This window comes from Delphinus delphis, chromosome 15 (genome assembly GCF_949987515.2).
Source record: "Delphinus delphis chromosome 15, mDelDel1.2, whole genome shotgun sequence".
Taxonomy (NCBI): Eukaryota; Metazoa; Chordata; class Mammalia; order Artiodactyla; family Delphinidae; genus Delphinus; species Delphinus delphis.
In genome coordinates this window covers 66,803,812-66,947,990 of record NC_082697.1, presented here as the reverse complement: position 1 = coordinate 66,947,990, position 144,179 = coordinate 66,803,812, and the positions used below count along the sequence as shown (strand labels likewise).

Sequence of the window (144,179 nt, the reverse complement as noted above, 5' to 3'; positions counted from 1 at the left end):
TGGGTTTTTTTATGTTCCTGCTATTTCATGATGTGATTTATTGTTTTATTGAATGCCTGACTAATTTTTAAATGGCTAAATGAATTAATGGCTATAAATAAATAGATGGTTTAAAAAGACTAAATCTTTTAAGTGAGGATTGGGGAGGGGCTATGGAGGGGTACCCAGAATATAAAAGGTTGAGATCCACTGGACAAAGATAAAACCATCAGGGTTTAGAGTTGAAAGGAAATATTCATCGAAGACTCAGATCCGTTAAACACCTGCCCAGGTACCAGGCTCTGTGTCTGGCTCTGGGGACACAAGAATCAATAAGATGTGTATTCTAATGTCCCCAACAGATTAGTCAGATAGAGAGACAAGTAAATACCTGTAACATGTGGCAGAATAACACAGGGCTGGATATAAACAAGTCTCCCCACAACCGTGTCTTCTCCTTCCCTCCCCAGGGCAGGCTGAGCGTGGTGGAGGAAATCACACCACAGTGTGGACTGCTGAGACTCTATGTGCAAACCCCCAACCTCTGCATGGCTCTCACCCTGCTAGGCTATCCTTTTAATTGTCCCTGATCAGCTCCCTCTTCCACATCTTCAAGGCCAGTTCCTAAAAACCCATGTCTTCCTTCTAGAAAATTGTGGCCAGCAGTAGGAAGAGCTTAAACCGTCTACCACTCCACCAGCAAACTTCTCTACATCTGTATCTCCCAACCTTTATATGTCATCTCCATCCCTCTCCAAGATGGGCAAAACCACAGAGACAGTCCAGTTGGCGTAAGGTCCATGATGGGCCCAAGGCCACGGAGCTGCCCCTGGATAGAAACCAAGATGGCGTGCAGAGCTGAGAGTGGAAAGGGGAGAATGTGGAGCCAATAGGAAGCTTTGCATAACTAAGGGAGCTGATTTGCAAGGTCCAAATCAGTTGCCCAGATGACAAGGCCTCCCAGCATGTGGAACCAGGGGGAAAAACCAAAGACAGGGGGGCAGGATGGTGGGTCAAACAGGCTAGTGACTGATTAGAATACTTCAATGCCCCTATCTCCCATGACCTATAGGAGAAAGCCCCAAATGGGAAAGGATGTTATGAAGGTGGGGACATAGAACATGTTGGAAATATCCCAAGACCCCCCAATATATATCCCTATATATTTCCCCACTGCTTTTTAACTGCCAGATAAATTATAAATAGCAGTGACTGCAGATGGTGAGAGGCAGTGAGAGGGAGGTGCTGCCACGTTGATTGTGTCTGGCCCGGCCTGCACAGGAGGCCAGCACCCCGTCATTCCCCAACAAATCAGTAGGTCATTTTTCACTGAACTGAAGCTCAATACTCCCATCGTTTTCTCTCCTAACCAGCCCCGAGATTGCTCTGTGCTCTTTATTACCTTTCAATGACTTAAGCCCCTGAACTGAATAACTTCATCAAGGTGTCAACCTAAACAGATTTTCCCCATAATGGCCTAACTCTCACAGGTTCTTAATGAAAAATATTGATTCCCAAGGATTAGTTGCAGATTTATGTTTTGGGATGTTGATCTCTCTATCACCTGGCACCTTATCAGTAGATGAAAGGACCTAGTTTCCCTTCGTGGTTTTAAAAAAGCAATCACTGGCTATGTCAAGGGGCAGCTTAGGTCCAGAAAAACAAATACAATTCTGTGTCTGGATCCCATGGAATACTTAACAGAGAGTGAAGGGAGCGGGAGAGGATGACGCCGACTCACCTGTCTGTTTTTCCTCATTTAGCATCTTCACTGGTTGGGTTCTGGGGAGACCAGGCACACAGAAGCTGGGAGCAAATGTGACAAGCAGCCCTCCTGGTCTGACCGATCTCTCGGGACACAGTCTGGAGGAAAGCATGCTGTGTACACCCTGTCTGGGTCTGGAGACGCCAACCGGAAGGAGTTCAGCAGCCGCTGGTGCGGACTGAAGTGGCATTCAATCAGCACCAACCAGCCTCTGTTGGCTCTGCCAACTCACTCTGTTAAATACGGTTCTGGAGGGGTGAAGTTGAGACTCTAGCACCTAAAACCTCAATAGGCTGCAGAGCAGAATCTCTGCCATCACCCAGAGGTGGCTGGGATGGAATGAGATTCATTCTTTATCTGTCTGATAACTATTCACTGAGGATCTGCTGTGTTCCAGGCGTGCGAGGCACTGGGGACATTGGTCAGCAAGGTCAGATATGGGGTCCTCCTCTCGTGGAAAAGGCAGACCCCACCAAAAAAACCTCACGCGAATAAGTGTAGAACTGCAGCTGTGACAGGCAAGGTGCCACGGGGCGGTGGGGACAGGGCTGCAGGAGCCGGTTAATAAGGGGATCTCTAGTGAGAGAGGTCAAGGGAGATTCTCCGAGGAAGTGATGGTCAAGGTAACACCAGAAGAATGGGGAGCGTTTTGGAAAAGTAGGGAGCACTTGGGCAGAGAAGTAGTGTCTGCAAAACCCGTGTTTTGGAGGGAGCACAGCTCCCCCTGTGTGGCCACAGTGCAGAGAGAGATGGGGGACCGGGCTCCAGAGGGCTCCAGAGAGGCAGGCAGAGGCCCGACTGTGGATTTGGGTATTATCCTAAGAACGACAGGAAGCCATTACAGGATTTTAAGCAGGAGGGTGACCTGATCGGATCTTCACTTTACAAAGATCGCTTTGGCTGCTCTGTGATGAACAGATGGAAACAGCTTTGGAGCAAAAACAGGAAGAAGGTGAAGGCTTAGGAGGGTGGTCCAGGCAAGAGATGAAGCAATGATGCTGCTGGAGATGGAGACAGTGGACAGAATGGAGGAGAAATCAACAGGCATGATGCTGAATTGAATGTGGGGCGGGGGTAGGCTGAGGAGAAGGGGAGACAAGGATGATTCCCACACTTCCTGACTGAGCCGCTGCTTTTCTGAAGTGATGGCCTCTCACTGGGAGCACCACAGGGTTCCCTCACCACTGGGAAGCACCGCAGGGCAGCATGCTCATGACCTTTCCGGTTCCTAGAGCAGGGCTGGCAAAGTCTTCTGTAAAGAGCTAGATAGAAAATATGTGTGGCTTTGAAAGCAAACCTGTCTCTGTTACTCAACTCTGCTGTTGTAAAGCAAAGGCAGCCACAGACAATATGTAACAAATGGGTGTGGCTATGTCCCAATACAAAAACAAATGACCAATAGGATTGGCCCTTCAGGCTGTAGTTTGCTGACCCCTGCCCAAGAGAACCTAGAGGAATGTGAAAACTAGACTGACCTCCTGGATTGCCCAGTCCCAGTGAGCTGGAGTGTTCCGTTGAAACGAGATGTTCGGGTCAGGGGGAGCCTGCCAGAGCTGAAGCTGGGCTGATAAAATAGACCTCCAGCTTCCCCAGGCCTCCTCAGGGCCCCGAACACCTTCCAGAAAGGAGACCTGGACAAGACCTTCCTATACATATTCATCTGTATTTCTAGCAGAATTTTTTAAAAAACACCAAAAGGGTACACAAGAAACTAGTAGGTGCTTATCTATAGGCCTGGGAGTGGGGATGAGACTTTCACGTGTATACATTTTTATATCACTTTGGTTTTTGAACCACAGGAATATATTACTCAAGTATTAGCTACTTGAAAAAATTAGTAAATACATTACTTCATAAAGCACCCTCTGTTTCTCTACGGATAGAAATGTATCTAGTTGCCTTCCATCAGGATTTTTTTTTACTATTGAAAAGTACCGATATTTATCCTAAAATCACAACCTAAAATTAGGCATGGGACAGATTTTAAGCACAGCTCCATTGCACAGAGAACTGCAGATTTATCTGGTGAAAAGTTCACAGAAGTACCCTTTTCTGGTTTGGTTCTCAGGCCTGCTCTCAGTCTGCTTCCAACTTCTCCTCTGGTGTTTTCAACAACTCCCCATCTTCAGGTAACAGCACCCACTTTTACTTGGGGACCCTCCCCTTGTGCATTGGAGACCATCGGCTGGGACTGTCAATAGAGAGGTCCCGCCCCACCATGTTTTGGTCATGTGACCCAGGCTAAGCCAATCAGATAACTCCTCTCCGGAATGCAGCAGGAGGGGGTCCTGCAGACAAGGAAAAATAGTGAAGGTGCCTTGATCGGGTTTTCTGATAGTACCTGTTGTCTAACTCTTTGGGGCAATTCTTTCAAAGGTATGATTATTTGACCTCTGTTTCGATTTTAATTGATATTTTTTAGCCTAAGTTGGCCAGAATCCACTTTTGTGACTTGATACTGATGAAGGGATCCTGCTTAGAAATCTCCACTATCTCCCTGTGGCCTACAATACAAAGAGCAGACAGGACGTGTAAGTCCCAACAACCTGTAGGCCGGCACCCCCTCACTCCCACCCTTCGTCCCCACCAGGCACCCTCTGCTTCAGCACCGCTAGAATTTCTGCTCTTTCTCCAGATGCATCCGTATACACCTCTGTGCTGTGTCCCCACTATGTCACCTGAAAAAGTCCCTACTGATCATTTGGGGCAGCAGATCGTGGCGGATCAGGGCGCCAGTCCTGGTGAAGACAGGCTTGTTATCCAGCAGTTGCTTTTTGATAAACCCTGCTCTCCAAGTGTGAGATTAGCCAGGCTCTCTTCCCTTGAGAAACACACCAGAATCTACCACAACTCTGGGATCCCCTGAGCCCATTTCAAAGATCCAAAATGATAGAGTTGTGGCTATGACAGCACTGAATTAAAGCGTTTCTGCCAGCTGACCTCTATTCCTTCAAGGTCTTGATTTTCTCATCTGTAAAGTGAGGATATGAATTCTACCAACATTACAGGAAGGATTTATTCATATATTTAACAAATACTCTAGACTGGACACTGTTCTAAATGCTTTACATATATTAATTCATTTCATTCTCATAACAACACTATAAGGCAAGTACTATTATTATCCCCATGTTGCAGGTGAAGAAACTGAGGCACAGAGAGGTTAAGTTAGTCTTCCAAGGTTGAAATGGTATGGGAATGAAATGAAAGCTTGCATGGGAGTTACTTAGCACAGGGCCCAGGAGATAATACATGTTTCGTAAAATGGTAGTTATTTGTTATGGACTGAATTGTGCCCCCCCCAACTCATATGTTGAAATCTTAGCCCCCAATGTGATTGTATCAATATTTGGAGATAGGGCCTTAAAGAGGTAACTAAGGTTAAATGAGGTCATAAAAGAGGGGTCCTAATCCAATATGACTGGTGTCCTTATAAGGAGAAAGAGAGACACCAGGGATGGGCACACTCAGAAAAAAAGGCCAGGTGAGGGCACAGCAGGGTGGCCATCTGCAATCCAAGGAGAGAGACCTCAGGAGAAACCAAACCTGTCAACAAGTTGATCTTGGACTTCTAGTCTCCAGAACTGTGAGAGGTATATTTCTGTTGTTTAAGTCACCTCATCTGTGGTATTTTGTTACGGGACACCTAGTGGATGAATACACTATTGAAGAAGACCCCACCTTGTGGTGGAAATCACAGCTGCTTTTTCAGTGCTCATGTGACAACATCACCCCAGGATGTAATCTCCTTCAGGGAGTCCCTGTCCCACTAGGATAGAGTCAAACATCCTCTGCAAGATATATTGGGCCCTCCAAAATAACACTCCAAATTCACCTTCTGTCACCCCATCCACTCTCACCCTCTGTCCAGCCACAACAAACTTCACACTCCCCTAAACATGCCAGGCCTTTGTATATACTATTGCCAGCTCTTATGTCCTCCTCCTGCCATGCTTTCACCCATCCCACTTTGCTGGTGAGCTCCTCTGCATGCTGCAAGACCCAGCCTCGGTATTTCCTCTGAAGCTTTCATTGAACTGCCCAGGCAGAGTTGGATATTTCCTTCCCTGTGCCACTACCACACCTTGTACACAGTTCTGTTATATTACATTCTAATTGTTTGCCCTCATGTCTCTCTCATTAGAATTTTGAACTCCTTGAGGTCAGACTATGTGCCTAATTTACTTAGGGGTCTCTAGCATAGTGCCTGACATAGGGTAGATGTTCAGTGGATGTTTAATGATGCAATAAGTGAAAGAGTGCCTGAAATCCAGGTTAGTTTATTCTCCCTCCCATGAAAAACTATAAAGCCAATTTTTTTTTTTTTTTTTGGCGGTACGCGGGCCTCTCACTGTTGTGACCTCTCCCGTTGCGGAGCACAGGCTCCGGACGTGCAGGCCCAGCAGCCATGGCTCACGGGCCCAGCCACTCCACGGCATGTGGGATCTTCCCGGACCGGGGCACGAACCCACGTCTCCTGCATCGGCAGGCGGACTCTCAACCGCTGCGCCACCAGGGAAGCCCTATAAAGCCAATCTTGATCCATCTCAAATAAGATTACTGCTGGGAAGGCTCTAAGAAATCTGCCAGACTAAAGAGAGTAGACATCTCTCTAAGGAATTCTACTCAAACTAATTCTCAAGCTCTTTCTTTTGGCTTCCTTGGGTGGTACATTCTCACCTAACTCTGGTTCCCGCAAGGCTGTCACTATGGCATATACAGCCTCTAAGAGAGCCCCCAGTGTTCCCCCCTCCCAGTAGTCATGACCTCCTTTAATCCCTTCCCTTTGAGTGTGGGCGGTATTTACTGATTCACTTCTTACGAACAGAATTGCATAAGTGATGCCATGTCGCTTCTGAGATTAAGTTATAGAAAGACTGAGGTTTCCATCTTGTGTACTCCCTCTTGCTCTCTCTTGGATCACTTGCCCTGAGGAAAGCCAGCTGCCATGTCACACAGCATTCTGTGGAAAAGCCCATGTGCCAAGGGCCTGGGGCTTGCCAACAGCCACATTAGTGAGTTTGGAAGCAGATCCACATTCCCTCCCAGTCTAGCCTTCAGATGAGACCAAAGCCCAAGTCAACAGTTTGACTTCAGGCTCATGAGAGACCTTGAGCCACAGGCACCTACCCAAGCTGCACATGGATTCCTGACCCACAGATGCTGTGAGATAGATGTTTGTTCTGTTAAGTTGATAATTGGGGGGATAATTTGTTGTACACTAATAGATAATGAATACAGCCACCAAATGGACCCTCCCACAAGGGCAAGTGCAAGTTAGACATCCTCTCTCTTGCTTTTCAGCCCTGGATTTGGATCCCTAGGCTTAGGGCTTGATAAGACATAGATTTTTTTTTTTTTTGCGGTATGTGAGCCTCTCACTGTTGTGGCCTCTCCCGTTGCGGAGCACAGGCTCTGGACGCACAGGCTTAGCAGCCGTGCTCCACGGGCCCAGCCGCTCCACGGCATGTGGGATCTTCCCGGACTGGGACATGAACCCGCGTCCCCTGCATTGGCAGGCGGACTCTCAAGCACTGCGCCACCAGGGAAGCCCAAGACATAGATTTTTATAGACATCATTTTCTCCATCATCATTGCCATCTTCATCATCATCATCTCTAAGATCTATTGATGTGCTATGTCCTAGGTACTGCACTTAGTGATTGACATGCATCGTCTTCCTTAAATCCTCACAATGACCTTGTGAACTGAACTTATAAGGAAGGGTACTTTGGTTGCAAGAAACCAAAACTGACTGTAGGTAACTTAAGCCACAGGGAATTTCCTGGAAGGAAATGGGGACCAGACCCTCTAAGGTAGACTCTAGACTGTAACTAGGGCTGGAAGTAGGCAGGGACAAAGGTACCTCCACAGTCTAGGAAAGAAGAAGCACAACTAAGATAGTATAGCCTGATGTTTAAAAGCATGAGCTCTGGAATCAGACTCACTGGGTTCAAATCACAGCCCTGCTGCTTACAAGTTTTGAGTTTGGGCAATTTACTTAGAGTCTGCATGCTTCAGTTTTCCTACCTGTAAAATGAGGTTAATAATAGTATGTGTCTGATGGCTTTGTTGTATGTATTATATGAGTTTATATAATTAGTGTTTAGCACAGTGCTGGGCACTTAGTAAGTGCTACATGGGTGTTAGTTCTTATTATTGAGAGTCTTGTGGAGTGAGTCTGGGTAGGAAACCACCGTTATAACTAAATCTAACTCCACCCATTATCAGTCACTTTGTCTTGCTGCTCAGCATTCAAATCCTAGGTAGAAAGCATCAGAAGACCCCAGCTTGTTTCCTGTGCCCACTCTGTTACTGTCCCATGAATATGCATCAAACGAGAGAAAGGTTAGTCCTCAAAAGAAAACGAAGAGAGTCTAGAAATAAATCCACATATAGTCAAATGATTTTCCACAAGGGGCCAAAGTTATTCAATGAGGATAGGATAATTTTCCCATAAATGGTGCAAGAACAATTGGATATCCTCGTGTAAAACAATGAACTTAGACCCTTACCTCACACCACACACAAACATTAACTCAAAATGGATCATGAGCTAAAATTTCTAGAAGAAAACATAAGAGATAACTTTTGTGACCTTGGGTTAGCCAAACATTTCTTAGATAGGACATTAAAAGTACAATCCATAAAAAAAAATTAACAAATTAGACTTCGTCAACATTTTAAACTTTTGCTCTTTAAAAGACACCACTATGAAAAATGAAAAGGTAAGCCACAGACTGGAAGAAAATATTTGCAAAACACATATCTGATAAAGGACCTGTATCCAGAATAATGAATGCCTATAACTCAGTAGGAAGAAGACAAGCCAATTTTTTTTTAACTGGCAAAAGATCTGAATAAACACTTCACAAAAAAAAGATATACTAATGGATAATCAGAGTATGAAAAGGTGCTCAACACCTTTAGCCATAACAGAGATGCAAATTTAAACCACAACATACCCTTTAGAATAGCTAAATAAAAAAGTCTGACAAATCAAGTGTTAGTAAGACTATAAAGCAACCGCAATCCACATGTTGATGGTGGGAATGTAAAATGGTACAACCACTTTGGAAAATGTTTTGGCAGATTCTTAAAAAGTTACTTACCGTACAACCCAGCAATTCCGCTCCTAGATATCTACTCAAGAGAAATGAAAAATATGTGTCCACACAAAGACATCCACACAATTGCTCACAGCAGTTCATAACAGCCCAAAACTAGACAATCCAAATTACTTATGAATAGGTAAACAAAATGTGCTATTTCCATACCAGCAATAAAAGGGAACAAACTATTGCTACATGCAACGACATAGATCTCAAAAAGAGTATGCTAAGTGAAAGAAGTCAGACACGTAGACTACATACTATATGATTCTATTTACATGAAATTGCTAGAATAGGCAAACCATAGAGATGGAAAACACGTCGTTGGTTGCTAGAGCTGGAGGTAGCAACTGGGATCGACTATAAATGGGAATGAGGAAACTTAGGGGAGTGATGGAGGTATTCTGAAACCAGCTGGTGAAGATAATTGTGCAGTTATATAACTTTGCTAAAAACTCATTGAACTGTACATTTTAAATGGGTGAATTTTAATGTATGTAAATCGTACCTCAATAAAGCCTTTAAAAAATTAGTGATAAACTCGGAAAAAAAGAAAGGAGATAAAACCAATGTGGGAAGAGAAGGACGCTTGGCTGGGAGGGAAAAACACACATGTATTATCCCATTAGGAAAATTAGGAACAGCAACTTCCCTGATGTCATACAGCTAGCAAGTGGCAAAACCCACATGCAAACCTCAACTCTTTGACCCCAAACCCATGCTCCTTACCCCTCCACTAAGCCAACCTTCTCGCCTTATCACACAACTTGTCTCCAGTCAGCGCCCACTCACATCCCCACGTGACCAGAATATTTGTCCAAATAGTGCGTAAGCAAGAGGCACGCCAAGGTCTGATGTCCTCAGACAGTTCATTGAAGTTGCAGTTGTTACCTTTCCATGAGCTCAGAGTGCTGGGGTTGATTTGGTGCTTTTTGTATATTGCTCATCTGGCAGAGAATTACTACTCTGCTCTACGAGTTCCCACAGATGGCTTTATTTTCCATTGCTATTAAATTGGTTTTGAACAAGACATAATTCTTCAAGTGCCTAGTGAGCTCTCTGGGTTTGCTCAGGCAAGATTCCATAAAAATGTAAATAATCAGAACACTTCTGGGATTATTTATCACAACTGACTCGCGGCTGTAAATTTATGTATTAATTTCAGCTGTGAGCTTCAGTGGGGGGGAAAAAAATGAAGAGTTGAAAATAGACTCTCCCACCGAACACCCTCTTTATGTCCCTATTTCCCTTTGGCTTCCAGGGAACATACTGTAGAATGGGCCACAGATCTGAGTCTGAAAGATATTGGACAGAACTGAAGAGAAACCAGGCGGGAAAGACTCATCCATAGGCCACAGGCTTGTCTCTTACCACTCTCCTCCTTGCTCTTGGAACTCTTGCCACCCTAGACTTTTTTCAGTTCCTCCTGCTGATTCCTGCCTCAGGACCCTTGCACATGCTCCCTTGGCTTATAATGTTCTTTCCTCCCTTTTTTGCCTGGTTCAATCTTATCATCCTTCAGCTCTTAGCTTAGCATAACTTGTTCAGACAAGCCTTCCATGCCCACCCATTCACCAGACTTAAAGTCTGTCTCACCTACTCGACTGTAAACTTCTATAAACTTCATGAGGTTTGGGACCATGTCTTTATCACCTGCATCCCCAGAGTCTGGCCCAGAGTGGAAGATGGATGAATATGTGTTGAATGAACTAATGGGTCCACTTGGAGTGGGGGAACATAGCAGTGCTCTCAGTGCCCTGCCCACGTGCCCTCAGATCCCTTTGCCATTTCTACACATAAGCACAAGTGTGCAGCCCCAGACCCCTTCACCACTGTCTGCACACAAGCACAGCTATACAGCCCCAGGTGTGTTTTCACTCAGCCAGGACCTGCATCTCATTGTCAAGGACTGGTCTCACTTTGTCTGTGTGTGCCAAGAGCTTGCAGTGCCTAGGAATTTATGTTCCTTTTAGGGGAAAACCCTTAACCAATTAGTGATGGGTACAGGCTTATAAACTTGCCTGCTCTCTTGTCTTAATGGGACAACCATGAGGGGTAATCTTGCTGCCCCCAGGGCTCCCCTCTGGGACAGAGCCACACCGACCTTCCATGGGTCCTGGCTTGATGACACCACACTCTCCTGGCCTCTGCCTGTCCCCACCCCACTTACTCACTCTCACCAGTGTTCCCTGAGAACTCCTCCTAATAAATCACTTTTACACACAGCCTCATCTCAGGGTCTGTTTCTGGGAAACCCACCCTAAAACAGAGACCCTTCTGCTGGAAAAGGTTCTCGCTGAGCTGTGATTAAAAGCACTCCAAGCAGCCAGACCATTTGCTGATTCACGTGAGGATAGGTCTTGCCAATAACTCTCTAACTGGCGAGGGGGAGTCATGTCCATAGAGGGGGGAATGCTAACCCCCTTCACGTTTGAATCTTCACCCCCATAACCCAGTGCCCCATTGAAAAGGGATCAGGAAGCTGGACCCCTGGCATCCCAGCCCATCTGGGCATGGGAGCCTGTTGGCTAGACTGACTTGTGGGGAAGCAAGATCATCTCTACCTGCTCCTTCTCCAGGATTTCAGCTGAGGCCAAGGCAGGGGAAGACCAGGCTTATATATGGGGAGAAGGGGGGCCCCTCTGGCTAGAGGATCTTAGGGGGATGCGGGTACAGGCTGTTAAGGTCTATGCAGTAAGAATGCCTTCAGCTTTAAGGAACAGAATATCCAATTAAACGAGGCTTTAAAAATAGGGGCATATTTATTGAGGAATTTGCTACAAAGAGAAGTAAGAGGGTGTTATGAGAGAGAAAATTTGAGGAAACCTATTTAGATGGGGTGGGCAGAAAGGCCTCCCTGAGGAGGTACATTAAATTCAAGGCCAGAGATGGAAAGGAATCATCTCCATCAGGAGGAGTAGCATGGTTGGCAAGCTATAACAAAGATGGCCATGTCCTAATCCCCAGACCCTATGAATCTGTTACCTTGCATGGCAGAAGGCAGTTGTGATTAAGTCCAGGACAGTGAAGTGGGGAGATTATCCCACACATTCACTGGACCCACTGTAACCACAGTCCTTATAAGGGAAAGTGGGAGGCGGGAGAAGCAGAGAAGATGTGACAGTGGAAGCAGAGGTCAGAGTGATCCGGCCATGAGCCAAGGAATGCAGGCAGCCTCTACTTCTGGAAAAGGCAAGGAAACAGATTCTCCCTTGGAGCCTCCAGAAGGAATATACACCTTGATTTTAGCCCCGTGAGACCTATTTTGGACTCATGGACTCCAGAACTGTTAGATAAGAGATGTGTGTCGTTTTAAGCCACTAAGTTTGTGTAATTTGTTACAGCAGCAAGAGGAAACTAATACAGACGTTGTCATAGAGGGAAGTTATGCACAAAATCCTGAGGCAGGAGGGATTTTAGTGTATCTGAGAAATATGAAGGTGACCAGTGTGTCTGGGCCCTGTGATAAGGTGAGAGAGGTGGGTGGAGCCTCGTAGACCACCAGAAGAAGTTTGGATTTTATTCTAAGACTGATGGGAAGCCATTAAAAAGTTTTATTATAATCTGTCTCCATTTTTCCAAGATCACTCTGGCTGATGAGTGTAGAAACAGATGGGGGTGCTGCGGTGAGGACTGGTAAGAGCAGAAGCATGGAGACCAGTCAGGAAGAGGTCCCGTAATCCAGGAGTGAGATGGTGATGGCCTCCACCAAAACAGTGGGGATGCAGATAGGAGCTGGCTGCAAGATATATTTCAGACACTGATTTATTGGCTCTGAAAAACTCAAATAAAATAATTTGGAGATCTTAATGCCAGAGGCCCTTTGATCAAATTAAAGCCAGCTTTTCAGAGACCACATGTTGCCTCCTGACAGTGACAAAACAATATTGCCACAGAAGTAGTCCCCAGAGGAGGGACTCGGGGATGCTCTGATACAGCAGAGGGGGTAGAAAGAAAATGCATGTCTTCCTGAATGTCCATAGCAACAAATGACTACCTAGCGAGAAAGAAATTTAGCCAATGTGCAGAAGGATGGTCTGGCCACATTATGGACACTTGCAAAGTCAAAATTCTATTCTTGGGGACAATGACTTATTCTCCTAAACAATGAAAAAGTCCTGACCTGTCTGAGTTCCATGCAAACCTCTAGCTCACCTCCAATTTGAAGTTACAAAAATGAGCATGGGGGCTTCCCTGGTGGCGCAGTGGTTGAGAGTCCTCCTGCCGATGCAGGGGACACGGGTTCGTGCCCCGGTCCGGGAGGATCCCACATGCCACGGAGCGACTGGGCCCGTGAGCCATGGCCGCTGAGCCTGCGCGTCCGGAGCCTGTGCTCCGCAATGGGAGAGGCCACAACAGTGAGAGGCCCGCATATCGCAAAAAAAAAAAAAAAAAAAAAATGAGCATGGATCCTTCAGGAATTCAGATTTGATGTGAAGTATTATATATCCAAAGACCTGCCAACAGATGTCACAGAGTTTTGGAAATGTTAAAGACTCATGCCTACTGACAGAAGTGTTAAGTAGAATCGGAGATCTGATTTTATTTTTAGGCCAGGAGGGAGACAGTGTTGTCCTGGGGTGACCTTCCTGAGTGACTTTTTCTCCTCACAAAAAACAATATTTATAATGATGACTCTAACAACAAAGCAACAAGAAAGCTCACATTTCTGGGCTTCCCTGGTGGCGCAGTGGTTGGGAATCCACCTACCAATGCAGGGGACACGGGTTCGAGCCCCGGTCGGGGAAGATCCCACATGTCGCGGAGCAACAAAGCCAGCGCACCACAACTACTGAGGCTGTGCTCTAGAGCCCATGAGTCACAACTACTGAGCCCACGTGCTGCAACTACTGAAGCTCGCGGACCTAGAGCCCGTGCTCCACAACAAGAGAAGCCACCACAGTGAGAAGCCCGTGCACCGCAAGAAAGAGTAGCCCCTGCTCGCTGCAACTAGAGAAAGCCTACGCGCAGCAACGAAGACCCAACGCAGCCAAAAGTAAATAAATAAATTAAAATATTTTAAAAAGAAAGCTCACATTTCTTGAGCACTTACTATGTACAACAATCCTAGAGACCTATTATTACCGCCATGTTAGACATCAGGAAACAATCTTAAGAAGTAACAGAATTTGCCAATGTCATGCCAGGAGGCTGTGGAGATGGGTTTAACTACAAAATCAAGTTCTAAATCAGAGATCTGTGAACCAAGGCCTAAGGGCCAAATCTCACCTGCCACTTGTTTTTGTAAATTAAGTTTTATTGGAACACACCCACACGCATTTGCTTCCCTACGGCTGCTTTTGCAGCCCAAAGGTAGAGCTGAGTAGTTGCAACCACACGTCTCACAGAGCCTAAAATCTTCACTATCTGTCCCCTTACAGAGAAAGTTTTCCAGTCCCTATTCTAGATCATGCCTTACACTGGGAGTATTTCCTCATAACTCACCCTCCTACCCTTCATGCCTCTTCCACACCATCCACCCCACTCACAAGCTAGAGGCTGTTTCAAATCATTGAATGAGGCAACCAGCATCCTTCCACTTCCCAGCTGCCTCCCACTCCCACAGTTAGCCTGGTAAAACCCCTGCCATCCCTCCTCCTCAACCTGCTCCGTGGTTTAAAGGAGAGGAGAAGAGGTGGGGTGAGTGCCCTGCGCCTCTGAGGCCAGTGCTACACCTGAGAGAATGAGCCAGAGACTCACTTGGGGGAACATACCCCCCAGGCGTGATTTACTCTTCCAGCCAACCATAAAGACCTGACCCGAGTGAGTTGGGTGAAACACTCATCCCAAGCAAGATTTCTATTACATGAAGCCTTTCCACTGGGGGCTCCTCATAGAAACTCCACACAGCCAGGGGGATGGGGAAACAAGGACAGGGCGACTAGCGTGATTCTGACCATCTTGCAGCCCTGCCCCAAAGCCAACAGGAATAGATGCAAAGGAAAGATGGCGGTCAGAGTCGGGCAACTGTACTCACGACCTGTTCTCGCCTTACTTGCTCTATGTTGTTCCTTTACTCCAGCTTCCACTCCTTGATGCGGTACGCGGGCCTCTCACTGCTGTGGCCTCTCCTGTTACGGAGCACAGGCTCCAGACGCGCAGGCTCAGCGGCCATGGCTCACGGGCCCAGCCACTCCGCGGCATGTGGGATCCTCCCGGACCGGGGCACGAACCCGCGTCCCCTGCATCGGCAGGCGGACTCTCAACCACTGTGCCACCAGGGAAGCCCCTCCTCTTTGATTTTTTTAAAAGATTATCTTTGCATCATTTGTTTTCCACTTACCACTTTTGCTGACTGTTAAAGTTATACATGGTTAAGTATCTGATCCACTTACCTCGTTCTGAATTCTTGTTCTGTTTTGTTCCGGTTTCGGTTTTTTTGGCCGCGCAGTGTGGCATGCAGGATCTTAGCTCCCCAACCAGGGATTGAACCCATGACCCCTTCAGTGGAAGTGCAGAGTCTTAACCACTGGACCGCCAGGGAAGTCCATGGGTTCTGAATTCTTGAGCCGTGACATCCTGGTTCATTACTAGGGCTTTGTAATAAGTTATTATATCTGGCCTTTCAAGTCATCTGTTATGACTCTTTTCTCACACTGTCCTAATTGAACCATAGAATTATTTTATTAAGCTACTAAAAAATGTAAATTCCAGGGATTAAGTCTGTAAGCTAATTTTGGAGGAATTTAAATCTTTAAATGCTTTAGGTTCTCATTCAAGGAATTAATACAATTCTTTATTTTAACCATCTGTATTGCTCAGTAAATTTTTGCAGTTTTCTTCATGCCCATCTCCAGTTACAAACAGTCTGGTTATTTTATATTTTGTTGCTACTGCAAGTAAGACATTTAATGATAGTTTTCTTACTGGTTATTGAGTTTTAGATATTTATATATCAACTACGCTCCTAAACTGTCCTATTGAAGTTGTTATAGTTCTTATCTTATATCACTTATAAATGGTACATTGGTCTCTTTCTTTCTCATAGCTGTGTCTCTTATTTCTCTGTACACCATATGGTCATTGGTCAAGTACGTCACAACACACTTGACCAATGTAAAGGTGAGTGTATTAGTTTGCTAGGACTGCCATAACAAAGTACCACAGACTGGGTGGCGTAAACAACAGAAATTTATTTTCTAACAATTCTGGAGGCTACGAGTCCAAGGTCAAGGTGTTGGCAGGGTTGGTTTCTTCTGAGGTCTCTCTCCTTGGCTTGTAGACGGCTGTCTTCTCCCTGTGTCTTCACGTGGTCATCCCTCTGTGTCCTAATATTCCCTTCTTATAAGAACATCAGTCATATTGGATTAGAGCCCATCCTAGTGACCTTATTTTAACTTAATTACCTCTTTAAAGACTGTATCTCCAGATACAGTCACATTCTGAGGTAATGGGGCTTAGGATGTCAACATATGAATTTGGGGGACACAATTCACCCCATAACAGTGAGCAACCTTATCTCTAATGGGAATGCATCTGATGTTTCAACAGCAAGTCTGATGTGCACCTTGTTTAAAACAAATACTTTTATCATGCTTTTATTCCTAAGTGTTCAAAGAGCTTTTTATCAGGAATGAAGCTCAAACTCTATTGAAAATGTCTTTTTGGTATCTATTGACATGGGGTACTTTTGACCTATTTCTGTGATGTGATGTGTTAATAGATTTCCTGTTATGAAATAGTTCTTGATCAGCATTCAGAATATATAAAGAAATCCTACGGATCAGTAGGAAAAAGATTCTTTAAATCTAGTATAAATTAGATAAAAGCATATAAACAGACAATTCAGAAAAAAGAATACACTTCTGATCAATGAACGTTGAAAAAATCTCCACCTCTCTAGTAATCAGGGAGATGCAAATTCAAACGGGAATGAAATCCCATTCCACACAAGGGTTAGCAAGGATGAAGAAAGACAGAGCTCACACCCTGCTGATAGGAGGGGAGACTGCTACAACAAGCAAGGGCGAAAGGTACACAATGTTTGCTGTAATACTGTTTATAATAACCACCAAAAAGAAGGAAATAACATGAATGTCCATGTGTAAAAAATAATAGATAAATAAAATATGGTGCGTTTATACAATGAATGAGCTGGATCTGCTTGTATCAACGTGAATACATCTTAAGAAAGTAATGCCAAGAGAACAAAAGCAAGTTCTGGAAGGACACATTTAGAATAAAAGCAGTTATGTTTTGAGGACGTACAAAATAACGTGTAGCTAAATATTTATGGACACATAAAAGTTGTAGAGATACCAGACTCAGATTAGGAGGATAAATACCAACTTCAAAATAGTTGTTATCGCTGGTGTTTGCAAGGGGTGAGGAGGGATTCAAGAAGGACTGGAGGAAGGGAGGGAGAGGATGGAGTCCAGAAGCACAAAAGGGCACCTCAACTAACCTGTATGATTTTATTTTATTTCTTTTTAAATAAAATGATCTGAAAAACAAAAGTCTGTGCATTCTGGCTGAACCCAACTTGGTCATGGTGAATGATTCTATTAATGTATTATTGAATTCTGTTTGCTATTATTTTATTTATAGTTTTTCATCTAGTTCCTTGGTCTGCTGTTCTCTCCTTTTTTTCTACTGTATTCTTCAAGGTGGGATTTCAGGGCTTCCCTGGTGGCGCAGTGGTTGAGAGTCCGCCTGCCGATGCAGAGGACACGGGTTCGTGCCCCGGTCCGGGAGGACCCCACATGCCGTGGAACGGCTGGGCCCGTGAGCCATGGTCACTGAGCATGCGCGTCCGGAGCCTGTGCCCCACAACGGGAGAGGCCACAACAGTAAGAGGCCCGCATACTACAAAAAAAAAAAAAAAAAGAGATTGGATTTCACGGTTGTTTTATCCTCATAAAATGAATTAGAGAGTTCTCCATGCTTTTTTATAATCTGGAACATTTGTCAAGTATAGGTATAATCTGTTACTGGAAAATGTGAAAAAAACACATAGAAAAATTTCTGTTCAAGGAGGTTATTTTAGAGCTAGCATTTAGTAACACTTTAACTTTTTAATTTTTATATGGTTATGTTTCTCTTTGGGCTTATACTTTTTCATGAGTCAATTTTTGTAATTCATATTTCACAAAAGAATCTGCATCACTGAGATTTTTTTCGTTTCTTTACGAAGAGTTGTACATAGTAATATCTTGGTTTTTAAATCTCTCACGTGCCTTCTAGAGTTCCTCATCGTTTTAAATTTTATTTGTTTTGGGTTTTTTCCCCTCTTCAGTCAGTTTGCCAGAGGTTTATCCATATTATTGGTTTTCTTCCAAGAGTCACCTCTTGGATGCTTTTATCATAGCTTGAACTTGTGTGTTTTCAAATCCATGGATTTCTGCTTTGTTCTTGAAAAGATTTATTTTTCTTTACTTAAGATTTTTTGCCAATTTTCATACTTCTTGATTTTAAAGCTAACTTTATTCATTTTTATTTTCAACAATAAAAGCAAATTAAGGGCTTTGGTTATATCCTATATGTTTTCATATGTATTATTCACATTCTCATTATTCTCTAAGTGGTCTTTGATTGTATATTTTATTGCTCCTTTGACTCAATAATTATTTAGGAGATTGTTCTTTTTTTCCACATTGCCATATAGTAATAGCTGTTCAGTATTAATGTGAAAAACCACAGATCACAAGGCCAGTCACTGGCGCAGTGCCCGACATGCCGGGAATATTTGCTAGATGGATGTGCTGACTGATCATGACACAAACATAAATCCCAAAAATAATGTCAACTCCCTAGTTATGTCTCAAAATGTTGCTGTTATATTATTATTTCAATAATAACAATGAAGCGAAAGGGAAAATAAGCAGAGTCAAAAGTCCTCTGCCCTTTAGTCCATTACACAGTTTGAATATTAGGCCTCCATGCATGAGCTATAGACAACATTAACCAACAATAGGAGGCTTCACACAACCAAATGAAACCACAAGGCTCAGACCTAATGAACAGCAAAGACCTTTTGGCAACCGGGGCCCGATCTCAGGCTCTACAGCTCTGCAAGAGAACCTACGAACTGCAGGCATGGCATATATCACATGTGCTGAAATGTAAGATGCAGGCCCCCCATGTATCCAACGTGTCCATTCTTCAGTTGGAAGGTCCAGCATGACCAAGGTCAATGGATGACACAACCATAGCCAAGACTGGCCAACTTTCCATGAAAAGACCCTTGACAAGACATGCATACGCCCATAGGCCCACCCGAAGATTTAATGCCACTCTGTACCTGGACTTTGTTATAATGTGTTTCAGGGACATGGGAACACTTTGTTCTTTTTTTATATACTTTAATGATTTTTTCAAACTACAAGAGTAATAGATGCTCACAAAACCCCTTCCCTTCAAAGTAACTAATATCAACCGTTTGGTGCGTATCTTTCCATGTTTTTCCTGAGCTCATGCAAACATTCATACATAAAAAGTCACTGGAATGGATTTTCTTCTTTTTTTTTTTTTCAAAAATGGGATCATACTATACCAATTTGCTGTTTTTACTTAAAAAGAGATTATAGGTGTACCTCTATATACTGTTTTTTAATAGCTGCATAAAACTCCAGAACATGAAATAATATAATTTTTTCAATAATTCCCTATTTTTGGGTATTCAGATTGCTTCCAGATTTTTGCAAGTATCAGATATGTTGTAATAAACATTTTTCTCCTGATCTGGTATTTTTATTTCTGTTTACCCAAGTTAAATGGCTGGGTCAAAGAGTATGTATATTTTAAATTTCAGTAGCTCCTTCCAGATTTCTTTTTTGAATGGTTAAAGCAATCTTACTCATTCCAGCAAAGTATGAGAGCCCTTATTTACCCCACACAATCACAAGCCATGGATTATGAATCATAAGCCAAACTGATGAATTTCTAACATGATCTTATTGTCATTTTTATTTACATTTTCCTTCCCCCATAAGAATGAGCATAATTTAGTTTGCTTATTAGCCATCTGCATTTCCTCTTCTGAAAATTGCCTAATCCTATCCTTTGCCTATTTCTTTATTGGATTTTAAAAATCTTTTCAATTTGGAGAAGTTCTTTGTAGATTAGAAAAATTAACCCCAGAGCCCTCCTCAGTACTTTTCGTGGAACTCTCGAAAAAGAGGCACAGTATTTTTGCTGGGATCATTGGCATAAGAGAAATGAAAGTCTAGAGATGCTGATGCCATCTTTGTCACTATGTGAAAGAGTGATGAAAAGAAAATAAATACAGAGAAAGTAAGTCAGAGTGGGGCATGACAAAGAGATAATGACATTATCTGAATGCCCAGATACAGCCATACTTGAAGCTGGAGCGTTGGGCCATTGCAATTTCTTAGTAAAGAGAGCCAGTAACTTTCCTTTTCGGTCTGTGCTGGGTTTCTGTCGCTTGCAGCCAAAACATTCCTGACTGTAGTGAGTTTGCACACACTGGGACCACAGTCTGATTCTGAAACAAGAACTTACCATCCAAAAGAACTGAACATTCTAAATTCTGGGTCCAGGTAATATTTGAACTGGTCTGATCATTGTTCCCGGGTGTCCCTCAGGTTTCCTACTACACGGCAACCTATAAAGGTTTTCTGGAACAATTGCATACCAAGCCCATGGGAAGAGTTCACAGTGCACACCTGTTTATTGGTCACCAATGGAATTCAAGTCTCTTGGTTTATATCTGTACATAGATTGGACACACTTAACTGAGACCCAGGCCAGAAAATTTGTAGAAGAAATCACTAGTTACTCTTAGAACTGCTGGATATTTGTGGAAAAAGAGTCCTTGAATCAACAGATGTGTCAGAAGGCCTCCTATGCAGGTTAGGTCTCCAGCTGCTCATTGAAAACACAGTGCCTCCCTAAATGGGCTGTCATCATAAGGTTGATTATTTTTGTCCTTTCTTAAACTATATATTGTGGGATTACTAGCTAGTGATGTAGGGAGAAGAGGAAGTAAATAGGACCATGCCTTATAAGGCTTTCTCTACTCTGGAAACCATTTTAACAGAGGGGAATCAAGGGTGCCTGATGTGGGAATTCTGATTAGGTGGGAGGGCAAGATACCAAAATGCTAATAGTTTAAATAAACTTGGAACATACTATCACAGTATCACAAATGGGGTCATTTAGGCATAATATATAGGCACCCCCAATTATAACAACAATAATAGAAAGCAGTGGGAAGCAGCTGCATAGCACAGGGAGATCAGCTCGGTGCTTTGTGTCCCCCTAGACGGGTGGGATAGGGAGCGTGGGAGAGAGACACAAGAAAGAGGGGATATGGGGATATATGTATACATATAGCTGATTCACTTTGTTATACAGCAGAAACTAACACACAATTGTAAAGCAATTATACTCCAATAAAGATGTTAAAAATAATAATAATAATAGCAAGCACTAACATTTTTTAAGTACCTGCTGTGTGCCAGACATTGAGTGAAACACTTTTTGTGAATTACTCCATTTTTTTTCCCCGTATAACAACCCAATGAGGTAGGTACCAAAGCTTAGAAGAAATCAAAGCTTAGAGACGGTCTATCGGGCATGTTCGGCTAAAGCAGCGAAACTCATTCTCAGTGGTTTAACAAAATAAAAGTTTACTTATTGCTCCTGCTACGTAACCAATGCAGGTTGGCAGGGAAGACCCTGCCCACCTTAGGCTGGTGGGTGCTCTATCTGAACCATGTTTCCATGATTACTGCAGCAGGAGGCAGAAACCACGGCGAATTGTGTGCTGCCTCTTACACGGAACAGATACCCATCACTTCTCCTTGCATTTCATTGACCAAACAAGTCTCACGCCCTTATCCAAGGTGGAGGGAGAGGTGGAGTGCAATCCTACTTGTGCTCAGAAAGAAGATAACTTGGGGCTTCCCTGGTGGCGCAGTGGTTGAGAGTCCCCCTGCCGATGCAGGGGACACGGGTTCGTGCCCCGGTCCGGGAAGATCCCACATGCCGCGGAGCAGCTGGGCCCGTGAGCCATGGCCGCTGAGCCTGCGCTTCCAGAGCCTGTGATCCGCAACGGGAGAGGCCACAACAGTGAGAGGCCCGCGTACCGCAAAACAAAAAAGTAAAAGAAAGATAACGAAATATATTATACTGCTTTGAACTGGTCTCACCAAATACAATCACAAAGCACAGCTGGTCTGGCCTCTTCCAGTAGCAGAGAAGTTTGAATAACTGTGATGCCCCCTCCTTTCTTCTCTCTCTGTGACTACTCCAGGTTAACAATGGAAAGCTGAAAGTCTCTACCTCGACCACACACACCTGACTACATCTCTATTGCTTTTGTTATCTCGTAGCTAATGGCACTTAGATAAATCTACATCCAGCCAGAGTTTCAGAAGGAAAATGTTTTGATGTGTTCCCACCAAGTATAATCATTCTACCAGGGCAGGTCCTTTGCACCTACTTGGGGAGGGGTTTTGTAGAACTCATGGTTAGGGGTGGGAGAATGGATTACGCTTTAGATTGCCTGGTGCCTGAAGGACTCCTGGAGCTACAGTAAAATGTCTATTAGTAACAAAATGTTGCGATACATGGGGTTATGTGTTCACATATTTTCTAAAAGTGTGAAAATAGAAAATGCAAGTTTCTTGAAACTCCTCCCAGATGTCAGCTTTATTCACAATTTGGGCTGCCTCTCTTTCCCCTCACTACTCCCATTTTCTGTCTATAACACCTTTCTACAGGAATTCTCATCCTTTCACTTTATTTTAATAGAACTCTTAGCCTCTTGGGCATAAAACTCTTTAAAGTGCATATTTGGTTCATCAGGGTTATGGGTTTTTTTTCCAAAGGAAGTTTAAAAACCTTCCTTTTGTATTCACGAATAAATGAGAAGTGGTGTTATTTATAATTGGCTCCCTCTAATTCAGACTAAATGTAGATTAATCCTAATTGATAACACATAAAATTTAATTAAACCTTAATAAAGAACCTGGGAAAGAGTTCTCAGTAGATGATATCAATGGTAATGTCACACATCACTGCAGTCCTTGAGATAAAAACACAATTTGTAGAAGTATTTTCGGGACTTTGTGCAAGTCCAGATACAGGTCATTATTCAAACACGACATTCATTAAAGTTGTTGATAAATCTGAGAGACGGAGTACTCCCTACAGCTCACTGATAAGAAATTTGGACCACAAGAGCTCCCAGCGACTTCTTCAACCCTCCTTCCTCTCCCCAGCCTGTTGGTCAGATGGCTGCCCAGTTCCCTGACCATGAAGCCACCCCAAGTCATCGCCAGGAGCTGCTGTCACAACCCACATTTCATCAGATAGACCCCAAGAAACAGAACATCTCACTGTAGAAAGCCAATTAACAATGCTACATAAACATCACCCTTTTGATCGATGCTCCCAGCACAGTAACAGTTTTATTTCATGTCCTCACGATATTTTTTTTAAGATTTATTATTTATTTATTTATTTATTTTTGGCTGCATTGGGTCTTAGCTGCGGCACGCAGGATCTTCATTGAGGCATGCGAGATCATTGGTTGCGGTGCACAGGCTTCTCTCTAGTTGTGGCGAGCAGGTTTTCTCTTCTCTAGTTATGGTGCGCAGGTTCCAGGGCACGTGGGCTCTGTAGTTTGCAGCACGCGGGTTCTAGTTGAGGTGCACGAGCTCAGTAGTTGTGGCACGGTGGGTTTAGTTGCCCCGCCACATGTGGAATCTTAGTTTTCTGACCAGGGATCGAACCCACATCCCCTGCATTGTAAGGTGGATTCTTTACCACTGGACCACCAGGGAAGTCCCTTCATGAATATTTTATATGTTCAGGAGTGATTGAGAACTTGATCCAAGTGTTTAACAATTGAGGCTGTTAAGTCTGACCATACATCATTGTGACAGAATATGGGCTTTTTCAAGGGTAAAGATACAAGTCTTAACCACAGTGTAACTTACAGTCTCCTTAAAAAAAACCAAAAATAAAGTAAACCTGGCAGCTATGGAATACACTATGTGCATTTATAATAACTATTTTATATATTGTAGTGTCAACATTTTTAAACTAAATGTTTTACATTCACACGTGGTAGGGAGTCTTGTCATTAAGGTGTGTGTGATATAGAGTCTGGTTGGTTTTCTCCTAACTAGACTGCACTTGTTTTTCATACGTAGTAAAATGCTTTGCGCATTATACCTTGCATAAGTCCTCATTCTACCACATGTTAACTAACCCTCTATCTGATAATGCAGACACTTAACGGGGGAATTTATTTATAAGGGCTCTAGAATATAATACAAGTTATACACACCAGCATCATCTGTTACTAATATAGTAGTTAGTGCAGCTTTTCTTTGTGTTGTGGTTGGTCTCATAACTAGGTTGAGTTTTTCTCTACCAAGAGGGAACAATACCGAACTTCTTTTCCTTGTGGAGTTTGTATTATAATAACCCTTAGGGTAAACTTGCTGTGGGAGAGGGACACACAGCTTCAGCTCATGGAACCTCTGACAGTTAAAATGGTGTTCTCTGGTATAAGGTCCTGGGAAAAATCACTTCATAGAGATGACTTTCCAAGTGGTTTTAAAATTTACCCTTCTATTGAAGTTTTTAGCTCAATTATGTATGTTGACTAAATTTACAAATAAACTTGTTTATCCAGCTAAGTGTCAAAAACCTAAAAAAAACAAACAAACCATAAGACACAGTCTTTGCACTTAGGGTTGGGACTCCCCTGGGAAGATGATAGGTTAGTCACAGTCAGTTAATGCCATTATGTCTCAGGATGTGCATTCCTTCAGCAGGGCAGTCCCCCTTCCTCTACCCACTCCCCAGTGTGCAGGGGGCTCACTCCATGCCACACTCTTACTAGACACTGAGGATAGAAAAATGGACCAGAGGAAGCTCCTACAAAATCATCCATGGGGCTTCCCTGGTGGCGCAGTGGTTGCGAGTCCGCCTGCCGATGCAGGGGACACGGGTTCGTGCCCTGGTCCGGGAAGATCCCACATGCCGCGGAGCGGCTGGGCTCGTGAGCCATGGCCGCTGAGCCCGCGCGTCCGGAGCCTGTGCTCTGAAGCGGGAGAGGCCACAGCAGTGAGAGGCCCGCGTACCGCAAAAAAAAAAAAAAAAAATCATCCATGGGCAATTAAGAATTTTTGAGGCATCTGCATTTCTGTAAATGATTTGCAAGGCTTATTTAAATGCATCATAACTGCCACTGAGCCGACCGTCTATTCCCAGTTCTTTTCCTTAAATGTTAAAATCGAAAGACAGCACTCACCATCTGCTATAGCTCGAGATCAGCTCCTTCTCCCAAGGTCTCCTGACATGGCAGGCCATGCCTGGCAGCCCCATCTGACACAGCCTACCAGCAACATCTAGAAGCAGTCAGAACATCTGCTGGCCTTTCCTTTGCAATATGCAGCTGTTGTAGACTTGTCACTCTCGCCTCTTAGGTCACTTCAGCCTGTGGACAATCAGGATCCTGAGTCCTAGGACATTCAGCTCAGTTTTCATCCAGTCTGGGTCCTTTTCCTCCTGGTTGTTTATTCAGATGTTTACTAAGCACCTGCCATGTGCCAGGTGTGGTTATGGTGATACCATGGAGAACACGAAAGATGCAGCTTCTTCCCTGTGAAATAAAATCTATAAGGGAAACAAACTTTTAGTAAGTTCACTGGATATTGGGAAGATGTACAGAGTACTTCGGGAACATAAAATAGGTAGATGCGCTCCCTTTACATGCAGTGTGGAACCCAAACAGCGCAATCTTGAACTTAAAGTTTTCTACCCACCATCTGACTCCTGGGTGAAAGGCCACGAGACTGGTTTATGGAGAAAGAGGGGCAGGAGATCCAGGAGGATCTTTCCAGCATCTGACAGGGTACTGAGGAAAGAACACTAAGACAAGGAAAGTATGAAGGGAGAGAAAAGTACAAGAAACTGGTTAAGAAATTACGACACACGATGGATCCTTCCGAAGACTAAAGTTCACTTAGAAGGTCAAGATAAGAGTGAGCCCTGCAGGGTATGGAATAAGAGAGATTAGAAAAACAACCGGGGAAGATAATGGGGGGAAGGTAGCTGCAGGAGGGGACCCTTGCTATGGCTTCCCGCAACACCGCACCAAGAACAACGCACACGTAAAATGCTGCATGAGTGTGAGGCTGAAGCTTGGGAGGGCCCCGAAACACTTCAAGAATGGTATTGATTTAGGTCTGCAACTTCTCATCAGGAGATAAAGAAAAAGCGAGAACACAGGTAATTCTTCATGTGATCACACAACATAGTGCTCATGATATATTCTTTTTTTTAAATTTATTTATTTTATTATTTATTTTTATTTTTGGGTGCGTTGGGTCTTTGTTGCTGCATTTGGGTTTTTCTCTAGTTGCGGCCAGCGGGAGCTACTCTTCAGGGCGGTGTGCGGGCTCCTCATTGTGGCGGCTTCTCTTGTTGTGGAGCACGGGCTCCAGTAGTCGTGGCACACAGGCTCAGTAGTTGTGGCTCACAGGCGCTAGAGTGCAGGCTCAGTAGTTGTGGCGCACGGGCTCAGCTGCTCAGCAGCATGTGGGATCTTCCCGGACCAGGGCTCAAACCCGTGTCCCCTGCATTGGCAGGCAGATTCCCAACCACTGCGCCACCAGGGAAGCCCTATATTCTTTTTTTGAGAGGGGAGAAAAGAACAGCTTGTGGTACAGAATGCATAGTATGATGTTGTTTGTGTGTGCACAGAAAACTTTTTAAGTCTGGAAGGATATACCCTAAATTGTTAGCGGTAGTCATCTCTGAGAGGTGGGAACAGAGTGAGATTCTTTGTCAGCACTGTTTTCATTTTTTATAATGATTCTATATTGGGTTGATGTTTGTCCAGTATGCATAGGTGCAACTCTGAGGATTGTTAAAATAATAAAATACTTCCATATTTGTTATAAAAAGCCACTCTACCAAGCACTCCCTCCCCCAGGAATCTTCCTCAATCTACCAATGATCCAGCAGGTGAAAGGTTAATATCACGTATAGTTTGGAGCTTCCAGGTCCCCTCTAAGGCCTGGGCCCATCCTGATTGGTCAGTTTGCAAGCTGGGCACATTGTTAATTTTTAAAATATCTAGTTTACCAAAAAATTTATATTCCTTTTTTTTAAAGCATGGCTTTGGCTCCAATCAGAATTGCATAATGACTCTCCTGCGGGAAGAATATTAGGACACTGGTTTGCAGTTTTTATTGTGGTCACTACTCACATGTCAAATGACATTTAATAAATCACTTTTATAGGCTTACACAAATTCTAAAAATTATTTTTAAAAGCTTAAAGCAAATGGTGCTTCAGAGACCTTGTTTATTCTTATTTGCATTTCACCCGGATGTAAGCTGCCCAAATGAGATTCCTACCCAGGACTCTCTGCCTGATGCTATGTCACACGCCCAAGTGTGGTCGCTTCCTCCTGAAGGCCTGTGTCAGCTCCCTTCTTACCACTAATTTTATACTTGGCCTTTGTTCCTTAATATTTCTTATTATTATGTTCTGTCAGCCTAACTGCTTTGTAAGCACTCTGAAGACATAATTTGGCAGACTTATTTTTTTGTCTTCACTCTACCTAACCTACTGCCTAGTTTGCGGAGACTTTCAAGGATATTTATTGCTATTGGTACTGAAACGTGTTATTTGCAAAGCGATCCTCTTCCCTGGTTACTGCCAGAACTGTGTCTGCAGGGTTAGTGCAGTGGAAGATACAAAGCCTATTATCAGAGGTTTAAAACAGGATGAGGGTAGGAAATATTTTTCCATCTTAAGGGGCAAAAATCTTTCATCTGCCTGCCTGTCCCAGTGGGTATCACTTTTACAGTCTTCTTTCATCCTTAATATCTTTTTCTATTCATACCATTATCTGGTAACAAATATTCTCTTTTCTCTTAGAATGGTTGTCACAGAATAAAAATTCTTTACTGATCTCAGATGTTCCATGCTGGACATTAGAAGCAGTCATTGCTCTTATCAGCATTCCTGTGTCGGGAGGTCAAAGTGCCTTAAACTAGGTGAAGGTCTTTAGCACCCTGCTGATCAGTATAGTTAATGAGCAAACCTCAAACTCCAGTAGTTCAGCATACTGAGAACTTACTTCTCATTCACATGAAAGCCCAGTGATGGTATTTCTAGTCAGCAGGCGACTTTCTTCCATGCAGTGATTCAGGGATCGAGCCTCTTTCCATGTTATGATTCTACTTCCCCCCGAGACTTTGGAATTATCTGCATCCTGTTAGTAGAAAAAGAGAAATGGAAAAGGTGCCCACTTCTTTTTTAAAAAAAAAAAAAAGTGACACACATCACTTCTGCTCATATCCATTGGTCAGGACTAAACAGAGGACCGCACACTGATGCACAGGGCGCTGCGTCATGTGGTCCCTGGATGGGAAGTTGCCTCCCAGTAAAACTTCATGCTACAGAAAGGGGATCATGAGGTTTGGGTGGATAGCCGGACATCTGCCATAACAAATGAATTTCAAAGGCTTAGAAGATCATCTAACGAGACTCTTAAAGAAAACCATCTCCAAATGGAGGCAAAGGAAACATGTTCAGGTTTATTTTTCCCAAGACTTTTAATAACACTCCTGCTACTTGTCACAGGATGTGGGTTTTTATAGTAATGGGGAAAGGTTTTGAATTGGGAGGGGATTACACAATGTGACAAGGGCACAGCCACATAAACCCTCAAATGAGGCTTATAGCATTGCATGGCTACTTCCATAAAGCTTGCGGGCATCAGGAACTCAATAAAACATCCTGTAATTCTTTGAGCCAAATTGGTCTCCATTCTCTATATCACCACTGCCGGCCAGGGCATCCCGGTGCTGGACCCATCCACACTTCCTGTCCTCGAGGCAAGAATCAAGCTTGTGAGGAAAACCTGCAGTAAACTCACAAAACATGTGTCTAATAAAGCTATTTCTTTTAAAAATATAAGCAACTGCTACTGGTCCATGTGAGTATTTTTAAAGGCTTTTCGTTCAGAGGGAAGAAATGTAATTCATTCTTTTCCCCAAAATAATAAAGAAAATTGCTACCGGGAACAGTTTGGCGTTTGAAACCTAGTGGGAGATTTCACCAGCAGATGGTTTAGTGGCAAAAAGCTTTTAAGAATTTCTGACTGCTAGAAAAAAAATATACGAGAGAGACACAGAGAGAGAGAGATTGACTTAATGTGATAAAGAAAAGGTGTATCCAAAGAAAGCAATCCTTATTCAAGGTCTGATGACTCAAACGATCCATTCGACTAGACCACAGATTCCAATACCTGGCTATGCATCAGAATAGAAGGAAGGCTTGCTTAAAATGCCTATGAAATCAGAATATCTGTGGGTGGTGACCAGACATGCTGATTTTTCAGAGCTCCATGGATGATTCTGTTGCAAACCAGCGGCCTGATTATTTTTTCAATTCTGTAGTAGTTATGGAACTAGGCAGCATTATTAGCTTAGCAAATACTCTGCATTCCTGGCCACTTGGCTGTCATTTGCTACACGCTCGAGTCCGCCAGCAGCCAGCTTTTCACCAGGCCCCTCATCTTTCCACACGAAGCATTTGGATGATGTTATTGAGAACCCCACAGGCAAAGATGCCAGCGCATCTGATTATTTTATTTGGAAGCAAGGCAGGCAGAGTTCACAGCCAATCCACCCAGCACTATCTGCAGAGAATCGGAGCTACGTCACAGCCAGCGGCTCTGTCGAATCCCATTGGCCACATCCTCTGGGAAGGCAGGGTGGTGTCCTGAGAGCAGCACATGCTTTGGCAGATGAGCTGTAACTCCCAGCATGGCCACCTGCCAGCTGGGAGCCCAGGACAAGTCCCTCCAACTCAGTTTGCTTTTTTGTAAAATAAGAATTGATCATCCTGACCTCATATTGTTGTGCATTGCAAAGGGGGAAAAGGGGGGGAAAAGCATCTGGAAAAGAACCTGCCATAGAAAAGGAGCTTGATTGATGGCACTTTGCTTACCACATTTCTTTTACCCTCCTTCCCCCTGGACAAATGATCGAAGGCCAACAGAATGCATTCGTGTTTTCCCAATACTCTATGAATTGTCTACAGGCGGGTTATCCAAGGTAGAATTACAGAGGGTTATCCAGGATACAATGATAGAGGGTTATTCGGGATAGGATTGTAGAGGATTATTCAGAATAGAATTTGGAGACAGGTGTCCGTCTCTACTATTGTTTAAGTGAGGTAGCTCCCATTGAATGGGACTCTTACCCCTCGTCCCAGGTGTCACACCAACCAGAAATCATCTCCGAGTACCTGAGGCCAATAGCAGGAAATCCCAGATATGGTTTTTGCAGCTGTAACTTGGGTTATGGGCATGATCTCTGTGAGTCCCGCATGGTCAAGTAGTAAACTACATGAGATTCAAATTAATCACACTGTCGTAAAACACCAGACTCTAACTATTATTTACCCAGCACCAAGCAGATGTTTGCTTCCAAAGCTACAATCTCCTCTAATTGGCTGACGCTGTGCTGCATAAACTCCAATGCAAGCTTATGTTCTATAATGAATGACAAATGCCTAGAAGAATTCTCTGTGAACTGGCAGCCTCCCCCTCCAGCATGCAAATTACGTCGAAATTCCATCAGCAGACACAGATAAGCTCATCTGCATGATTGGCAGATGAGTGGATAAACACACCCATGAATTCATTGTCCAAATTCAATTCTGTTGGTTCATCTCTGTTTTTAGTGATCACTTATCTGTCAATTTATTCATTCAGCCAACTTTTATTGAGCATCTATTCCACAACAGACACTGTCTTAGGCTTCAGGAATAAAAGATGAATGAAGATGTGGTCTCATCCTTCAAGAAGTCCACCACGAAGGAAGGGAGACAAGACTGGGAAAGAAAAGAAAATGAACAATGTGAGAAGTGCAAAATTAGAGATGTGGGCAAGTGTCCAAGAGAGGGAATAATCAACTCTACCACAGGGGTTTATAGCTTCACAGATTTTCAAGTCAAAACTTAGAGGAAGATTTTAGAGTCAGCTAGACTGACAAGGTGTAGAAAGGGAGCTTCCAACAAAGAGAATAGTAAGGACACATGACAAAACATGTCGTGCTCTGGGAACTGCTGGAGCTTAAGGTACAAGCAAGCGTCTGCTCTGTTTTGGCTCCTTAAAAGGGGGCCCAGGTAGATGTACAAACTGCACAGCCCCTTTAAAGGGCAACATGGCTACATCTACTGACACTTAAAATGTTCATGTCTCGTTGTAGTCACAAAAGAAAGGAAAAAAGTGAGCCTCTGTAAGGGACAAGTTAGATAAACTAGGGTACATGGATGGAGAGAAATACTACACAGACCAAATGCTATATTAAAAAGGCATGAGCACACATTCTATATACTGATATGAGAAGATTTATAGTTATGGGAAGATCTCCAGAATATATTGTCAAGCAAAAAAAATAGTGAAATAAAGAAGAATATATATAGTATGCTACCTTTTGGGTAAGAAAGAAAATAGAAATACATATTCTTCTTTGCTTTGTTTTAATAAAGAAACCCTAAAAGGATGTATAAGAAACTAATATGTATAGGGGTGGCAGATGGTGAAATAGATTAGAGAAGAGGGAGAGGTGAGGCTTTGCAATGTATATCTTGTACATTATTTTTAATTTTTGAATCACGTAAATACACGGCCTATTCAAAAAGTAGGACTAAATTTAAAAATGTATCTGCATCATGGCCCAGCAATCCCAGTATTAATCACAGAGAATCACTCAAACACATGTGTAAGGAGATGTATATAGGTATTTGTTGCAGCATTGTTTATTGTGGAAAAAGCTGGAAACAACCAGAATGTCCATTAATAAAATCATGGAATAAACCCTGGTATGTTCATACTTTGGAATATTATGCAACAGTTAAAATAATGAACTATGTCTACCAATGTGGACAAATATCCAAGGCTTATTGTTGCCTGAAAAAAAAGGTACAGAAAGAGATGATACCATGACTGTAACACACACACACACACCCCAAATAATACAGTGCTATATATGCAGAAAGAATTCACACCAACTGGTAATAGTGCTTATTTCTGGACATGGTCTAGAGCAGTGGTCAGCAGTATTGCTTTGTAAAGGCCAGACAGTTAATATTTTAGGCCTACGAGGTCTTACTAATCAGCTCTTCTTATGGAGTACAAATGCAGACAATATATAAATGAATGAGCTGCGTTCCAATAAAACTTTATTTCAAAAACAGATAGAGAGCCAGATTGGGGCTGTGGGCCATAGTTTGCGACTCCTGGTCTAGAGAATCAAGATGGGAGGTGTTGGTTAAAGACTCTTTAATGTTTAATTTTTTTTACAAGGAGAGTGGAAGTATGCCTTACTTATAGAACTAAAATTAATTGAAACAATATGGGTATGTTAGTCTGCTGAGGGTCCATAACAAAATACCATAGACTGGGGGGCTTAAACAACAAACACTTATTTTCTCATGGTTCTGGGGGTTAGAACTCCAAGATCAAGGTGCCAGGGTCAGTTCCTGGCTTGCAGACAGCTGCCTCTTGCTCTGTTCTCACATGGCCCTTCCTCCATGGTCATGGAGAGACAGAGAGAGTTCACTGGTGTCACATTTGAAGGGAAAATGAGGAAAAACTACCATTTATATTTTCTGGTACATGTGTACCTCTAGAAGGAGTCATAAGAGACCAGCAATGATCTCTGATGAAGGAAGGAACTAGGCAGATGCAAGACCAAGAAGGAAGGAAGAATTTATACTGACTGTTTATACTGTCTCGGTTTTAACTACGAAAATGTAGAACCTGCTCATAAAGACTGTGAAGAACTGAGAAGGGAAGAACAGGTGTCGGGCACCTGGGAAGGTACAGTTTGGAATTATCAGCACACAGCCAGCCACAAGTCAAAGCCACGAAGAAGATGAGGTTGTCCAGGCAGGTGTGGAGAGAAGGAAATGGTGTGGAAGACAGACCCGGGGAACAGGGCGGGCGAAGGGGAGGAGATGCAGTGCAGTCAGGAAGAGAACAGGGGAGGCCAGTGGCCTCAGAGGGTATATACAGTCTTCCCCACTTGTCTGAAGTTTCACTGTCTGCAGTTTCAGTTACCAGCGATCAACCACAGTCCAAAAATATCAAATGGAAAATTCCAGAAATAAACAATTCATACATTTTAAATCATGGGCTGGTCTGAGTAGCGTGATGAAATCTCACGCCTTCCGGCTCCATCCCAAGAAACGTCCCTTTGCCCAGCATATCCTGCCCATTAATCACCTGGAAGCGCTCTTGGTTATCAGATTGCCTGTCTTGGTATCTCAGTGCTTGTGTTCCCGTAACCCTTATTTTACTTAATAGTAGCCCCAAAGCACAGAGTAGTGATGCTGGCAATTCGGATATGCCAAAGGGAACCCGTAAAGTGCTCCCTTTAAGTGAAAAGGTGAAAGTTCTTGACTTAATAAGGGAAAAAAATCATATATTAACTTTGCTTATGGTAAGAACAAATCTTCTATCCGTGAAACTGTGAGAAAGAAAAAGAAATCCGCGCTGGTTTTGCTATTGCACCTCAACAAACTGCAAAAGGTACAGCCACAAATCATGATACGTGCTTAGTTAAAAAAGGCATTAAACTTGTACAGTAAGCTATTTTGAGAGAGACCATATTCACATAACTTTTATTATGGTATATTGTTATAATTGTGTTTAATTATTAGTTATTATTGTTCATCTCTTACTGTGCCTAATTTATAAATTAAAATTTATCATAATACCTATGTATGTATGTATAGGAAAAAACAGTATATAGGGTTGGGTACTATCAACAGTTGCAGGCATCCACGGGGGTTCTCGGAACACATCCCCTGTGGCTAAGGGGGGACCGCTTTAATGATCTCTCAGCAAGAATACAAAGTGCAGACTTAAGCTTTCGGCAGTTGGATCGTTTCTGGGATGATATATTTAACCAGATAGTCTGTATTGTGTTCGCACTTTCTGTAGGAAATATATCATGTAGTTACATTTCTTCCCTGGAATTCCTTTCGCTCCTTGTCAGTGCAACCTGATTTGAGATGTAAATAAAGAGCGGAGATCATGCCCAGATCTCGGAAGTCTCCAGCTCTGCCACCAGCCCCGGACGAGAGCCATGATGGATGGTGTGAGGACCGCTGCATAATCGCTTCTGTTTTCATGCTCATTATCGTGCCCCTCATCTTCCCACAACCGACTCAACACATTAAAATCCCTTTGTTCCTTCCACAATGCTTGTATCTCCACTGCATCTCCAGCCTCCTTTAATATTGTTCATTATTGACATGAACACAGAAAACCAATTACCCAGGTGGCAGCAGGAGGTCATGTGCCCACCCAGCCACACTGAGAGCCTGATTCCTTGTTGAGATAAACAAGAATCCCCACCAACTGCCAAGCCCCTCACCTGTCCTTGGGCTCCTGGGGGCCACCCGACACAGCCATGGGGCTTTCCACAAGTTCAGCTAATTCAGTGCGTGTCTGTTGTCACCAGATGCTGCAGGTGAGCCGAGTGTCTGAAGTGCCAGGTCGGGCAGCTCTGCAGGCAAAGTAGTTGTTGACACAGCGGTTCAGGGCACAGCCTCCCAGAATATCTGAGTTCAAATCCTGGCTCCGCTAATAAAGCTGTGTGACTTCGGATAGATTCTTAACCTCTCAGTACCTTGGACCCCCATATTGTGAAATGGAAATAATAATAGTACCTACCTGTTGTGGGTTGAACTGTATCCCCCAAAGTTGAAGTCCTAACCCCCCAGGGCCTGTGAATGTGACCTTTTCTTGGAAATAAGGTCTTTGCAGATGTGATTAAGATGAGGCCCTCCCGGGTTAGTGTGGCCCTTAAACGCAATGACTGCTGTCCTTATGAGGAGAGAGAGAGAGAGAGATTTGGAGCCATGGAGACAGACTCGCAGGGAGGAGTGCCGTGTGAGGACACAGGCAGAAATTGGAGTGATGAAGCTACTAGCCAAGGCAACTACCAGAAGATGAAAGAGGCAGGGAAGGATTCTCCCCTACAGCCTTCGGAGGGAACATGGCCCAGCTGACATCTTGATTTCAGACTTCTGGCCTCCAGAGCTATGAGAGAGTAAATTTCTGTTGTTTTAAGCCCCCTGGTTTGCAGCAATTTGTTATGGCAACCCCAGGAAACTAACACACACCCTCAAAGCATCGTTATGGGGATTAGTTAAATACACAAGCCATGCAAGGTACTCACCAGAGTGTCTAATGTCTAGCAAGTCATACAGAAATGTAGCATCATTCTCATTACTAATTATTATTATTACTATTATTATCGCTGTGGTTGCTTTTTCCCATAAGCAGGCAAGCGTCCCTCACCATATTTGAGTAACAGCTGACAGACGGACAGACTGGGTACCGCCCATCTTCACAGAACCTGGAGCTTCCGGTTGGTAACTCCTATGTCCACCTCTGGGGCAGGTGAAGAGACCCAGTTCTCCCGTTAATGCTGCCTGAGTCCCCTTTGCAGGGGGGTTGTGAGCAGGAGGGCATCAAGGGCATTTGTGTAAGTTGACAACTTTCCAAAGACGGGGCTGGTCTCTGTCACACAGAATCATCCCGAGGGGAGGAACCAATTCTTTCATCTAGGTAATTGGGGCCTGGGTAGCATTGTGGTTAAGCACAAGGGTCTTGGAGTCAGACTGTCTGGTTCAAATCCCACTCCCTCCCTTTACCACCTCTGTGACTTTCAGCAATTCTATAACCTCTCTGAACCTGTTTCCTCCTCTGTAAAATGGGCAGAGTCTGGCATAAATTATTGAATAATGTATTAGGGAATAGTCTGGGGAAGATGAGAAAGGGCAGTTTTTTTGGACCAACACAGCCCCTCTTCTTCCTCCTAAATCGCGCACACACACACACACACACACACACACACACACACACACCCCTAGCGGCACTTCTGAGGTCACTCTCACAGCCTACTGTAACTATCTGTCCTTTTGTCTGTCTCTCTGTGTAGACTAAGCTCTTTAAAGAGAGGGGATGTGTGCCCCCAGCATTCTGAATGGACAGAGTAGTTGTGAAAAAGAACACATATTGAACAAAGTGACAGCTTTAAACCAAGGTGTCTCAGTCTTAAGGCATTTATATTCCAGCTTTATGAATTCTACTGTATCTACTTACTCCCTGAATTCTTGTTCTCATAAAAATTTTCTTCCAATCAGGGGTCAGCAAACAAAGCCGACAGGCCACACCCATTCGTGTACATAATGTCTGTCAGTGGCTGCTTTCAAGCTACAACAGCAGAAATGAATAGTTGCAATGGAGCTATTTGCCTGCAAAACTGAAAATATTTACTATTTGGCCCTTTACAGAAAAAGTGTGTTGACCTCTGCTTTCAATCAACTCATTTTTAATCTAAATGCATTTTAAAACAGGAAACGTCATATAACTGATGTAACTGGAAACCAATATTCCTTGCCATAGATGGATGCCAACAATCAAATAAATATGTAACTATTAAAACAAACCACATACCACCTAAAAATACCTACCACGCCTCAGGAAGCCGGGTTGTAGTGGAGAGAGCAGAAGACTAGGTCCAGGGGAGATGAAGGATGGTGGAAACTTGGTAGCCGAATTCTCTACAGTAAAAAACGTAGAGGGCTTCCCTGGTGGCGCAGTGGTTGAGAGTCCGCCTGCCACTGCAGGGGACACGGGTTCGTGCCCCGGTCCGGGAAGATCCCACATGCCTCGGAGCAGCTGGGCCCGTGAGCCATGGCCGCTGAGCCTGCACGTCCGGAGCCTGTGCTCCGCAACGGGAGAAGCCACAACAGTGAGAGGCCCGCGTACCGCAAAAAAAAAAAAAAAAAGTAGAGAGATTAAAGCAGAAGGGTTAGTACTGAATCTTGAAGGATACCCATGTAATCCTGTGGAAGGAAGAAGAATACGCCAGTAAATGAGTCAAAGCAGACACACTTTGGGCAGAAGGAGAACTGGCATTTATAAGAGCAGAGACTCAGAGGGGACACAGGCAGAGGGACCACTGAGAAATGTAGGGAAATCTCCTCACGAATGAAAAGAATAAATTAAAGGCATAAAGGAAAAAGGACACTGGGAACCAAAAAACTTCTTTTCTTTTCAACACCTCAAAGTAACGAGCATAACTTATGAACTAGATTAGAAAACATCTCAGCACTTGTATAATGAAAACAGTTGATGTTAATGAGAGCGATAACACTTAAGTAGAAATCTGTTTACCTTTGGGAAATTCACGCATAACTTCAGTGATTGATTTAAGGACCACGGACCCGGACCCGACCGATTAACCTTCCTGGTTTGTTTTTAAAGGGTAGCTTGGCTGGGGTGCAAAGGCGTGCTGAGAACTCAACAGCCTGACCAACGATTGGGAGTGATTGAAACCAGGTGGAACAGAGGCCAGAGCACCCAACCTGGCCGTATGCTACAATGCTTTCTTTTCTGAGCATCACAGACTTCTTGGAAAAGCTGAAGAAAGCTATGCCCCTCCTTCCCAGAAAAATGCACAGAAATACATACACCAAAACGTTTGCATTTAAATTTTTTCTACATTGGAAATGTATTCCTGCACGTGAAGAGAAGTTAAAAGCAATCTTTAAAAAAAAAGTCTTGGTCTCTTTTTTTTTATAACTTATTTTAAGACTCAAGGTCTATTTGAGTGGTAGAGGGAATAGATCTAAAATTGCACATAAAACAGAAATTTTCAATTCTTCTCCAAATCACATGTATGAAATTGCTATGATTTCTTGGCTTGAATAAAAAGTTGGAATTGTGGAGTGGTCTTTGGTATCTATACCAAATCAATTCCAATTTTTCATTTAAGTGGCACCTGAATGATCAAAAATCCTGAAACCAAAAAATTCATAAGAAAAGAAAAGATTAGGGACTTCCCTGGTGGTCCAATGGTAAAGAATCTGCCTTACAATGCAAGGGACTCGGGTTCGATCCCTGGTCAGGGAACTAAGATTCCACATGCCGCGGGGCAACTAAGCCCACGCGCCGCAACTACTGAGCTCGCCCGCCTCAACTAGAGCCCGCGTGCCGCAAACTACAGAGCCCACGTGCCCTGAAACCCCCGCGCCACAAGTAGAGAGAGAAAACCCACACTCCACGACCAAAGAGAAGCCCGCACGCCTCAACGAAGACCCCGCGTGCCTCAACTAAGACCCAATGTCGCCAAAAATAAAAAAATATATATATATAATTGTAGGACACCCAGTTTGTGTCTGGAGAATTGCGTTTTGATGTGGGGAACACCCCCTCCACGTTGGAATTGGTACCAGAGTGTATTTAGTTCCTCCACATCTTCAGGTTTTAACACACCAAGAAATGGATAAGGCTCTAACATTCTCAACTCCAGTCTGCAGAAGCTCTTTCTTTCAACTTTGTTAAGTTTGGAGTGTTGTCCACCTGCAAGGTAACTGACCAAAGAGCTCAGGGTTTTTCTGCAACATCCATCATGGTAGGACCTTGAATGGAAACATCTGCTTCATTCAGATGGCTAAGAAGTTCCTCCAAGCGAGCCCAGTGGTGAAAGACTTTGCTGCCAAGTTATTTTGCAAGGGGGCTTTTCCTTCCCTTTTAAAAGTGAAAATTCTGTCCAGTGTTCAATCAAGAGCTCGGGGATTTGTTTTCTGGAAAGGCCACACATTTGTGTTTAAATAAAAACGTAATATTATGCATCCATACTGTGACAAAAACTCCTTCAAAGCCCAGTTTTATGCCACTGGACAAGACTCCTTTAAAGATTTTGTTGGAGTCTTTGATGTCAACGCAGACAGCAATGAAGCATGCAGCATCTCCACCCAAGCAGGGAAGCCATGGGTTGTCAAGCATGCCAGATGCTCCCTTCCATGCCCAGATGTTTTTTCCAGTTAAAGTCGTGCCAGAAAAAAAGAGTTTTCAGCCATTAACGTTTCCAAAGTGACCCATTAAAAGAAAACCTTTCTTCTGATTACACTAATATACACATAATGAAAGAAGAATCATAGACCCACACTGAAAAGCACAGGCAGTTTCGATCAATTGCAGGCTGAAGGGAAGAGGAATAATTGTAATTCCTGCTGCAAGACATCAGGAAGTAGGAGTCATCTCTTAGAGTAGGTGAGGTTATTTGATAGAGGCATTTGATTGGCATCTCTGCCCCAAGTCATAATGCAGCCTGGTCATTGCTAGGGCACAGGTCTTCTCTAAGACATCCCTTGTTGCACAGATGCTCTGTTGTTTGGCAATGTGAGAGATGAAGTTGTGGGGTGTTCCAAGATACAACTTCGGGGCAGAGGCAAAGGCACATACAGGTGAAGTTCCATCCTTTCCAAACCTTCTCCTCAGGAAACACACCTGTACTGCAGGATGCTATGGGGGGATGCTGGGCTGGAAGCTGCTCCTTCAGCGTTGTGTGTTTTATGGGCCCCTTGACAAGAAATTCACATTCCAAGACACATTGCGGCTTTGGTGACCCATTATGTTCAGTAATGAAAGTGAAACCGAGGTATACATAAATTTCTCTGTGATTTTATTTCTCAAAACTTCCCAAACTAGCTAAACTGAAGATTTCCTTAAGCATTATAACAAAGTGTACCTTCTTTAGTTTCTATCAATGAGAAATTAATCCAGGCATTGACATGTAACAAACATAAACTTTGTATATTGTCTTACAAAGCAAGCATCCCATTCCACCGCACAATTGTTTGGAATGAAACAGCAACTAAATTCGACAGCAAATTTTTTTTCAGAGATGTCTTCTATTACTTCAAAGTAACAGAAAGAAAGCTGGGAGAAAAACATTGTGTGCATATGTGCGTGCATGCGTGTGTGTATGTGTGTGTATGTGTGTGTCTCATTCATAGAACGCTTGACACTCGTCCACTGGCCCCATATCTGTCCCCCTTCCCTACACCAGGTTAAGAAGCTCTGCAGTTAACATTGACTAATCCACTTATGCTTGTACAGTCTATGGGGACATGCCCTTCAAGTGGGGATAATCAAATGGAATTGCGGTGAGCTGTTCTGGGCAACCAGACTGAGGGACGGACATCTACAGTCGACATATATTTCAAGCCCAAATTGGCCCATATTTCCCACCATTTTATACTCTAGTATTGTCCAACTCCCTATTTATAGGTTTCTTCACTGATAACTGTGATTCCCTTTGGGATCCTGGGGAGTCCAGGTTGTTAGAGCTGGGCTCTTCCCTTTCCTCCTGAGAGGCAGTGTTGCCCCATGGCCAAGTGAACAGCTTTGGAAGTCAGATGGGCTTGGGTTTGACTCCCATTTCCACTCTTATTTTATCTCTTTAATAGTTATATGGCCTATTTAGTCCTTCTAAGGCTGTTACCTCAGCTGCAAAATGGGAATTAAAGGAGACAATATATCTGGAATAAAGAGTCGGACTCTATTTTTTATTTTTGACCACAAAGAGCTTTCAAGCCCCACTCCTTCCCCTCTCCCTTTGGCCGCACAGCTGAGCAAGCTGATAAGAAAGCCTGGGTGTTCTTTCTTCTGGTGATGGTAAGAAGTTGAAACCACACCAGCCCTGACATATGGACAGGAACACTTACCCCAGCCCTACCCTCAAACTATCATAAAGGCCAAAGCAGTCTCCTTTCCTTGCTGTCAAGGATCTCTTGGGGAAGGCTGCCCCTCTCCCCAGAAAGCCTCATCATGTGAGTAATAAACCTGTCAGACCTCTTGGGGGGGGGGGTGGCATATGAACCAAACCTGGGGTCATGGAGCTCATCCCACTTCTTCAGGGTGACACGGGATGTCTAGGCAATGACCACCACTGCAGACACCACCAAAGCAGGGTCTATCCTCACCTGCTTTGGCTTGCTCACTGGCTCGCCTGCCTGCTGGAACTCATGCTTTACGAACTGTTCCTGGCTAGCATGCTCCCGAGTTGCGCTGCTGCCTACTGGCTGGCTCATACTTGGAGCTGAGCTGCTTAGGGCCTCTTTGCTGAGTTCTTTCAAGCCTCTGTTACATTTAACCAACCTAAATCAGAAATTTCATTGGCATTTAGGAACAGGAGTATGGAATTGGGGCCCTTCCTAAAGCAGCCCTGGGTCGTGGATCTTGGACTGGACCCATCTGCATGTCTCAGATTGAATTGTGTGTCTCAATCCCAGCATGAAACATGACTGCCACTAGGCTGCAAGGAATGGCTCTTACCCTGTGACCGTTGTATATGTCTCCACCAGGCTTTAGTTCCCATTTAAGGGAGGGCTCAGGGGAAAGACTGATACCCTTATGCAGTGTGTGTGCTTGCAGGGTGATGACTCATCTGGAGTTACGGTCATACTCCTAAAAGTAAACAGCCCACTAGAACCCTCAAAATGCCTTTGCTGCTGTCTATGCCTTCATCATAACAAAAATTTTTATCCTCATGGTTATAGGAAAAAACACTCGTGGCTCCCCATGCCACAGCCAAAGGGTTAATCCAAACATGGCTTAAGCCGTGGACCGTAAAACCCAATAAAGCAACCACTTCCACGGGGGAGACCCCTAAACCTGATGATACTAATTTGAGATTCTCTGGAGGAAGAAATTTCTAAATATGAGCTAGATAGAGAGGACCCCCTCGCAAAGTAGATCTAGTAACCACCACCAAATAATAATAACAGCGCCACCTGGAGAGGAGGGAACAAAGAAACTGAAACAGAGATCCACAATTTGGCTCAATTGGAATTCCAAAATTCACTACAAGAATTTGTACAATGAATAGATAAGCGTGGGCAGATTGGCTTTTGCAGCCCTACAGCATAGGTTCTGAATTAACTATAACACCTACAGAGATGCGCCGGTCGGCAAACCTTCATGGCCTTAATCCACACTGAGACTCAAGTTATAGTCATACCTGGGAATCCCACTTAATTTAAACAAGGTACCCCTATAATCTTAGGGTAGTTACTGAACATAAAATAGAAGACAAAATGCTGTGCCTCTCCTTAACCCATCAGAAGTACTGCCTTGCCTGATTTCCTAATAAGCAAAGTGCCGTTGCCCTAAAATATCCCATAGGGGACATGGACGCTCTGACTCAATGTGTGATAAAGTTAAACTAAGTCTTAAGCGTACAATCAGCTTAACAAAACTGGGACCCCATGGACCTCTCTGCGCCTGGTTAAAATATTTAATAAGACCCAGTATATATCAAAACAGGGCATTTGAGATCGAAACCCATTATACAAGACCTATGTAGAGAAGGGGGTGATTATCCCACTACTGCTCCATTTAATAGCCCAATTTGGCTTTTTCTTAACCCAGGAAGGAATGAGTGGTACTTCACCATGGATACTGCAATCTTAGTCTCATGATCCCACCCATTGAGGCCCCTACACCCAGTATTATTTCAATTACTGACTTCGTCCAATCAGCAGCTGGTAAATACTTTGCAGTCATAGATGTGGCTAAATCTCTTCTATTCAGTGCCTGTTTTAACAGCCTCTCAGTCACAGTGTGTCAGCACCATCAAAGGAACGCAATACAGCTTTACCTGTCTACACATGGGGTATCACAAAGCCCTGTCATTGTGCACAATCTTTGCAGGCAAGGTCATAATCACGTGTGTGATGGAACATGCTAGAAAGCTGCTGGTCTCCATCCCTAACCAAGATATCCCTGTAAAAGGATGGGACCCAAGGGTCAGTACAACCGGTTGAACTTCAGCGCTGGAAGCCCCATCTGCACACTTCTACAGACTCGTGGACCACTGCCGATGGTCTGGCCATCTGGTCTTACCGATGGCAGAAACAATGATTCCTTATCCATATTTGCCCCCTTTGGGGTAAGAAAACTCCATGAATCTCTTGCCTCACAGATCCCCAAAATATAAGTCCCATATGTCTGTGTACCTACTAAAGCCAGAGTACAAGGCCTCATCAAGAAACTTATTTCCTTCAGAATTTGACCAAAACTCATTTCACTTCTCAACATACACAATGCTGGGCTCTTTAATGAGTCACTCAATGTAAGTTTCATCTCCCTTACTGATCTCAAGATACAGGCTCATAGCAACCACAATCGCTGAATTAAACAAGTTCAAATTCAATTACGTGAAATATAACACATTTCAGTCATTAGTCAAACATCAAGGATGAACTGTAATAAAGAATCTGTCTCCATTTTTGATGTTGGATTGCTGACGTCTTCCCAACCCACCCCTGCTTCTTCCCCTTCTGCCCCAGATAAGCGGGCTGATAAGAAAACCTAGATGCTCTCTCCTTTGGAGCCAGCACACAGTTCACAGCCTCAGCCCTCACACAAGATCCCTCGCTCCAGTCCCAACCCTGAACCACCATAAACACTGTCAGTCTCCTTTCCTCCCTCTCAAGCCATTTTTGAACCTGTTTGGGGGTCTGCCCTGCTCTCCCTAGAAAGCCTCATTCTGTGTGCGCAATACACCTTTTTCATCAATCTTGATATCGGAACTAAATTGGGGGTGGGGGGAGTCCCTGTCCTCTTTACAGAGTGACCACAGTAGTACCTGGCACATTATGTGTTTAGTAAATGGAAATTAGTGTTACTTTTATTTCCCCATTTAAACTGATGGATATATGTAAACCTGATAGTTATCATATTTATGCTTGGATACAAGAGAGGCAGTGTATTCATCTAAGTGTTATCCTTGATGCCAAAGATGTTAGAGACTTCCCGTGCCAATGGCAGACACTTCATGTCACAGGATCCTGAGAACCCCCAATAAAAAACACTGAATGAAAGCTTAAAGGATAAACATCTCCAGATCGAGGGAAAAGGCTGCACATATTGGGTGCTCAATAAACATTTATTGAATGAATGGATGGCCCCAGTATGGGGGATTTGAGAACTGATTGGACATAAGGCAGAGAAAAGGAACAAGTCAAAAATATTTCAGAATTCAGGAATGAGAAAGCTGCCCTCATGTGCTTTGTCCCTGCACTTGGCAAACTTTAGTGATTAAGAGAACAATGCTTTTTAAAAAAGTTTTGGTAGTGAGACATTCAGGAAAACCTATCAATAAATAGCAAGCCTGATCCTTTTTAAGACATTGTGTCTTAAAATGTGTGGAAATAATTCCAAAAAGATTAAAAGCAGTGCAGAAACCAAGGAACCATTTTTTTCTATATCGTATTGATCATTCCAGTGGAACTGTTAGCTATCTTAGAAAGACTGTGGTTCTGAATTGCTTTTACCTCTAACTCTGAACCTCTACTCCTAAAGGATTGTTTCCTAAAGGAAAACATTCAACCAGAAAATTTTAGCACATCAGAATCTCTCTAAAGATTAAGAAGCCTCTGGAAAGTACCGAATGTCTAAATTGAAAAGTTTCTGCTGTCACATTCAGGTATAAGTGAAATAGTTCTTCATATCCCTTTCCTTTCCTGTCTGTAGTTCACCTATGACAACTATTCTCTCAGAAGTGAAATAAAATGAAAGTCCATGACACTGAGTGTCAGTCATGAAGGGACATGTGCCCAAGTCTGCCTTTGCTGAAGTGTTTGCAGAGACACCTGTCTGACGTCAAGCCTCCACTGCGCTGCTCTTCTACTCACTTTCACATAATCCAAAAGTCATATTTCAGATACACAGCTTCCACTGCAGTGACCTCATTAGGCCTAGCCACCTCTGTAATTCATTGAGAAGTCTCTCATTTAAAGGTTTATTCCCCCTCTCCAGACTGTGTGGGTTGAGTTTCTCCCCATCTGGGTTGCTTGGAACAAAAATAACTACCTCAACTCCTTGTCACTGAAGCAAGAGGGGATGGCATCAGTTTCTCAGAACAGGATGTCATTCCCTTGTTAGCTACAGGTAGGACATTGGAGTGGCCCTCCTTCTGCTGGCCTTGCTACACAGTGTTCCCACATCTGAAATGTGACCTCCAGAATGCCAACAGAAAAGGGACTCTGAGTCCAGCAACTTCATGATGCTAGAACACGGGAATCTGAGGCCCCAGCTTAAATGATCCCATCGGTTTGTTTAGTGCAGGTCTGCTTCCACATAACCAAGGGACGGCCTTTCAAACTGGCAGCCAAACTTCTCAATCATTGGTTGATCTGAATATCTAAACCTCATCCTCTAGATCCAACAAAAAGTCACCTATTGGCTGTACTCCAAGGGAAAGGTCAGGTTTGGCTGCTACCATTGGAACCCAGCACACATGGGACTGTTAAGAGATGCAGGAAATCTGACTTTACGGCTTTTCTAATCTTCCCTCTATCTTGATTCTTCTTTGGCACCAAGGTAATTTTCCTGCTTAAAGGGTTATTTTATTAGGGCAATGGGCAAGGTGCACATGCCTTAACTCAGTGCTTTCAAACTTCCATTAAACCACCTTCACTATTTTGACTACGTATCATTTACTCTATTATTTTCTTAGCCTTGTCTCTTAAGTCATTTGTAACTTATATTTTTAATCTTAAGCAATAATATCTAAGAGCTAATGAGTCTGGTGTGTTATATATTTCTTTTCCTAATATACAGTATACTAAATACCCATTCAAATATTTTTTCAATGTTCAACTTAGTACCATTTAAGATAATCTTACATACCATATGTAACAGTCAAGATTCAGGCAGGACAAGAAAAACTGAACAAGTTTATTTTATCAGAATTTTTTAAGCAGAGAACTAAAAATGCAAAAAGGGAACACTTGAGTTAACACAGAAATAGTAACTGCATGAAGCAGCTACCGTCCTGAAGGAACAGAGGGAAGTGTATGGGGTTATTAGCACCTAGAAGCTTGAGGGACCTCCCTGGTGGTCCAGTGGCTAAGACTCTGCACTCCCAATGCGGGGGGCCTGGGTTCCATCCCTAGGCAAGGAACTAGATCCCACGTGCCACAACTAAGAGTTCTCATGCCACAACTAAAAGATCCCACCTGCCACAACTAAAAGATCCTGCATGCCGCAGCTAAGACCTGGCGCAGCCACATAAATTAATTAATTAAATTTTAAAAAGAAGAAGGAGAACCTAGAAGCTTGGGAGCAGAGACCCTAGGAGCTGAGACTCAGACCTCTGAGAAGGAGTTGATGCCCAGACAGTGCTGGTGTCTGTGAAGGGCCTCCCGAGGCTGGCTCTGGGAGCGTGGGCGACGAAACTGGAAACTGGAACACCTGCTAGTGTAATCAAATGCCGCTGCCAAGGTATGGAATCATTACTGGAGTGATACTGGCGGGAAAAGAAAACAAATAAGAAGAAAGGCATCCCTTCTCCTTCCTCCTTCCTCCTTCCTTCCAGTTTCCCTATTCACAGAGCCTCCCGCTGGCAAAGGAGAAATGCGGTTCCCAGATCCCCAGCCCCAGAATCGCTGAGTGGAGTCTAGAAGGAAGGGTTAATTGAGAGACAATAGCTTCACAACCAGCACGCCACACTTGGCAAAATAAAATACTTCCATAACAAATGCTCAGAAGATGAATGCCTGTTTGGGCAAATATGCTCGTGTGTTGTGAGAGAGAGAGTAGTTGGAACACGCTTTCCAGACCCCTTCAAGGCCCAACAAACAAATTATAATTTAGACAAGTCTGGGATTCTTCGCAGCTCAGCTTGTGGTGCGGGTATTAGCTTTGCAACTCCAAACAAGCTAAGCTGTCTGTACAAAACCTGGCAGCACCTCGCCGGAAAGCCTGGAGCTGCTGAGAACACAAAGCTTTTTATTCCTGTTTCCAGCCGCAGGGGTTGAGCCGGCAGATGGGCGCTGTGTCTAGCCCTGGGAAAGGATACCACAGACCTTGCCTCCAAAGAACCCGCCACCAATATGGTGAGGCAAGATAAACTCTCAAAAGTTTCCCCAGTGCAGCACAAATCACCTTGGCCGTGTGCCCTGTTGTTGCTTGCTCCTGCTTTGAAATCTCCCGTGCCTTCCAATCACACAAATTCCTTACGTGGTTGCAAACATGCCCTCAGTTGTGCACCCCACCCTGTATCCCACCCTTTACAGTGTGGCTTTGCAGCTCCTCCCATCAAGTGTCAATTTCCTCAGCCCTTGTTTGGGGTGGCTGTGTGACTTGCTTTGGCCAATAGAATGTGGCAGAAATGATGGAATGCCAGTTCTGAACATGGGCCTCAAGAGGTCTTGCGTGCTTCCACCTTCTCTTAGAACCCTGCCACCATGGGAACAAGCCTGCCCGAGCTAGCCTAGTGCAAGATGAGAGACCAGATGGAGGAAAGCCCAGGTGCCCCAGGCAACAGCCAACCTACCCCTAGAAGCAGAGGCACCTACTGATACACAGCTGACCGCAGATGCAAAAGGGACCTCAGCCTAGATCACAAAAACTACCCAGCTGAGTCCAGCCTAAATTTCCAAGCTGCTGAATCATGAACCATAAATTACTGCCATTTCAAACCACTACATTGTGGAGTAGTTTGATATGCAGCATACGGCTACACATGGCCAACAAAGCTGTAGGAGAACTTTCTCTGCTCTCTCTCCAGCCACATATTTCATTTCTCTCCCCCTCATTCACTATTCTAATCCCTCTACCTGATCACTCTTTCCCCTCCCTCATCCACCAGCCAACTCTAACACAACTATTTTTAGACCTCAGCTTAAAGACTCCTTCTGCCAAGACCTCCCTCAATCTCTAATATAAATTAGATCCATATCTTATACTCTTGCACAGAATATTCTACTTTTTCCTTCAAGGAATGCATCATAATTTGCAATTATACACCTACCTGTGGGATTCTTTGTTTAATGTCTACATCCTCCAGTCTCCAGGAAGCTCCATGAGGACCTCTCTGTACCCAGCACCTAGGCAATGCCTGGCACATAGCAGGTGCTCCATTAATTATCTGATGAATGACTGATGGCTCCCAAGTTAGACAACTGGGCATCCTTAATACCAGATCCTTAAGGAAAGAAATAAAAGCCTATTTGAAGGATCAAAGAAGAAATTGGTACCTCCTCTTCTTCCTTACTATCTTATCCATTCCTGGCACCACTTCAGGATGCTTGGAATGGATGTGACTGATGACAGATATAGAATTATTGCCTTTCCTTGGACCATGATTCGGCCAGGCTCTGAACCCATGTAGCAGAGGAAGCTAATTGTCCACAAACATCTATCCCTCCTCCTTCCTTTTATATTCCCCCATGGGGTTTTAACAGGGTACATGGCCACCCTATCGGAATCTCACTTCTCAGCAACTGGGTATGACCACATGACTAAATTCTCACCAAGGAAATGTGAGTGCAAATGATGTACCAGCATCTTCATCACTTTCCTTAAAAGGAAATTACTGGTCCTCCATTTCCTCTCACCTTTCCTATGAGCTGGAACTAGGATGCGGTGCTGGTGAGTCAACTTTAATCACAAGGATAAAGGTGAACCCCCAGGGGTGTGCAGAGCAATAAGACAGAAGGAACTTGAGACCCTGGATGAGTTCATGGAACCAAGCTGCCTACTCAACCCTGGACCAACCTCGACCTGAACATGGAAAACAAATAAGCTTTAATCATGTTTCTGAGGCATTGTATTTTAGGGCTTCTTTGTTACAGCAGCTCAGCCTGTGGTCTAACCAATACACCTCACCAAGTCTCCTATTCCTGGGGGAGTCAGGAAAGAGATGGATATAGAACATCAACTCCACCAGTCTTGGTCAGTGACCAGAGCGCAGAATCTTACAATGTTCCTTCTCCACATTCCCCCACCTAGTTCCTGTCATCAGATGACAAATTTCCAGTGGTTCTTTTCCCTTGCAGTTTTTACATTAGAGTGAGAGCTTACTGCCCTGGGTCCTCCTAAGACTCACTCAGGAAAGTAGGACACATAATCATTTTTGGTATAACCCTTTATCTTGCTGAGGCTGACAGAGTTTAACAGTGGTAGGAATTAGAACATTCTAATCACCAACTCATGATGACTCATACCAAAAAAATATTTAACTCATTCTACATTTTAAATTGAAACATACTTAATGTCTTAACCCAAACAGAGTCTGTACCCGGGAGATTCCTTACACAGGTGGACAGCTGGTCTCCTGAACTTTAAGAAAAGCTCTTTTTACACCAACGTGCAGGATTTCTCAAATTTTTCTATCACAGTTTCCTTAAGTGGGCAGGAAAGAAAATTTGTACCCAAAGATGTTTAGGGATTTAACACAAAGTAGCCCTCCACAAGCAGGGCATTTCTTTAAAGTGTTATATTTTATCTGTAAAATTCCAATGCAAATGGTTTACATAGTCTGCTTGCTTTAATATGAAATAATGTTTTCATTTGTTTGCCATAACTTTTAAGCCATTAAAATATGTTCGACCTCACTCATAAGAAGAAGAAAAGCAAATTAGAACTACGATAACATAATATTTTTCACCTATAAAATTGGGAACATTCTTAAACGTGATCCTACACTCTGTTGACAAGGGTATGAGAAAACAATTCTCTCCTCCCCGCCTGGTGGGACTGTAAGCTGGTACAGCCTGGTGGGAGGAGAGGGTGGTTAGACAATAGGTATCGAAAGTTTAAATGCAAAATTTAAATTCAGCCTCTGGGAATTCGTTCTCCAGACATTCCTGGACGTGCGTACAAAGGCACGTGTGCAAGGATTGCGTTCAGCGCTACCTGTAATAGCAAATGACTGGAAGCAGCCTCTGTGTCAGTCAATAGAAGACCGGATACATGAGATGCAATGGGTGGGTATGTGGCGGTAGGTTCTGGGTGGGTTCTCTGAGAAGCAGATGCCAGGCAGAGTGTAAAAGGTTTATTGAGGAGTGACAGTTATGAAGCAAAAGGAGAGGAAATAGGATTGAGCATGTGGGTGAGGGAAGGGTGCCATCAGAGCCCACTTTAGGTCCCCACCAGCCCAGAGGGAAGCCAAGATTGCCTGTTAGAGAAACAGCCAGGCCCTTGAACCACCACCTTGCTCAGTCCTGGGTAGGAGGCTGCCCCAAGAAGAGTGTGACCCCAACTCGACACTAAGGGGGGACCCTGAAAAAGTCCCAGCTTAAGGCTGTCAGCTCCCCACTCCTTGCAGCTGGGCAGCCAGTCCTTTCTCAAAGGCAGGTCTGGCGCAAGAGTCACCCATAAAATAAAGAAGAAAGAGAGAAACTTGCACTTCCTAGTATGGAACAGTCTCCAGGCTGTATTGTTAAGTGAGAAATAATAAAGAGCGAAAGAGAACACAATGTTTTGGAACTAGACAGAGGCCTTGGTTGCCCACCAATGTTGTCACTGAATTGTATACTTTAAAATGGTTAATTCTGTTATGTGAATTTCACCTCAATGTTTTTTTAAAAAGAAAGAGAACAGAGTGTGGTACTATTGGGTTAATAAAAAGGGAAATGCATTTACGTGCACAGATAGGTGTGGGCAATCTCTGGAAGGAGCTGCAAAACACTGGTGCTGAGAAGAGAGACTTAATTTTCACTGAACATCCTTGATACCGCTTAAATTTTTTGCCGTGTGCGTGTAATTACACCCCCTCTCAAAAGAACAGCATTAAAGAGGTTGTTTAATTGTTCTGATGAATGAATAAATTACTTGCCATCAGGAAAAACCAATTAAAAATTCCCCACAAAATTATTATTAGCAAGACACCATTACACTGATCTTTCCATTTCAGAAAATGCGGCCTCTGTCCAGGTGCAGGGCCATCGTAGGTTCAGTGCTGTCCTTTCTCTCAGGGTCAGAGGACTCCAGGAACACAGACACAGTACATTTCTGAACCACGTGGCAAGTATCGATACTTGCTAGAAAAGGAGAAAAATTATATCTTGATGAAAAGTGTTCACCAGCTGCTATCCCATTCAGCCTAAGCAAATTAGCATGTCGTCATGGACTTCATTATTTTAAAGATGGTGAAACGCCCAAGCCACTGACATTTCCCCTTTCATCACCATGTAAAGCACTGGCTGCCCCTGGGCCTCTCCACCAATTGCCCAAGTGTGTCTTTTGAACCCATTCGATGGTGTCACTCAATAGGGGCACTTTTTTCATCTTGGCTGCCTCTTTTTGACCCAAAATAATTTCAACCATTTCTACAGCTCCAGGCTCCACTAGGTTTTCTATTATCACAGGTACCTTTCACAGCGATTCTAAACTGACCTTTAATGAAGAGACAATTTTTTTAGCTGTTTGTTTGATTGTACTGCTCCAACCCAAGACGTTTCTTTTCAGTTACAAAACACACGAGTGCTTGGCTTTGCCTCCAAAGTCACACAATTGGTTTTTCAATGTCTCTGCTAGCGTTTTGTTTCATGCAATCAGTCCTCAGACTTTTCTCGACGGAGACATATGGTTTGGGCCCATTTTAGCAACTCCATAATATAACCAATTATAAAAATAAGCATCTAAGAATATCTCATGTTTCTAAGATTGACACCAACGCCCACTACTCGATGATTGCTGATTGTGGCTGGCAGTGCACTCAGCGTCTTTGTGGTCAAGTTCACTAGCAAACTCAGAAGCAAAGTCATATCATATCCAGGTCAGAAACAAACTTTGGGTTGTGTGGACATCCATCCTTCCATGTTACAAGTCACTGATTTTGAGATTTTGCTTCAAACTCTTACACCTTCTAGCTGAAAGTATAACTTTAAAATATTGCTGTTTAAGAAAGTAAATGAGGGCTTCCCTGGTGGCGCCGTGGTTGGGGGTTCGCCTGCCGATGCAGAGGACACGGGTTCGTGCCCCGGTCCGGGAAGATCCCACATGCCAGGGAGCGGCTGGGCCTGTGAGCCATGGCCGCTGAGCCTGCGCGTCCGGAGCCTGTGCTCCGCAACGGCAGAGGCCACAAGAGTGAGAGGCCCGCATACCACAAAAAAAAAAAAAAAAAGTAAATGAAAAATGATACTGAAATCCAAAAGCTAGAATTGTCAGCAATCCTACAGATTTTTGTTCATTCATTTATTCAACGAATATTTATCGAGTGCCTCTTTACATGCTGGGCGCTACCTGGGGCCCTGGAAATAAAATCAATGCTGGGCAATAAGAACAAGGCCCTGATCCTGTGGAGCTTATGATCTAATAGGGAGATACAGATGTTAAACAAATCATCACAAAAAACAAATAATTACATACTGTGAAAAGTGTTCTGAGAAAAATATATCACTCTTGCAAGAGAATAGGAGGCCTGTTTAATTTGGAAAGTTAGAGCAGTGATATTTTAAGGTGAGAGTGAGACCATGTCTTAGTCTGTTTGGGTTGATAAAATACCAGACATTGGCTTATAAACAACAGACATTTATTTCTCATAGTTCTGGAGGCTGGAAATCCAAGATCAGGGTACCAGCATGGTTGAATTCTCATGAGGGCCCTCTTCTGGGTTATGGATGGCTGACTTCTCGTTGTGTCCTCACACGGCAGAGAGCAGGGAGAGAGAGCAAGCTCTCTTGTGACACTTATAGGGGCACTAATGCCATTCATGATGACTCCACCCTTCTGACCTCATCTAATTCTAGTTACCTCCCAAAGGCCCCACCTCCTTATATCCTCACATTGGAGGGTAAGGTCCCATATGAATTTGGGGGGGGACACAGACAGTTAGTCCACAACAGACTTGAAAGATAAGTCATTTCACTGGTCCAAAGTGGAAGGAAAAGTGTCGAAGCAGAAGGGAACACTTTTGGAAACACATGGCTGGCAGGGACCAGACCCTGCTGGGCTTCACAGGCCACGATTAGAGTTCGGGGTTTTACGGTAATGTGAAGGGAGACTTTGATGGTTAAAAGGAAGGGAATCACTTTAGCAGATGTGTATTTGTTTGAGGTTTCTCTGGCTTTTGTTGAACAGTCCAGGCAGGAGACAAAATAGAAAATGGAGGGATCAGGTGAGAGGCTGCTGCCATGGACAGTTGAGACAGGATGGTAGTCTGGAGTGATGACACAGGAAACAGAAAGAAGTGGGTGAATCAAAGGTAGGTTTTGAAGGGACAACAGACAATACTTGGAAAGACAGCGTCTGTTCAGAAGCAGAGGAGTGAGAGAGGCAGAGTGTCGTGAATGACAGCAGAGCATATGACGCATCCCCTTTGGAAACCAGTCTTCCAGACCCTCTCCAACATCATATCCAAGCCTCAGTTTCCTCCTCTATGAAACGAGGACACCACCACTTACCTCTTCAGGTGGTCGTGCTGATTGAAGAGGATAATGCGCGGAGAGCATCAATGGGCAATGCTCGAAAATGGTCTTCTTATGATCATCCCCTTTTTGCCCCATATCGCCAACCTTGCCCTTTGTAATATTACTATTCTTCAAGTGAGCTAGATTTTGTCCTCTCTTTGCCCGTCCACTCACCTCCACCCAAACCTCCTCTCTATATTCCATTTGTGCAATAATGAGGTTACCCCTTCTCGGTCCATAAGTGCCCCCACCGTCAACGTCCACGTCCAAGGCAATTTCTTCTGGGATGCTGAGCAACGAGCTGGGCTCTCCTCTACCATCAGCAGGTCCTTTAGGTTCTATGATCTATTTAACAGTCCCTCATCTTTCATTATTTTTTATGGCAGGTGGGTCAGCTAGATTTGTCCCATCATGGTTGCTAGGGCATTTATTTACTCAAGAAAATGAAGAATAAAATATCTTCCAACAAGGTATTCTGGATATGCTCATGGCCCACACACAGTTCTCAAGGAAGAGTCCTCTCTCCCTCTTGATGAGGAAAATCATATCGGCTCCCTCACAACAAGGGGATGTCATCACGGAAATTTCTAACATGTAAGTTGTTGGCTGTTCCCATAGAGCTTAATTGCAACTCCTTGGGCCAGGAGTTAACAGAGTTTGTGGTAGCTGCTCCTGGACAATACTCCAATTAAGTCAATTAAGTAATTAATAAATAACTAAAGCTTAAAATCAATTGGAATAGTATTATGCCAACATCAGTTTCTTGTTTTTGACAATGTAATCGGATTACATAAATATCGTTGGGGGAGCTGGGTGACGAGTATTCGGAACATCTGTAACTCTTGTACATCTTACGTTGTTTTAAAAGAAGAGGTTATAATGTGAAAAAGCAAATGCAACTTAAAAAATTAATTATGGCAAATCTGGTTTTGAAACACTCTGCCATCGTACTTCTGCTTGCTCTGAGGAGGAACAAAATGCGTCACAGATCATCAAAGCTGCAAAAGCAGAATGGAAAGTCACATAAAAACTCAGGCAGACACAAGGCAGCAAAAATACCTCATTGACAGAGTCGGAGTTTCAAGCCGATTCTCACAGAAGCCTGAGTGGTAGCAGTGGTCCCCAGGTCTTGTGGCAAAGTTTATCTCCTACCCTGGGGCTCTCAGGACCCCAACGCAAGAGTCCTCCACCAAGCCAGCCAGCCCCAGGGCCGTCCCCACCTCCCTCAGCCTAAGTCCTGAAAGTTCACTGGGCTGAAATGTCCACCACAAATTCGTTCTCCCATAACCCTTGGTACAAATGTCCCCAAATACGCCCGGTAAATTCACAAGCTGGACTGAGAATAACAACAGTAGCTAACACTGGGCACGTCCATCATCTTAATTCCCATAACACAATCAAGAGTTAGATAAAAGAATCCACTGTTAGGGGCTTCCCTGGTGGCGCAGTGATTGGGAGTCCGCCTGCCGATGCGGGGGACACGGGTTCGTGCCCCGGTCCGGGGGGGTTCCCACGTGCCGTGGAGCGGCTGGGCCTGTGAGCCATGGCCGCTGGGCCTGCGCGTCCGGGGCCTGTGCTCCGCAACGGGAGAGGCCACAACAGTGAGACGCCCGCGTACCGCAAAAAAAAAAAAAAAAAAAAAAAAAGAATCCACTGTTAAACCAGCAATTCTAAACCAGTGGCTCTTCCACATGGTTTCCAACTCCCTTGGTAATTAGGGCCTGTCTCCCCACCCCACCTTCATTTCTAACCCTTCTGGAAACCTTTGCCTCCTCCTCTGAGGTCAGAGAACTTATAAGTAAAAAAAACCCATCTTTTGAGATGTGGAGGGAGGGGTACAATCACTTTTGCCTTAAACCAAGATTATGAAAAATAAACTCGAGAGAAATTTTAAATGCCTTTGAAAAGATTTATAAATTAAATAGCATTTGTCCATCTCTCTGCTCTTTAAAATTATCACGCATGCACCTGAAGTTTAAGCAAAGAAATCCATTAAACAAACAAGCCCCAAATCATATAACACAGATTCAGAGGTGTATCCCTTCAGTCTAATGAATGTCCAATTCAGAAAACCATTTTGTCTTCAAACAGCCCTGAAGGTTCTTATCTTTGCTATCTTTCTGTATTGTTAGCAGAAATATTACATCTTTGAAAAGAAGAAAAACATTATTCCCAGAGCTAAAACGGAAAAGGCTTTGAACTATTTAGGGATAAATCAACCCATAGTTACCAATAAGCTGAAAAGAATGAAAGAGACTATTTCAAACCAAGTAGGCCCCTCTTACATATACAGTATTCAAGTGTTAATTTCCAAATCAGCCTTAGAATATGCACATATACATTCAAATTCTGCTGAAATGTCACACAAGCCCTGGTTCAATCAGATAAACAATTTAATTCTTTCTCTAAGGAAGGAAAACTCAAGTAAATCTTCTAGACCCTGATTCAGGTAGATATTACCAATCTAACCTCGTTCACCAGGATGGCATTCCTTGTAACTTATACACAAATTTACCTTAACTTCATTTAAATTTTAAAGTGCTTCTCTCAGCTGAGTGGCTGAGTTTTGTAATGAGGAGGAATAGAAGGTACCCGCAAGGCCTTCAAGCACAGTTGGACTGTGTGTGCACTTCACAAAGGCACCTGACCAAGGTGATGAATGAGGTCAGAAGTCAAGTCCTCCCTCGGATCACTTGTTAAGCCACCTGGCTTGGTCCAAGGAGTTTCAGCCAAAGGAAGGGATGCCTTTTGGTAATTGGTCCACTCTACCGAGAGGAGGAACTTCTTTTGATTCACCTGTACAGAAGTGGTACCTCTTTGTAATTCACCTGAAGAACCATAGGTGCCAGCTGTGGCCCTGGACTCCACACACCTGCAGTCTGCCACCCCCAGGTGATGCACATTCCACTGTAGGGAGAACCAGGCTTTTGTCCACAGCTGTCCCCAGATCCAGCCCTTCCCTGCTACTGTCTCTCAGCCTTCACCCTTATTTTCAACTTTGAACTTCCAGTTCCATGTATTTCAAGACCCATTCTTTCTGATTCTTATTTTACCTAGAAATTCAAGTACAGATATTTCCTGGAATACTCAGCCCTTGACATGTACAGACACATACAGTAAAGCGCACCATACAGTTATTTCAGAGATAAAGAAAATGTCACATTACAGATGAACACACGTCTGGTGCCCAGATGAACACCAAAGAACCTCAGTATCTGGAATTTAAGTTTCTGTCTTATAGGATCATATGAAAATAGCTGGACAGATTGCCAGCAAAGTTAGGGGCTATGTTTGTGATAGGTTCGATTTAAAATATAGGACACAGGGCACATGGGGAATTCACCTCAGGGGCTGCTGGAGAATCTCAAAGAGATAGATTGTTATGCTCTGGAGTTTTACGACAGGCCTCTCTGATCAGGAGACACATGCAAATACATCAAGATGCTGTCAATACAGAAAATCAGCCGGGTTTCAAATAGAAGCCCCAATCTGTTGACTAGTCAGCCACTCTTTTTTTTTTTTTCCCTTTTTTTGTAAAACTTTTTTCCAGCTTTATTAGGGTATAAATGGCAAATAAAAATTGTATGTATTTAAGGTGTACAACGTGATGTTTTCATAGATGTATACACAATTACCACAATCAAGCTAGTTAACATATCCACCTCCTCATATAGTCATCTTTTCTGTAGTGAAAACACTCAAGATCTACTCTCAGCAAATTTCAAATATACAATATAGTATTATTAACTGCAGCCACCATACTGTCCATTAGATCCCCAGGACTTACTCATTGTACATAACTGAAACTTTGAACCCTTTGACTAACATCTCCCCATTTTCCCCAACCCTTAGCCCCTGGAAAACACATTTCTACTCTCTGGTTCTGTAAGTTCAACTTTTTCAGATTCCACATATGTGAGATCATACAGTATTTGTCTTTCTGTGTTTGGTTTACTGCACTTAGCATAATACCCTCCAGGTTCATCCATGTTGTTGCAAACAGCAGGATTTCCTTTATTTTTTAAATTGAATAATATTCCGTTGTATGTATATACCATATTTTCTTTTTTTAAATTTATTTATTTTTGGCTACGTTGGGTCTTCGTTGCGGTGTGGGGGCTTCTCATTGCGGTGGCTTCTCTTGTCGTGGAGCACAGGCTCTAGACACACGGGCTTCAGTAGTCGCGGCATGCAGGCTCAGTAGTTGTGGCTCTAGAGCGCAGGCTCAGTAGTTGTGGCGCATGAGCTTAGTTGCTCCGTGGCATGTGGGATCTTCCCAGACCAGGGCTCGAACCTGTGTCCCCTGCATTGGCAGGCAGATACTTAACCACTGTGCCACCAGAGAAGCCCCAAAAGCATAGAATTTAAAAGGCTTTTCTCCAGTGGCATGTACTTCTTCACATGCAACATGAGAACATGATTCGAACACTGTCATTAGGGCATTTTCTTTGTTAGACGAAAATTTTGTTTGCATGCATTTTTCAATAGCTTTGAGCTGTTGAATAGCAATATATGCAAGAAAGAGCTGAGAGACTTATGTACAGATATTTTCTAGATCTATAACCCACACTGCTCCCCAAGAAAGATGGGCTCTGTTGACAGAGAAGGCATTGTTCTGTTGGACACCTGGAGGAGTTTGTCAACGAGTTTGGGAGTAGACGTTAGTAAGAACTAAAAGTCTCTACAAAGTGGACAGAGGAAGAATAGAAAACCCTAAGGAAGATAACAGTCAACGAAGCTGGACACTGCCAAGTTGAAGAGTGCTATCAAGAGAGAACAAGACAGGGCTTCCCTGGTGGCGCAATGGTTGAGAGTCCGCCTGCCGGTGCAGGGAACGCGGGTTCATGCCCCGGTCCGGGAAGATCCCGCATGCCGTAGAGCGGCTGGGCCCGTGAGCCATGGCCGCTGAGCCTGCGCGTCCGGAGCCTGCGCTCCGCAACAGGAGAGGCCACAACAGTGAGACGCCCGCGTACTGCAAAAAAAAACCCAGAGGATTCTGCAGTACTGATGGGTCTGAGGATGCAGAGAAATGCCTGCTGGATGGGTTAGTTAGTCATTCATTGCGAGATGTGCAATACAAATCCGACTTTGGTCTCTCCATTGCAATCATCAGTAAAGTTTAGATTACTGTATTAGCTACATATCAGTGCATAACAAGTCACCCCAAGACATAATAGCTTAAGACAACACATCTTTATTATCTCACAGTTTCTGTGGGTCAGGAATTGGAGCCTGGCTTAGCGGGGCCCTCCGCTTCAGGGTCTCTCACATGTTGCAATAAAGGTGTCAGCCAGGTTTCATCTTAAGGCTACACTGGGGAACACGTTGTTGGCTGAAGGCAGCTTCTCATGAGCAGCTGGCAGAGGCTGCCCTCAGATCCTTGCCGCGGGGCGTCTCCCTAGGGCCACTTACAACATGGCGGCTGGATGTAGCAGAGTGAGCAAAGAGACAGCGCCTCAGAAAGAAGGAAGTCCCAGTCTTTTGTAACTTTATCTCAGGGACAACATCTGGCTACATTCTACTGATTAAGAACAAGTCACTGGACCCAGCCCACACTCAGGGAAGGGTGTTACACAAGGGTATGAACACCAGGTGGCACGGATCATTGGGGGCCACCCTAGAAGCTGCCCACCACATTTACCCACTAGCACTTTCGTGTGAATGGGTTATTATGTGAGATGATTCACACCTGGGGCAATGAGGTGCAGAAATAGCATACAGTTAGGAGGATCCCAGAGGCAGCGATTCACCAGGAATTCACAGAAACCCAGGTGGGGCTTTGGTTTTTCCTTGGTCATGAAACTGGGGGGCTCCTATGGCTGATTCATGTTGTTATAAAGCAGAAACTAACACACCGTTGTAAAGCAATTATACTCCAATAAAGATGTTTAAAAAAATTTTTTAACCAAAATAAAAGAAACTGGGGGGCTCCTCACAGGCTGGATAGATTCAGCTGACCCCAGATTAATTTGAGAATTGTATCCAGGGTCATTAACTACAGGTGCAGTGCCCAGCTAGCTATTCCTGAGCCAGAAGTGAAAGGAATGCATCTTCATGACATCAACAACAAACTTCATCAGATAAAACAGGGCAGCATTAATTGACCTGACTCATCCATGCTGGAGGAGGACAACCACGCCAAATCAGAGGGACATTGGAGAAACTTCTTTGGGACTCCCTTTGCATTCTTTGGCACTGGATGTTCTAAATGGATCAGTCTGGTCCTGGCAGGAAAAGAATGGCACACTCAAATGAGGTATTTGAAGAGAGTTTAATGAAAAGAGTATTGCAGAGGTACAGGCAGGGTTAAGAGAAAATAAGGAATGCGAATTACCCTGGAATGGTCAGCAGTGGCAAGCCCTTACCCCCAGGCTAAAAGAGAAAGGGATAGAGAGGCTTCTGGAGCCCAGAGAGCATTGTAGCTGTCAGAAAGAGCCGTCCAAAGGAACTGTGGCCTTCACGGAGGACGCGACCCTCAGGCTGGCAGAAAGGGAATCAGGACCCTCCAATCTCCTGCTTGGCCCCACTGCCCAATCCCAGATGCAAGCCAGAGGCAATGATACGAGTGGCGAGTGGATCTGGAGGTCCACACAGGAAAATATCCAAACATAAACAAAACACCTGGCAGCTTGATCTGCGCTTCTAAAAAGTACAGAAGTCATAGCAATTCTCCTAGGAAAGAGCAGACATGGGTAAGTTCTCCAAAGCTGCCATTCCAACCGGCATGGAGAAACAAAATAGCTTTTAAAATAAAGCTACGACTGCCCAGGACTAGAGGCTTTACTGGGAAGTGTAATACAGGTTTTTGAGCCTGCCTCGGGATGCTCTAAGAGTGTCAGTCCTTGGGGAGGGTGGGAAGTGAAGAACCGTAATATTGTATTCACAGAGATCCAGGCAGCATTCTTGCATATCAAGCTCCTTTCTTTCATACTTTAGCCAAGTCTTGTCAAGTACTTGGCTAAAGTACTTGCTTTAGCCAAGTACTTGACAAGACTGGTATGGGTGTTTGACTATGGGAACAGTCATGAACTATACACAACAAAGAGAAAAGCCCCCCGCCCCTTCTGTGCAAAGACCAGGGAGGCCTTTACCAGAGGTCATACGACAAGATGCTGCTGGCTGCCAGTTAGAAAATCGGCCTTGCTAAGAGCAGGCTGCTGTGCCAGCAGACCCAGGCCGCACAGGAGACCTAAAGGCCCCTGCCCTGCACCCCAGAATTCGCGCCCTGCATGATGCTAAGTCAGGAGGGAAAAAAGCAGGAGATGGTATTGGCTGCCGTGGGGGGCCATGAGGCACCACCCTATTGGACAAACAGATCCGAACTTAAGTACTTGGAGTCAGCCGGATATGACTAAGCTACCTGAGGCCAAATTCCCAACTAGGAAGGCCCACCTCCGATGAGTGTCATCTCCACAATAAGCCTAGGGCTCAAGGCTAAAACCTTGACCATTAAATGGCTATTTCATCATCTATGTAAAGATAGTTTTTAAAACCAGGGTCCCTGTGACCCATCAGACACTCAGGTGCATCTGAGCCAATTTCAGGCAAAAACAGTGTTGTTAGGGGCCCTGGGAAGCCAAGATATCCATAAACTATTTGTTATAGAGAAAATGACACTTTGTGATCCGCTGCACCCACCATAAAAAGCAATCTGCAGACACCCAAAAATTACGAAAAAGGAAGGCAAGAGAAGCCATTCCAACCAGGTGTAAGCATCAGAAAACCCAACCCAATTTTGTTCATGTAACTGAAATGATCCACAGGCAGACCTGCAGGTATGGTTTGATCCAGGCTCCGAAAACTATTACCAGAACCTGGGTTTTCTCACATCATCCCTTAACTCCATTCTTCTCATTCCATTTCTTAATTCCATTCCTTCATACAACTTCTCACAATTTCAAGATGGCTGAACAGTTCAAGTTCAGAAGGAAAGAGAATCTCTCTCTCTCTCTCTCTCTCTCTCTCTCTCTCTCTCTCTCTCTCGCCCAACAGTTGAATAAAAATCCTAGCCCTGGCTCCCTGATCAATCACTGCGGACTGGGGAATGAGAAATGCTGACTGGTTTCAGTGAATCAGAGCCCAGCACTGGAGCTGAAGGTGGCATTGATTCCACCTAATCCACGTGAGCAGAAGTCCCAGAGGAATGTTCCCAAAGGAAATTCACAGTATTGTGGGGAAGGAGGAACTGATGCTAAGTCACTATAAATGACAAATGCAAAAGATAAATAAACATACCAGGCCTCCCTCCTGCCAAGAAGCAAAAGATCCTAGAGGGAGAGACAGAAAAGGAGTAGGATGCCCACCCAAGGAAACTTTGCCGGGGTGGAGGGAGGTGGCAGGGGGTGCTCATGCTTGTGGACAGGTTTCCAGGCTAAGCTTAAATTCCAGAGCGAGTCTATTTCAACCAAAAATGGCCACCCAGCTCTCAGCTCCGTGTACACCTCGGTCACGCCTCCCCTGCATTTGTTTCCCCTTATTCTGTGTCTTAGTTTTCTATTGCTGCATAACAAATGGACAGAAACGTAGCAGCTTAAATAACATACATTTATTATCTCACAGTTCTGTAGGTCAGAAGGCTCAGCATGGCTCAACTGGGTTCTCTGCTCAGAATCTCACCGGGCTGAGATCATGGTGTCACTGGAGCCGGGGTCTCATCCGGGGCTGGGGTCCTCCTCCAGGATGGCTGGTTGTTTGCAGACTTCAATTCCTTCTGATTGTATGGCTGAGGTCTCTGTTTTCTTGCTGACCTCCCTCTCCTCCCAAAGTCCACCCTGGGTCCTCGCCATGTGGTCCCCCTGTAGGCTGTCCCATTCTGAACAGTTCTGTCATCAGGAAGGTCCCGGCTCCTTTTAAGGGGGCACCTGATCAAGTCAGGCACACCCAGACAATTGCCCTTTTGATTAACTCAAAGTCAACTGACTAGTAACCCGGTCATGGGAGTGACATCCCCTCACATGCACAGGTTCTGCCTGCCCTTGGGGGGAAGAGGTTACATGGGCCGTGCACACCAAGGAGTTTGGGGCCAGCTTAGAATTCTGTCTACACAGTTTGGTAACTGAACTCTTCTGGAATCAGCCCTTTTATATTCAGTCAGTGTGATTTGGGGTAGGGTTTGGGGTAATCTCCTAACCTAGCCTCAGCCAACTGGTATACTCCACCATCCCAGAGACAGTGGTCAGTTCAGTGATGTCACCGGCCCCAAGCAGGCCCAATCAAAGTGAATCCAGGGACTTTTGCTGACATGACCAGGAAGGACCAAGTTCTCTCTCTCTCTCAATAATGCTAAAGTATTAGGCTATGAGTCTAAAGCTGATGGTGGCCACCATGAAAGTAGAGCCTGCCTAGGAAAGAAACCAAATCTAAAGTCAGAGTCAAAAGATAGCAAGAGGGAAGCCAACTCCTGGGGATGTTGTTGGAGCTCCTGGATCCAGCTAGGCCTGAATCCAGACCCTTTCCCAGCTCTCAGCAGGGATATAAGTCAAGAGGTTCCAGATACACCACCTACAGGTGACGTGGAGGGGCTCCTGCTAGGCTGACTGCTCACCCAGCTGTGTGGGGAGGAGATGCCATCAGGAATCAGCAGCATGGAGGTGAGGGTAAGTTCTCCCCCCATGTCTGGGATACAGGGAGGGGCCTGGAAACAAAAGCCTAAGTTAAATCTTCTAAGATAACGTTCACCAAACTGAACTGGTACAAGACCCCTTTGCAAGGAAGCAGCAGGATGGAAACCAAGGGAAGCCCAACAATACGTGGATGCGAGACGGAACCCAGAGGAATTCTGGGAGCAAGAGACACTTTTTCAAAGTGGCCCTGGTGTCATGGGAAGAGGGGAAAGACCCGTGGGGTCCCACCTCCTGCCACGTTCGTTTCATTCAAAGCCACAAGGCAAAGCCCTGTGATGCCTGCGAGGCCCTGCCTGATCTGGCCCATGACCTCTCCAACCTCATCTCCTGCCTCTCCCCCACCCCAGCCCTGTGTCACCTTGCTGGTGCTCAGACTCCTGGAGCTTCAGTCCTGCCTCTGGGACTTTGCACTTGCTCATCCTTACTATCCTGTCTGGATATAGATACAGATGTTGATGTAGATGTAGATGTAGACGTAAGTATAGGCATAGGTGTAGGCGTATGCACGCTGCCCACACCTCCTTCAAGTCTTTGCTCTGTCAACACCTTCTCCATGAGGTTTCTCCTGACCACCTGGTTTCTACCTAAAGTTTGTTCTCTACTCCCACTCCCACCACCACCCGGAGTTCCCAATTCTTCCTCCAGATTTACTTCTCTCCATAGTATTTATCACTATCTGATTCGTGCGTGTGTGTTTATTATGTGCCTCTCCCAGCTCCCGGCAGAATGTGAGCTGCACGAGAACTGGCTTGTGTGTACTCTGCGTCTGTCGTGCCCAGCACGGGGGCTGGCAAAAAGTGGGTTCTCGATAAGTTTTTGTTAAATGAGTATATTCTTATCATATCTCCCCAGCTCCCCTGGAGCTGAAGTTTCCCAATACTTGCCTGATCAAAGGTCCTACTGAGTTCGGTTTGGTGTGAGGAGGAAAATGAAACATTTACATATTCAACGAATATGTCATGAACACCAACCATGACCCAGCTTACTGGGGACTGCTGAACAGGAGGAATACAGCAGTGAACAAGACAGTCAAGGTTTCTGCCCACAGGGGCTAAATGCTGGTGAGTTTTCATGCCCATTCCTCCAATCCCAAACCCTTCCTGGTGTGAGAGGTCCTGGAGCTGACTGGACACTAATGGGAACCCGCCAGCCCGCCCATCAGTCTCAGGTTCCCTGACCCAAGATGTCATGGTGGAGAGTGGGGTCTCAATGGGCCTGACATGACAAGGAGCAGATGAAGATGATGGGAGAGATCCGCAAGGGAGGGCAGCTCAAGGCCAGACTTGTTGACCTCAGTCACTTCAAAGTGGCTTCCAGCTTCCAGCGTGAATGGAGGAGATGACACACACCTGGGGGAGAGCCAGATGGCTTCTTCAACTGGGGCGTTCTCCCCTGAGGATGGGCCGACGCACCTATGCCATGTGCTATTACTTGACCTGAAAAATTCTTCTGGGAGACTCCAGCTTAGAGTCTTGACAGTACCAGGGAATGTAGCTAAGCTGTAGGTTGGAGGGAATGATGTTGGATCAGTGACTGCTCAAGGGGAAATAGTTCAATAAGTCATTAGATATGAAAGCTGCATGGCAGAACCACCATGTTATGGGCATAAGCTCTGACCCCTGAGCATCTGGGACCTGAGTTCTATGACCCCTGATCTTGAAAATGGGAAATAAGTGGAAGTTAGGGGCCATGACGATGTATCAAGTAGCACAGCACTTGACAAAGAGCTTCACAAATGGGCATGGGTACACGGTAAATGATGGGAATGTGAAGAAAGGGATAGAGTGCATCACCTTCCTATCCCCAGCATGGGACCAGCACTGTGCAAGGGAGGCATGTTGATGACATGGAGTATAAGTCAGCTTTGGCTGCAGTAACAAATAACCCCCAAATCTCAATGGCTTCCCTTAACAAATATTTATTTCTTGCACATGAGTATTCAGGTTGGCTGTGGCTCTCCTGGGCTTGCCTGAGCTCCCCTGGGTTCTGCTGATCTCAGCTTGGCTCCAAGCTGTGGGTTGGGCTCAGGTCTGCTCCTCATGTCTCCTCACCCACAGGTCTCCTCACATGAGGAAGTAATTGCCAAGAGGTCAAGCCAAATCGCGCAAGCGCGGCTAAGACTGCGGCTGGTGGACCGTCATTCATGTCTGCTCAACGGCCAAAGCCCAAAGTTAGCAGGTAGGGAATTAGACTCTACCTATTGAATTGCATGACAAAGCCACACAGCAAAGGCTTGGATGTTCCGTCCTAACAGAGGGAGTGAGCAGAAGATTTGAGAACAATCGTCTAGTCTTCCCACCCACCCACCCTGCAGCCAACAGGAGTGTTCCGGAGGGTCTCAGACTGGAAGGAATTCCTCAGGGCCAGAGTTCTCCTGGGAAAGGACAGCCCCTGCCTCCAGATTTCATCAGCATGTATCTGATCTGGCTCATAAAAAGCCAGGATGAAAGGGAAGGCAAACAAGGTAGGTTGCAGATGTCTCCAAGGATCAGACAAGTTACGTCCCTTTCTGAAACCATCAGTACCTGGGGCAGTGGAGGTCGAGAAGTGTACAATGACCCTCCTGTGGTGGCTGAGAATCCCAAGAATCGCTGGACGTCCTGGATGGATTTGCAGAGAGGACACTCACTTCTAGAAGGCTTCAAGACATGCACTTCGTAGACGTCCCGCTTAGACACTGTGTGGTCTGGAATTCTGCCGGGCTTAATTGTTTATTATATACATGTTTTATAGGGAGGCAATATAGATGTTTTAAAGGACCTCAGGAGGCAAGGGTGGGCAAAGAAATTTTAAGGACAAATAAATACGGAATATTTAATATTAAGTTGTTTACTGTCTCTTCCATGACAGCATTTCTTCAGTAAAGCCAGGTAAACACACACACACATTTGCACACGCACCCACACACATAGCCACCTGTCCTTGGCAGTGGAGCCCATCCCAGCAGCTGTGGCTGAAGCCCTGGGTTCCAGGACTAGAGAGAATAGCTTAATTCTAAGCCCCACTGGATGGTAGGCTGCAGTTGCAGAAAGACTCCCACTCCCATCAAGCCTGAAGGTGGGGTTCTATAAAAGGATATAGCTGCGAGATATTCAAACATTTTAATAACCAGTACAGCACAGGTCCTGACCGATCAGAGCCATGGCCAGCACACTGTGACCTGCATGCCAGTGTCCGTGATCTCTGCAAACAGCTGGGAGAAGTTGCAGAAGGTGGAGGCTGGGAATCCAACGGTACGGCTGACACTGAAAGGTGAACGGGAGTGGCACCTGCGCTGTGACCCGCTGCGTTCCTGTGTGCAGAGGACTGAGCATTTCAACCGCAGACCCCAGGGGTCCTGCAGGGCATAAGCTGGATTTGTCTTCCTGCCTGAGGCAATCACCAATTATATGTGCTGTGAGGCAAGCTGGCCTCCCGCCAGAGGAGGAGAGGACGGGATCTACAGAAGCTCTCTCTGATCTAACTCATTAGAGAAGTTCAAGAATACCCATCCACGAGGCAGCACAGGGCAAGATAAAAAGTCAGGATTTAAATCCTCACTACCGGAGAGGCCTCAGACAAGGGTTTCTTACCTCTCTCGGGCTCTGTCCCCTCATCTGGAGAAAGGGAGCCAACAGCATCCACCTGGCAGGATCGTGATGCTGATGACATGAGCTAATGACACAGCTAAAGCCCTCAGAGGCAGACTTAGCCTCCCAAACAGGACCTGTTATTGTCATCCACGATGGGAGGCACAAGCCAGGAATGAAACCAAAAACAAAGGATCAGAAGGGAAAGTGAGATGCAAAGACTACGTGATATTGGCAGCGTGAAGTCCACCTCAAACGAGATTGTTGTTATTGTTCCTGCCTAGGATAATCCAAGGCTGGAAGAAAGTGGGAATAACTGAGCGAGGTCCAAGGCCCCTCCGATGGGAATCTGGGCAGACACATTCTCACCCAGCGTCCCTCTCCAAGCAGCTGGTCCAGCCCAGCTAAACTGGGGCTCGAGTTTGTAACAAGACAAACGATCTGTGCTAGAGAAGCAGCATTAGTGGCCCTTCCCTGCCAGGATGAAAGAAAACCGGATCAGACCCCAAGTAACACCTGCAGGGCCACACCCCGGTCTTTCAATTTTCTGTAATAATCACATGTGACATCTGAAAACACACCAGCCTCTATAACATCTACCTATGGTGCTGTTTAAGCCCCACCCACCTCTGATGGAACACCAGAGATTTCTGGACACTCAAGCAGGCTCTTCTTGTCTCCAGATGAGACGTCTACTGTGGATGTGACCAGGAAAAGGGCACAGAACGTGCTGGTGGCAGCACAGAAGTACTCAGGATGCCTAAATTGCCACGTAAGTGATGTGGTGCGAAACAACTTTGTTGGCTGAATTTGAGAAGGCATGACACCTGGGAGGCGGCAACGCGCCCCTTCCTGAACCAAAGGCCAAGAGCGTCCTGCGAATTTCCAGAAGTAACTCCATCCCAGCCTCCAAAAGGATTGGGCCAGAGGGTGCGTTTGTTCTGCTGTGCCAAAATCACAGGAGTGACTGGCTTACACAGTTTATTTTCTCTGATTTCAACCCATCCTCAAAGCCCAGAGCAACTTAAAACAAGAAGAGCCACCACCTCCATCAAGAAAGGAATGTTTTGAAAGTTTCACCGATAATTCACTCAGCCGCCTCCCAAGGAAATGGAAGGCATCTGGAAAATGTATGTTAAAATTGATTCAACGTTGAGCCATGTTAACCGTTTTAATTTCCAAGCAATGCCACGCCCACCAAAACATCAATTAGTCCCAGCAATCAGGCAGGAATATTGGCGTCTGTTGCGGGATTCATTTATTTCAGCTCTGCGAAGTATCCAAGAAGGAGAAATCCAATGCACCCCATAGCTCCAAGGAGGGGAAATTAAGCCAGAATTGAAGCCATATCAGGCCCTGGCAAAAACGGCGCCTTTGCCTGCACCCACTGCTCTCCGGCATCTCCCTCTGGAGGGAGGGCAGTGACTTGTACCAAGGTCTTCATGCTTTGACAGGAAACACCCCTCCCTCCCCAGCTTCTCTGTCTCCAAGCTGGAAAACTAGGGAGACTGAAATGAGGCAGAGAATGCCTCCCCGCTGAGGAGACGAGCCAGGTTAAGAACGTGCGAGAGCATTTTCAACAATTATTCTTCCTTTTAGCGCCTCTTCAATTCCAAGGCCCCGGGGTCTCCCTGCCCCCACTGAGGCTCTGAGTCGGGGTGCGGGACTCCCACCGTCTGCAGCGCCCACGGTCTCCACGTGCCCTGGGCGGCTGCCTGGGCCCCAGGGCAATGCGCAAATGCCGCTCACCACACGAGCCTGGGCATCAGGACCAGCAGAGGGCAGCCCAGCCCAAGACCCTGGGAGACCCAGGCTCCTGAAAGGAAACAAGACAAGACAAGAGTGCACAGGAGGTCTCAGCAGCCCGCGGAGGGTGGACACACCACTCCCTGTGCCTCTCCCTGAACCACTCACTAGATCTCACCCAACCTTGGTTTGCTCAACTCCTAAACAGGAATAATGACCCCAAATTGCAAGGGACGGAAAGGCGAATTAAATGAGACTGTGTGAATCAGCGACTACCAGAGCTGCCTTAATCATAAGAGTCACCTGGGGAGAATGCTAAAAACGCAAATTCTGGGATCCTCCCCGGGCAAGCTCTGATTCGGCAAGCCTGGTACCAGGCCCAGGGATTTGGAATTTTAAGTATCACTCCCAGATGATTCGGATAATGAAGCAAATTTACAAAACAAGAGATTAAGTGCCTGGCCCACTGGAAGGGTTCACCCAGCTGCCAGCCCCAGCTCAGGCCTGTGGGGTGAAAGGAAGGGGAAGGAATCTAGCCTTCTCCTGCCTGGCGAGCATCCATCAAAATTACACATGCCCAAACCCTCTGACCCAGCAATCCCACGTGGAAGAGTTTACCCCGCAGATATACTTGAACAGATGCAAAGTACATAAGGTCATCCGCCGCAGCACTGCTCGTAACAATATAAAAATAGAAACAACTGAATTGTCATCTACAGAGATCCAGTTAACTACAGTTATGCCGTAGCCAGAGAAACAACAATCGCACGGCTCCTAGGTACGGATGTAGAGCTACCTCCGAGGTACACTGTCAGGTGAAAAATGCAAGGCACAGAACAAAGTGTATAACAAGTTTTGTAAAGTGCAGGGATAAACTATGGATATGTGTAGAGTATCTCTGGACAGATACACAAGCTGGTGACATTGGTTGCCTCTGGGGAGGGGAACTGGGCGACTAAGGAACAGGGGATGGGGGAGATAGCTCACTGCACACCTTTTCAGACGGTTCGTGTTTTAAACCAGGTGCATCGCCTATTGTGTGCGTTATATAACATACACAAAACACTGTAACATTTTAAAATAACTTTTAAATGTATGCATATTATATTTCAATGAAAAGGCTTTAAGATGATAGTAAGTGGCTCTGGTTTGCAGGTGCCATGTCTGGCCACTTGTGGCTGCAGAAATTGGGAATCCCCCAATTTGCTATCCCCAAGGGAGGTGGGGGCAGACCTGGAGACAACGAAGCACCAAGCTTCGCTCTCTGGGTTTCTGCACTCACTCTTCCCTCTACCTGGGACACTCTCCACCTGGCTGGGTCCATCTTCTCTTCTCTTGGTCTGCAGCTTAGGAATCACTGTCTTCTGGAGGTTTCCATGGCCGCTCCCCGCTTTCCCAAGCCTAGGTAGCTGCTTCTCCCGAGCATTTCCTGGGGGCCTGTGTCCCCCCCCTCACAGCACTCCTTGTACTGCCTCATGGTCGCCGGGGAGCAGCAGTTTCCCTCACCCCCATGCTGGACTGGGAGTTCAGAGAGGACAGAGGACACGCCTGGCTGGTTCACAGTTGCCTCCCCAGAGCCCAGCACCAGCTTAGTCCAAAGGCGGTGAGAAGTGGGAGAGTGAGGGGAGGGGGAGAGTAAGGCAGGCAGGGAGGAAAGACAGGAAGGAAAGCCACACCCCCGGCCCCTCTGTCTCAGCTCAGCCCTTAGTCACCACCACCACCTTCTGCTGCTTTCCTCCCCTGGTCTTACCAGATTTGAAATCTTCTTTATTTATGAGAGAGCCTTACCTGCCTTACTCACCTCTGTATTCCCTGCTCCTACCGCAGGCTTGGCACATAGTATTAACAGGTGCCCAGTATATGTCAATTGAATTTATTAATTAACACTGGACGGTGAGGAGGGAGGAGTAAAGGAACCACTGACAGGACTTAAGTCCTAAGAAATTCTGATTCAGTGGGTTCTGGGTGGGGTCCACGGGACTGGCAGTATTTAAAAGCTCCCCGGTGGGGCTTCCCTGGTGGCGCAGTGGTTAAGAATCTGCCTGCCAATGCAGGGGACATGGGTTCGAGCCCTGGTCCGGGAAGACCCCACAGGCAGCGGTGCAACTAAGTCTGTGCGCCACAACTACTGAAGCCCGCGCTGTAGAGCCCGCGAGCCACAACTACTGAGCCCACGTGCCACAACTACTGAAGCCCGCACGCCTAGAGCCCGTGCTCCGCAACAAGAGAAGCCACCGCAATGAGACGCCTGAGCACTGCAACAAAGAGTAGCCCCGCTCGCCGCAACCAAAGAAAGCCCGCGCGCAACAACGAAGACCCAACGCAGCCAAAAATAAATGTTTTTTAAAAAAGGCTCCCCCCGTGATTTTAAAGTGCTCTGGAGCTGAGAATCATTCACATGTGCTCGGTAGGGCCTTTGGATTTTTCTGGGAATGCAGGATCTCCAAGGACTGTCAGAGAGCCCACCCTGAATTTTAGGAACCTTCCCGCTGCCCCGGGTCTGGCAGGACGGACCAAGGGACTAGGAAAGGGATTAGGAGTGGGGGACCGGGCTGGGTCTGTCCGGCTCACCTGGAGGAGAAAGAGAGGCGGGGGTCCGGGTGGGGCTGGCGCTCGGAGGCGCGTCCAGCCAGGAGCGTGTCTTGGCGCCATCTAGCGCCTGCTGGAGGCTCTGCAGCTGCAACATGCTGAGCTGCCGGCGCTGGGCTGGGGTCACGGCCGCGGCGTTTTCCGGGCCCAAGAAGGCGATCTGCTCCGCGGACAGCTCCTGCAGGGGAGAGGGGGCAGCGCCCTCAGAGGCGCCCCTCCGCGGCTTTCGCAAATCTCGGCCATCCGCCCAGCACCCGCACACCTTCATCGTACCCATGTGCTCCTCTAGGATTTTTACTTAAAACCAGATCACTCTTTCACTACTAAAATAAACTTATTTTAAAATGAAAAAAATTTAATGGAAATTTCCAAAAGTGGAAAATTGGAATGACTCGCAAGAAGTACTCATTTAAAATATGCCATAATAAATAAAACGACACTGTTGAATTGTAGCTCTATGTGTTGGCCAACGATGTCTGAACCTGAGGCCTCTTTAAAAACAGAAAAAAAAGGGGATTTAAAGTGTTATAGAGGTGTTAAATATATTTTAGCTCCAAATCGAGACTTCCTCCTCCAAGTAATCAGTAGTAAAGGAGAGGTGAAAAGGTGACGGTGTTGTTTAATGCAGTGCAAGGTTCCACCCCACCCCACCCCCAATGCTTCAAGTCCCCCACCTGAGAAACACTGATGTGGAGGAGAAAACACACACCTAAAAGGCAAAGACCTGAATCTGTGTTCCAGCTTTGTCACATAACAGCTGTGTGACCTTGGGCAAGTTTCATAGCCTCTCTGCGCTTTTGGACTAGATGTGGGATGGCACAGATAACTCGTCTCCTAAGTGATTCTAACCCTTGCTGCTGAGTCCTGTGAGGGCTCAGCGAAGGGAAAGTACAGTAATCCATTAGTGATGTCTGCCATGGACACCGGAAATAGGAAATTCTGCGGAGAGCAGAAGTCCTTTGAAGGCCCTGAACAAGATGTTTTCTGAAGTCGCTTCCATCCTAGAGAGGACTTGGTGACTAGTTCCAGTAGGTGTGGAATGAGATGGGATGGCAGGGGCCTCTAAACTCATCCTGCTTATTTTCTAAGGGCCCCATAGATTCTGAGAAAGGGGGTTCTGCTCCTTCACCCCATCGTCTTCTCTCCTTCACCTTCTTCTTTCCCGTCCAGGTTGATGCTTCTCTGGAATCATGTCATGCCCCTGCTTAGAACCCTTCCCTGCCACCTCTCCAGGCCACAGCTCAAGCTCCTGAACATGGTAACGAGCGCTTCAAACTCTGGGTCCTGCCCACCTCTCCAGCGTCCTCTGCGCTGGCACACTTCACTCCTGGAGAATGGAGGTCCATGTCTGCAGCCCCAGAAGGCAGCACTTCCTTCTGCTGGAACACTGTTCCTCTCTCTCCACCTAGCTAACCCGCCCTGCAAAATTCAGCATCACCTCCCCCCCACCACAAACACACACACACACACACACACACACAGAGGACATGCTCTTCTGGCTTACACCTTACGTCTACCATTAATATAGAGTCTGCATTATAAAAATTATCTATTTTTCCAATGTTGCTGCTTGCAACCCACAGGCCAGATTGAATCTCTAGGCCTATTGCACTGTGTTTTAAAATATGGATTCAAAGTGGTTGCCAACATTTAATTATCAGGAGATTTCACATGAAAATGAGATTTCTGAATTCTGATAAAAAAGGAAGATCCAGCAATACTTGGCCCACATTGTCACACTGCATCAATGTGCCAGAGATGAGAAGCAGCTTCCCCAGATTTAGACAGGGCTCTCCAGTTCACTTCAGTCCCTACCCTGGCCACTGCACTCCCTTATGTTACTTTTCAAGCCCCTGAGGGCACTGTGTTATACCCCTTCACCAGTGCATCCCAGGTGCACCAGCCTGGAGAGCCTACCACAATGTAAGTGGCCACTAGGAATTTTGGGAGTAGGTAAGCTACAGACTGCATTCCAAACAAGACCAGGAGAAAGTGCTCAGCAACATGCCAGCATCAAGAACCAAGCTGCCTACCCCGTGCAGAGCCCCCAGAGGAGAAGCTCAATGGCATTAAGGACTCTGACTGACTTATTTCCCCTAAACAGCTATCACACCTGTTCTGTGCTGGGAACTGTCCCGGGTGCTGAAGCGGTTCAAGGTCCGCTCTCTTTATTAAAATGAACCAATGATGTTGCATCATGGGAGTTTGTCTAGCCTCCTGTGTGTGCCTTATCCAGTTTTTATGGACAGAATGTGTTTCCACGTTACACAGCGGGCAAGAACACCAGCGTCACTCCACATCAGAGCAGACTGTCCCCACCAAACCCTCTCCTAATCTTGTACATGGACAGGAAGGAAGGACCTCTCACTGGATACCCTGCTTCCCTAACCTCAGTTGATCCAATTCAACCCTCTCAATTTTTTCCATAGCTGTTTGTCACCTGTCCTACTGTGGCTTCATTAACACTTTTCTTAAAATCAATTAAAATATTTTACTTAATTTTATTTTAAAAGGAAATGTTATACAGGAAATGTTATCCCTCATCTGCAATTCTGAAGTCCAAAAAAGTCAGAAAACAAAGTTTTTTCCAACGTTTAAGACAAACTTATTTGCCAGCAAAATCTGATCTAAATTGATGTGAGACCATTTATAGTCTCTACTTATTCCAATTAGTGTGATCTGTCACAGATTTCTTCACAGAAATATTAATGCATTGGCTTACAAGGTGCTTCCCCAGACACTGCTGAAGGTATTAAGTTACAATACTGTAGATTCATAGAGTGATCTTCCTAAAATCTGGAAAATTCCAAATTCTGAAACATATATATGCCCCCAAGGGTTTTGGATAAGGGAATATGCACCTGTCACACCACCATAAATAGAAAATCAGTACCAGTGGCTACGAAGAGCAGGAAACCGTAAAAATAGATACAATTAAAAGATAAATTTAAATTGAAGAAAAAAATACTTAAAAAAACAAAAACACCTAAAATTATCTTGTGATCCATCCGCTGTTGGCACACAGCTCTCCTCTGGCCCTATTCACAGAAGGCTGGTTGCAGGTCCCTAGACTCCAAGGCCCACCATCTGCCTCCCTGTGTGATTTGAAATAGGGTCAAGCTCCCATTCTCCTTGAGGAACTGAGTACCTACTTTGAATATCTCATCAGGAAGGCATCTGATTGCTGATGGCTGGAAATATGGCATCAAATCCTTGTCAAGCATTCGGAGCTCTTCCTTACTTAATCCAGCTGGGGAGAAAAAGGAATCATGAGGGTTTAGTTCAAGCCATCAGAACTCCATTTGTTTTATTAATGGTGCTGCATAATGTACAGATCTGCGTGTTCTAGGCAAACATCTTTCCTTACAAAAGTCCCTGAGAATCACACTGGGGAATCAGGTTCCTTAATCAACTCAGGAAAAAAAATGTGGGTCACGTTAACCCTGATTCGTCTCCTACAAGGAGATGTACGCCCAGAAGGAGCTTCACTTTACACAAATTTCAAATTGTGTATAAATCTATTTTGGAGCCAATTAAATAACATTCTAAACCACTTTAGCTAACAAAAATTACCAAGAGAGCTTGTTTAAAAAGCAGACTTGCAGACCCCACCCTCTGCAACTTGAAGTCATGAAATCTGGGTTCTACCATAACTCTATAGATAGTCACTACACGTGGTCAAGGATTCTTTTTTTTTTTCAACACTATATTATTTAACCTTTATTTTTTAACATCTTTATTAGAGTATAATTGCTTTACAATGTTGTGTTAGTTTCTGCTGTATAACTAAGTGAATCAGTTATACATATACATATAACCCCATATCTCCTCCCTCTTGCGTCTCCCTCCCACCCTCCCTATCCCACCCCTCTAGGTGGTCACAAAGCACCAAGCTGATCTCCCTGTACTATGTGGCTGCTTCCCACTAGCTATCTATTTTACATTTGGTAGTGTATATATGTCCATGCCACTCTCTCACTTCGTCCCAGCTTACCCTTCCCCCCACCCTGTGTCCTCAAGTCCATTCTCTACGTCTGCATCTTTATTTCTGTCCTGATTCTTTCATTATTTTGTTTGTTTCTGTCCCCAGATTTAAGGTTGGAAAGGGAGAGAAAGGCATACCCAAGGTGTCTCTTACCTGCAATGGTCCCAAGCTCCTGCAGGACAGAGCTGGACCACTCGGTGGGCCCCCCAAACACAACTTCTGCCTTCCTCTTAAACTCTGCCAAGACGCGGGTGCTGCAGACCAGGGTCCCAATTCTGGCCACCACCACCCTGGTTGTGAGGGAGGATGTAGTGTGAGCCTGGGAGACTCTCCGGCCAAAAAAAGATATGCAGAAGGTTTCAGCACCAAAAAATGATCCAGCTAATCTCACTCCCTATTTTAGCCCAGAAAAGTTGCAAAGCATGAGGAAGCACAGAACATCTTGCTGAATGAATGAACGAACCAACCAATCAATCATTTGCTATTTTGCACACTAGTGTTTTGGTTACCTGAATTCTGAGATCTTTATAAGTGAGATTTCGGTGATGTTCATGGCACACAGGGTTGCACCAAGTCCTACTAAGTGGAAGCTCTTCAGATCCTGGACACTATAGCCTGAATCCTCCAGGAACCCTTGCAGAATGGATTTAGCCTATAAAAATGTGGGAGGATAGGAAATGAACTATCCAGGGATGATCAAGACCCCAAGGTCTGAGGGGATAACGGAGCCAGCCTCCTGACTGATCGCCCGCCCTACTCCTCCGAACACACTCCCCACTCCAAATCATCCCAGCCGCTCATCCAGGTTAGCCTCCTGAAGGTCCTGCTTCTACGGAGTACGTCCCCTGATCTATGGAGGCATCTTTAGGCCGTGAAGCTCTTGTATCCTTCACCAGTATTAAAGACACCTATACCTTGTGTCTGTGTCTGCTGGCTTATTCCCTTCATCACTCATGACCTTCACATAGTTTGGTCATTTAAGTTCTTCTGCATCAGGATCCAGACTTTTCCAGCAACAGTTGTCACAACTTTCTGACCTTGTAATTTTCTGCCTTTGCACCTTTACTCAAGTCAGCGCCTCCATCTGAAATGCCCCTCCTGCATTCCCAACTGTTAAAATCCGACCATCCTTTTATTTGGGAGTTCAAGTCAAATGTTACCTTCGTGAAATCTACCCTGAAATAGGTTTGCCTCTCACTCTTCCATTCCAGGGAGTAGTACGTTAAATCCTTTGGCATTAAAAAACCACACAGGAATCTCTTCAATGAGCTTTGCTTTAGGAGCTGATGTGTAGTGTAGGGTCCCTGTAATTTTAGTATAGTGACCATTGATTATTCATGACCTGCCCTGGAGAGCCAGACCTCCTACTCTCTCACTTCATGTGGTTCAATTGGAGCTAACTGCATTCTGAGTTCCAGAGGTGATGCTATGGCCTAGTCCTGGCCAGTCAGTTTGTCTCTTAGCCTGGCTGCAGTGACTGGTTCTACATTAGGCATGTGATCCAGTCAAAACCAACCAGGACTTTGGTTGGAGCAATTAGAAGAGAAGAGCTTTCTTTATTGTGGACTGGACCTTGGAAGGACAAACACCTGAATCTGCTAGAACTCAACACATGGAAAGAAACTGCCTCTGGGGACTTCCCTGGTGGTGCAGTGGTTAAGAATCTGCCTGCTAATGCAGGGGACGTGGGTTCAATCCCTGGTCTGGGAAGATCCCACATGCCATGGAGCAACTAAGCCTATGCGCCACAACTACTGAGCCCACGTGCCACAACTACTGAAGCCCGTACGCCTAGAGCCCATGTTCCGCAAGAAGAGAAGCCACCACAATGAGAAGCCCGTGCACCGCAACGAAGAGCAGCCCCCACTCACTGCAACTAGAGAAAGCCCACGCACAGCAACTAAGACCCAATGCAGCCAAAAATAAAATAAATAAATAAATTTATTTTAAAAAAAAAAAAGAAAAGAAAGAAAGAAATTGTCTCTGAACAAAGCCCACGTAAAAGAAAGCAGGGTCAAAAATTGGTGTGATGGGCTTCCCTGGTGGCGCAGTGGTTGAGAGTCCGCCTGCCGATGCAGGGTGCCCCGGTCCGGGAAGATCCCACATGCCGCAGAGCGGCTGGGCCCATGAGCCATGGCCACTGAGCCTGCACGTCCGGAGCCTGTGCTCCACAACGGGAGAGGCCACAGCAGTGAGAGGCCCGCGTACCACAGGAAAAAAAAAAAAAAAATTGGTGTGAGATGGCTTCCTGACAGTAGTGTTGAAGCCCCTGGATCCAGCCATACCTTAATTCCACCCTTGACCTTCTCAGTTATGGGAGTCAATTCCATTCTTGTTCAAGCCACTTTGAGTTGGGTTTTCTGTCACTTGTAACTGGATTAACCCTGATTAATTTGATCCAGATATGTTGGATCTGAGGAAGGACCCAAGTCAATCTCTTGAGCTGTATAATTGTCTGGTTCCTCAGGGCTCATGGAGGCAGATGCAGAAGATTACAAAAGGGCCAGAGCACACAAGGCAAAGATAGGGAGGAGACCTCCAAGGACGAACATCTCCTGAATGCAAATGAGGGTCACAGGGATACAGTGAATCTTCCCATCTCCCTTTAATCTCCCATCCCATCACACACTATAGATCACTCCAGCGTTAAGAAAAAGTATTGGCAAAGATTGCGAAACGCTGAAATGGGATTCCACTTTTCACGTGGCTGTTGTCTCTCTATCCCTCAGGTCTGTTTAAATGCTACCTGCTCAGAGAAGACTTCTTGGATTCCCCCATCCCAAGGAGCTTCCCTCCCCACTATTTCCATGAGCACCTTGTCCATTTTCTGCTTATCACTTATCAAAATTTATTAAATGTTTCACCTTGATCACTCAACTTTTCATCTGTATCACCCAGTAGCATCTCCAAAGACAAAGACCATAGCCAGCTAGTTCACTCCTGCATCCCTAGTACCTGATACAATGCCTGGCCCATATTAGGGTACTTTGGGAATAATGAGTACTTTTTGAATGAATGAATGAACATCTGAGTGAGTGAGCTATAGATGTTGTAGGCAATATATACTCCTTCGAAATGGCATCAGATTATTGCCGTCATGTGATGGACTGGCTTCAGAGAGATTTCCCGTGTCTCTGCAAATTGGACTGGTCAGTGTCTTCATGAAGTTTCCCCTCAATGATTACAAAGCTCACAGGTACTGTAAGTGAATTTCAGTAACACAACGTTTAGATTTAAATGTCTTTGAATGGCAATGTGCATCCAAAGTAATAATAGCTAATATTTATTGAATGCTTACTGTATGCCAACACTGCTTTGACCATTTACACATACTATCTCATCTAATCCTCACAACAACCCTAGGAAGTAAATATTAATATTATCTCTATTTCACAGATGAGGAAACTGAGGCACAGAGAGGTTAAGTAACTATGCCAAGGTTACACAGCTAGTAGATAATGGTTCTAGGATTACAACCTGGGCAGTCTGACTTCAGAGCCAGTGAAGATGTTTGGGGATGAAGGAAAGATGGAGATTCAAGTTAGCTTTTATTAAGTCTTCATAATCAGGTTTCATTCATTGACTCACAGCAATCTGTGCCCCCCCAACCATCAGGCATGCCCATTTTAAAATGAAAGTGCAAAAATACAATTCAAATAAAATTACTTTGAAGATGTGATATTAACTTGTCCTTGCGACTGGAACCTGGAAAATGCAAGCTCGGCCTGCACGGTGATAAGCTACAATATATTTCCTTGAGTGACTGGAGCACTGTATCTGTAATGATTCCAAGACAATTAATACCAGCACTTTTAGGCAATATTAACCACTGAAAAGTGAATAGCTGTAAGATTTCAATCTCTCTGTTCATCCCTCTGGCCTCTATAATAGTTTTTTTTTCCCTTTATATTGGTTTTTAAGCTGAACTATCTGTTAATGTAGTTCCGCCAGGTCTGACTATTAATCTAGAAACACGCATTGAAGCGTTTGATCGGGAGCTGAAGTTGAGGAACTGACTGCAAATGATATTTGCAAATGTTGATTTCCATATTCTCTTCAAAAATATTGATAAATCTCACTGCCGTCCATGGGAACTGAAAACTGGTAAAAAGGGAAAGAGATACTCTGGTTTCTAAGTTGGATATATTCTTCCGTTTTCTCCCAGACTGCGAACAGAATGACTTTAACATTGGAAATGTGATGTGGTACTTCTCAAACCAGTCAAAACCAGTTTTAGTGTCACGGAACCCCAGGACTGTAGAACGTCAGAGTAGAAGGAACTGCAGACTTGGGGGTCCAACCCCCTCACCTTGCAAATGAGGAAGGTGTTAAACTACCAGAGAGGGAGTGTGACAATGACAATATGCTGGTGAAGACAACTAATTTTTGTTGACTACTATGTCGTAGGCATTGTTCACCATATTTAACAATGTATTAACTCACTTAATCCTTATGGCCAGGACCTCCATGTTACCTAACTCCAGGGGGGCACAATTCACACCATGTTCTCTTTGAATGGTACCACCCAGAGTCATGTGACATGGCAATCCTGATTACGAAAAGCTCATGAGAGTAGGGGCCATGCCTTGGTTTTGCTTGCCCAGCGTCCATTCTCCCTTTGATAACACCATGCTTTTCTTTTGGTGAACCACCTGTGCTCATTTCCTCTTGCTGCTGTAACAAATTACCACAAACTTAGTGGCCTGAAACAACACGGATATATTCTTTTACAGTTCTGGGGGGTCTCAAGTCCTAAAATGGGTCAGCAAGATGTGTTCGTTCTGGAGGCTCTGGAAAGAATTCATTTCCCTGCCTGTTTTAGCTTCTAGAGTCTGCCTGAATTCCTTGACTCAGAGTCCCATCTTCCATCTTCAAAACCAGCAGCACTGCACCTTCAAATCTCTCAGTGTGTCCCTTGTCCCTCTGCTTCCACTGTCACATTGCCTTCTGTATCTGTGGTCCTTTCTAAGGACCCTTGTGATTATGTTGGGCCCACCAGGATCACCTCCCATCTCAAGGTCCTTAACCTAATCACACCTGCAAAGTCCCTTTTGCCACATAAGGTAACATAGTCACAGGCTCCAGGGATGAGGATGTAGACATCTTTGGGGATCGTTACGACACACGTGTTCCCCGTCCTCGGTACATATGGTCCTGGTGAGATGGATTCCACTCCCTGGTGTATGCCAGGCCAACCCACATATTCTAATCCTGACCAGATAGTTTAGGGCCGGGCAACTGCATGATTGGACTCAATGCTGGGACTGTTTCAAAAATCAATGAGAAAGGGGCACTTTTTTCTGGGGTTGCTAATTACATGATATGTAAGCCTAGCGCTGAAGACAACAGCTGAGGGAGGGCTGCCTGAGAATGAAGTTAACACAGAGCAACTAAGACTCTCCTTTCTAGCAATACAGTGGATTAACTGCCCTCCCAACTGAAACAATTAAATTCTGGACAGAACTTCTTCTTTAGCCTGTGAAGAATTAACTGACACAGGAATCACCCTCTCACCATGACGTGTGAACAAAGTATATGAAATAACTGTATTTAGACACTGGACAGCAGGGAGCACAGGGCTATAATCCTGGGAGAAGGAAGACAAATCAGGTGAGCGCCACAATTGCCCTTGCTCTCTGCCCAGAGGCAGCTTCCAGGCTATGGAGCAGGAAAGGGAACCCAAAGAAGCCCAGTGGTCAGGCTGAGTTGAGGATACAGAGATCCAAGTTCAGAGAGGCCAGGGATCCTATAATTTGTTGGGCAAAGTACTGGAGAGGAAGAAACTGCACGGAGAAAGAGAGAGAGCTCCAGAAATCTGCAGAGAGGTCTTCTCAAGTCTGGCTGAGTGCTGGTCACATGCAAGGAATGAAACTCCACATAAATATCAAAAAAGGCATCAGAAAGCCGTAGGCTGAACAATTCTCAGAGCTCACATGGAGCTGGAAAGAGTTCACATTCCCACCAGCCAGAGAGAAGAGGTCCTGAAATACACGGAGCGTTGGATAGAGTCCTCAGAAGGATCATGTCTCAGTGATGGGGATAAATTAACCACAGAATAAAGCTCAGTCTAGACTCACCCTTATAATGCTCAAAGGGAAGCCTCAAAATGACCATGCTGATCTAAAAGTAATTTAAGTGTATGCAGAACAAAGCCCAATACTCTTTAAAGGAGTACCACTAAATTGGGTGGGTGCTCAAAGACGTAAAATGTACAATGCCCATCAGCCCACCAAGATTACTAGACTTGCAAATGAGAAAATATGACCCATAACTATGGGGAAAATTAGCTAACAGAAAGAGTCTCAGAAATGACAATTATGATGGAATTAGCAGGAAAGGTTTTTAAAGCTGCTATTATAAATACTATTAAGTATGTTCTAGGACGTAAAGGAAAATATACACAAAATTAAGACAGAAGTAGAATATTTGAAAGGTCCAGCAACATCTACTTACCTGTCCTGGGGTCCACTCTGTCTGCTGGCTGAGGGAAGCCACAGTGTCGATGGAGCTGAGATCCAACTGCTCAAGCTCGCTCTCAGTAAGAGCCAGAACGATGCGCCCCAGGGAGACGAGATGGTACTCTCTCCAGTACGAAGGCGTGTCCCAAACCTCCAGGTGAGAAAAAAAGCCAGATTAGACTAGTATTTTTTTAACAGACAAAAGACATGAACAGGAAATTCACAAAAGAAGAAATAAACATATGGGAAAAGTTCAGTCTCAGGCATAATTAAAGAAATGTATGTTAACAAAAATCGAAGAACAGTAAATTGGCTGACCATTGGACAAGGAGTAAAGAGAATTGGAAAGATATGGGGTACAGGATACCCCCATTTGCTGGTGTTGAGAATGTACATCGGTACATGCTTTTTAGAGGGGAATCTGGCTACATGCATCAAAAGCTTTTAAAATATTTAAACTCTTTGACTCAGAAATTCCATCTCTGGGAATCTAGCCTAAGTGAATAATAAGACAAGTGGCCAAAGAAATATGTATAAATATGCACCTTGAGGCCTTAAAAAAAATAAACAATCTAAAAGTCTACCAACTGGTTAAATAAATAAAAACCAGCCATAAAGTATTATAGAGCTATTTAAAATACGGATATAGATTTATATTTCTGATATATAAAAATATGCACTATACGCTGTTGGCGTGGACAGCAAGCTATTGAATAGTAGGTGACTGTGATGCTATATTTTGTAGCATATATACGTATGTATGAAATATATAAATATATTTCACACACATACACAGAAGTCTGGGAAGCTTCAGATGAACGTACCAAAATATTAACAAGCGCTTACCTCTGGGTAAAAGATTAGGACTGATTTTCTTCTTTATTATTTTCTGATTTTTCTACAATAAACTTGGATGACTCATATAAAAAAAGAGAGTTGTCATTTTAAGGCATTTAATGTCTTAACCCCACGAGGGTAACTATACAGTCCACAACCATCCTAATAGCTGAAACAAGCGATCTTTATAAAGATGGCAAATGACTTCTAGTCATCTTTTTATTCCTTTCTGCTCTGTTTTCAGGTGAATTTGCAACAGGTTCTGAGAAAACCTCCTGCAAGCAGCAGTGGGGTTCTCCGAGTGGAGAAAGAAAAGGCACAGTTCCTGGAAACCACCTCAGTCAGAGGCACCACGGAATTTGATTTACTGAGCCTACCTTAGATGCCAAGACACATCTCATTCCCGGCCAGAGCCCTAGGAGGGAGGAGCTAGAAATCTCTCCGGTGCGGAGATCACAACTATGGCTCTGAACTGATGCAGAGAGATTTCAACAAGATGACCCAAGTGAAAGTGAAAGACAGGGGTCTGTGCACAGCAGGGCTGGGACCCTGTGTTGGGTTTCCCTCTGTGAGTGCTTCCTCCCTGAGATGGGCTTCACCTGTACTGCCTTCTCCTTCAGGGTCCTCAGCTGAGCTGGGCTGAAGCTCCTGACGGCCCCCAGCAGCTCCACGCTCCTGAGGAATGCATCCTCCCCCAGGCAGAGCAGGCCCTCGGGGGCCCAGCAGGCGTTGGCTTCAGCCAGCTTGATGATGTCATTGGAGGAGGGAGCCGAGACTCCATGGCAACCTGAGGAATGAGCGACATGGGGAAGGAACAGAGGAAAGAGAATTTCAGGAAACGTGAGTCTGTTTCTTTATTGAAATGAGTAATGTTGTTCTCCAATCGGATTTATCCATGAGAAATAGTGTAGGGTAGAAACTGAGCTCAGGGACTCAGGGACCAGTTTGAATCCCCCTTGTGCCATTTCTTCCGAACGAAATCATGGAAATGCCAACTTTTCGCAAAGCCACAAGCACACACACAGTAGGAGCTTTGCGTCATTATGACTGGACTGCTAATTGCCTTGAGGGCAACAGGAGGTGGTGGTGAACAGTTCTGGCTTTAGATTCAAATCCAAAGCTATTAACCCCTCTGTGCCTCAGATTCCTAGTCTATAAAATGAGTATAAAATTACCTCATAGAATTTTTGCGAGGACTAAATGTGCTATTATTTATAAAGCACTTAGAACAGTGCCAGGTATACAGTAAGTACTCAATACATGTTAGCCATTTTTATTATGCTACCTCCCATAGCCACCCCATGCATTTGAGTTTGCAACCCAGAGTTAAGGCTTCCAGAATTATAAGGAAGGGGCGCTCCTATCTAAGTGTGGAAAGGGAAGATGATTTGCCCTCCATAAAAATCTTGGTGGAGGCGATGGCCTTCCCATCCCAGGACAGAGGAGAAATGGGTCTCTTACATTTTCCTTGGCAACAGGAGAAACCCATCCATATGAGTCCTGAGTTAGCTGAACCATGCCTAGTCAAACCACTTTCTCAGCAACACACAAATGAGATATTGTCTTTGCTAGCCCAGATGTGCCCAACCTGAGAGAAAACCTTTGCCTTAAGAGCAATCCTGGGTTTCTTATCTTAGGAGCTGACGACCCCTGATGCTGACAGACTCACCAGAGCCACCTGGGGCTGGGCATTTCCCAAGCCTTGTGGCCATTCCCCTTTCACTGCATCTTAAATGGAAATTCACTGGACTCTAATCAAGAGGCAGAACTGGACCAGGTCAAAGGTACATGTCTGGTCCTCAAACATCTTTATCACAACCCACTTGGAGGAGACAAAAGACCCATCTCTCCTGGACTCCCTTTGCCCCACTTTCCAATGAAAGCAGGATTCAGTGAAAGTACAGAATTAGAGAACAGAATGGTTTAAAAGTACAGCAGAGACTTGGTCTTATCACTTCCTGGGGCTTAGAATAGGGCCTGACACATAGTAGGTATTCAGGAAATATTCACTGAATGAATCAACACACACAAAAATTAACTAAAATGAAAGCAAGTAGTAATTCTGCTAATCCATTAATGACTATAAGCACAGCAGTAATTAATACCCAGAACCAACTAAAGAAAACTCCAATTAAGCACTGGAGCTAAGCGCATCCTCCCCCAAGGGCGGAAAGTCTTACTTTCACGTATCCACAGGCAGAGAGTAGGAGCACGGCGATATGACAACCGGACTGTTAGGCAGCGAGGACCGTACGGGCTAGTGGCGAACATCTCCTGCTTTGGGTTCAATTCCAAGAGCTGCCGTTGACTAACTCTGAGACTTTGGCCAAATCTCTTAATCCCTCTAAACCTCATTCTCCTTTGTTAAATGGGAGAAAGCAAACTGCCCACCCCATAGACAGAGGTGAGGACGAGACAACGCACGGAGAGGCGACGACCCAAGGTGAACGTCAGACCAATCATGACATTTCTGTGCTCGATGCCGCCATGAAACCCCGCCTTCAGGTCTCCTTTACAAGGAGATAAGACCCCACTCCAGCCACACTGCCCCTCATTCCTCCTTCCTCCCCCACTCCTGTCACACTCCTTCTGCCCAGAAGACTCCAACTCCAGGTCCCCACTGGGCCCACTCCCACACTGCCTTGGGCCTTTCCTCAAACGTCACCTTAGTGAGCCCTTCCTTAACTGTGTTCTCCTTTCAAATTACAGCCCCACATCCCACGCTCCCTGACTCCTGTCCTTTGCTTTATTTTCCTTCTTGATACTCATCACACGACATACTACGTACTTCACTTATGTCTGTAATTTATTGTCTGGCTACCCTCAACCCCATCTGAAAGTAAGCTCTACGAGGGCAGGGGTTTTTGTTTTGTTCACACAGTCAGTGCTCAAAAATTATTTGTTGCAGGAAAGAAAGTAAGCACAGATTACTTTTATTATTACAATTATTCTCGGGTCTGGTTAACTTTGTCCCCTCCTACGTGGCACAAAGTCTGCACTCAGTAGGTGCACAATAATACTTGTAATCATATCTAATACTTACTGAGCATTTCCTACGTGCCAGGCACTGTTGTGTACATGTTTATAGGTTTAAAACCCACTAACCTTCACGATAATCTAATGAGGTAGGGATTTTCGTTATCCCCATTTTACCGAGGATAAAACCCAAGGCACAGAGAGGTTAAAGAGCTTACCCAAAGTCACACAGCCCATAAGTGGCAGCCCTGGGATCCAAATCCAGTCAGCCTGGCCCCAGCATGGCAATTCATAGCCACACAGCCATTTTGGTCCTTAAATCAATTGTTTTGAAATGTTTGTTGCACGTGTTCACCCATTAAACCTACTGGCCTGCATAAGGAATGCAAGATGTGATTCCAAATCACTTTACAAAGATGTAATTCTGGACTTCCCTGGTGGCTCAGTGGTTAAGAATCCGCCTGCCAATGTAGGGGACATGAGTTCGGTCCCTGGCCCAGGAAGATCCCACATGCCCAAGAGCAACTAAGCTCGTATGCCACAACTACTGAGCCTGTGCTCTAGAGCCCGAGCTCTGCAGCAAGAGAAGCCACGACAATGAGAAGCCCGCACACCACAAGAAGAGTAGCCCCTGATTGCCTCAACTAGAGAGAGCCCATGCGCGGCAATGAAGACCCAACACAGCCAAAAAAAAAAAAAAAAAAAAGAATAAATAAATTTATTTTTTTAAAAAAAGATGTAATTCTATGCCCTGTGGATTTTTGCTATTCTACTGCTTTGCAAACATTGCATCCAGTCCCCTGGACAAGGAGTCCTCTTGAAGCCAGGGACTTAACCAAAACACTGCTGCCATGACAATGGCCTCAGATACCCCCAGAAACACTCACCAGGGCTGCGGTCAGAGCTGGGGCTCTCCTCACTGCTGTTCCGAACAGATTCAAAGACAGCCTGGAGGAATTCTTTGGGGGGCAAAGTCCCAGCCATCTTGGAAGCTGTTTGCTGAAGGATGTCAGGAAACTGTGCAGGGCAGCGAAGATGAAAGAGGAGGAATGAATAATAATTAAAGCACATGAAACACAGACTTAAATCAGAGTGTAAACTGGAACACTGCTTCACTGCCTCCATTGCTTTTTTTTCTTTATACAGGCATACGTCGTTTCATTGCACTTCGCTTTACTGCACTTGCAGATACTGCATTTTTTATATATTGAAGGTTTGTGGCGACTCTGTGATAAGCAAATCTATTGGCACCATTTTGCCAACAACATTTGCTCATTTCATGTCTCTGTGTCACATTTTGGTAATTCTCACAATATTTCAAACTTTTTCATTATTACTATATTTGTTATGGTGATCTGTGATCTGTGATCCTGGATCCTTGACATTACAATTGTAACTGGGGCACCACAAACTGTGCCCATATAAGACAGTGAACTTGATCAATAAATGTAGTGTGTGTTCTGACTGCTCTACCAATAGGCTGTTCCCATCTCTCTCCCTCTCCTCACGGCTCACTGTTCCAAGACACAACTATATTAAAATTAGGTCAATTAATAACCCTACAATGGCCTTTAAGTGTTCAAGTGAAAGGAATAGTCACAAGGCTCCCATTTTAAATTAAAATTAAAATGATGAGGCTTTGTGAGGAAAGCTTGTCAAAAGCTGAGACAGGCTGAAAGCTAGGCCTCTTGCACCAAACAGTTAGCCAAACTGTGCATGCAAATGAAAAGTTCTTGAAGGAAATTAAAAGTGCTACTCCAGTGAACACACAAATGATAAGAAAGCGAACAGCCTTATTGATGATATGGAGAAAGTTTTAGTGGTCTGGATAGAAGATCAAACCAATCACAACCTTCCCTTAAGCCAAAGCCTAATCCAGAGCAAAACCCAACTCTCTGCAATTCTATGAAGGCTAAGAGAGACAAGAAAGCTGCAGGAAAAAGGTTTGAAGCTAGCAGAAGTTGTTTCGTGAGGCTTAAGAAAAGAAGCCATCTCTATAACATGAAAGTTCAAGATGAAGCAGCAAGTGCTGATGTAGAAGCTGCAGCAAGTTATCCAGAAGATATAACTCAGATAATTAACAAAAATGGCTACAGTCAACAGCCTTCTATTGGAAAAAGATACCATCTAGGACTTTCATAGCTAGAGAGGAGAAGTCAATGCCTGGCTTCAAAGGACTGGTTGATTCTCTCATTAGGGGCTAATTCAGTTGGTGACTTTAAGTTGAAGCCAATGCTCATCTACCATCCCAAAACTCCCAGGGCCCTTAAGAATTATGCTAAATCTACTCTGCCTGTGCTCTATAACTGGAACAGTAACGCCTGGATGATAGCACATCTGTTTACAACATGGTTTACTGAATATTTTAAGCCCACTATCGAGACTTATTGCTCAGACAAAAAAGATTCTTTTCAAAATATTACTGCTCATTGACAATGCACCTGGTCACCCAAGAGCTCTGATGGAGATGTCCAACGAGATTGATGTTGTTTTCACGCCTTCTAACTCAATATCCATTCTGTAGCCCATGGATCAAGGAATAATTTTCACTTTCCAGTCTTATTATTTAAGAAATACATTTCTTAAGACTATAGCTGCAATAGATAATGATTCCTCTGATGGATCTGGGCAAAGTAAATTGAAAACCTCTTGGGAAGGATTAACCATTCTAGATGCCATTAAGAACATCTGTGATTCATGGGAAGCGGTCAAAACATCAATATTAACAGAAGTTTGGAAGAAGTTGATTTCAACCCCCATGGATGACTTTGAGGGGTTCAAGACATCAGTGGAGGAAGTAACTGCAGATGTGGTGGAAATAGCAAGAGAACTAGAAACAGAAGTGAAGCCTAAAGATGTGACTGAATTTCTGCAATCTCATAAAACTTTAATGGGTAAGGAGTGGCTTCTTACGGATGAGCAAAGAAAGTTGTTTCTTGAGATGGAACTACTCCTGGTGAAGACTGTTGAAATGGGAACACATGATTTAGAATATTACATAATCATAACTTAGTTGATAAAGCAGCAGCAGGGTTTGAGAGGATTGACTCCAGTTGTGACAGCAGTTCTACTGTGGGTAACATGCTATCAAACAGCATTGCATGCTGCAGAGGAATCCTTAGTGAAAGGAAGTCAGTGGATGCATCAAACTTCACTGTCCTCTCTTAGGAAATCGACACAGCCACCCCAGCAAGCACCACCCTGATCAGACAGCAGCCATCAATGTAGAGACAAGAGCCTCCACTGGCAAAAGATTACACCTCACTGAAGGCTCAGATGAGGGTTAGCATTTTTTTAGCAATAAAGTGTTTTTTAATTAATGTATTTACATTGTTTTTTAGACATAATGCTATTGCACACTAACAGACTACAGTACAGTGTACACATAACTTTCATAGGCACTTGGAAACCAAAAATACTCATGTGACTTGATGTATTGCAATATTCACTTTATTGCGGTGGTCGGTAACCCAACCCGTAGTATCTCCGAAGTATGCTTGTAGCAGCTTCTCATGTAAATTTAATCCCCAGCCCAACTAGTCTCTACCAAGAATCATAGAAAATAATACCCCATCTCAGTACTAATCCAATACGTGTTCAATAACGTAAGTATATATTGTTTTTCACCCATCAGACTGTCAATAATAAAATAAAGTGATAATACCTAATGCCGGCCAAGATGTAGGAAATACGCATACTTATTTCTCTGTGGGACTGTTAGATGCTGCATCATTACCATCTGATAATATCTATAAAATGTATGGATGCCTATGTCTTTTGGGGTTGGTAGTGTTTGTTCATTTTTGTTAAAATTTATATGTATAAAAGGAGGAGGAAAGAGTTATCTCTGAGTTCTAGGAGAAGACTAGCAACGAGGGGGCCTCTGGTTGCCCTGGAGAAGGTGCCATTTCTCATCTAGAGCTGATGCACTTTGTCAAGCTCAGGATACTATTGGTAATCTATCCAAGAGTCTAGAGAATTCATCAAACGCTTCCCTATAGCAGTGTGTCTCTGTGTCCCAGTCACCAAAAGAGTGTGCCCCAAAAGTCGTTGGGTTTTATAGTTCCTCCTTCTATTCTAATCTTCAGAATCAGAATCACAGTCTAAGCCAGTAGTTCCCAGCCCAGGCTGCAGGTGAGAAGCACCTGGGAAATCCACAGACACCTGGGCCCTGCCCTAGAGATTCTGAGACCATTGGTCTGGGGTGGGGTCCATGTGTCTGTCCCTTTTAGAATTTCCCCGGTGATTCCCACGTGCAGCTAAGGTCACGAGCAAAACTGCTCTAAGATAAATAGTTAACTTCTAAAGAGCAAATTGCACAGCAGAGTATTTTCCATTTTGTATTTTTAAAGGGAGAACGTGTAAAGGCAGGAGGAAGATTTTCCAGAGAGGATGCAGAAGAATCTGGGAACAGCAACTGCTGCTGAGGAGAGAAGCTAGGAACCTGGAAACGTGGGGCGAGAAACTTCTCATCCTATAGCCTTTGGTATAGTTGGGATTTTCTAACCAGGAGCATGTATTACTTGTTCTACTAAACATTTCAGGCATTAAAACAAAAAGTAGAGAGAATAATACAACAGAGCACCCATGTGCCCAGAACCCAGCTTAAGAAATAAAACATCACAAATATAATTGATAGCTCCCTCCCTCACCCTTGGCCTCCCTCCTTCCCCAGAAGTTAACTGTCACCCTGAATTTGATATTTGATAATTAACCATTCTCATGTACTTTTAAAGTTCTCTTACATATGGCATTGTTTTGCACGTGTTTAAAATTAACTAGTATTTATTTATTTACTTCGTATCCTACTGTACATATTTTTTTGCAACTTCCATACACTGCGTTTCTGAGATTTAACCACGTTGATACAAGACTTTTTCGATTTCAAAAGCTGATTTTTTAAAAAAAGATTAGATAAGCATTTAAGATACATGCAGCTGCTGCTTATGACTCTAGGTTTGGACACCCCAGGAGACGATTCTACCATGACTGGACACTGGAATGTTGCTGTGCATGTGTGAACCTGGGTGACGTGCCAGGTGCTCAGGCCCCCTGAGCGTGTGTGACAACATACATCTTGCGTGTGTGAGCACAGGGGTGAGGGTGTATGGACGTGCTTTGTGGTTGATCTAACTCTTGTTCAGCAAACATCCCCTCTTACCCCACCCTCCACCTGCATGGAGGAGACTTCCTGCCCCACTGAGGTGGGCTTGCTCATGTGACTTGCTTTGGCCGATAGAAAGTGACAGCCGGCCATTTTCCAGCCCAGGCCTTAAGGAGAACTGCACTTTGCACTCCCTTTTCTAGAGTTTCAGACTTTCACTGCGAGAAGAACACGCTCCAGGTAGCCTAGCCCTAGAGGCAAACTCAGTGTCCCAGATCCACAGACCAGTCAGCAAGAAATAAATGCTTCTTGTTGCATGCCGGTGAGATTGTGTGCCTTTGTTACACAGCAGAAGCTGACTAGTACATGCTCATCTGGCATGCCTCTTGGCCTTGTCTAACTCTTGGAGAGTTACTCCAAGTCGAGTGTTAGTGCTCAATAAAGATTTGGTTTTGGATTAAATATGTTTGCCCATGTGATTGCACACACTGGACACACATATGCGTGTGCATATGGCGCTGGTGGGTGTAAGCCCTCGAACAGGCGTGCATGTGGGAGGCACACAGATAGCAGAGTGGCAGCTAAATGACAGCTCCCAGCCTGTGCACATCTGGGCAGAGGCCAAGTGAAAGACCCTGAGCTCGTTTAGCGGCTGCCTCACTCCCTTTCCCTGAACCTTGGGCATCCTGGAGTGGAGCTGGAAACACCTGAGCTCTTTGAGGCAGGCAGGAAGTTTCCAGAAAAACAAACTGGCAGAAAACCCAAGGGAATATAACTAACCACACTTTCTCTCCCCTTCAAACTCCTTCAGCCTTCTAAAGATAGAACGCAGAGGTACCTTTGTGGCAACAGAGCTTAATTCATCTCCTGAGAAAAGTACTAGAAAGGGTCCCAAATCCTTTGTAGTCTCAGCTGTCCAGTTCTGGGGGAGTCTAAGGAGAGATAATAATAAACAGTAAATGGAAAAATCACGCTCTTGTCCTTGTCCCCCAGCATCTTTTTCTTTTAGGAAAAGATTATCTTTATACCTGGAGAGGCTGTCAATCACTTGGTCCCACGCCCCTAACCAAGAAAACAGACATGTGATGCAAACGGACCAATCAGAGTCATCCCTGGCAATTGTGATGGAGCTACTAGAGAAGCTCTCTCTTTCTTCTGGCATCTCTAGCAGTAAAAAGCATATTGGAGGCCATTCCTCTCACCAAATGGAGAAAATAAAGGCCACAACCAAGAATACAGAGCTGAGAGATGGGAGGAACACATTCCTGATGACATCATTTGAGCCCCTGGATCCAGCCATGCCTGAAGTCCCATCCATTTCTAAACTCAGTAAACTCCCATGTTTTAGTGTGAATTGAGCTACTGAATGTCTGTCATTTGCATCAGAGTGTTTCCTTCCTCCCTTTTCTCAACAGAACAGTAAAGATATATCGGCTCCTTTTAAATTACCATAATGGTCTCCTCCCATAGCAAGATGAAATTTCCTCTCGAGCCTGGCAGAATAATAACAGCACTGACACAGGATCCACTGTTGTTCTTGTGGAGACCTCAAATGTCCACGGGGAAGTGCCTCACACTAGGATATCTCTAAAGGAGGTCTGCCCAGTTAGCAATGATGACCCTTTCTCCTAGGACCAAGGCAAACCACCCCCGGCCAAAAAGCCTCCCCTTAACTCTTTGATTAACGATATTACCCCAACAGACTGTAAGTTCCATGAGGGCAGGAGCCACACTTAATAATAACCACTGTATCTTCATTCCTAGTCAAAATGCTGTTGTCACATACTCAGTACTACATGCCAGGCACTGTGGTAAGCGCTTTAACACTCAATGCGTTAACTCAGCTAATCATCACAACAGCCCTGTGGGGACTCTCACTGTCCCCATCCTACAGATGCAAAAATAAAGTGCAAAAGACTGCGTATCTTTTCCCAGATCACACAGACAGCAGACGGTAGAAAAATTTAACCCAAGGAGTCAAGCTCCCAAGTCCCAGCTCTTAAACTCTATATAATAGTAAGTGTCTGGGACACAGTAATTACTCCAAAAACATTTGTTGTCTAACCGTTGACCGATATCTAGGCCCTACTCAAATATCTGACCTAACTTCAGAAAACTCTGCCTGGGAAAGAACAGCTGTCTTCCCCCAGGGACTTCTCACTCACCCAGAGCTGACGGTGCCTCGATTATCTGCATTAGTATTATTGGTGGTGGTGTTTCCCAACAAAAATAATAATAACACCGCCACGCATTTGTAAAGTACCATGTTTTTGAAACCCTTTCCCTTTCCACAAGCCAAGATGTACTGGTGGCAACCACATGAGGCCTGTAGAACAGCTATCATTCTCACCTTACAGGGAATCTGAGGCCAAAAGAAAAAAGATCATGTTTCCAGAATCAATCGAAGTGTCTAACCTCGTCCTAAGTTAGAGACTCTGCTCTGAGGCAGGAGCGCCAGGGCCGGGTGCCCCTTCGCCAGCCCCTCTACCCCAGCCCTGGAGCCCAGCCCGGGCCCTCCTCACCCGTGCTGTTCCAAGAGCCTGAGCCTCACTGCCACCTTCTGCTGGGGGCTGAGGTCCAGGCAGTCTCTGAGGCTGTGCAGGGCAGTGGCCCAGGCCCTGGGGGACACCCCACGGTGGATGACGGCCGCTGGCAAGTGACAGAGCAAGTTTCCCAGGATGTCCACGGTGTACTCATCAGCAACGGAGTCATTCTGAAACCAACAAGCGGAGCTGGTGGAAAGGTCCAGTGGGGCTGGATCCTATAAAACACTTCCCGACCCCAAACCTCGTAAAGGTTCCAGGATCTGAATCGCCTACCCTGCCATGGACCTGTAGAGAAGGCACGGGGCCTAATTTTACCCCAGGGGTGCCGGCCCCAGAAGTCTGGGGGACCCCACGGGGGGCGGGTGTGGGTGGAAGACGCCCATCGTGAGCATTCACTCAGTGAGGCTGTGGTCAGCGTCACTGTGACTGCTCTGAGGGTACCTCAGAGTTCAGTAACCCTTATAATGATAGTACTGCAATAATAAACACAGCACTTCAAAGTTTGCACGGCCCTTGAAAGCCTCCAGAGCTCTTTCTCAAAATGACAAAAATAGCTAACATTTATCGAGTGCTTACTAGGTGCCAGGCACTGTTCTAAGTATTTCCATGCCTGAATCCATTCATCTTCAAAGTAACCTTAAGGGGTAAGTACTAAAAAAAAAAAAAAGAGTGAGTACTAATATCATCCACTTTTTCAAGATAAAGAAACTGTCACCTCTGCCCTTTGGGCCTTTGCATTAAACAATATATTACCTATTTCATGTCCTCAATACTCCATGAGTAAAGTGCTACAGCACCCATCTTACAGATGAGGAGACCAAGGCTCGGGAAGGCGAAGTGACCTGTCCAAAGCCACCTAACCAGGCAGTGGCAGAGGTGTGTCTAGAACCCAGACTCCGTGCACTGTGCTCCTTCCTGTCCTCCAGAGCGGCCTGCCAACATTCAGGCCCCAGAATGGCAGTCCCCAGAACTAGTAGCCAAGAGTGTTCCACCCAGTGGTTTCAGAGCCCACTTGTGGCCATCACATCAGACTTGAGAGCCCAGCCAGATCCCCTGAGGGCTCTCCAGGATGGCCACAGATACCTGGAGGGGAAGGGACACCAGTGAAAGGGTCACCCAGGAAGAGTTTCCTTACCAGGCACTGCTGTACTTTCTTGAGGACTGAATTCTTTTTGTGGGAATCTAAAACCAAGGAGTCCAACTGACTCTTCCCCAGGCTGATCAGAAAGGGCACACACTGGGAGGCTGGGACAGAAGCCAGGTAGCGAGCCCTGGAGAGAGATGGAGAGAATGAGGGAAGGAAAACAGTAGCTGCTCTGTATTTGTCCCTGAAATCGGGGTCTGTATGCCCAAGAGCTTATCACAGGGGTGTTCCTTAAATGCTGGTTCTCCCCAGAGATGTTCTGTCTCCTTTGGGCAGGTAGCAAGCCTCCCACCCATCATTCTCCTAATTTGTGGGTGGGAAACAAACTTTGCATAATGCTCTTCTCCTACAGGTGGGAAACAAGCTTCCCATCATGCCCTTCTTCCATGACCCAGCAGCACTGATCAGAGAACAGGATCTCCATAAACAGAGGTTGGCTGGTGGACTGGTTGAGGGGAGATGAGGAGAAAGGAAATGAAAAGGTAGAAGAAGAAAGAGACAACGAGAAGAGAGAATAAAACACAAAGTGGAGGGAAAAGGACGAGAAGGAGAGAGTGGAGAAAGTAAGAGAAATGACTCCCAGTTCTGTCAACCCCAGTCCAGAACTCTCCTCCAAGCTCTTGACCGTATATTCTCAACAGGAGCGATATCACCCCCGTGGGGAGAAACTGGTTCAGGGAGAGGGAGGGTGGGGGCAGGGAATCTTAGTTATTACAATGATTTGTGATCCGCCAAAGCTCAACCCTACTCAACAAAATCTTACTCCTTGTAATTTCTCTCATTAGGGAGAAATTAAGTTTTTCCCCTTCGGGAGGCAATAATGAAATAAAGGTTGAGAAAGACGGCTCTGGAGCCATGTGGCATCATGGCCACCTGACTGTTCCCAAAGCAAATTCAACCTCCTCCCCCAAACATGTTCTGCCTCCTCTCTGCCATCCCAGACCCCTTTGTCTCTTTATCCCCAATTCTGTCCTTGCTAGCATCTTAATATTACTCAAATCTGTTCTCGCCTCTCCAGTCCTAGTATCACCATCTTATTTATTTCTTCATTCATTCATTCGGCAGATATATACAGAGCATCTGTTGCATGCCAACCACTGTGCTGGGCACCAGCTACCACCATGAACAAGACATGAGGGGAAGGCCCCTGTCTTTGGGATGCTGTAGGGGGAAGAAACACAGAAACCAGTTAATAAAACAGATCATTTCAGCTAGTGATGAATGTAAGGAAGAAAATTAAATGGCTCTGTAATGCAGAATGATATGGGAACAGCCAGGAGAGCCCCTCTGAAGGCATGAGCTGAGACATGGATGTGTGGAAGAAGACAGCCATGCCAAGGTCAAGTTTACAGAAATAAGCTTCCACTGTCTCTCTCCTTCCAGCCAGGCCCCCTGCACTCCATCCTCTATATGGACAGTAGTGATGATCTCTCCCAGAATACAAGTAAAACACCCCAAGGTGTCATACAAGCCCTCCCTGACCTTTCTGCCCTTCTCATTTGAGCCCCTGGATCCAGCCATGCCTGAAGTCCATCCCTGGACTTTCCTGACTCTAAAGTTACCTTTTATTGCCTAAGCCAGTTTGAGTCAAGGTTCTGTCACTTTCAACCAAATATCAACTTGATATTACAATTGGCTTCATGCTTGTCTGTTTTTCCTCCATGAGACTGCAAGCTCTTATAAGGGGAAAATTTACTTATCTCTGAGAGCTTAGTATGTAGTAAGCACTCAATAAATATTTTTAATTCAATGAAGACAATGGCAGCAAGAGAAGGGAGAGGGAAATAAAGAGGAAAAGAGAGAAACAGTGTCCAGACCATGTTTAAAAAGCAGGGCTGCCCCCCCCCCATGCCTGAACACCCACACATACCAGGAGAAATCCCCACTGCTTCCATCAGCCCTGATTCCCCTGGAGCCTGGACACAGCTGTGAGGCCAGCCCAGATGTGACCTGCTTCACTGGCACTCACTCCTTCAGGCTCAGGTTGCTTTGGCTTTGGTTTTTAAATAACAAGAAAAAGCAGGAGAGTCCGTCTAAAATATCAACGTGAGGCTCAGAATTTAAATCCTGATTCTCAAGGACTTAACTGTCGAAGGCACTGTCCACTTGCCCCTGTTTCCTCACCAACACCCAGGGAGAGAGAATCACTTTGGCTTTGGTGACACCTGCCAATCTTACTGAGCCAGAAAGGGAGACTGATGTTCACTTACGGGAGTGTAGCCAAGAGGAAGGGTGGCATAGAGGACCTGGAAACTTCCCAGTATTTCCACGCCAAACAATTAATCTAAAAGATTAAAGCAGTGCCAGGAATTTAGTCCAATAATAACAAGGGCAAACACAGACTGTGCTCTCGGTGTGTCAGGCACTGTTCTAAGTGCTTTACATACGTTCACTTATTAAACAGAACACCCTACAGTGTAGGTAACACGACTGCACCCAATTTATGGATGAAGAAACTGAGGCGATAATAAGATGCACACAAAAATTTAAGTCTGAGAATGCTCACCACAGTTTTATTTATAACTGCAAGCAGTGAGATGTAACCTTGATATACATCCGTAGGGGACTGGTTAAGTAAATTATGGTATAGCCATACAATGGAATACTATGCAACTACTGTGTTTCCATACGGTAGATTTATGCGTGGGGGTGTGTGTGTGTGTGTGTGTGTGCGCGTGCGCACATTATATACATTTAAACAGAACACTGTGTATGGTATGAGCTCATTTGTGTGTCTTAAATTACATGTAGATATGTTCTATAGATACGAAAAATTCTCCAAGTCAATAGCAAACTTTCTCTGTAGTTAAATTCTGGAGCAGGGATTCTTAGCCTCAGCACTACTGACATTTTGGACAGTGTAACTGTGTTGCAGGAGCAGTCCTCTGTGTTATGGGATGTCAAGTAGCATCCCTGGCCTCTACTTGCTAGGTGCCAGTAGCATCTCCCCCAGGTGTGACAACCAACGGTGTCTCCAGATATGGCCAAATGGTCCCCTGTTGAAACCATGCTCTAGGAGAAACTTTACTTTCTCTCTATTGTTTTGTTTTATAATAATGTGCTTTCAGCAAAAAGATAAACAATCAAGGCAAATTTTCTAATTAACTGGTATTTGAAGGTTCTGAGAACTGGGCAAAATCAGGTAAGGAGCTTTATTGGGACAACTCTTCCTGTTTGAACATGTAGGTCTTCCTCAAAGCTGGCCTGAACTCCATCCATTGCATCAGTTTGATGAGTGGAAGGAGACAGCCACGCCAAGGTCCAGGTTTCAGAAATAACCTGCTTCCCACCCTACCTGGGCAAGGCTTTTAATATAGTTCAGTGGTTCTCACCAGGGAACCATTAGAAATGAAAAATATCAGGCTTCACCCCAGAAACCCCAGGGAACCTCTGCAAGTGGGGCTCTGCAATCTCTGGTTTTTTAACCGTTTTATTGAGGTATAATCAATATACAAAGAACTGCACATATTTAATGCATACACTTTGATGAGTTGGGCATATGCAAACATCTGTGATTCCACCACCACAATCAAGGTAATAGCCATGGCCAACAGCTCCCAACGTGTCCTCCTGTCCCTTTGTTTTGGTTTTTGTGAACAGAGCACATAACTTGAGAGCAACCCTCTTAGCGAATTGTGAAATGCAGATACCATATTGTTAACTGCAGGTGTTGTGTTGTACAGCACATCTCCACAACTTATTCATCCACCAAAACTGAAACGTTAGACCCAGTGGACAAGCCTTCCAGGCAATGCTGATGCAAGCTCGAGTTTGAGGACCACTGACAGAATGAACAATCTGAGGGAATGACAGGCTGCATTAAAAATTTGCCTGTTCCTCTAATGATCTCAAAGGATTATACACCCGGCTTTTCCCTTCCTGGCTCTCGGGAAGAAAAGTCATTGTTTGGAAACTTTTCATTCAGATCTGAAATGCACCAGGCCACCTGCTCACCCTCTCAGACTCTGTACAGCCGACCGTTTGCACTCCAAGTCCAAAGCTGCCCCCAAGGCCCGCTTTTACTTACTTAGATACAGTGAAAGTCAGTCACTGCCTCTGGTCTCCCCAAAGGGTTAAAGAGTCTCCTTAACTATTTGGAAAATGAAGTTTTAAATGAAAACTTAAATTCTCCTAGAGGACTATTTCCATTCTAGGCTACCTCTGGAAAGGGTATGAAAGTTAGAGGAGGGTATGACCTGCAGGCCCAGGAAAGCATAATTGTGGACATGCAAAACGGTATCCCTTCCAAGTGAATTTTGGGGTTCAAATCTGGGTATAGAATAGCCAATCTTCTGAAACTCTGGCTGTAGAGACATAGGTATGTGGAGCTTTTAAAAAAGAAATTGGAGAAAACCTGGCCCAGTATTTGGCCCCATATCGTCACTTGCATCAGTATGATCCTGGCACAAGTATCTTCAGACGCCACAGTTAATTCACCCAGCAACCGGGTAGGGAGAGAGAATTAGAAACAAGGAAGTGCTTCGAGGGTACCTGATACGGTGAAAGCAGAGAGAAGTTGTTCTCAAAATACTGGAAATGAGCCAGAAAGGAGTCCACGCTCATGGCCTCAATGTGGGAGCACATCACACCTTTGACCAGCTGCCCTGCGCTACAGAACAAAACAGGGACCCAGGAGAAAAGGAGAGTAGGGAAGAGGAAAGAAGGAGCAAGCAAAGGCAGATCTGATCTGACACCAGCCGCAGGCAGGACTGTCCAACTCTCCCTCCTGGGAAATAGGCTCCTCGGAAGGGAGACTCCAGAGGGCTCGTCAGCCCCAGGCTTACCTCAAGAGCTCCTCGGGCCGCCTGGTTGTCTTTGACAGAAGCTCAAACAGGAACAAGGCCTGAAGGAAGAGAATGATTGCCATGGGGGTGGAGCACTCACCTACCGTGACAAGTCCTATGCTCCCATTTTACAGATGGGAAAATGGAGGCTTTGTTACTTACCCAGAACCACACAATTGCTAAGCGGCAGAGCTGGGACTTGAGCTGGTGTCAGGTAATTGCAGAGTCCATGCTCTCACACCCCAGGTGACCCTGCGCTCCAGGAGGTGAATGAGGAGCAAAGCCAGGGCAGCAAGCCTGGAAGTTTACTTCCTGTGCTCTAAGAAGCTGCTGCCCAGTTGAGGACCCCCTAGAGCCCCTATTTTCATGCCCACCTGCTGTTTCTGAGCACACGGCATCCCAGGAAACAAAACGGACGGATGAATAGACCAGGATGGGCTAGAAAGTTCCAACAGTAAAGTAAGTCCTGCTCACAACAGCGCTCCCCTCAAGCCCTCCCAGGTGGGCCCCCAGGAGAGCAAGGCCTCGTAGGCAGGGGCGTCATTTGTTTCAAGGAACGTAATTTTACAGAACACCTAACGTGCATATACAATCAAATACGACATTCATCTATTTTATAGACTCTGAAACTTAGAACATAATTCCCTAAACAGAATAAATTATGAGCTGGCATTAGGCGGAGGCATCGGTGACATGACAGCTGAGCCCAGGAGAAAGGAGCAGCAGGGGAGGTAAGTTCCAGGCACTCTGTGTGTGGCCCCAGAGATTTCCTCAGGCACAGGATCAAGTTCCAGGGTCCCCCCATCATCTCCGCCATCTCAGGGAATGGCCTTCATCAACTCAGCTGCTGAGACAAAAATATCTTCAAAGCACACGTGGCAGGACATATTCTCCAAAGTGATCGCGTATTTTCTGCCTAATATGCTCTTCTAGAAGCTTCCGGAGCCACTCCCCCATCAAGAGACGGAGTCCACTTGTAGCTGGAGGTGGGTGGCATGGTGGGGAGCTTTGCGACAGCCTCAACAGACAGAGCGCAGCAGAAGTGATGCTATGTGACTTCCAAGGTCGCCAAAGATGACAGCTTCTCCCAGCTCTCTCTCGGGACACACACCTTGGGAGCCCTGAACCACCCCTATAAAGCCAGCTGCCCAAACCCACCATTCTGGACAGTATCCGACACCTAGAAAGGCCGTAACAAATTACCACAAACCTGGTGGCCTAAAACAATAGAAATTTCTTCTCTGGAGGCCAGAGGTCCGAAACCAAGGTGTCGGCAAACTAGGTTTCTTCCGAAGGCTCTTGGGGGGCATCTTCCCGCACCTCTTCCAGCTTCTGGTGGCTTCCGCTTGGCCTGTGGCTGCACACCTCCAGTCTCTGACTCCGTCTTCACGTGGCCTTCTCCTCTGTGTGTTCCAAGTCTGCCTTCTCTTCTGCTGTCTGCGTTTTCCGCTCTTATAAGGACACTTGTCATTGGATTTACGGCCCATTCAGATAATCAAGGAGGATCTCGAGACCTTAATTAAATCTTCAAAGACCCTTTTTTCCAAATAAGGTCACATTCCCACCCACAGGTTTTGGGTGGATATAACTTTTGGGGGGGGGTACCGTTCAACCCACTACATGGAGAGACCACACCCAAACAGAGACACCCCCAGCTGTTTGAGTCTCCCCAGCCCAGATGTCAGACACATCAATGAGATGCCAGGCCCAGCCACCAGCTGAATCCAACTTTGTGAACAAGCCTAAGCAAGAGCCTTGGGAACCATGGGAGTAGATAAAATAATTGCTGCCCCACTGAACCTGGCGCTGGTGGGTAACCAGCAACAGCTCACGGGCACATAAGGCCTGACGCCTCCCCTCTGTCACACCCGCATCCAATCCGACAGCCAATTCTGTCACTGTTAACTTTCAAACTGTACCCAGAATCTGACCATTGGCCACCACCTGCATTGCCAACACCTGGTCCAGGCCACTGTACGCAGTAGCCTCTTAACTGGTCCCTTTGTTTCCTCCCTGCTCTCCTCAACTCAGTCCCCAAGCAGCGGCCAGAGTGATTCTTCGAAAACCAAAGTCAGATCCTGTCCCGTCTCAGACGCCCCTCAGCTCCCTTTCTTGCCCAGGGTAGAAGGCAGTCCTCACAGCAGCCACTCCACAACCTCTCTGAGCTCAGCGAGGTCACCTGTCTAAACAGCTCACCCCCTAAAAGGCCTGGCCCTCCCCCGGTTTACTTCCTCCTTAGTGCTCAGCAGCAGCACCTGTCACCTAACAGGGCACACGTTTAATTGCTGACCTTCCGCACTGTCTCCCTCGCTAGGATGGAAGCCCCCTGAGGCAGGGACTTCCCTCTGTTTTGCTCGCTTCTGTGTCCCCAGCACCACGCACAGGCACCTGGGGGGCAGGGGCTCCACAAACACTGACGAGTGAGGGAATGAACAGCAAGTCAGGGGAGGTTCTGAGGCCGCAAGTCGGCCTCCACAGCACAACCCTCCCCAGGAGGCCCCAGTGATAACTGCTCTTATGCACAGTGCACTGCCCAGCACGATTCTCGTGAGAAATGATCCCCGTTTTGCACAGGAGAAATCTGAGGCCGCGGGAGGAGAAGCAGCGACCCCAAAGTTAATAAACAGCAGCCCCGGAATTCACGCTCGGGTCTCGTCTAACTTAACACTCCGCTATTCTGTCTCCTGAGTTTAATCACAAGAAACAAGTTTCTTTTACCAAATTAACCTTAGAACAGACCTTTCCCACAAGACAGTCAGAAACCCAGGCACCACCTCTGGGAGTCACAGTCGTACCTGACTCCGCCGGAGCTCCTTCTCTTTCAGGACTGTGGAGTTGAATCCAGGTTCCCTCCATAAATCAAAGAGAGACACTTCCTTAAAGAAAGCCCCTTGTATTTCCACAATGCCCGAGGCGGTATCTCCTGCTTCCATCACCTGTCAAAAGTGAGAAGAAACATAATAACGACCTTGCAGAAGGTACATGGAGCATTGGGTGAGGGCCAGGCGCTCTCTCTAGTGCTTCACTGGCAATAAAATCCATCAGGTCTGCTCAGCAACCCAAGGAGGTGGAGATGATCCTTATCCCCATTTTACAGATAAGAAAACCGAGGCTTAACGAGTAAGGCTGAAAGTTGATACATGAGATTTAAGCCCAAGTCTGTCTTATTCCAAAACCCACACTCTTTAATTTAACCATAGGCGTGACAGCTATCTGCAAGGTGTTGGTTGAAATTAGGCTGAACCCTTTGGGTTGGTTTCTTAACAGATTGTACAATAGGACCTGGCAGGTCTGATAGAATAGGATGCCCAGAAGACCCACTGCAAGTGAGAAAGAGGAATAGGGACATGGCTTCAGAGCATGAAAGGAGGGGCGTTCAGAAGCAGTAGGGGGATTCAGGATTCATTTTCACATTTGAAAACCAAACTCCTAAAACATTATTACAGCAAGAAACCTAATTGAAGAAAAGTCTTCCAGATTTGACTGGCTGGGGAGAGCACCAGGGTCTGGAGAGAATAAGGCACAACCCCCAGAGGCTCCTTCTGGAAAGGAGAGAAGGTGGGCGTCAGGGGAAGGCATTCTCCAGGTTCAGAACAACCCCACCTAAAGACACAGACCCCTCCCAAAGCCCCAAAACCACATGCTCTGTGAGCCCCGGGGCTGCGGACCAGACATTTTCCTCTCACCTTGCTCAAGACACCGTGCTGCTGGGCAGGTGACAAGTCAGACACGTGCAGGGAGATGGTGCTTCTCAGGAGCTGCACGAGGTCCCTGCGGTCCATGGCGTGGAAGGCCTGGGTGCCCACCCCAGCCAGTAGCACGCCCATCTGGCTGACGTTGTAGAAGGACAGCACCTGGGGGCACCGGCCAGGGAGGATGAGGCCCAGCTCCGGGCCTCCACCACTCGGACGTTTACTAGGCCCTACTGCAGGCCAAGTATCCAGACGGGTGCTGGGGCACCACCGTGACCAAGACACAAGCTGCCCTCCCAGATCCTCCTTCCTTCCATCAGGAAAGAGAGCTAAGTATCAAAACACAAGACACCAGTAACTGTACCACTGGGGGAATCACTATGCCACCTGAGGCCACAGCACAACTAGCAATGTGCTATCCATGTGCCACAGCTGACCAGGCAATGGGCTTTTCTGTGTGTAATCTGAACTAGCTGACAAGATTTAAATATTGGAGGAATCTTATAAAAATCCATATTAGAGTTTCTGCTTTATTAAAAAAAAAATCTGAACATCCGGCGATACTGGGCCCACGTTGGCAACAATGGGCAAGAACCTTCGGGTAGGTCGTGGGACTCTTAGTTTACCCAGCCCACCCGCTCTCATGGGACCCTGAGAAAGCCCACTGGCCTCAGTATCGGCCTCAGTATGTCACCGGCAGGCATCTGACACGGCAAAGCCCCACGCTCATCTACCTTCATGTGGAAGCTTTGAGTTGAAGTAAAGAAGTGTTTTAGGACATGAGTGTGATGTTTTATGACAAATACAACTATAGCTGGCCACTCTAACAGGAATCACGCTTGGTTTTTCCCCCACTCCTTTGGAGTGAAGACGCTAGATGTAATATAATCAGAGACATTCCTTGGTTCTGCAAAAAACTGTTGAGTGGTTTCCTATAGTTACTCCCTGTAGAATGGACAGTCTCTTACTGTCCCCAAAGAAGGCAAGACCTTTTGAGCTCTTGGCTTCTTAGCAAAAGTCACCTCACCCCTCTGGAGGATGAGTCGGACACAGGAATGAGACAAGCCTCTTGGTCCAGGGCTGTGAGGAACGAGACAAGTGTCCCTCAGCTCCCTAAAATCAGATTCACAGAGTGGACCCATGTGGCCCCAGTCAAAACAGAAGGTCTGCAAAGCCTTCAGACGAAAGTCACCGGAAGTCCTGAAGGGACAAGATGAATGGTCTATCCTTGGTCTTGAGTCAGAAAGTAAGAATGGGTGGGCATTGGTAATGGTGTCATGATGGAAGTAGTTAGCATGGGAGTAAAGCAAGCAGGATGTGAAGCCAGATGCCCTGGGTTCAGTCCCAGCTCTGCCCCTTTCATGTGGCCTTGGCAATTCCCTTTTACACTCTGTGCCTCGTATGAATGACCTGGAAAATGGAAGTTATAACACTACTGGCCTCAGACGGTTGTTGGGAAGCTTAAAGGATTAACTCAGAGACAGCTAACACTCATTGAGCTCATACTCTAGGTCATGTGTTGTTCTAATCTCTTCCCGTGTGTGACTCACATAATCCTATGGAACAGGTGCTACTGTATCCCCGTCTTACAAATTGGGACACTGAGGCCAAGAGAAGTTAAGCCAATTCTCCAGTGTCACACAGCTAATAAGTGGCAGACCAAGGATTCGAACCCAGGTAGTCCCCCTTGGCACCATCTTCTTACTGATTGGCTGCCCCTGTTGTGTGTGTATAACTGGCCCTTGGGTCTCAGGGCATTAAAATAGAGTTCAAGCTCCAACTGACCTTCTCATGGGCCAGGTATTTGGCAGACAAGATGATGACCTGGCTCTTGGCCCAGCCCGAGACCTGGTTGAGGGTCGAGATGGCGCCGTGCACAGCCTCAGGGCAGAGGGATTCCAGCTGACTGTGGGTCAAGCCCACGACTGCATCCGACAAAGAGCCCAGGGTCTCGTTGAGGGTCTGGTTCTCTGTGGCAATTTCCAGGAGGTCGGCTTTGAGCTAGAAGGGGAGCAAGCTGGGATGAGGGTCGATAGCAAGCAAGATGGTGGTTCCTTCTGACTACACCCCGGGATGCACCCTCGACCGACCCTGCCCTGTCAAAAGGGGAGGGACTCCTGCTAAGCCCAGACCGTGAGTCACCCCACTGAGAACACCACCTCCTCTGGCTTTGACTTTCGTATGCTACAAATTCACTTTATGCTTCATTTAAATATTAATTTGTTATTAAATCAACCTTAAAGCGTGGCAGAAGGAAATTTTGTTCACTTCACCCGTAACTCAACCACACTCCCGTAGCAACTATTTTATTTTTATGACCTTGAACTCTATATCCTGTCTATTTGGTTGCTTTTCTTTCATGAAATAGCTGGGGGGGGGGGTTCATAATAATATATAATCTATGTAAAAATAATTCTCAACAGTAACAAGAAAGTGAAAGTCTCCTGAAAATCTTACCTCAAAAAAAATTACTATGATTAGCAATTGGGTATATATGTTTCCAAAACTTCTTATGCCTTTATAAATAAACTGTGGCATGTAGTCTTTACATAGTTGTAACATGAACACAAGTGCAATTTTCTGCTCTATATTTTTCATTTAAAATTATGTTACAGGTTTTCATATTTCTGTGATCCCCTTCATTATTTTTTGTAACATGCCTGTCTAGTTATAGTCAAGTGTGCTTCCCAACTGCTTCCAGTACAGAAGGTGATAAACTCATCTATTGCAACGTGACCTCTGTACAAAAAAATGAGAACGGTTCACGTTTTAACACCTGAACTTGCATAAACCATATCTTCATGTCAGACGAAGGTACGCAAGTGTTCTAGATGGCCACTTGGGGGCAGCAGAGTAAAGTGAAAGAAACAGCTGTCACAGTTCCTGGCTTTCTCCAAATTCAGCAGCTCCCCTTCCCTAAAGCTGGCTCCCACACCTGCAAAAGGCCTAAAGCAGTGGTTCTCAAAGTGTGGTCCTTGACCAGTAGTATCAGCATCACCTGGGAAGTTGTTAGAAATGCAGGTTCTCAGGCTCCACCCCAGACCTCCTGAATCAGAGGCTCTGGATGTGGGTGTTTTCAAGCTGTTTTTAACAAGCCCTCCAGGTGATTCTGATGCGTCCTCAGGTTTGAGTACTGACCTAGATGATCCAAAGGGTTTTCTCATATCTCATTGTATCTGACTTTCTTCTTGGTCACAGCTACCCCTGTGACCTTAAAGTACATTTATTTTCTTATTTTTGCTCAAGCTTGCTTGGGAAGGCTGCTCTTCCTGGAAAACAAAAATATGCACTGACCAAGACAAGGCCTACTATGTAAAGTGCCAAATGGGACCGAGGGTTTTGTGATGTGTGAGAAACTGCTGTGGAATTATTGACGATGTTATCAAACTTTCTTGAATACTGCTCTCATGTCATCTTTTCAATTAAAACAATGAGAAAGACAAAAAGTGGTGAGAGAAGCCGGGCAGAATTAAGACTTTAAGGGAACAAAGGAGAGAGAGATGGAGTGAGGCGGGAAACGAGACAGTCCCCATGTGCCTATTGGTCCAAAACCTTGGTCTAGGAACTCAGCAAATACATTCCATTCCAGTGCTCTCCACCCTGGCTGCATCTGAGGCCACAGACCAATGACACAAGAATCTCTGGGGGGTAGAGCCTGGGGGAGGGGCGTGCCACTAACACAGAACCAGGTTCGAGAACCACTGCTGTGTCTCCTTGCTATGCCACTCATGGTCACCAGCCCAGCAGATTCAGCATCGCCTGGAAGCTTGTTAGAAACGCGGAGTCTCGGGCCCCACCCAGGCCTTAAATCTGTGTTTGAGATCCCCAAGCAACCTTATGCACCTTTAAGTTTGAAGTGGCTGCTCTGATTGAATTTTGATCTATTCAAGCTTTTCCTACCGTTTTTTGTGGTTTCTTCCCATTTTAAGCTCATCCCAGTGTTTGAGATACCACCTGCGAGGCTGGACCTAGATCTTGATAAACCCTACATGTTTTCTCTCAAAGGCCAGGAAGGACTGTTCTTCCCATTTCTCTGGCTAGTGAAACTGAGGCTGAGGCTCCAGGGCGCTGTAGCCCTTCTGCACCTTCTGAACACCAGCCTGGAAGCCCCGCAGGTGGCTGCACTTGATCATCTGGTGAAGGAGGACTTGGGCCACAGCGGCGTCCAGCAGCTCCAGGTCATCGTAGAAACAAACCAGCAGCCCCAGCCTGTGTGAGAAGACAAGGGATGCTGGTGGAGGGCGCAGAGCCGGGGGCCACAGCCGCAGCCCCACCCCAGTTAGAACCGAGAGGTCACGATCATAGCAGCTGCCACGTACCAGGTACTGTGCTGAGCCCTTTACCCGGATTATCTCATCACAGCCCTGCAGGGTAGGTGCTCTCATTAGCCCCATTTCACAGAAGGGTCAACTGAGACTCAGAGAGATCAAGTGACTTGCCCAAGGCAAGTAGTGGTGCAGGGCCTTAAATCTAGATCCAACCAACTCTGCCATCTCTCCTCCTGAGGCAATAAAGGGCACAAGGAAAGCATGTGCTCAATTAGCCACAGAAAAACCCCAATTTTCCACTCAGAGATAAGGGGTTGGTCCACCCTGAGGGACCCTCTGAGGCAGAGGTTTATTTCCAACCAACATCACCAGATGATGATGACTTCAAAAGGGAAAAAACACAAAAGGCACTTTGTTATAAAGCAGAAACACACCACTGTAGAGCAATTCTACTCCAATAAAGATGTTTTTAAAAACTTTTTAATAAATAAACTTCTTAATGAAAAATATCTATTGAATTGAATAAAATAATTTAATCTTTAAAAAAAAAAAAACACAAGAGGCAGAACAACGTAGGAGCAGAGATGGAATTTGAATCCTGGTCTCACGGGGAGCACTGTATCTAGTGGTTAAGAACATAGCTTCAGGCCAACTGGAGTTTGAAGCCCAGCTCTACGAGACATCTGACCTGTAGCAAGTTGCTTAACTTCTCTGAAAGCCTGCAGCACATGGTTGTGCAGTGCACACTCTGTACTACTGTACAGGGTAGCCCTGCCTCTCTAAGCTTTTAATGGGGAGGTTTCCTTAAATATGATGAATGAAGGAATGAGGAATACTGTGAGAGGTAAGTGAGAAAAGGCATACCAACTAATTAGCATGCTTCCTGGTGGATACTAAGCACTTCATCAGTGGATGCTCTTAGCATTCGTATGAAATCTACTTAACTTAGCATGGCTGGACCACCTGGTTGATCATGACCAGACACTGACACTCTCAGACATGTCCACCAGAAAGCAACCAGGCCAGGGAAAGGATCTGAGAGTGTGTCTGATGAAAAAAGAAGACTCAGAAGAAGTGAAGACTGAATATGAATAACCATGTTAAGGATAACTAATATTTCTTGACCACTTACTATTTGCAGATGTTCTTTTTTTTTAACATCTTTATTGGTGTAAAATTGCTTTACAATGGTATGTTAGTTTCTGCTGTATAACAAAGTGAATCAGCTATAACATATACATATACCCCGTATTGTGCAGATGTTCTTAATCTTTACAAGGGTCTTAATGAGGTAGGCAGCTTAGTAGCTCCCATTTTACAGATGGGAAAATGGAGGCACAGAGAGGCACAGTAACATGGCCAAGATCACACAACTTGTAAGTGGCAGAGCCAGGATTAAACCCAGGAAGTCTGGTTCCGGGTCCCATATTCTTAATAGCTAAGCTATTTTTGGTGTAACTATAAAAAAAAAAATGGAAGCCATGCTAATGGTGAAAATTACTAAGGATGGGGCAAGACGGTGAAAGAGTTTTTTGTTTGTTTGTTTTTGCGGTACACGGGCCTCTCAGTGTTGTGGCCTCTCCCGCTGCAGAGCACAGGCTCCGGACGCACAGGCTCAGCGGCCATGGCTCACGGGCCCAGCCGCTCCATGGCATGTGGGATCTTCCCAGACCGGGGCACGAACCCATGTCCCCTGCATCGGCAGGCGGACTCTCAACCACTGCGTCACCAGGGAAGCCCCAGTGTAAGAATTTTATATGAGAACATTCTCTGCAAGTGCTTTGAAAAATGTAAGTTCATGTGGTAATGTCAGAGAAAGCACTGTGACAGTAAGGCCCTGGGAGATGGAGAGAAGATGGGTGAACAGTGCCCATCAGCCCTCCCCACTGCACACACCCCCCAACATTCAAACCCTGTCTGGGGTCACCAGGTGTGCAGCTCCTGGCCCTCCCCTGCTGGAAATGGTTCTGGGGGATCATGTTACAATCACTAAATTCTAGAGCTGACCTCATCCCAAGGCTCCCCACCTGAGAGTCTGGATAACAAGGGGTTCACAGATATGGGAACCCATGAGCTATTTCCAATACTCAACCCAACCTCTTGGAAATTACACATTTACCTTGGAATGGATGGAGTACTAGTTAAAATGTTCCATTTTCGTGCCCAGAGCTGGAATCTTAGCGCTTGATAAGGTTGTATAAAATGTCTGGCACATAGGAGATGCTTAAAAGCATTTGTTTTCTTCCCCGCTTCACAACCTCTTGAAAGGGGTCTCTTTGGGGAAACACCTCCCTCACATGCACAAAGACATGGAACTCTCCAAAGACATGGACCAGCCACCTCCCTTTCCTCCCCGGGTCTTTTGCTGCTCAGAGGAAGCTGATGCTTAGATGGCATCTTGGGAAACAGCTCCAAGGGCCCAACGCCCACGCCCCTTGCCTGTGGATGGTAGAGGTATTCCTCACATCAAAGTTGGAGGAGCTGATTCTCTCCAGAAATGCCTGGGCCAGTTCAGGTGTGATGTCATAAACCGTGTCCAGCTGCTTGGTGGCGTTGTCATAGCTGATAAACAGCCCAATCTGGTGGACAAGGACAGGAAGGTCAGTGTGGAGAGATGAAGTGCGCCCGTGCAGCCCCGCCCTGCTGGTCTGTGCTGTGCCCTACTCTTGGCACTTGGAGGTGCCCATGCCTCATTTTCATTGATTTCTTTTTCCCCATAATAGTTCATTACAAGACATTGAATACAGTTCCCTGTGCTATACAGTAGGACCTTGTGGTTTATCTATTTTATATATAGTAACTTGTATCTGCTAATCCCAAACTCCTAATTTATGCCTCCCACCCCCCTCCCCTTTGGTAACCATAGGTGTCATTGATTTCTTAATGGTCTGTAACTGCTGCTTTAGTTTCCTCTTCAATCCAACTGTTATTTAGGAAAGTTTTTTGTTTGTTTTTACTATCTGAGCAGTTGAACTTTTTTAAAGCTAATATTAGCACATTTATTTCTAGATTTGCTTTATTGAGGTCAGAGAATATGGTCCATAAATTGTTTGTTTTGGGGAATCGGAATTTTTTTAATAGATGAGTCAGTTTATAAATGACCCTCAGGTGATAAAAAAAGAGTGTGTTCTCTTTGTAAGATACAAAGTTGAATATATGTATATAATATATATGTAAATGTATGTTTACGTAATATATAACACACCTATATAATGCAAATATATATCATATATTCAACTTTATTAAATATGCTATTCAGATTCTTTCTATTCTTGTTCACTTTTTTGCACTGAAGCCTCCAATATTTCAACGCATGGTTATTCTGCGCTTAAAGGTCTCAAAAAGTTTTCTCTCCCTCAAGAATTGTACTCTTCGTCCATATGAAATTCCCTCGTAGCATTGGCACTCTGTGGCTTCACCTCCCTTCTCTACATTTTTAGAAGATGAAGAAGTGGTGCAAATGGCATCTGAATCTCAGAAATTCCCCGCTAGGGGCCCAGTTTCCTAAGAATTTAACCTCTATCGACTTCCTGAAATTCACTCAACTTCTTTTGGAGAGTAAAATGGAATTTTATAACTGGGAATTATAAAATTGAGAGACATTTGAAATATTTCCAGCCTCCCAGGTAAAAAGAGAAGCCTCGTTCTGCCTCTGGTTTCGCAACAACCAGATATTGTTGGGTCAATCGGTCCTTGAACAAGCCAGTCATTTGATGTGAACACTTCTCTCACTGGCCAGCAGAAAGTGAGGGCGCACAGGATAAAAACTGGTGGCAAGCCCCAAACTGCTTACGAATGCCTCCCTGCTGGCAGCATTCTTGGGAGGCTGCATTCTAAAATCATGCTACCCCAGGGATTTTAGTGTCATCGAGCCAACATCAGAGGGAGAAAGACACCTGACGGGTGAGTTAGGTAACCTCGAATATGTGTATTTCTCCACTGTAAACTCTAGAGTTAAAATCCAATCATCACACGTGCTGAAGTAGCTATTAATCCACATCGCTTTTCATTTGCGTTCGTGCTTCCAAGGACCGGAAACTCTACAGTTATCGTCCTTGGCCTTTCTTGAGTACAAAAATACCCTTAAATGATTTTTGGTACGTAGCCAACATTTATAGGTCATGTTTTTTCACATCAGAGCTATCTTAACAGTCCACAATCCTTTTTCTTTTCTTAGCTTTTCTACACTAGAACACAATCCAATGACTGACTGCTGGAGGTCTTATTCCAGGAATTTCCTTTAGATGCTCAAGTTATGTTGAGCTGAGGTGGGTGTTCATTTCCCAGGGCACCTTGACTAGCTGGCTAAACGTGAGAGGTTTAGAATACACCTTACTCCAGAAGTATTAGTGATGGGAACATGGAAATGAACTTTTCCAACTTACTTCTATAGGACTAATATTCATAATTTCTTCAAAGGATAGGTGAACCATATATCTGCCCAAAATCCATAAGTTTTCTGCACTGACCCATGAAACAGAGTCATCTGCAAAAAATAAATAAGTGGACAAATAAGTAAAAATTAATAAAAGGCTGTGCACTGGTATATGATAGTCAAAAGATCTTTGATGTCAGGACTCCTCTCTGCATTTATTAATTCATTCCACAACCATCTTTTGAGAGCCCCCTACTTATGAGATGCTACACTACACACAGGCAATGACAGACGTCCACCACTTCGTTACTCAATAGAGCGGCCCTTGAACCAGCAGCCTCAGTATCACCTGGGAACTTGTTAGAAATGCAGATTATTTTTTTAATACTTAAGACCACAAAATACAGTTTTATTTTTAGTTACTAACTTGAAATATATTTGACTCTTTTATTACTACCAGTAACAATCCTTATCTTCCTTATTATCACGATGTACATGAGCCAAACCTTCCTCATATGCACCCCACATGGTCTCCAAATCTTTACTCTCTTGGGCCCTTCTCATCAGCTAGAATGCCTTTCCCCTAACTCTTCAGCTTCCAAGTGTTTCCTTTCTTAAAGCCTTCTCTCATCTCCTCAGCCAGCAGCAGTGTTCTCCCTTCTCTCAATTCCCAGAGGACTCTGTAATTCCGTTCAGGCATTTGAAATTCCCCATCGGCAAATGTCAGTGGGGCTTTATCGTGGCCAGGATCCAACTTCAAGTTTCAGTGAACTAGAATTGGCTGCCATTGCCCCTAATCCTCCAGTGAAAGATTTACACAGAACACCATTGCGTTGGTAGCATTTTGGGGAAATGGAAAAAGCAGGAGCCGTTATAGGGTGCAGTGAATCAGTCACTAAGAGCTGCTGCAGCAGGCCGTGGGCAATGGCTGAGGCCCAGAGGAGACAGTGAAGTCAGCTGGTGCCTGGGCCAAGTCACAGGGACAAGACGCTGCCCTCCCCCAGCCCAGGAATCAGAGCTGTTGTGGTGCGCACAGGTAAACACCTGTGATCCTCTCGATGGGGACTCTGCACACTTGACTTGGTTATTAGAAGAAAGGATGGCCCTGGAAGGCTAGAGAATTCTGTGGAGAAACCACTAAATTCACCAAGAACCAAGCTGAGTTGTTCATTTCTAATTAATTTTTTTTTTTTTTTGGCTGCGTTGGGTTTCGTTGCCACACACAAGCTTTCTCTAGTTGCGGCGAGCGGGGGCTACTCTTTGTTGCGGTGCACAGGCTTCTCATTGCGGTGGCTTCTCTTGTTGCAGAGTACAGGCTCTAGGCGCATGGGCTTCAGTAGTTGTGGCTCATGGGCTCAGGAGTTGCGGCACGCGGGCTCAGTAGCTCCGCGGCACGTGGGATCTTCCCGGACCAGGGCTCGAACCCGTGTCCCCTGCATTGGCAGGCGGATTCTCAACCACTGTGCCACCAGGGAAGTCCCTCTAATTAATTATTAAGCATGAACTGTATTTCTGCAGACCAATGATCCCCAAACTTGGGATAGTTTTGACACCCAAAGTATTTCCAGTTACCTCAAGGAACTTCATGAAAAAAAAAGTTTAAAGTCCAAATAGAATTCATTTCAATTCACTTAGCTTAATAATGAAACGTATCATAGAGGAATTTGTCTGTCTCCAACTAAATTCCGGCAACAAGGACTTAAGGGAAGTCTAGAGTCTGGAGGGTGAGTTGAGTGAATTTCTCAGGGTCACTTAGTGTGAGATTCAGTTTTTTGGAGGCTACCACAATGCATCGGGCAGAGGGAATTCTGCTGCACATGGAAGACATTTATTCCATTGTTTAACGCTTCTTATATACAAACTTCAGAGCTGAATTCCAGGAAAAGGATTGATTGGCACTCCCTACACTTCACCGCCACCAGCTTTCTCTGTTTCCCACACACACGCAGCTCATTCCCACCGCGGAGGCTTTGTATTTGCTGCTTCCCCTGCCTGGAATGCTCTTCCTCCAGAGCCTCGCATGTCTGATCCCATTTCTCATTTTGGTCTCAATCCAAAAGTCACCTGCCCAGAGAGCTCTGCTCTGCCTCCTTAGCCAGCAGTCAGAAACTACAGCCCGTGGACCAAACCCAGCCCACCTTCGAGCTTGGTTTTTACATTTTTAAAAAATATTTATTTGGCCGTGCCGGGTCTTAGTTACGGTTCATGGGCTCCTTAGTTGAGGCTTGCCAGCTCCTCAGTTGCAGCATTCAAACTCCTAGCTGCGGCATGCATGTGGGATCCAGTTCCCCGATCAGGGATCGAACCCGGGCCCCCTGCATTGGGAGCGCGGAGTCCCAACCACTGCGCCACCAGGGAAGTTCCCGGTTTTTACATTTTTCAATGATTGAGGGAAAATCAAAAGAAGACGAATATTTTCTGACACATGAAAATCACATGAAATTCAAATGTCAGTGTCCATAAATAAGGTTCTCTTGGGACACAGCCAAGCCTATTTATCTGCTGTCTAGAGCTGCTTTTGTGCTACAACATCAGCGTCGGATAGTTGAGACAGAGACTGTAGGGCCACAAAGCCTATAAATTTACTCTGGCCCTTTACAGAAAACACTTGCCAAGCCCTGTTCTAGACTAAAGCAGTCACCCTTTCCATGGCATTGATCCCTTTTATTTTCTGCAGAGCAGTTACCAGTATTTGTGTCCTCTCTCTCTCTCTATCTCTCTTTATTTACTTGCTTACAAGTTTTCTCCACCTACTCTCCCAAATAAAATTATAGCTCCATGAGAACAAAGACTTAGTCTTCTTTTCCTTTGTATCTCCAGTGGCTGACACATAGTAGGCTCTTTTTAGGTGTTTAAAAAGTTTATTGTCTTTACATCACTAACATTAACGATTCAACAAGTTGAAGCTACCTGTGAAATTGTTTGCATTACTAATCTACATAGCCATTCTCTCTCCTTTTTTTTCAATGGCAGTAAAATACACGTAACATAAAATTTACGATCTTAACTACTTTTTTTTTTTTTTTTTACGATACGCGGGCCTCTCACAGTTGTGGCCTCTCCCGTTGCGGAGCACAGGCTCCAGACGCGCAGGCCCAGCGGCCATGGCTCACAGGCCCAGCCGCTCCGCGGCACGTGGGATCCTCCCGGACCGGGGCACGAACCCACGTCCCCTGCATCGGCAGGCGGACTCTCAACCACTGCGCCACCAGGGAAGCCCCTTAACTACTTTTAAGTATACAGTTCGGTGGCATTAAGTACATCCACTTTGCTGTGCAACCAGCACCACCATCCATTTCCAGAGCTTTTTCATCTTGCAAAACTGGAATTCTGTACTCATTAAATAGTAATTCCCCACTCCTTCCTCCCTCTGGTCCCTGGCAACCACCACTCTACTTTCTGTCTCTATGAATTTCACTGCTCTAGAAAACAGTAGGTTTTTAATGAACATCTGCCAAATAAACTACTCCTGACCTATTGCTGCTTCGGTTGCAGGAAGCTTAGCACTAAATTTCTGTGCTTTATTGCCTATATTTTCTTTTAAAAAAACTATTTTGGGCTTCCCTGGTGGCACAGTGGTTGAGAGTCCGCCTGCCGATGCAGGGGACGCGGGTTCGTGCCCCGGTCTAGGAAGATCCCACGTGCCGCGGAGCAGCTGGTTCCGTGAGCCACGGCCGCTGAGCCTGCACGTCCGGAGCCTGGGCTCCGCAACGGGAGAGGCCACAGCAGTGAGAGGCCCGCGTACGGCAAAACAAAAAAAAAACTATTTTGTCCCACTTTGATACAGACTTTGAACTTGTAACCTGATTCTAAAAGTTTTCATTGAGGGACTTCCCTGGCGGTCCAGTGGTTAAGGCTCCTCGCTTCCACTACAGGGTTCGATCCCTGGGCACTAAGATCCCGCATGCTGCTCAGCACAGCAAGTTTTCATGGAATCTAAGGTGCCAGCATTATTTACGTTCCACTAAGAAGCTAAACTTGGACACGGTGTTGATTGTAAGATACAGATGATGCTGACTTCAAGACTTCAGCGTGTGAAAACTGCACTGATGAAATGGGGTATGTGGTTTTTCCATAAACCACAGCAAACACTTTTTGGAAGCTGAGGGAGCTAAAAATCTTAAGTGGCAATGAAATCAAATCCCTATCTTCAGAGATGAAGCATCACTTTTAAGGATGGACTCCCCCTAAAAAGTGTTCCCACCTCAAAGCCTGAGCTCACCAGTGCCATTGGAAGATGTCTGCAAAATCCCAGTCATCCAGGAGTAGACAGCCCTCTGGGAATGGGCCGAGGTTTGGTCGTAGAGATCTTTGAACACCACAGACCTACATGACATACACATAGGTGTCAATTAAGGAACAAATATGAAGGCCTTCAGGCAGGGTGCAAACAACAAAAGTATACAAAGCTATCTTTGGTTAAAAGCCCTTCCCACTCCCTTGCTACAGATGTAGCGATTTTCCTGTTTCTCCTCTTCCCATCACAGTTAAATACCTTCCAAAGACTGTTCATCACTTCCTCACCACCAGGTCCTTTTTTTTTTGGTAACAGTTTTATTCAGATATAACTTATACCTTACAAAGTATACAACTCAGTGGTTTTCAGTATATTCAGACTTGTACAACCGTCACCACAATCAATTTTAGAATCCTTTAAAGTACCTCAAAAAGAAACCTCCTACCTTTTAGCTATCACCCCAGAACTTCTAGTCATCCCAACTCCTAGAAACCACTAATCTATTTTCTCTCTTTATAGATTTACGTCTTCTGGATATTTCCGATAAATGCAATCATATGTCACTTTTGTATCTGGCCTCTTTCACTTGGCATGATGACTTCAAGGTTCATGCATGTTGGAACGTGCATCAGTAATTCATTTTTTTATGGCCAAATTCTGTTCCGTTGTACAAACATACCACATTTTGTTTATCTGTTCATCAATTGATGGACGCGGGTTGTTTCCCCCTTTTGTCTATTATAAATAACGCTGCTGTAAACATTCACGTATAAGTGTTTGTGTGACACATTTCATTTTTCTTGGGAATAGACCCAGGAGTGGAGTTGCTGGGTTAGATGGCAACTCTATGCTTAACCTTTTGAGGAACTCCAGACTATTTTCCAAAGTAGCTGTACCACTTCACTTTCTCACCAACAGTGTCTGAGGGTTCTGATTTCTCCACGTCATTGTCAACACTTGTTATTATCTGACATTTTGATTACAGATATCCTGATGGGCGTAAAGTGTCTTGGTCACTTTTTAAGACACTGACATCTGGTTTCTTCATCAACACACCACTCCTTGTGGCCCAAGTCCTGAATGAGCTCCTTGTCACCATACCCAGCAGTCCCATTTGGTCCAAATATGACTTGACCTTTCACAGCATTTGGCACTGATCACCCTTCCAGTTCATACCTGCAAAATAGCTGAGTCTACTCATCCTGGAAAACTTCCCTCACCTCCACCCACCACCACTGAAAATCAATTCAGCAAATGACCCATCTGCCCTTTTCTAAGCTTAAAGTTTATCCTCACCACTCTCCCCGTCATTTCATATATGAAGAGGCAAACTTTCCCTTAAATCTATCTTAATATCTTCTTGCCGTATCTTTCTTTTCTTCTTCTTCTCCTCTCTTCCTCCTTCTCCTCGGTTGTTTTTCTTTCCCCCTTTCTCCTCTTCTCCTGGTTCTTATTCTTCCTCTTCTTCTTTCTCTCTCTTTCTCTCTCTCTGTCTTTTTTGGGTTGTTGTTTTGTTTTTCAGAACAGCACAGTACGTGAAAGGGACAGGAGATAGATATAATTCTGAAAAAACGATGTTTACATTATTTAAGGGAAAGCTTGCCCATTTGTAAAAATGCTGGCTCTATCATTCCCTAGCAGTCTGACCTACAGCAAGTTATACAATCTCTCTGTGCCTCAGTCTCCTCATTTGAAGAATGGGGGGTGGGGCTTAATGACATCATCCTCACAAGGAGAAGGGGACGGGAGGGTAGAGTAGGAAAAGGTCAAAACTGAGGTTCAGGGCTTCCCTGGTGGCGCAGTGGTTGAGAGTCCGCCTGCCGATGCAGGGGACGTGGGTTCATGACCCAGTCTGGGAAGATCCCACATGCTGCGGAGCGGCTGGGCCCGTGAGCCATGGCCGCTGAGCCTGCGCGTCCGGAGCCTGTGCTCCGCAACAGGAGAGGCCACAACAGTAAGAGGCCCGCGTACCGCAAAAAAAAAAACAAAAAACAAAAAACTGAGATTCAGAAGAACTGGCTTGAGTTCAAATTAAGTCAAGCCCCAGGGGGTCACTTCAAAGGACGCTGTCCTCTCTTTGGGCTTAAGTTTCTTCATCTGCGAAAGAAGAGGTTGGATTAAATGATGCTCATCAAGAAACGGGAAATGGGGCCATATTCTGGACTCCCACCTCATGATGAGAATCTGGTGTCGGGCAACGTTCTCTCCGTATTAATCTGTTGTCTTTCTCTCTGTAAGGCTTGTAACCTTCTCCCAGGCTCTTGTCAGGGTTTACATAAAGTTTTGTGCTGGCCAGCTGTGAGTTTTGACTGTCAAGTGTCCACTCCTCCCTCTTCTCAACACTTGTCTGGGCCACCAGCGAAGTCCCCATGTCCCCATCTTGATCCATGTCATTTGGGTGGGACTGTGACCCACATCTAAGCCATTCAGCATATAAGATCCCATTGGCCACAGTGACCGGCTCAAGAATGGGGACATGGGGACCTCACTGGTGGCCCAGTGATTGGGACTCCACGCTTCCACTGCAGGGGGCGTGGGTTCGATCCCTCCTGGTTGAGGAACTAAGATTCCACATGCTGAGTGACGTAGCCAAAAAAAAGAAGAATGGGCACATGACCCAGTGTGGACCAATGAGAATCAGGTCTAGGACTCTACCTGGAACTGTGCCCATGCTCCCTCGTGGAGAGAGCCCGCCTGGGAGTGAGGCCAACACAGAGGAGGGCAGAGCTGAGAGATAAAAAGCCAGAGATGTTCCTGATGATGTAATTTGAGCTTCTGGATCCAACTGTGTCTGTCAGTCCTGCTGACTCTCAAGGTGGAAGTCTCACTTTAGTGCTAGAGAGTCTTCAACACACACTCAGCTCCTTTTTTAACCAAGGGAACAGGTCGTAGGCTCAGAACAACATATCTAGCTAGGATTTAATGACACTGGTTTGTTTTTTATACTGTATTTATTTTTATGATTACTTAAGACAAATGATACTGGTTTCCCATTTACAGTAATTATACCATATTTACTTTTTTTTTTTTTTTTTTTGCGGTACGCGGGCCTCTCACTGTTGTGGCCTCTCCCATTGCAGAGCACAGTCTCCAGATGCGCAGGCCCAGCGGCCATGGCTCACAGGCCCAGCCGCGCTGCGGCATGTGGGATCTTCCCGGATCGGGGCACAAACCCGTGTCCCCTGCATCGGCAGGCAGATTCTCAACCACTGCGTCACCAGGGAAGCCCTTTACTTTTTAAAATTTATTTACTTATTTTTTATGAAGTATAGTTTATTTACAATGTTGTGTTAGTTTCAGGTGTACAGCAAAGTGATTGTTATACATACATATGTACCTATGTTTTTCAGATTCTTTTCCCTTATAGGTTGTTACAAAATATTGAGTATAGTACCCTGTGCTATACAGTAAGTCCTTGTTAGTTATCTTTTTTATATACAGTAGTGTGTATCATATTTACTTTTTTTAAAATAAATTCATTTATTTATTTTTGGCTGCATTGGGTCTTCGTTGCTGTGTGCGGGCTTTCTCTAGTTGCGGCGAGCAGGGGCTACTCGTTGCTGTGGTGCACAAGATTCTCATTGCAGTGGCTTCTCTTGTTGCAGAGCACAGGCACGTGGGCTTCAGTAGTTGCAGCACGTGGGCTCAGTAGTTGTGGCTCGCGGGCTCTAGAGCACAGGCCCAGTAGTTGTGGGATACAGGCTTAGCTGCTCCGCGGCATGTGGGATCTTCCCGGACCAGAGATCGGACCCGTGTCTCCTGCATTGGCAGGCGGATTCTTAACCACTGTGCCACCAGGGAAGTCCCATATTTACTTTTAAAATAGATATTTTAAGTAAATAGAATGAATCTATTTTTAAAAAACACGAACTAATAATAATACAGGTGGTATATAGGTATGGAAAAATTGTGAGGATGATACCAGAATGACTAAAATTTGGGAGACTCTGTTTTAATCAAACCATCTCTAAACTGACCTCGAATATTAACCTGTCCCCACCTGCCTTCTCCCCTCCCTCATGCGTTACCTCCTTGACTTCTCAGGACAGACTCGGGGGGGGCAGGGGGTCACTCACAGGTTCTTGAAGGCATCTTCACGCAGGTCCCGGGGGAGCCTCTCCGTGATATCCGGCTGGAGAAAGTGGCCTGAGGAGCCCCTTAGCACCCTGCCCAGGATCTCCACACACTCCAGGGGGTTCAGCACCTGGAAACACCTCTCCAGCGTGATGAGAAACAGGCTGCGGTTCACGCCCGGGCTCTGCAAGGCTTGTTTCCGAATCTCTCCCAAGTCAACAGTGATGTCATCCAGCTCCTACAGGAATGATAGAACTTAGGCTTGTCTTGAGAGCTGCCTCTTGATTTGGAAACACTGGGAGAGACCACACTTAGCAGCAGTGGTGAAATTCAGGACCACTGTTAAACACCATGCTGCTATGTCAAATCTTCTAGACCTTTCCATCATCTAAAGAACAAAGTCAAGGTCTTCACCTGCTTCACCCACACTAGGCACCTTGTCATTCTCCAGATACACCATGACTGTCACACCCCAGGCCCTTGCTCTAACTGGCATCCCCTCTCCACCTCCTTCTCCCAGAGAAATCCAGCTGATCCTTTAAGGCCAAGCTCAGTTGTCATTTCATTGGTGAAGTCTTCTCTGATGTCCTACTTAAGTCAATCCAAATCTCCCTCCACTCTGGGCTCCCAACAGCATCTTGAACCAAACTCCATGATGCATTAGAGATGCTTATGGGCCTATCTTTCCTCCAAGCCAGTGGATCTCAATCTTGGCTACACATCAGAATCACTAGGGAGGTGATCCCCAGCACCACTGTATAGAGCCTGGTTTAACTGGTCTCTGGTGGAGCCCTGGCATCTGATTCCAGTGTGTAGCTGAGGTTGAGCCAGGAAAGTGCTGGGGCCCAAGCCATGTGCCTAGTGGGATGCCTGGTACCTAGAAGACATTGAGAAATAGCCTGTTAGGATGAACGAGTGAATGAATCTTTTGAACCACAGACCCCAGGAATACTGACAGGGTGTAGGTACAATCAGACTGGACACGACTCTGTCCTTCACCCAACACACCCTCCGAAAACAACAACCACAATTTACTGCCTATGGACTACACTCCAGGCACTGTGTCAAGCATGGAGCAAGCATGCATCACCTCCTGTAATTCTCACAACAGTCCTATAGGTGAAGCCCCATGGGTCTGCGGGTCAGACATTCCTAGGTTCAGATGCCAGGCCCTCCACTTACATGTGTATGTCCCTGAGCAAATCACTTATATTTTTAAAGTCTCAGTTTCTTCCTCTTGAATGAAGATAAAATCAGGGCCTACCTCCTAGATCTAGATGAGAATTGAAGGAGATAATGAATGGAGAGTGCCCGGTACCTAGTGAACACTCAGCAAACATTACATGCTATAATTAACTCAATATTACAGGTGATGAGAACAAAAGAGAGACTAGTTAACCAGGCCAAACCTGCACAAAGCTGGGATCTGAAACAAGTGTATGGAGTCCAAGCCCACACCTCTCACCACGCCCATGTGTTTCCTAACTTACGTCATTCCCGGTTGGGGCCAAACAGTGCAGCGGCTAAGAGTGTAACTTAGGGGTTATTGGGCAGGGGTCTGCGGATAGTATTAGGGCATCTGTGAACACTGGGGGGAAACTGCAACCTCCTTTTCACTGCCATGGAATTGGTCCCTGGCATCTCCTTCAGGGATGAATGTAGGCAGCAAGCCAGCAAGGTGGCAGGAGAACCTTTGATGTGTCATCACTAGAAATCACAAACTTTCATAACTCACTACCATTGCTGCAAATGTCTTGAAATCTCACTTACACTCAACACTTCCTCAAAATTACAGAAACTATTAGCCCCGCCACTAAATCTTGTTATTGGATGTGTTAAAGAAGCACATAAATTACTGTACCCTTAACTTTGTCTTATGTATTTTGATAAATGTATTTCAATAGAATTGGCTTCCTTTGTCATCCATTGTATTTTAACACATTATTCTGAGATGGAGCCCATGGGCTTCACCAGATGCCAGAGGGCTCACAGCTAGAGTCAGGAGCCCAGGTTCCCACCTCAGATCTGCCACTTTCAAGCTGTGTAACCCGAGGTTACTTACTCAACCTCTCCAAGCCTGTTTCCTCATCTGAATATTGAAATGGTAAGAGTCTATTTATCCTCATTTCAGAAGGTCCTGGAGACAATTCAATAGGTCCAGGTTTGTTAAACCCTTAGAACGGTGTTGGCAAATATGGCCCACAGATCAAATCTGACCCACTGTCTGTTTCTGCAAATAAAGTTTAATTGGAACACATCCACACCCATGCATTGACCTGCCATCTACGGCTGCTTTGATGCTACAGCGGCAGAGGTGAGTAGTGGTGACAGAGATTGTATGGCCTGCAAAGCCTAAAATATTTACTCTCCGGCCCTTTACAGAAACGGCTTGCTGATCGTTCCCTGGAAATAATACCCGACACACAGTAAACACAGATCAGTAGCATTTTCAAAGACCACCATCCTCATTTTTGCCATATCTTTGCATTGCCTACTATTATTTAGTTCATATTTTTACTTTAAACTCTTTTTAAAACTTAAATTCATTTCAAAAGGAAACATTACATCTCCACCAAACTCACAGTTTTGATGTGCATTTTAATAACAGACATTAAAATAACTTTATGATTATTAAAATGTTTAAATGGTTCAATTCCCTTTGGAAAACACGGCTCCACACTCAACTGCCTCTGAAAAGAAAACCACCTCTACACCTCACCTTTCTGATTCCAAGGGTTCTCTGGGTCTCAGAGGCCTTTTCTTTGCTCTTACATTACCAACCTCATTTTGTGGGAATTTTCTGTCCCTGTTTTTTGGTCTCCCTGGACCATAAGCTCCTTGAGGGCAGAGACAGTCTTTCATCTCTGAATCCAGTGTCCCCTGGGTCACAGTAATCATTCATGGATGTTTATGAAGCCAAACTGCTGGGACTCCTCAGTACCCCTCATTTCTCAGTACTCATAAGCATATGACTCATAAGGCTCTTCATCTGAACTTTGGAGAAAGTACGAGAGGAAACCTAGGTCCCAGGGAGTTTGCAGAAGGAGAAGGAGAGAGGAAGAGATAAAGAAGGGCCCAGGCCTGAGTGAGGCTCAATTCCATTCAACTCGACAAACACCAACTGGCCCTGGATGTCCTCCGCTCCCAGGATGCCAAGAGAGCCTCACCAAGCGGTCCTTCTTGTCTTCTAAGAGACATTTCATGGCAGTGCGGAATTGCTGAGCATCGGTTCCCCTCAGGTCCTCCAGCAGTTTCCAGGGCTGGTACAAACATTGTTCCAGGTGGTGTTCCATGACTGCCTGGATATGGAACGTTAGGAGAGTCAGTGAGGACAGGACAGGAGCACATGGTCAGCACCACGGCCAGCAGCCCAGCCAGGCCACCTAATTCCCTGCAGAGACCGCAAGCTGGCAGCCTGCACACGTTTGGTTGAATTGGCTCCAAAATTTTTTATGAGCTGCTAACATTTAAAATTCATGGAATTCCTCACAAAAATCCAAATTTCCAACTTTTCTTGGAAACCACAAAGATGTGGCAACGCTGGGCATACATCCCCTTCTGTGTAATAATCAACAGGCAGAGGGACAGCTGCTCACTGTTATTACTCTTCCGGCTCACCACCCTCCAGGTAGCTGATTTCCCCATGGCCTGCCTGGTCCCTGCAGGTGATTGAGGTTTCAAGTCCAGGGAAGCTGGCCTCTACCCGGAAAGTTTACTACTTCCAGATGGGCACTGCTCAAACCCTCTCCCTTGCTCCAAGCCCCCAGCACAGGAGCAAAATTCAGGCAGCATGAACTCCCCGTGGCACCCCCTCCAGGGTGAGGGGCAGAGGCCAGCAGCCTCTCCTGAAAGAGATTTCCTCTGCTATCTGGGGAATTCTTTTCTAAATCTTCCTTAAATAGAGGTGCTCTAGAAAGGCAGCATAGTGTGACATCATGGACAAAGGTGAGCTCTAGCACCAGATAACCTTTGTGCAAATCCCCACCTTGCCACTTACTAGTTGTACGGCCTCGGGCAAGTTCCTTAACTAGGATGGTTAGATGAAATACAAGATGCCCAGTTAAATTTGACTTGCAGATAAACGAATAATTTTTTAGCATAAGTATATCCCAAATATTGCATGGGACATACTTACACTAAAAAAATGTATTCGTTGATCATCTGCAAGTCAAATTTAACTGGGAAACCTGTATTTTTATTTGATAAATGGGCAACAGTATCTCTGGGTCTCAGTTTTCTCAGCTGAAAGGTAGGAACAACAGTCAAACTTACTATGTAAGTAAGAATGAATCCTAGGTCATGAGGAGTAAATGATGATGTAAAGTGTTCTCAGTAAGTGCCAGCCATTATTCTCTGCCCTGAATGAGTTCAATGATTGTTTACTCAATGTCCCTCCCCTTAGAATGAAAGGCCCACGTGGGTACTAATGTGACCGCCTGTTCTCCTGAGTCTCCAGTGTCTAGAACCGTGCCTGGCAGAGAATAGAGGCTGGATAAGTAGATACTAAATGAATATACAAATAGGAAGAGAGGTAGTATAGCTCCTAATCAGGTTAAAATATACACATTTTATGAGAAACCCTACTGCTAGAGAGAAAGGGCAGGCATCACTTCTCTTTAGATTGCACAGATGAACATGGCGAAGAAAGCAGATGCCATGAGGCCACCAGCCACCTCCACCTAGCGGGTTCCTGGTAAATGGATAACAACCAGGGTTCTGAGTGTCGTTCTCACATGAATGTTGGTTGACACTCATCTTCACTATAAGGTAAGTAAAAACCGAAACAAAAAAAGACATATGTCAGAACTTCATTCGTCAATGACATGACTTCTTTGCTGAATCAAATAATAGTCTTTGAAATCTGAAAGAATGTTGTCTCAATTTTCTGTGCTATTCACAGTGTATTGGTAAAGGCAAAACAAAACGCCCTGGGCTACCGATTATGCTAATGAGGCATGTGCTGGCCAATTCACCGCAGTCCCCACCAGGCCCTATTGTTCCCCAAGGCAAATATCCACTGCCATCCATTTACATGTTTGTGCTACTGTTTTTCTTCTAGTAGAGTTAAAAGGGAAGAAAAATATTTCTTGGACCCATGATTGGGAGACTGATAATTATACCCAAAGGTCCACTCTCTTGTAATTATTTTAGGAACAGAATCCCGTAAGTTTTAGCTGGGTACATGGTCTCTCATCTTGCTCCTCTGCAGTAAGATGTGACTGTGGACTGTGAGCCAATGAAACGTGAGCAGGAAGAAGTGTGCAACTTGCAGGTCACATCCTTAAAGAGAAGCTATTCAGCCTTCACTTCCTCTTTCCCACCACACCCTCTCTGGGTTGGAGAATGGATGTGCTGTTTCAATCATGTGGGCAACCACTCCTTAGATGATGACAAAGCAACAAGACAGAAGGAACCCAGGCCCCTCGATGGCCTTTTGAAGTAGAGCTGTCTCTCCTCTCTGGACCTCCCACCTAGCCCTGGACTATTATATGAGATAGAAATAAACTAAATTGTTCGAGCTGCTGCAATCTATGGTCTCTTTGTTAGAGTAGCTCAGCCTATACTCTAACACCAGTGCGTGACCTTGGACCACCACCGATCTGTGGCCCGACAGGAACCAAGTCGCACAGCAGGAGGTGAGCGGCGGGCAAGCCGCTCCCCATCACTCGCATTACCGCCTGAGCTCCGCCTCCTGTCAACATTATGGTGAGTTCTATACTTACTTCATTATATATTACAATGTAATAATAACAGAAATAAAGTGCACGATAGATGTAATGCACTTGAATCATCCCGAAACCATCCCCTCGATCCCAACCCATGGAAAAACTGTCTTCCATGAAACCGGTCCCTGGTGCCAAAAAGGTTGGGGACTGCTGCTCTAATACACCATGTCTCCATCAAAAGTGGAAAAATGAAAGAGAGACAAAGGAGCTTAAAAACACTGGACAGAACATGTTCCTTTGTGGAAGTGAAGACTAGCTCTCCACCTAGCCCACTTCCGGCCCCTGACTTTGCAACCCCTGAGCACTGAGAGGGGAACATAGGGACGGGTCTCAGATACACACCTGCAGGCTGGGGATGGTGAAGGCAACGTTCCGTGAATTCAGATAGGCCACGACTCTGTGGGACAGGTCTGCCGTCCACACATGGGAGCTTCAGTTGAAGACAGACAGGAGAAGGTCATGGTGACAGGCTCGCCTAGGATGAGCAGTTCCCCTACTAGCTGAGTGATCAGGGGACCGAGGTTCAGAAAGGACAATGAAGATGGGCCGGGATGCTAGGAACTCTGTGCTTAGAGGTAGGAGATGTGTTTCCTTGGCACAGTGAGGGGGAGTTTCCAATTCCAGGAATCAGCCTGCATACCAGTCTCTCAAAGACAATGATCAATTTGAAGCTAAATCCCATAACAATCCACTCAGATTAATAATCCAAACAGATTGACTTGGAAAGGTGTCCTGACTATATTAAGTTTAAAAAACAGATGCCTTGTATACCATGAGAGGCTGAAATAGCGCAGTTAGGACTGTAGGCTCGAAACCTGGGTTTGAATCCTGGCTCTACCACTGAACTGTATGGCCTTAGGCAGTTTACTGAATTTTCCTGTGCCTCAGTTTCCCTTTCTATGTAATACAGCGAACAACTGTGAGAATTAAATTTGTTCACACATGTAAAGTGCTGAAAACGTTGACCAACACATAGAAAATGCACAACTTCATTCATAACAGCCCAAAATTGGAAACAACTCAAATATCCAACAGCAGGTGAAATGTTAAACAGATGGTATGGAATGGAATGTCACTCATCCAGTCAAAGGGAGTGAGGTGGACTTTTGCTTTTAGCTGTGATGGAATGATTGGCAGTAGATAAATCTTCCTGCCTTAAACGGTTAGAAGGCCTTTTATAGTCACATTTTTTATAGACAGATGGATAGACAGATAGATAGATAAAAAATTTTAGCCTGAAAGAATGTATCCAAAACTATCAACTGGAGTTACCTTGGGGAGAAGACTGTTTATGGGAATCTTCTAGTTTAGTATAATTAAGTGCCCCTGTCATGGGGCCCCAAGGCTCCCATTTCTCCTTCATAGTACTTGTTATATTAGAATTATCTGTTCATATTTGTCTTTCCATAAGACTATCTAGTGCCCTGCTCCACATCCCTGGTATCTAACACCAGCCTGTACACAGAATATAAAGTGACAGTGAGAGCAAAGTAACAGTGAGTCCTGGAGCCAGGCTGCCGGATACACACCCCAGCTCCACCATTTCCCAGCTGTGTGACCTTAAATCACCTCCCTGGGCCTCAGTTTCATTATTCTGTCCAATGGGGTAACAATAGGGCCTACTTGGGTGGGAGGAGGGGGAGGCTTGGGAAGAGGACATGTGTTTCTATGCATAAAAGCACTTAGAATAGTACCTGCTACACAGTAAGCAGTCAGTAAATGTTAGAGCAGAGGGGGCCAAACTTGTGTTGAACGAATGTATCTATTCTAAAACACTTGTTCATTGGGTGATATTTTTTGTAATGAGTACATTTTACTTTCTATAGTTAAGAGACTTCCATTAAGAATTTTTATTAAAAATCTATTCCATCCCTTCCCCTCCCCTTTAGGATGAGTTACCTTTGAAACTGTATGAGATCCAGCAAGGCTACAATGGAAATAAAATGAAAAGACAACTTAAAAAGGAATCATGCCAGAGAGATCATAGGCACATTCTGTTTGAAATTCTTAGAAGCAACAAGCAGGGACAGCAGGGACATTACCATTCAGGTAGCTTCCATCTATTATTTCTTCCTAAAAGGCAAAGAGATATTGTCGAGTATAACATCCAAAAGTTGGCAGCTCCAGTACAGGGGATGTTGTTTAAAATAAAATGGATACTCACCGCCATTTTTTGCAACAAAGGAGGCAAATCTGCAACAAAGCCGTTGAATGTATAAATAGAATTGAACTGGATGACCCTCAAAAATACAAATATGTATTAAGAAAAGAGCCCCCGAAAAGGTTACTCGTGAAGGAAATGTTTAGTGAATTTTAATTATACTTGTGAGCATATGTGCCAGTGTGAAAAAACCTTGGTTTGAAAAACCCTTTCAGAATGATCCTGAAAATTCTACACTTACGTGGGTACACACACACATAGGCACACACACATCCCTAAACACTTTGCGGCATCATGTACCTAAATTGATCTAACCCCACTCCATTCTCTAAGATGTGTGGAACCATGACAGATGATTCCTCCCTCAGGACTTACCCTGCCGGGAATCTGGAACTCCATGACTTGCCACTCCATGGCTCAGAAAAAGGAACAGCAAAAGAGAGTATGTCCTAGGTTCCTGAGACATTCTCCCTGTAGTTAATTCAAGCAAAGAAAAATTCAGGTTTGATTCAGGTTGTATCTGTAAATATATTTAGGAACATTCAGAAGACAAAAGGGGAAAAAATAGACCCAGAATTCCTTGAGGTGTTTTTTTTTTTTAATTTTAAATTCCATCCACTTTGCTCCATCTAAACCCTATGCTAGTATAAGACACAATCATCTCTCTCCTCACTCTACAATGGCCTGTTTATATTCTGACATCTACCTCTCATTCCCCTCAATCAGACAAAAAGCAGCAGTTAAAAGCATGGATTCTGTTATATCTGACAAAGGACTTATATCTAGAATATGAAAAGAACTCTAACAATTCAGTAAGTAGAAGATAAACAAGCCAATAGGGAAAAAATATAAACTTAAACTTCATTTAAAAAAAAAAATACATTTGGGCTTCCCTGGTGGCGCAGTGGTTGAGAGTCCGCCTGCCAATGCATGGGACACAGGTTCGTGCCCCGGTCCGGGAAGATCCCACATGCCGCGGAGCGGCTGGGCCCGTGAGCCATGGCCGCTGAGCCTGTGCATCCGGAGCCTGTGCTCCGCAACGGGAGAGGCCGCAGCAGTGAGAGGCCCGCGTACTGCAAAAAAAAAAAAAAAAAAAAAAAAAAAAAAATACATTTATGGCCAATAAGCACATAAAAGCTTATCAACATCATTAGTTACCAGGAACATGCAAACTGAACCCTTACGAGGTACTGTAACTGAGCCGTACCGTATGGAGCCTTCCCAAAACAGACCCGCACTCCCTTCCGCCTGCCTCTTGTCTATACAAAGACTTTAGCCTCCTAGGCCTTCCCCAAGTTCCAAAGAATAAATTTAACCAGGGCAGTGAGAAAACGCATAAAAAGGAAAACAGTCAAGCAAGACAAAATAATAATACTTTAGCCATTAAAGTCAAGGACCTTTAGCTCCTCCTCCAGGACTGTGGATAATATTCTGAGCCACGTCCTTTGAGTTGTTTTGCAGATACTGAAACCCCCACCAGGTGGAAGAAGTAAACTTATGTTGCCCACAAGCACGTAGGCCACAGACCGGTTATAACCAGAAGGTTAATGATGTCGACTCCCAATTACCACCAACCAATCAGAAGCATGTCCATGAGCTGATCACACACCCCAAACCCCCCTCCTTCACCCTGTCTTGAAAAAACTTTCCCTGAAAGACTCTGGGGATTGGGGGGGCCTTTTGAGCACTAGCTCCCTGGACTCCTTGCTTGGTGCCCTGCAATAAATGCTGCACTTTCCTTCACCAAAACCCAGGGTCAATAGATTGTCTTTGCTGCGTGCGGGCAAGCGGACCCCAGTCTGATGTGGTAACAAATTCACTACATACACAGTAGAATGGCTAAAAGTTAAAAAGACTAACAACACCAAGTGTTGAGGATGATGGGGCGCAGCATGAACTCTTATACGTTGCTGATATGGCCACTCCGGAAAACCGTTTGGCCGTGTCTTATAAAGTTAAGTATACAATACTCTATGATCCAGGAATTCTGCCCCTAGGTATTTACCCAGGAGTAATTAAAACATACGTCCATACAAAGGTTTGTAGAGTTCCATTCCGAAAACTGGAAACAACTCAAATGTTCAACAATAGATGAAAAGTGAAACAAATACGGTATATCCATTCAGTGGAATACCATTCATCAATAAATAAGGAATGAGTTGGACTTCTGCTTCCAGCTATGACGGAGTAATTGGCAGTAGATAAACTCTCTCGCCTTAAACAATTAGAAAACAAACAAAACATGAAACAAAGGTTTTCAGACATTGGATAACAGGTAGGACAAGACTGAGATCCCTGAGAGAAGGGAAACTGTGAGATAACAGAAAATATATATTGGTTTCTGCCCCCAGTTCCTGGAACAGGGCCCCTAAGTCCCTTGTAATTTCCTAAATGATAAGAGCACTAGGAGGATCTCTTGTTCTAATATTTGGGTTTTGACCCATCACTGACACAGGGCTCCTAAACCCGTGTAAATTCTTAAGTGATAAGAGTACTAGGAGTGGTACAGCCACTTTGGAGAACAGTATGAAGCTTCCTTAAAAAACTAAAAATAGAGCTACTATATGATCGAGCAATCCCACTCCTGGACATATATCCAGAGAAAACCATAATTTGAAAATATACACGCACCCCAATGTTCCTAGCAGCACTCTTCACAATAGCCAGGACATGGACGCAACCTAAATGTCCATCAACAAAGAAAAGGATAAAGAAGATGTGGTACATACATGCAATGGAATATTACTCAGCCATAAAAAAGAATGAAATAATGCCATTTGGAGCAACATGGATGGACCTAGAGATTGTCATACTGAGTGAAGTAAGTCAGAGAGAGAAAGACAAATATCATATGATATCGCTTATATGTGGACTCTACAAAAAAAGGTTACAAATGAACTTATCTACAAAACAGAAATAGAGGGACTTCCCTGGTAGCACAGTGGTTAAGAATCTGCCTGCCAACGCAGGGGACACGGGTTCGAGCCCTGGTCCAGGAAGATCCCATATGCCACAGAGCAACTAAGCCCGTGAGCCACAACTACTGAGCCTGCCCTCTAGAGCCCATGCTCCACAGCAAGAGAAGTCACCGCAATGAGAAGCCCGCGCACCACAACAAAGAGTAGCCACTGCTCACCACAACTAGAGGCAGCAACGAAGACACAACGCAGCCAAAAATAAATAAAATGAATTTTAAAAAAAAACAAAACAAATAGAGTTACAGATGTAGAACATAAACTTATGATTACCAGGGGATAAGGTGAGGGAGGGATAAACTGGAAGACTGGGACTGACATTTACACACTACTATACATAAAATAGATAACTAATAAGAGTCTACTGTATAGCACAGGGAATTCTACTCAATACTCTGTAATGGCCTACATGGGAAACGAATCTAAAAAAGAGCGGATATATGTATATGCATAACAGATTCACTTTGTTATACACCTGAAACTAACACAACATTATAAATCAACTATACCCCAATAAAAATTTTTTTGAAAAGAGCACTAGGAGTATCTCTTGTTCTTTTTTTTTTTTTTTTTTTTTTTTTTTTGCGGTACGCGGGCCTCTCACTGCTGTGGCCTCTCCCGTTGCGGAGCACAGGCTCCGGACGCGCAGGTTCAGCGGCCATGGCTCACGGGCCCAGCCACTCCGCGGCATGTGGGATCTTCCCGGACCGGGGCACGAACCCGTGTCCCCTGCATCGGCAGGCGGACTCTCAACCATTGCGCCACCAGGGAAGCCCTCTTGTTCTAAGGAGGCAACTCTGGGTGTGCTCTTGGGTGGAGACTGGTCACCAGAGAGACCAAGCCATGATTAGAAGCTTGGGATTTTCAGCCCCACCCTCCCATCTTCCAGAGAGGGGAGAGGGCTGAGAATGGAGTTAATAGCTAATTATGCCTATGTGAGGAAGCCTCCAATAATAGGGGTTTCAGGGTGCTTCCAGGTTGACGAACACATTCACATCAGGGGGGTGACACACCCCAACTCCCTGGGGACAGATGCTCCTGAGACCTGAGACCCTCCCAGACCTCATCTTATGTGTCTCCTCATCTGGCTATTCACCTGCATCTTTTATCATATCCTTTAATAAACTGGTAAATGTAAGTAAATGTTTCCCTGAGTTCTGTGAGCTGCTCTAGCAAATTAATTGAACTCGAGGAGGTGGTCATGGGAACCTTGATTTGTAGCCAAATCAGACAGAAGTTGTGGGTAACTTGGAGACCTGCTACTTGAGATTGGTGTCTGAAGTGGGATGGGAGACGCCTTGAGGGACTGAGCCCTTAACCTGTGGGACCTGAGGCTATACCTCCAGGTAGACAGTGTCAGAGTTAAGTTGACTTGCAGGACACCCAGCTGGTGTCACAGAATCACTTGGCGTAAGGAAAATCCTCCACACGTTTGGTGACCAGGAGGGTCAGAAGTGATGTGTTCTGTGTTGAGTGTCTTGAGTGAGTAGTAAAGGAGACACACAGGTAAAAGGCTTATAGGAAGAGAACAAAGAAGGAGGGGGAGAACTGGGGTTTTCCTTACTTAGGAGGGAAAGCTGAGGTTTTTCTGTAAGTGCCCCTGCTCGCTGCCTGGGGTCTCTAGACCACAGCACCAGAAGGAGAATCCCAACAGAGCTGAGGAGACAGAGTAGGGGTTTAGGGAAACCAAGGCAACTAGAATCCACAGGGAAGACTACTTGAGGAGGGATTTGCACAGAGAGAAAGTTCTAGAGATTTGAACAAGGGTCCCTTGAGTCTTTGGCTGAATATTGGTCTGTCTATGCCTATACATGTAAGAAACCACCTGAAGCTGAAGAAAGAACCACCAGTAATAAGCAGAGCAATCCCTGGAGTTCATCCAGGGTGGAGAGTAATTCCCAACTACCAGTGGAAAACCTCCAAATACACGGAGCATCAAGGACAGTTCTCAGTGAAGTACTGCCTCAGTAATAGGCTGAATTAGCCCTAAAGTCTGCCCTGGACCTACCCTAACAAAGCTTAAAAGCAAGTCTTGGAAGAATCAAGTTGATTCTAAATAACTAGACTGCATCCTAGAACAAAACCCAACAATATTTAAAGGAGTGTCACAACATCCAGAAATGTGAATCCAAAATGTCCAGCATCCAATTAAAAATTGAATATATGGCTGGTTACCATAGAAAAAAACCCAGTCCACAGAAAGAGATCCAGAAATGACACAGAAGATCAAATCAGTTGACCGGATGACTCTTATAAATATATTCTGTAAGTTCAGGAAAGTAGAGAAAAGGATAAACATGTAAAGGAGAGACATGGAAGATAAAAAAAAAAACTCAGGAAAAGGAATAAACTGATTTATGCACCAACATGGATGAACCTCAAAAACATTATGCCAAACAAAAGAAGCCAATCACAAAAGAGTACATATGGCATGATTTCATTTATAGGAAACTCCATGATAGGCAAAATAATCTACAGTGACAGAAAACAAATAAGTTGCCTGGGACTCTACTGGGTGCAGCGGGAGGAATTTACTGCAAAAGAACACAAGGGAACTTTGGGGGCGACATTCCTATACCTTGATTTTGGTGGTTGTTACACAGGTACATACCTTTATTGAATCTCATCAAACTCTACACTTTAAATGGATGCATTTTATTGTAATATAAATTATACCTCACAGAAGCTGATTTCAAAAGAGAAAGGAGAAGCATGGACTGTGGAGCAGGACTGCCTGGATTGAATCTCATCTCTGCTACTTAGTAGCTGTGTGATGTTGGACAAGTTACTGAATCTCTCTGTGCTTCCATTTCCTCATCTGTAAGATGCGGTTAATAAATGGTACCTACCTCATAGTGTCATATGAGGATAAAGTGAGTTAATGAAGTAAATCATTTAGAACAATGCTTGGCATGAAGAAAGCTCTACATATGGGTTTATTAAATAAACAAATAAGCCAGACTGATGTTTTCAAAATTCAACTCATGGGAAAGTCTGGAGAAAGAATGTTCCAGAAAAAGGGAATCAGAAGTGCAAAGGCCTTGACATTAGGAATGCAATTTACATATGCAATAAATCACAAGAGGATGAGAGCAGTAGATGAGGTTAAGTCATCATTAGCAACTTGACTTTTACTTGGAGGGAGATGGGAGCCACTGAAGTGATATTAGCACAAGAGTAAGAGCTGTGCTCTGACTTTTAAAAAACTGGCTCCATAAAACCAACTGCTGTGTTGAGAATAACCTGAAGGGGGGCAACAGCTAAAGCAGAGAGAGCAGTAAGAGATGATGATGATGATGACTTAGTCACCGATGGCAGTAAGGGCGGTGAGATGTGGTTGCGGGTATTTTGAAGGTGCAGCCAATAGACCGAATGTGAGGAATAGAAGACAGAGAAGTCACAGAACCTCCAAGGATTTGGGCCTGAGCATCTAGAGAGGTGGGAAATGGGAAAAACCGTAGGAGTTGCAGGTTTGGGGGAGAGGCCCTGGAGCTCAGATGTGGACAAGCTAAGCTGGAGAAGACTATTAATTGTTCGAGTGGAGAAAGCAAGTAGGCAGTTTGGTGTTTGAGCCTGCAGTTAGGGGAGAGCTCCAGACTGGAGCTATCTATGCAGAGCAGTCAGCATATACTTGAACCCAGGACACTGGATGAGATCACCAAGAAAGTGAGCGTAGGGAGACGTGGGTAAGTTTCAAGGACTGAGACCCAAGCATTCCTTTGTTAAAATGTTGGGTAGACCAGGTGCAACCAGCAAACTCAAAACTGTAGGAGACTCCCCAGAATAAACCACCTAGTTTCTTCAGCAAATATACTGCAAAGAGACAGACAGAAATAGACACAGACACACACACACACGGAGGAACTTGAAAAACTTAAGAGATATAACAATTACTTGTAGCATACAGACTTTATTTGCATCTTGATTCAAGCAAACCGTAAAAAACAAAGACTGTGGGACAACTGGGGAAATTTGCACCTCGAGTGGTTATCTTAAGATTTTAAAGAAATACTGTTGATAACATAAATGTGGTTATATTTTTAAAGGAGTACTTATCTTTTAAAGGAGGGATGTTGGTTCACACGCTAGCCCCCATACAGGGAGGGTAAGGGGAGACTGAGGAAGATTGGTAGGGGACAGGTGTAATAAGCAAGGAAACCTACTTACAATGCCTGTCTTTGTTGTTGTTGCCGTTACATATTTTAATGAGGGATTTTTTGTTTTGTTTTGTTAATTTAATTTTTATTTTATATTGTAGAGTTGATTTACAATGTTGTGTTAGTTTCAGGTGTACAGCCAAGTGATTCAGTTATACATACACATATAGCCACTCTTTTTCAGATTCTTTTCTCATAAGGGTTATTACAGAATACTGAGTAGAGTTCCCTGTGCTATACAGTAAGCTTGTCTTGAGGGGCCGCAAGATCCCCACCCCCGCCCCCCAGAATATAGAAAGTTTATAGAGGCCTTAATGGAGCTCAGTCATGTATACTGTCCAGACCATCTCAAGAACACACTGCTCTCTCAAGGCTGCGTCCTTGAAAACACTCCCACTGTGGGAATAGTGAGCAGAATGTACGTTCCAAGGACGGGGGAGGGGTGAGGAGGCTCTGATTCCCAAGTCCAGCTCCAGGGTCAACAGGCGGTCACGTCCTCTCGATGACCTCCTACAAGGGGCTCGCAAACTACAAGCTAAGGGCCAAATTCAAAGGCTACCTGGTTCTGTGTGGCTCGTGAGCTAAAAATGGTTTTTACATTTTTAAAGTTTCGAAAAATCAAAAGAACGGCATTCCTTGACACGTGAAAATTTCATGTTTGAAATTTAAACGTTAGTGTCCATAAATACAGTTTTATTGGACTACAGCCATTTCATTCATTTAAGGAGCGTCTACGGCTGCTTCCACACTACAACGGCAGAGCTGGGACGTTGCAACAGAGGCTGTGTGGCCCACGAAGCCGAAAATATTTACTCTCTGTTCCTTTACTGAATAAGTTTGCCAAGCCCACTTTTAGAGCTACACTCATATATTTACAGAAGAAATGTGACATTTGAGATGGCTTCAACATAATACAGGAGGGAGGAAATAGGGATGGATGAAACAAGTTGACAACTGAAGCTGGGTGATGGGTACATAAGGCCCATTATATTCTTGTGTCTACCTTTATATGGGCTTGAAATTTTCCACATAAATGATTTTTTTAAAGAAAAAACAAAACAAAAAAGACTGTTTTTTGGGGCTTCCCTGGTGGTGCGGTGGTTAAGAATCCACCTGCCAATGCCGGCGACATGGGTTCGAGCCCTGGTCCGGGAAGATCCCACATGCTACGGAGCAACTAAGTCCATGCACAATTACTGAGCCTGTGCTCTAGAACCCGCAAGCCACAACTACTGAGCCCAAGTGCTGCAACTACTGAAGCCTGTGTGACTACAGCCCGTGCTCCACAACAAGAGAAGCCGCCGCAATGAGAAGCCTGCGCGCTGCAACGAAGAGTAGCCCCCGCTTGCTGCAACTAGAGAAAGCCCGCGAGCGGCAGTGAAGACCCAACACAGCCAAAAATAAATAAATAAATAAAATTTAAAAATTAAAAAAAAGAGAGAGATACTGTGTTTTTTCATAAAAGAGAGTAGAGAGATAAGGAGGAACTGGGAAAGGGGGCTGAGAGGAGTGGCCAGAGGACTGGTAGGAAAACAGGTGAGGGTGGTGCCTGACTCCCAGGCTCACTTCAGTCACAGGATGCCACCCCCTTGGGAACTTGCACCATAATGCACACCCATGGTTTCTTGAGATTATAGGCGCCCCAGCACCCTCTAATACAGATTCCCCTGCTATTGCCTGGCTTGTTATGCAAATAGATTCTTTATCCCCCAAGGGGACTTCTCAACCAACTTTGGAAACAGGTATGCTCACTTGACCGCCCAGGGCAAAAACAAACTGAAACTTTTGAAACCTCCAGACACCAAAAGCAGCGCATTCTAACAGGTTTTGAGCGAACCTGATCCCAAAGCACTTTGTAGACACATTCTGCTCCATCAATCCCACCCCGCAGGCTGGTATGTTCAACTCTCATAATAACTCTTACTGGTTTGGGGACTTTGGGGAACCTTTGGCCCTTTTTTCTCCCTTCCCTTTGGTCAGCTGCCCTGGGGCATTGGCCTCATTCACAATTCTCCAGTTTCCCAGACAATGAGGCTTCTTGTGCTTATTGCTACAGTCTCCCTATTAACTATACAAGGGGTTTACAATTACTGAAACAGATGCCCCACTTTCTGCTGCACATAAAGTCTTCGTTCCAACGAAACCCCAGCCCATCGCCAGGATGGGATTTGGTTTTAATTAAAAGCCCTTCGGGTCACTCTCTTTCAGGAGCTCGGCCAAGAGGATTAAAAGGACTGAGCTGGGCAACAGCGATTTGGGGGTCGATAGTTTTCTCCACGCACCCCGCCCCTCTTCCCACCTAAAGGCCCTCTCCCAGCAGATGGGTGAAAATCAGGCAACCAAGGACTGCTTTGAAGGAACTCAAAATGAAACCAGCAACAATAACCACAAACCTGAAATGAACATGGTTTCCTAAAAAACTTCCTGCTTTTGGATGAGCAGGGAGGGTTCAGCTTTAAAACCCAGAAAGGTGCAGGCAAAACAGGATGAGCTGGTCACCCAAGGGATGAGAGACATTTCATCTTCCATGAAACTTGCAAAGATGCTAGGAGGTTCCCCCAACGCTGGGGCATCCCATCCCAGACACAAACCAACAATTCAAAAGTACATGAAGTTTTACTGTCTGCAAAGCAGCTCCATTTAAGGTCTGAATCATGGACACATACATACGGACCTACAGACACTATCTTGGAGATTTTCTCCCAGAAACAAAAATCAAAAGAAACACAAGGGCTTCCCTGGTAGCGCAGTGGTTGAGAGTCCGCCTGCTGATGCAGGGGACACGGGTTCGTGAGCCGGTCCGGGAAGATCCCACATGCCGCGGAGCGGCTGGGCCCGTGAACCATGGCCGCTGAGCCTGCACGTCCGGAGCCTGTGCTCCGCCACGGGAGAGGCCACAACAGTGAGAGGCCCGCGTACCGCAAAAAAAAAATAATAATAATAAAAAAACAAAACAAAAAAAACCCACAAGACTATTTTCATTACTATGAATGCAAAGTGGGCTAACTGGTCTGGTTTGTAGAATACCAGGCTATTTGAACTGGATTTGGATTTTATTTCAAACCATGGCATTAGAACTGCCCGGCTCACAAGGGTTGTAGAACTCAAGGGAATAGGAGCTCTCTGGACTACAGGCATGAGGCCTAAGTGCCGGTCCCAGCTCTGTCACTGATAGCGAGACTCTGGACAGTCATTCCCCTTCCTCTCTTTTAGTCTCAGGAGAGCAAAATGGAAGGCCTGGGATTCTGTGATAAAAGAAGAGACAGGAGGATGCTGGTCTCACTGGGCATCTTCCATCTGCCGGACCAATTCATTTACCCAATCCACCAGCCCTGAAGGTTTACTTTACTTGGTCTCAGAGATGAGTTCAGTGGACATGCAGAGGTCACAGAGCAAGCAAATGGCGGGACTCCCTAGTAATCATAATTGTAGCAACCGTTGAATGAGAGAGAACAAAGCACGTGCCCCTCTATGCACACTGCCTCTCTCAGTCCTTGCAGAATCTTTGAGGCAAATATTACTGTTATTTCTATTTCACAGACGAGGAAACGGGTTCTAAAAGGTCCAGTGACCTGCCCGAGGTCACACAGCTGGTAGGTGGCAGGGCCAGGTCCCAAACCCAGACCTAAATGATTCCAAGCACATACTGGCTCTGCTCTCCAGCCTCTGCTCAGTAACTCTGAATCTAAAACTCCAGGTGGGAGGTGCCACCTCAGGGATAGAAGCCCCCGTTTTCATTTAAACCACCCATTACTAGCTGTGTGCTCTTCAACAAATTCCTTGACCTCTCTGAGCTTGCATTTCCTCCTCTGTCCCATGGGGATGCCAATAGTACCTCCCTCCGAAAGACTGTATAAACATTTTTAAAGTTCATCAATTTATGCAATGCAGAGTCAGTACTATGCTCTTCCTGAATACTCTCATTTCTTGCTCGCAACAGCCATGAGATAAAATATGTAAACTATGCAAAGAACTTTCCTTATATGTAAAATACGTTAAAAAACCTGAGCCCAGCGTGGGACATATAAACACTCGATGAATAGTAGCTATTATTATTACTGATGCTATTGTTGTTGCTCCTGGTATTATCATTTTCTTCTTCTTACTATTATTAAGTGCCTTCAGATCCCTGTCTTGGAAATTTCCTCCCCACCCCCTCCCATGACGCCGTCGCCCCCGCGAGCCCTTAAAGCCGCTGAATCCGCCATTTGACCCCTCTCCTTTGTCTGTCACCCGCCGCCCCACGCACACCTTGTGCCCCTTTCCTGCACCGGGCCCGCGTCGAGCTCCTGGCCCCCGCGCGACCCCAGCGCCTGAGCTGCGCCCGCCCGCGTCCCTGCGCCCGGCCCCGCGGGGTCCTCCCCGGCCGCCCGCGCCTCACCTGCGGTGCCCCGCTTGGCTGCTCTGAGTCCAGCGCGCGGGCGGTGGGAACCGCGCCCACCTCCCGGCGGCGGCTGCCCGAGTGGAAACCCGGGCACCGAGCGCAGCGGGGGTCACAATCCCGAAGCGTGCAAGACGCAGGCAGAAACGCGCTCTCCCTCGCCCCTCTCCGAGACAGCAGCGAGGAAAGAGGCTGAAGGGCTCTCCAAACACATCCACCAATTACAATGTAGCGACTTTGTTTGGATCTGAATTCAAACAAACTATTTTAAAAATGATAGGACAACTGCAGCAATGTAGTCGCTGGATGTTTAATAGTTAGGTTTTTTAGGGGTGACAATTGCAGTATGGCTCTTTTTAAAGAGTCCTTATCTTTTGCAGATATATATTTGCAAACCTGAAATATGATGTCTGGGATTTACGTGGAAATAACGGGGACCAAGGAGTGGCAGGAATCTGGGTGAAACAAACTGGTCCTGTGTTGATACTTGCTGCAGCCTGAGCAGGGGTTATTGTTACCTGTTTTCTTCTTTTTCGTGAGCTTGGAATTTTCTGTAATAAAAAGGGTTTTAAAAGAAGAAGAAGATGAAAAGGAAGAAGAGGAAGGGAAAGGGGAAGAAGAACCGTAAAGATATTCAGACCCCTAGGTCAGTAAACATGGCCAAATTTATATAAGGAGAAAAAAATGCTCAGAAGTAAAAAAGTTTGTGCAGCAAAATATTTACTGCAGCAGCATTACATATAAATACAGAAAGAAGGGGTGGGGGGCGGTAGGAAAAGATCCAACTTGAGTTCACCATTAAGGAAATGGTTATGTGAACTATGCTACATCCATTTCGTGGGTTATACAGCTATTTAAATGGGTATTAATAAAGACTGTACAATAGAAACACAAGGAAATCACTTTATATCCCAAAAAAGCCAAATATGAAGTAATATATATTATATGCACTTGTATTAAAACAGAAAGGAAATACATTGAAGTGTTAGGTTTTCATGGTGAAATGATGAATAACTGTCTTTTCTAATGAAAATATAATTGTGAACTCTAGAGATTTCCTTGCAATCCTTTACATTTAATGAAATACATCTCAATGCCTGAAATTTTTTTTAAATAACTTTTTAAAAATGTGTAATGCAAAATTACTTTGTCAGTGGCAAAATTAGACATCCTCTTCAGAAATGGCCAACTGTACTGCTTTGTTGCTCATCTGATGGTTTTAATGTAATATTTATATTATTTATAAATAGTTGTGGGGCTTCTCTGGTGGCGCAGTGATTAAGAATCTGCCTGCCAATGAAGGGGACACAGGTTCGATCCCTGATCGGGGAAGATCCCACATGCCGCGGAGCAACTAAGCCCGTTCGCCACAACTACTGAGCCTGCGCTCCAGAGCCGGAGAACGACAACTACTGAAGCCTGCGTGCCTAGAGCCCGTGCTCCGCAACAAGAGAAGCCACCGCCATGAGGAGCCCGCACACCGCGACGAAGAGTAGACCCCGCTTGCCGCAACTAGAGAAGGCCTGCGCACAGCAACGGAGGCTCAAGGCAGCCAAAAACGATAAAATAAATAAATTTATATTTAAAATAGTTATAATATTTATCAGCATCCTCAAAAACATCCTTTTATCCCCAGGCCTCTGGTTTAATCCTTTAAACAAGAATCTTGCTCTCAAGCACTAAATGATAGAAAATGTCTTCCATCCTTTGTCAATTTTTGATTTAGAAAATAGGTGTCTATGAGTTTCACATGATTTATCTCGCAAGAATAAAAGTGTCTTTTTATTGTCAAAAATTTTCATGTTAATTTGTAAATGTGTATGTGTGGGTACATACATGGATGTAAAAAAGTCTAGAAGGGCATATACCAAAACGTTAACAGTGGTGCTCTAAGATTATGATACAGGTAAAACCTACTTGCATTTTCTTCTTTACACCTGTCGGTATTTTCTACTTTTTCTATAACAAACATGCCAAAACCAGTAGGGCTTTATGATCAGTCACAGCCACCTTATAAATAATAAATAATAAAAACAAGGTGGCAAAATCAAAGGCAGGGAAAACTTTTTTGTTCTGCTGAGTATAAAAATGACGGCCAATGTATTCTCAAACACCACAACTCTACCATTTGAAAAGTGTTGAGGGTTCAAAGGCATTTAAAACCCATATTCTGTGTTGACTCCTGAACAGGATATAAGAAAACAGCATTTGGGCATTCTACCTGCTCTTAATTATTTTCCAGAATTTAAGAAATGCAGGTCTGTAATAAGACATTCCAGTTTCACATGGTCATTTATTTGGGGGTGGAGAAAGGGGATCTTTACTTTTCATTTTATGCTTACTGAAAGTAATTTTTAAATGGCTTTGCATCAAAAATACACTAGTATTTAATTCATGTGAATACAGCATATTGATTCTAAAATCCAGAGGGAAATCTTAAGTTCTAGTTATGTAATAATATTCTCCTAATTTTCCAAAAGTATGAAATTTCATAACTAAAAAGAAGTACTTTGGTATCAGTGGACACTGATTCCAATTCATTGATATCAATATAGATAGCAAGCTATAAAGTGCAAGTTACTAGTAAATGAAACCCAATGCTGTACAAATTGTACTGTAAAAACAAATCATCAAGGAAACGCAAAACCACCTCATATCCACTGAATGGCTACTATCAAGACAAATACAAAATTACAAGTGTTAGGGAGGATATGGAGAAATTGGAACCCCTGTGCACCGTTGGTGGGAATGTAAAATGGTGCAGCCACTGTGGAAAACAATATGGCAATTCCTCAAAAAATTAAACATAGAATTACCATCTGATCCAGCAATTCCACTTCTGGGTATATACCCGAAAGAAGTGAAAACAGTGACTCAAACAGATTATTTGTACACCCATGTTCATAGCAGCATTTTGTTATTATTCTCAACAAAAAGGTGGAAGTAACCCGGGTGTCCATTGACAGATGAATGGATAAGCAAAATACATACAATGGAATATTACTCAACTTTAAAAAGGGAAGAGGGACTTCCCTGGTGGTCCAGCAGTTAAGACTCCCTGCTTCCACTGCAGGCGCTGTGGGTTCGATCCCTGGTTGGGGAACTAAGATCCCACATGCCGCGCAGCGCAGCCAAAAAAAAAAAAAAAAAGGAAGAAATGCTGACACATGCTACAATATGGATGAACCTTGAGATCATTGTGCTAAGTGAAATAAGCCAGTCACAAAAGGACAAATATTGTATGATTCTAACTTACATGAGTTACCTAGAAGCGCCAAACTCATAGGAAGTAGAACAGTGATTGCCAGGGGCTGGGGGCGAAGAGGGAATGGGGAGTTAGTGTTTAACAGGTACCGAGTTTCAGTTTTGCAAAATGAAAAGAGTAAAAATGGATAGTGGCGATGGTTGCACAATATGAATGTACGGAATACCACTGAACTGAACACCTAAAAATGGTTAAGATGGTAAATTTCATGTGCTTTTTACAATAAAAAAATTGAAAGGAAAAGATAAATAATGGTACTGTGTCAGTAAACACTAACAATTTAAAAAGTAAGCAACTAAATGGGATGTGGTATGCTGAATTGGCTCCTAGAACAGAAAAAAGGTCATTAATGGAAACATGGGCAAAATTGCAATGGTCAGTAGCTTACTTAATAGTAGTGTACTGATGTTAATTTCTTAGTTTAGACAAACATACCGTGGCTTCTATGCAAGATAACGTTAGGGGGTTAAGGGTATACAGGAACTCTCTGTACTATCTTTGCAAGGTTTCTTGAAACCTAACATTATTCCAAAATAAAAGTTCATTTTAAAATAAAATTTTAAAAAGCAAGTGACAACTAAAAAGAAGTTAGAATCAACTCCTACATAGAAGACAGACAATACAAATGTATTAGAATTGATAAAGGTAAGCAGCAAAACATATGAACACCTACATAGCTACGGTAGATATGAAATTGTTTTTCTTGTGCTGTTCACTGTTGCCCAGCTATTGTCTCATCATCCACTACTTGCAAAAAGGCAGGCTGTTGAATTTTATATTGCGGTAATATTTCCTTAATGATCCTGGGTGCATTTTTTCACTTAGATCTTAGATTAGCATGGACACAGTGTGAACTTCCTTCTGCCAATTCATGATTTTCTATCTTTGATAAGTTGTGGCTTAGTGAGCATCCTGGTTGTTTCAAGTCAATTGCGAGCCCAGGGTTGTGCTCAGTGGACTCCTAGGCAGCACAACTCAGCCTGGACAACCCTAGCTCAGTCCACCAGCTTCCAGCTGCAACATGGGTGCATTGGAAAAAAGCTTATTTGGGGGGTACTTAGGCATCTGCACAAACATAGTAGGTCACTTTAGCCACTAGAAGCCCCTGTTGAAGGTGCTGTAGCTTTTAGAGAAAAAAGATCATGAAATACTTTTATCAGTAACCAAGCAGCGGGAAGCAATTGATGAAAGCACCTTGCTTCATTATAAGTCTATTTAAATACTATACTCGGAACTAAGTGAAAACAAAGCTTTACTCAGAAAGATGACTTGAAACAGCTAAGTTTTACTTTATTTCCCAGCCCAGCTTCTTTTCTGTTAAAGGTCAACTGTGTAAAAACTGATGCGACATTGAGAAGGGTAGAAAATACACTGTCTCTCTTAACAACTCTGCACAAGGGAGAAATGACTAAGGCCATTGTGTCTTCTTCCCTTCCCTTCCCTGAAATCAGTAGTCTCAACACTCAAGGGGCTTACAACTGCAGGTGCAAAGAGCTTTGACTCACAGGTGCAGCTTGCATTTCCTTTCTCTGTGACCTTTAAGGTCAACTGGTTAGCTTGCTTTGACCACAAATAGAGCTCTTCTTAATTCCTCTAGTACAACCTTAACTTGATATGAAGCACTTACACAGGAATGGTGTAGACAAGAAGGCAGTTTATTGTATTTGGGGGAGAAAAAAGAAAAAACATGACTCCATTTAGGGAAAAAAACAGCCATCGACACTCAGTAAGCAACACTGCCATCTAGTGGAATGGTGACACACCATCAAGACTTTCAAGACCAGGCACGAAATGTGAGCGGATTTGCTGGTTTAAATTTTCACCAAAAAAAAAAAAAAAAAAACGCACTTTTGAGAAGCTGGCTTTCAGAGAACCTCAGATTTTGAGAAAGTATTTTTACCTTTGAAATAAATTAATGTCTGTGCTTTCTCTGATTTGGGGGCTAAAGAATGAGGTGTGTGTTTTTCAAATAGACTCTCAAATTAATTCTGGATTTCAAGGCTATGAAACACTTTGGAGCAGCCTGCCTCTTTGAACATCCGTCACTCTTGCACTCTTGTTCGGCAGTCTAAATAGTAACCCCTGATGATGACAGTTTATAAAGAAGCAAAACTCAACTGTACACGAACTACATTAAGTTTACTCATTTCCTCTATTTTTACAATCTAAGGTGCTAAGTATTTGCACTTCACTTATTTGAATTCCTGGAAAAAAGCATTAGAACACACCAATAACACTTTTGCATAAATCACATAACCCAACTCTTATGACTACACAATAACATTGGAAGATATTGGTGTGAGGACATAGGAATGCTGTTCTCAATGAATAATAAAGTCATTCTTCTCAAGGATTTAATTCTCCTTTACACCCAGGTGTTGCAGTAAATGTGCTGATCTGATAACTTCTATGAGCATATGAATGAGAATATTTAATGAAACACCTGGCTGACAAAAGAAATAAAGTTGTGAGAATAACATATTAATAGCCACGATCTCAAATTGGCATCTGTTATTACTGAGATTTTAGATTCTGGGTTAAGTGCTCTGCTCTTTGTAACATCCATAATGGCTATTGATCTTGCTAATGAGTTCCTCATTGCAACACTTCTGGATATATAGTTGGAGGTACT

At 44.8% G+C, this 144,179-nt stretch overlaps 1 protein-coding gene across 1 annotated transcript; it reads right to left on the bottom strand.

Annotated features, from left to right (window-relative positions):
• Window positions 1–67,320: 67,320 nt before the first annotated feature.
• OTOA (otoancorin) lies at window positions 67,321–127,235 on the bottom strand. Its single transcript, XM_060033071.1, has 28 exons — window positions 127,145–127,235; window positions 126,773–126,801; window positions 126,651–126,681; window positions 126,508–126,535; window positions 124,951–125,038; window positions 122,050–122,181; window positions 118,885–119,120; window positions 114,794–114,897; window positions 110,582–110,682; window positions 108,636–108,775; window positions 106,014–106,137; window positions 103,714–103,929; window positions 101,923–102,090; window positions 101,032–101,172; window positions 98,237–98,295; window positions 97,944–98,061; window positions 95,663–95,736; window positions 93,444–93,579; window positions 92,285–92,475; window positions 90,601–90,694; window positions 85,546–85,675; window positions 82,282–82,469; window positions 80,841–80,996; window positions 74,897–75,039; window positions 74,541–74,677; window positions 73,555–73,652; window positions 70,385–70,580; window positions 67,321–67,883 (listed from the first exon to the last, which is right to left on the bottom strand). The coding sequence occupies exons 1-28, from the start codon at window positions 127,233–127,235 to the stop codon at window positions 67,813–67,815; spliced, it is 3,420 nt and encodes a 1,139-aa protein (XP_059889054.1). The 3' UTR covers window positions 67,321–67,812.
• Window positions 127,236–144,179: the final 16,944 nt, after the last annotated feature.

What these genes read in the sequence shown, in the direction of transcription:
- OTOA (XM_060033071.1), bottom strand. Translation starts at nt 127,235, where the DNA reads ATGTCTCAGGAACCTAGGACATACTCTCTTTTGCTGTTCCTTTTTCTG. An exon ending in GATCTCATACAGTTTCAAAG is followed by an intron (nt 125,039 to 126,507) that starts GTAACTCATCCT and finishes CTTCAACTGAAG; the next exon opens with CTCCCATGTGTGGACGGCAG. An exon ending in AATACCTGGCCCATGAGAAG is followed by an intron (nt 102,091 to 103,713) that starts GTCAGTTGGAGC and finishes CGGTGCCCCCAG; the next exon opens with GTGCTGTCCTTCTACAACGT.